The following is a 125,787-nucleotide window of genomic DNA, read 5'->3' as shown; positions in this document are numbered from 1 at the left end:
AAAATCTTTGAAAGGGTCCTAAGAAGCAAGATCAGCACGCATCTAGAAACCCATCAGTTACACAACCCAGGGCAACATGGGTTTAGAACAGGTCGCTCCTGTCTGTCTCAACTATTGGACCACTACGACAAGGTCCTAAATGCACTAGAAGACAAAAAGAATGCAGATGTAATATATACAGACTTTGCAAAAGCCTTCGACAAGTGTGACCATGGCGTAATAGCGCACAAAATGCGTGCTAAAGGAATAACAGGAAAAGTCGGTCGATGGATCTATAATTTCCTCACTAACAGAACACAGAGAGTAGTCGTCAACAGAGTAAAGTCCGAGGCAGCTACGGTGAAAAGCTCTGTTCCACAAGGCACAGTACTCGCTCCCATCTTGTTCCTCATCCTTATATCCGACATAGACAAGGATGTCAGCCACAGCACCGTGTCTTCCTTTGCAGATGACACCCGAATCTGCATGACAGTGTCTTCCATTGCAGACACTGCAAAGCTCCAGGCAGACATCAACCAAATCTTTCAGTGGGCTGCAGAAAACAATATGAAGTTCAACGATGAGAAATTTCAATTACTCAGATATGGTAAACATGAGGAAATTAAATCTTCATCAGAGTACAAAACAAATTCTGGCCACAAAATAGAGCGAAACACCAACGTCAAAGACCTGGGAGTGATCATGTCGGAGGATCTCACCTTCAAGGACCATAACATTGTATCAATCGCATCTGCTAGAAAAATGACAGGATGGATAATGAGAACCTTCAAAACTAGGGAGGCCAAGCCCATGATGACACTCTTCAGGTCACTTGTTCTATCTAGGCTGGAATATTGCTGCACACTAACAGCACCTTTCAAGGCAGGTGAAATTGCCGACCTAGAAAATGTACAGAGAACTTTCACGGCGCGCATAACGGAGATAAAACACCTCAATTATTGGGAGCGCTTGAGGTTCCTAAACCTGTATTCCCTGGAACGCAGGAGGGAGAGATACATGATTATATACACCTGGAAAATCCTAGAGGGACTAGTACCGAACTTGCACACGAAAATCACCCACTACGAAAGCAAAAGACTTGGCAGACGATGCACCATCCCCCCAATGAAAAGCAGGGGTGTCACTAGCACGTTAAGAGACCATACAATAAGTGTCAGGGGCCCGAGACTGTTCAACTGCCTCCCAGCACACATAAGGGGGATTACCAACAGACCCCTGGCAGTCTTCAAGCTGGCACTGGACAAGCACCTAAAGTCAGTTCCGGATCAGCCGGGCTGTGGCTCGTATGTTGGTTTGCGTGCAGCCAGCAGCAACAGCCTGGTTGATCAGGCTCTGATCCACCAGGAGGCCTGGTCTCAGACCGGGCCGCGGGGGCGTTGACCCCCGGAACTCTCTCCAGGTAAACTCCAGGTATAAGTGGCTTTGGCATGCTGCTATTACCTATTACCTGAATTATAGTAGTTGGGTGTACATGCCAAAAGCCCCTTGTATGCAGAGCATTATGGACAGGCTAACTTAATACCTAGTTCTAAGCAGAAGAAAATAAAATAAACGTTCCTAAACAGGACAGACGGATCTCACCGATGAGGGGAAGTTCGGGTCTAAGTACTCGACTTCTTTATTTATGAACCGATTACATTCATTTTGGTGTACTATTAGAAGCTTATATCAAATATCCTGTGCTGAAGTTTCAATCATATCGGCCAAAAAGGAAATGAAATATGCAAAATTTACGAAAAATTACATTTGGCAGGGCAATGTTTCTCAGTGGTACTTGGAAAAGTGGTTTTGACACTTGCTGCTGATAGAACACTTCTAATTCCATCATTGTTCAGGTACCAATTATATAATAAACCTTATCTTCATGCTAAAAAAAAAATTAAGTTTCATAACTTTTTGACATTTTGGAAGATGTCGGTCTTGTTGCCCACACAAATCTGAAAATATTTGGGATACTTCAGAAAGGTACATGCAAACTTGTAAAGCAATCATTCTTCTATGTTTGTTATGAAAATCAAGTCAATTCATTCATAAATAAGGATGGATCGGTCATAAATAGGTAAATAACTTACTTTCGAGATATAGGCCAAAGCTGAAGATTGAGACACTTATGCAGCATATGGGAATCTTTATTCAGGAAACGTTTCGCCACACAGTGGCTTCATCAGTCCAATACAAAGAAGGCGTAAAGAGAGGAGGAGAATGAGGTAATCAGTCCCTCAACCTGGAGTCGATGTGTTCAGTCCGCTGCATACGCCTTCTTTGTATTGGACTGATGAAGCCACTGTGTGGCGAAACGTTTCCTGAATAAAGATTCCCATATGCTGCATAAGTGTCTCAATCTTCAACTTGTCTGTTTTTCAAACCATTCATCACATAGGCCAAAGCGTGCGGCGCCCCAGGTGCCCGGGAATTTTTTTTTTTCCCAAAAAATTCGCTTTATTTAACACTTTTTCCGCGACCTACGAGTTTATTACAGTTAATCAATGTAAATATCCGTTTTCTCTCATCACTGATGAGAGAATGAATCCTTTCACCTTCAGGGGATATATCGGTAAATTTTTTCCCCCCTGGGGCATCATATTATGCTATATATTATTTTTTCAGGTGTACTTTTTATGTTTCTATGCTATTACTATATTGCACTATGTCATAATAGATCAATTGTGATAGGTAAATAAGCCTTATAATTGATATTAGCGAAGGTATGCAATATTTTGTTGACTGGAGGTGTCGGCCATTTTGTGCAACAATCCCAGGGGTACATGATTGGTTCCTTGATCACATTAGCTCCGCCTGCTCTGGCATGATCTCAGACAGTGAATTTGTATTATATTCGACATAAAGATGTAAGAAAACGATAAAAATAACACGGGGGAAAAACAAAAAAAATGCCGCGTCAGCGCTTGTTACGCAAGGCGCTGTCACCATGCCTGTTATAAATGACTGTAATTCCTTTTAGAAACATCGTACAAGGATAATAATTATATCAGTGTAGCCAGAAAGTTCAGCTATTTTTTGGTAACAATAACTCAATTTTCATATTTTTTCGAGTTCTTTTTTTTCTCCACGCTCCGAACCCGAAGTTCTAAGCGGAAGAAAATAAAATAAACGTTCCTAAACAGGACAGACGGATCTCACCGATGAGAGCCCGGATAGAGTAAGTAAGTAAGTAAATTTATTCAGGTATACACAATACAGTTACATAGAATTATCATACATAGCAGCATATGTGTAGAGAACCTAGGATAACCCCAAAAAGTCAGACAGAGTGACTTATTTCCATTGGGGTCCTTTTACCTTATTATTATAATATAAAGGTTATAATATTTTCTTATTATTCTATAATGAAGATAACATCTTATTATCATACTAAAAAGACTATCTACTACACGAGGGTCATTAAGACTATCTACAATACGAGGGTCATTAAGACTATCTACTACCCGAGGGTCATTACGACTATCTACAATACGAGGGTCATTACTAGGGATAAGGTAAAATTTACACGTATTTTAGCTAAAAAATAGAAAATCATTCCCCTCCCTTTCTGTTGCTTCAGTCATCAGACACTTTTTGGCAGTCTTCTTGAACTGGTTCATGCTATGACTGGCCTTGACATTTGTGGGTAGTCTGTTCCATTCCTTTATTGCTGTACAATAAAAGATGTTTGAAGCCTGGCCACTGACTGTGGGTACTACAAAGTTGTGCTCTCTCCCCCTAGTACTATGATTGCTTTGGTTCCCAACCTTGACAAAATTGACAGCAAGATATTCTGGACACTGTTCGTGAGCAATTTTATAAACATGATTTAGCTTCAGTTGTTTTACTCTGTCTTCAACATTCAGCATATCCAACTGCTGTAATTCATCCTGGCCTACATGTTCTCTTGGTCCCAGCCCCAGGATGAATCTTACGATTTTGTTCTGGGTGATTTGCAGTCTATCTTTCAGTTTTTTTGTCAAGGCAGAGTACCAAGAAGAGCAAGCGTAATCCATATGGCATTGTATAAGGGCTAGACATAGGGTCCTGCGAGCCTCAGTAGGTAGACACTGTGCTTGTCTATACAGGAACTTCAGCCTGGCATTCGCTTTCTTTACTACACTGTTCCCTATCAATTCTCCTGACATGCATGGGTCAAAGGGGATTCCCAGATATTTAACTGAGGGAAATAAGTCACTTTGATTTTTTTTTGGGGGGGGTATCTTAAGTAAGTAAGTAAGTAAATTTATTCAGGTATACACAAATACAGTTACATAGAATTATCATACATAGCAGCATATGTGTAGAGAACCTAGGATAACCCAAAAAAGTCAGACAGAGTGACTTATTTCCATTGGGGTCCTTAGGTGATCTACACATATCTACATAATTTACTTTTCATCTGCCCATTAGCGTATGCCTTCAAGATCGATTACTGCAAAAAATCTTGTTTTATTTATGCAAAAAAACAAAAAAAAATTAAAACTCACTTACATTTGGGGTGGTGACCAACTGCAGCTGAAAGCCGTACAAAGTTTACTGGGCGTAAAAAAATGGCTGGTTGGCGTCATGACCCTAGAAAAGTCCCCCGTATCCTATAAGCCCAACCCCACCTTGTTTTAATGCACGACAAAAAAAAATTATTTATTTATTTATTTATTTTATATCTTTGCAAACAGTACATTGAGATTTTACATTTACAATAGTGGGTTGCAATGCAAAGAGAGCCTCTATTATGCCTAGGCATTATGGGCCAACTTAACATTATTGGCTTACAGACTACTTAACACTAAGGATTTTATCATAGTTGTACAGTAGGATAGTAATTATTTCATCGATACCATGCCTAACCCTTCTAGGGTAGGGTAGGTGCCTGAGCCCGAGCCTTTAGCTCATAAGAATGTCATTCCCATTTGCCCCCTTGGGGCGGGGATGGCAGACCAGAGAGGCCTAGCTTGTGGCTAGGCCTGGGGACAGTTGGTCCCAAAGATGAGGAGGTACTTGTGCCTCCTCCCATGGGAGACTTAGGTCTCAGACACTCCCTAAAGAGGGAGCCAAGGCCGGGCCACCACTTGGAAAAGGCCCGGGCCGGGAGAATACCGGCTAATCTTTAACTAACTAACTAATTATTTCATCATCGATACCATGCCTAACCCTTCTAGGGTAGGTTAGGTGCCTGAGCCCGAGCCTTTAGCTCATAAGACTGTCATTCCCATTAGCCCCCTTGGGGCGGGGATGGCAGACCAGAGAGGCCTAGCTTGTGGCTAGGCCTGGGGACAGTTGGTCCCAAAGATGAGGAGGTACTTGTGCCTCCTCCCATTTGAGACTTAGGTCTCAGACACTCCCTAGAGAGGGAGCCAAGGCCGGGCCACCACTTGGAAAAGGCCCGGGCCGGGAGAATACCGGTTTATCTTTAATAATAATAATAATAATTATTTCATAGTTGAACAGTAGATTGTTAATTATAAGTGAATTAAATTTGTATAAGACAAAGGATATATTCATATAGTCTAAAATGCTTTTTGTGAAAACAATGGTTCAATTATATTCCTGTCAACAATGGATAAAAGGTTCAAAGTGATTGTTGAAGTTATGATGTGGGAGTACATAAGTGAGTATGTGTGTACTGAGTATTTAGCGCTTAGTCTAGGGTGATTAAGTGGCTTTTGAGTAGAATCTTAAACTGATCTTCAGACTGGGTTACTTTGATATCTTCTGGTAATGAATTCCATATTTTGGGGCCCTTTATGTGCATAGAGTTTTTACACAGTGTGATATGGACACGAGGTATATCAAAAAGAGATCTGTGGAAAATACTGTATATATTTTCCAGAAATACAGTAGTTATATCTAATTAGATGGCCATACTGTATTTAAAAGAATTATATTATGGAAAATGGGAAACTGGACCTGCGCCTGCGCAGAAAGGAGAGTCGCCATTTTGGTTTTTGAATTGGATACAACGTTAGTGTAATGGGAAGAATTTTTCGTGCTCTAGAGGTTAAAATTGGACTGACACCTCTCAAATAGGAGATGAAATTGTTGGATGTGCATTCCTGCATAACTTGAGATATCAGGCGACAGGACAGGACAACTCCAGGAACCTCAGATAAGCTGTCTAATTTATGTTTAATTTCTGGCCAGTAAAATTTTCATAAATGTAGGCAAAACGGGGGGTCCTGTACATGACACATTAATCTCCAGTCAAATTGGTGAGTGTTATGATTTAGATATATTCTCCTTCTGTTATGTATATGTGTGTGGGAAATTGCATTTATCTGAATGTAACTAATTATGTACATAACAGTAAATGATAACAAAGATAATTATTATTTATCAATGTTACATAGACAAGTAGGAATTTGGGACACCTAGGTCGCAAAAAATGTCCCCCTTCGATACCTACCACTGTCATAACCACAAGTTGCTCTGGACCTATTAATTAAATGAAATATACATACACCAGGAATGATGGTAAATATATAAATTTGTGGACTGTATATTAAAAACAATGAATGGTTATATATATACACAATTGCATAACAGAAGGAAAATATATCTTAATATCACTCACCAATTTGACTGGAGATTAATGTATATCATACTCAGAAAACCTCACTCTAACTAAATCTATGAAAATAATGCTGGCCAGAATTACACACAAATCTAGAGAGCTTATCTGAGGTTCCTGGAGCTGTCTTGTCCAGTCGTCTGATATCTCAAGTTATGCAGGAATGCATATCCACCAATTTCGCCATCTATTTGAGAAGTGTCAACACAATTTTAACCTCTAGAGCACGAAAATTCTTCCCATTCACCGTTTCTAATACAAATTCAAAACCAAGATGGCGAGTCTCGTCTGCGCAGACGCAGGCTTTCCGTTTTCTATCACATAAATATTATTAAATACAGTATGGCCATCTATTTACATATAAATACTGAATTTCTGGAAAATATATACAGTATTTTCCACAATGTGCGTATATGTAATTCTTTTTTAATTTTAATATACAGTCCACAAATTTATATATTTACCAGCATTCCTGGTGATGTATAATTCATTTAATTAATAGGTCCAGAGCAAATTGTGGATATAACAGTGGTAGGTATCGAAGGGAGACATTTTTTGCGACCTAGGTGTCCCAAATTCCTACTTGTCTAACTGATAAATAATAATTATCTATGTTCATTTACTGTTATGTATATAATGATGCATTCAGATAAATGCAATTTTCCACAAGATCTGTGTCTTGTGTTGTGGTCATGTGTCCTGTTTAAGTTGGCGAGGAGAAGTTTGAGTGGAGGGTTTATATTTGCATGTATTTGTTCTGTGTATGTAGTAGGCACATGAATAAGTATGGATGTTCTTAATGGCGAGCAGATTCAGACTTGAAAATTGGTGGAGTGTGCTGGCGGGAGTGGAAATTCGTTATTATTCTTACTGCTGCCTTTTGCTGGGTTATGAGGGGTTTTAGATGATTGGATGTTGTTGATCCCCATGCACAAATTCCATATGTAAGCTAAGGGTATATGAGTGTATGGTACAGTGCCAGGAGAGCTGATTGTGAAACGTTGTACCTTATCTTAGATAGCATACTACAGTCTTGGAGATTTTCTTGGTGATTTGCTGTATATGTGTCCGGAACTTAAGGCTACTGTCAAGGTGGATACCTAGGAATTTTCCCTCTGTGAGTCTTGTGACTGATGATCCATTTAGCGTTATGTTAATCGGATCATTTGCAGCTTTGTTTCCAAACTGAATGAAATAGGTTTTATCAGTATTCAAGGTAAGTTTATTAGTCATCATCCAGGCAGATATTTTCTGCAATTCGGCATTGACTGTGTTTGCTAGTATGACTGTGTTTGGGTGGGAAAAGACATATGAAGTGTCACCTGCAAAAAATATGGGTTTGAGTAGTTGTGATGCATTCGGTAGATCATTGATGTAGATGAGAAAGAGGAGTGGTCCAAGGACGCTTCCTTGTGGGACTCCTACTGTGATTGGTTGGGTGGAAGAGTTTGCATTATTTGCATACACATACTGAGTTCTGTTACTAAGGTATGATTTTAGGTAGTTGAGGGAGTGGCCTCTGATACCATAGTGCGTTAATTTGGAGTACAGCAGTTCATGGTCGACTGTATCGAAAGCTTTACGTAAATCAATGAAAATGCCCAGCGGGACTTCTTTCTTTTCGAGTGCGGTATATATTAGTTCTAGCATGTGTATGATAGCATCATTCGTGCTTTTATTATTCCTGAATCCAAACTGAGAAGGGTTTAGTATGTTGTGTGAGACGAGGTAGGAATAGATCCGTCTATGCACTAATTTTTCAAAGATTTTAGAGAGCAGTGGTAAGTTAGATATTGGTCTATGGTTATTCAAGTCAGCTTGGTCACCTCCTTTGTGGATTGGAGTGACCCTCACTATTTTGAGGATTATTGGGAAGGTAGCTGGTTCAATGGATTTGTTAAAGAGCGTTGCAATAATTGGTGACAATACTTGAGAAGCTTTTTTGTACATAAAAGCAGGCAAGCTCTTTATGTCTCCTGCCTTGTTTTTAATGGTGTTTATGATGAGTATAACTTCTATGGGGTTGGTTGGAGCCAGGAATAGCGTATTTGGGTAGGTACCTATGGTGCAAGACGTTCACAAAATTCTAATGCAAAAAACTATGTATGCGTGTGCATGTATGAATGAAGCTTTGAACCAATCAGAAAAGGCCTTCACCAGTATTTGCATGGAAACTAGCATCTTAATTTCTTCCAAAAATGAGAAATTGGCATCTACACAGTCCAAAATTAATTCGACATTCCACACAGATACAACAGCTTTAAAAGTTTAAAGTCAATCTTAAGAGGTATCTTCTACTTATTGCAGAGACCATTATGCCCCGTGGCCTGGTGGCAAAAACTCAAGCTTCACACGGTGAGGGGTCTGGGTTCGATTCCCAGTGAAGGGGTGAAAACATTGGATGTGTTTTCTTATACAGGTTGTCCAGTGTTCACCCATCAGTAAAATGAGTACCCGGGTGTTAGTCGACTGGTGTGGGTCACATCCTGGGACAAAACTGACCTGACAATAATATATATCCTAGTGGAGGCTAGTACGCCAAACGGAGATGAATGAAATTGGCTCTGAGGCACCCACACCATCGTATGTCCTCGGATCACAGTAAAATACCTAGCTCAGCTGGGTGCATGATCTTTGTAGTATTGGGTGGTCCTGCGGGTTAGAGCGTCGTGAATTTTCTCTCGCCATGATATGGGCTAAAACGACGTGGCTAGTCGCAGTGTTGTTATTGATTAAATACCACTCGTTCGTGGTTACAATAACAATAATGTAATAATAATAATAATATCTTTATTTACTACATGTGCATAGTATACAGGTCTAGCTGGCATCAATGACTTACTACTATATAGAAAGCCCCTTGTTATGCAGAGCATTTCGGGCAAATTAGGTCAGTTTTGTCCCAGGATGCGACCCACACCAGTCGACTAACACCCAGGTACCCATTTTACTGATGGGTGAACACAAGACAACCAGTGTAAGGAAACATATCCGATGTTTTCACCCCTTCGCCGGGAATCAAACCCGGACATTCACCGTGTGAAGCGAGAGCTTTTGCTACCAAGCCACAGAGCACCATTATAATATACTAGTCGTGGAGGCTAGTACACAAAATGGGGAGTAGAATTAAATTAGCTATGAGGCAATCACACCATCATATGTCCTCGGATCACGGTAAAACACATAGTTCTGCTGGGTGCGTGGTCTTTGTAGGATTGGATTGTCCCATGAGTTAGAGCGTCGTGAATTTTCTCTTGCCATGAAGCGGACTAAAACGACACGGGTTCGAGTCCTCCGCTAGTCACAGTGTTGTTACTGATTATATATATATATATATATATATATATATATATATATATATATATATATATATATATATATATATATATATATAGTGCCAAATAGGCAGAACTTGCGATCTTGGCTTAAATAGCAACGCTCATCTTGCCATATAGGACAAGTGAAAATTTGTGTATGCAATAATTTCGTCAAAATCATTCTGAACCTAACGAAAAAAAATATATTTGATTGTGTTTGTTTAGTACTAAATTATTGTAAACGTATTTAAAATATATTTAGTTGGGTTAGGCTAAAATAAATTGCTCTTGTTATAATAAGGTTAGGTAAGTTTTCTAAGATTCTTTTGGTGCAAAATTAAAAATTTTTACATTAACATTAATGAAAAAAATATATCTTTAAACGTATAAAAGAAAATTCCAGAAAGGACTTAATTTTAAATGAGTTCTTGCTAATTGACCAGTTTTACATCTTCGGCACGACATATATATATATATATATATATATATATATATATATATATATATATATATATATATATATATATATATATATATATATATATATATATATATATATATATATATATATATATATATACTAGTTGCAACCTCATTGTACTCGACAAGAATGTCCTTTTTTTTTTCGTGGCAAGCTTCTAGATCTGTTTCCTGCAGGTTTTATCAACAAGTATTTAAGTCACAAAAACATGGACATGTAGTCATGCTTACCTCAGCACAAATGATTATTCCTAACAGCACCTGCAGGACGATCACCTACTAATCTAGTTACCTTAATTTTTTTTAAAACAGGCACATCTTGACAGAAGGGAATACAATAATGCTTGAATTATTATTATAATAAAAAAGAAGCGCTAAGCCACAAGGACTATACAGTATAATGCTTGAATCATTCAACAGTCACGGCCACACTCATCCATGCTACCTAGGTGGACTGTCAAATAAAAGGCAAACGTGATTTGGGCTTTGCTTTTTAAACCACGAGGATTCAGTCAGTGATAAATTAGCATAGGCTTGCACTTGAAATCACCTGATGCATTAACGCTCAGAAGCAAACTGAAGCGATCCTTCGCTGCCTTGAATCCTGGTAGATTTTTTTCTCGTGTTTGTTGGTGAAGGCTCTAGGTGGCACATTCTTTCAAAATAATTCTGTTTGGAGGTGTATCCCTCCTCAGAAATAATTTCCACCAACTGGGTAGGGAAATTCCCGTCATCAGCGTGGTCAGCAGACGCACTTTCTCCACTAAATTTTATTTGATGCAGTCGACTGAACATTGTAAATCTGTATGCCCAGCTGGGTTCACATTTCACGCTAAGCTGGAGCTGACACCTAGTGCCATAGGCTTACCAATCTCAGCTAGCACCACCCTTACCTCGCTTGCCGCCAACTCAACCTAGAGGCAACAGCTGTCACTCCTCTCTCCCTCGCGGGCATGGCCCTCTGGGTCACCCCAGGGCACTCAAACACACTGCCTGTGTACCACGAACCTAAATTAAGGAGCCTCCGAAGCCTTATCATTCATCCTCCGCTACCAAGTACACGCAAATCTATTACGATTGCGATATTGGTGGAAGCAGTGGTCACAGCGGTGGTCACAGCGGTGGTCGCAGCGGTGGTCGCAGCAAGTGTGTTGCCCGGAGAGAGGAAGAAAGGAGGATTAAGATGTTGTTTCCACTTCATCCCCCCATACAAGAAGCATGCATCTCTCTAAGCATTTTCCTGAAGTCTTGTCTGCAAGTTTCATCATTTAGACAGGATCAGCAGGATCCAGGCTGAAATTTGCTGAATTTTTCTCGAGAAATCTTTGTGGCGTTCCCTGCCACTCCACAGCATCCTACGCTGTTTTCAAGTCACGTTTCAGCATTACCTGTGTGTTTCTACGGTTGTTTTCAGCTCAGCACGCCTATTTCAGCAAGTCAGAGGCGAGTCTGTGCAGTGCTCTGCGTCTAGTGTGGGTGTTTCTCCCTGTGCTTGTGGGCATGAGAGCAAGAAGTGGTCGTAGTTCCTTGCCTCACTCACCCACGCCTCGCACCACCATACACCACTATGCTCTCACTCTCTCTCTGATGCTTTTTTATGAGTTCGGTGTGAATTCGTTGCCAGAGCTGTGTCCGAGGTCACTCGAAGACACGTGGGTCACGAAGCTACATGTGAATAAGACCACGTGGAGCGGGCCACGTGAGTCACCAAGACAGATTGTTCCAAGCCCATGCTGTTGTCTGCTGCATGGGATTACCCATGACGTCACCATGCTGCCCGCATCACTCCCCTGATGTTACGATGCTGCCCAACGTCACCCACGACATCTGCCTGACGTCACTCTGGACGTTGGACGTTGCCTGACGTCACCTCGCCACGTCAACCGCGATGTCTGCCTGACGTCACCTTGCTACGTCACCATGCTGCCTGACATTACTTATGACATCTGCCTGACGCCACTGAAGGATGTCACCTCGCAATGCCACCCTGGATGTCTGCCTGATGTCACCCCACGACATCCATCACGCCTGACATCACCACATGTCACACTGAGAATGTTATAGTTTCACGGTAAGCAATTTGTTTCAGTATTGTCGAGAAGATATATGTCACGTGTTAATTCCTCTCAGTCAGTGTTCTCACATGTTCGTGAATGGCTTAGTGTTGATTTTTGCACAGAAAATCGTCATTTAATAGTGCAAGCCATGTTATAACTGCATGTGCAGTGTGGGTGTGTGCAGTTTTCCGTGTTTGTAGATGAATGGTTCAGAGAACCAACAAGTTGATAAATTAGACACATGTGCAACTCTTGGGTATCTTTATTGAGGAAACGTTTCGCCACATAGTGGCTTCATCAGTCCATACAAAGGAGAAACTTGAAGAGCAGGAGGAGAATGAGGTAATCAGTCCCTCAACCTTGAGTCGATGTGGTCAGTCCATCATTCTATTCAAGATTGATGGACTGACCACATCGACTCAAGGTTGAGGGACTGATTACTTCATTCTCCTCCTGTTCTTCAAGTTTCTCCTTTGTATGGACTGATGAAGCCACTGTGTGGCGAAACGTTTCCTCAGTAAAGATACCCAAGAGTTGCACATGTGTCTAATTTATCAGTTTTCCGTGTGTCCTGTGTGGTCTGAGCACAGATGTGTGTGTAGGCCACAGTATGGTCTGAGCTCAGACCATTGTTAACACCCTCGTGTTACTTGTCACTCACTGTGACTGTTGACAGCTGACATTAGTCAGCCCAGGCATCAGTTTATGAGCGTCTGAGCCTCCATGTACATAAAGCTCTTATGCTCGCCGCTCATAGACACCACCATGCCCGAGTTTTACCTACTACGACTCCCCATTCAGACTCGTTTCTTGCCACCTCCTGACCATCAGAGTGCAGTTATGTGTAGAAAACCAGTCTGAGGATGCTTAGACTAACCTCTGCTATGACTCCAACTCTGTTGAGAGAATGACACTGTCAAGCGACAGTAGTCCCGCCAGCAGGTGACTGTCTGACTCATGTCACAGCTTCAGTGGGCAGCCTGCACAATGATTATGTCACTGACTGCTAGCCCGCTCACTCCAGTTACTGTGTATGCTGCTATGACTCCCAGATGTTTCGCCCGAGTCGTCTCTGCTGCGATATTGGTGGAAGCGGTGGTCGCAGCCCCAGCAACAGTACCAGTCGAGAAATGTCCTCCTGAGTTGTTTGCCAGAAGAAGTCCTGTCCAGTTGTTGGGTACTGACGACATCTTACTCTAGGGCACCAGCAGGTTATGCCCCAGGATGAATGAACCCTGCAGCAGCTACTACGATGACTGCTTCATCCTTCCAGATAAGACTGTACCCTGTTATGTCATAGCTCAGCTGCAGCGATGTCTCCTGTGTTGCAGTATCTGTCCAGACGCACACCCCCACCTTATTGTTTTTCCTCCCTGTAGGAAGTTTTTTTTGTCCATATCCACATGTATAGATATTTTTATTTTGTGTTCTGTGCCCTGTTTCTGCAAGAGAGACCGAGTTTTTTTTTCAGTCATGGTCAAGGACGACCATGGGTAGGTGGCTGAGCGATGTATGCCCAGCTGGGTTTATATTTCACGCCACGCTGGTGCTGACACCTAGTGGCATAGGCTTACCAATATCAGCCAGCACCACCCTTACCCGGCTTCACCTGCTGCCATCTCAACCTAGAGGCAACAGCTGCCACTCTTCTCTCCCTCAAGGGCATGGGCCTCTGGATCACCCCAGGACACTTAACACACTGCTTGTGTACCACGAACCCAAATAAAGTAAGGAGCCTCCAAAGCCTTATCATTCATCCTCCACTACCAAGTACACACAAATCTATTACGATTGTGATAAATCATTCAGAACTAAAAGAACACTCTTAAGATCAAGGCTGTCCTTTTTGCTTATCCACTGTCTTACAGTACGATAATGCTCTCTCCCATATTATAAGAGCATTGAGTGGGGCACCCTTCCTTATTCAATAACATTTGTCTTATTCACTTGTAATGACTTTGTAATTTCTTCAACAGCTTATAATCTGGATCACTCACCGCACATGCTCTTATCTTCAATTCATTGTCTCTAATCATATTCCGAAGAATAGGAGGCCCCGAGTTATTGTTTACTACACTTAATATACAGACAAGACGGTTCAAACTACGGGAGTACTAACTCGGGGCCTCCTGCGAGTGAAACACCCTGTATAAAAAGACGAGATATAGTAATAAAAAGATCCAAAACCGATTAACAGACACATTATTTAGGTATGGAATGCGTCCACAAGCAAAATTAGCGTGGGTAGTTGTACTTTGAACTTGGATACAATATTTAATTGAAAACGCGCTCATCGTATGTGCACTTATTGGGTTTCTATTGCATTTTCCAAATAAAACCGTTAAACCCACATAGGTCATACAGAGCAGAGATGGGCAAAGAGATATAAGTAGGGAGTTATTAAGAGTGGAGAGATAAAATAATTTGTGCCAAAGGTATGACTCTTGCTATAGTAACAAAGTCTGTATGAAAGGTGGGGCTTTAGGCAAGGAAGGTAGTCAAAATGAATGCCTCCTGGAATTGGAGATGTCTCTAATAGGCAGGGCAGACTGTTAATGTGTATTGCACTGTTAGTCACCGGGTAATCTTCGTATTCATGTTTTGACCAATTCGTAAACATGCGAGGGTGGGTTCCCACGCCATGGAATGATGGGAAGACTGCCAGTTGTGGTTTCAAGGACATTTTTTTTTCTATAATTCAAGAGCAACACAGTTGCCAGCAGGTATGGAGTCTCTGTGATCGTACTGTATAACAGCCAGAATAGAGAAATAAAGAACTACACACAAAATAATAACAGAAGGATGAAACAGTGACACAGCCTAGTAAAACATAGTATTACTATGGACAAAATTAGAAGAGAAAAATGTATAAGCAATAACAGGGACACGGCAGAGATAAGTACAGTGAGACAACACAAATACAAATCAGCAGACAACAAAAGCTGAGAAGTCACGAACGAAATGTAGAGAATACGATTGCAGTTCACAGAATGTTAGATAATAGGAAATATTCATGAAAGATACAATAATAGACAGATACAATAAATAATCGGGAATGACATAGAAACAAAACTTTCAGAAAATAGCAATAGGATTTGAGGAAGAGAACCGACATGAAAAATTGTCGGTATGCCGACATTAAGTACCTATGTGTTCTTCCAAATAATACAAAATGTGTCTTACACATTCTTTGATTCACTCCAGAATTGTCTATTTTAATAATGGAAGAGCGCTAAACCTGCAGGTGTCATACAGAGCTTGAAGAATGTGAGACATTCGGGTTCGATCCAAGGAAGGGGGAGGATAAGCCCAATTCCTTGGACCAAGAGCCCCTCATAGGCATTATGGCACCTCCTTTGAGGGAAATCACTCCAAAGAACCTTGACACAATACACTGGATTAGGGGTTCCCAACCTGGGCCCTGAGGGCCGCATGTGGCCCTTCCAGGAAATGGATGCGATCCTCACATGAAATTATGAATTCACTTTTATGTAGGCTCCACACTGCACAGTGTCTAGAATTACAAAATATTTAAAGCCATTATACACCGTTGAAACGTTATTGCTACCTCTAACAGCCACTTTTCACTTCTGATCAGTGCCGGTTTATACTTGTAGCACATTACTAAGGTCCTGCGGTGATGTGTATACTGTTAGTTATTCTTTTATATATTTCACTTTCTAGGTGTTAGGAAATGAACACTCAAAGTACTCATGAGCTCAACCCTTTGTGACTGTGTGGTTAGTGACAATAACCATGTAATCAGTTTTGAATTGCGGCTAGAGGCAGAGGAAAGAAAGTCTCCCTGATAACATTGTGTATACATAGTGTATAGTGTATACTACAGTGGCTCCCTAAGAAATGCTAAAGTGTCATTTGAAAACAGGTGAATTTGTAAATGAAGTGATAAGCCTATAGAGGCAGGTGCCAGAAACTTACCACACTGGTCAGCTGTTTTAATAATCTTCCTGGCCTGCTAGTGTACTCGCATATAATCTAGTGATACCAGTGAATAGCAGAATACAGTGTTGTAGTAGCAACTAACCAGTATAATAATGGTACTTAGTGGAGTGGAGTGACTTTCATTAGTTTCTTTTTTCTTGAAATACCAGACGTATACTGTGAATTTCATATAGCCTGTAGTTACCAGGGGTCGCAATATACACAACGAGAAGCAAATATTACTACAGAAAAAGCGTCTTTCCTCCAAAATTTCCACCAGTCAACTATAGTGATAATATAGCATTTATTGTGGGGGAGACGGAAAAAAAACTAGAAAAGCTAGATACAGTGATCGATAAACAAGGGTCATTGTAGGAGCTGCCAGCAGTCACCGGTTCTTCAACACGCAAGTTATACTTTTGTATCAAACAAATCACATATTACTCGGGTAGATAATTTCCAGTAGATCCTTCATGTGTTAGTCCAAATCACCGACCAGTATGTTTTAAATAAGTGACCCACTGATCAGATCAGCCTGGTTCCGAACCCTTGACTGGTCGAACCCTCGACTGGTCCAAACCCTTTGACCGGTTTCAAAAGGATTCATTGGACAATAAAGCAGACTGTAAACGGATAGGGTTGTAGGCGCCCTTATCAAACACAAACAATAAATATAAAACAAGATCGTACACCGGTAAGCTGTCCATAATATACAAGTACAGTTAGAAATAGAAATACAAATAGCTAGAGCTTCACTTTAAGGAGGTTATTAATAGAGTATTCAAGAGGTTGCTAGTTGAATTACAGTAAATCAACCATTCAAATCATTATGAAGCTCTGTGTAGTCTGCAATCAAACAAACGGGCATCCACATGGATAAATTGTCATTTTTGTGGAATTTGGTGTCACGCCCCTTGTGCAGATATCCAAGAACTAGCTACAAGCAGTATTAAAACAGGGAAGTGTTTTTGGGTATGCCCAAATGAGATAAATCTGTGGACTAAAATCACATTGGTACTAAAAGAGGATAACATCAAAGCTGCTTTCATAGAAAACCTGAAAGCATTCTATAACAGATGGGAACATAAAAAGTCTGGGCTGGATGGTACTGCCCTTGATGCTGGCCATGTAGTCAGAAACTGTAAGGCTGGAGGTGATGTCCTGGTAGTCAGTAAATGTGGGGCTGATAGTGCTGTCCTGGTAGACAGTAATGGTGAAGCTGGAGGTGCTCTCCTGGGAGACAGTAATGGTGAAGCTGGAGATTTTGTCCAGGTAGTCGGGAATTATACGCAGGAAGGAATGCATATAAATGACCTCATGGGAGACAGGAGCCGTAGTGGGGAATCAAGTGTAGTCAAAGATAAGATAAAACCAATATTGCAAACTAGAAATACCACAGGAAATAGCAAACAACAGGACTCCACTAGCAATAGTGAGGATATATTACCAAAAACAACTGGTGGGAGCTCCATTGTTGGTGCTAGGGAGGATAGGAATAAGACAGGTAAACATGCACCAACAGGGAATACAGTCACAGAAACCCAAGGCAAACGGAAACCAAGCCTGTGCACATACTATGCACTTGGTATCTGCAGGCATGGGAAATCTGGAAAAACAGATGGGACGTGCAACTATGACCACCCTAGAAAATGCCGTGCCCATATGACAACAGGAAAATGCAAACTCCTTTGCTGTAAGCTTTTTCACCCTGAAATGTGTACCTCTTCAGTACAGGAGAGACTGTGCTATAACTTAAATTGCCAGGCACACCATCTAAAGGGGACAAAAAGATACAAAACATCCAGGCCATGGGAAAACCTGGGTAGCCACAGCCACTCAAGAGGGAGAGGTTTTTTAGTGCCAGAAAGGAAAAAAAAACTGGCAGGAAATGGCAGAAATCGTACACCAAATCCAGTCATTCCTGGAGTGGAACCACAGTCGATGGCCTCCACTCCAAACCAACAGATACAGATACTAATGCTGGAAAAAAAATCCCCCCCCCAGTACCAACAATACCACCAGTCCGATGACATTCTTCTTTGCAAATATACAGGGTCTAAAGCCAGCAACAAACAACAAAATACCTTTCATCCGTGGACTGCTTGCAGAGGCAAAGGCAATGTTCGCGGCTTTCACTGAGACCCACATAAAGGATCATTTGGACAACGAAATATGGATCCCAGGTTACAACCTATACAGATGTGACAGAGTGAACAGGCAAAAGGGGGGGGGGTTGGCCTGTACATTGCAGAGTCACTTGTTTGCACAGAACTGCTAAATGCCTCAAATGATGTAGTGGAAGTTTTAGCAGTAAAGATCGAGAACCAAAACCTAGTCATTGTGGTAGTCTACAAGCCTCCGGATGCAACATCCCAGCAATTCCAGGAACAGCTGTTAAAAATTGACCACTGTTTGGAAAATCTTCCAGCTCCTGCACCCAATATCTTGCTCCTGGGGGATTTCAACTTAAGGCACCTAAAATGGAGGAATATAGCAAATAATATTGTTGCAGTAATAACACCAGGAGGCAGCTCTGATGAAAACTCACACTCACACGAGCTTTTAAATCTCTGCACAAAAATTCAATTTAAACCAGCAAATAATAGAGCCTACTAGACTGGAGAATACACTAGACCTCATCTTCACTAACAATGATGATCTGATACGAAATGTCACCATATCAAAAACAATATACTCGGATCACAACATAATTGAGGTTCAGACATATATGCGTGGAGCCCCAGACCGACATAATGAGATTAGTCACGAGGGAGCATTCACCAAATTCAACTTCAATAGCAAAAACATAAAGTGGAACCAAGCAAACCAAGTCCTAACCGATATAAGCTGGGAAGATATACTAAGCAACACAGACTCCAACTTATGCCTAGAACAGATTAACTCGGTGGCACTCGATGTATGCACAAGACTTATTCCTCTAAGAAAAAGGAGGAGTAGATGTAAAATAGAAAGAGACAGGCGCTCCCTTTACAGGTGACGGAAAAGAATAACAGAGCGGCTAAAAGAAGTCAATATATCTGAAATGTGTAGGGAGACACTGGTCAGAGAAATAGCAAGCATCGAACTTAAGCTAAAGGAATCTTATAGGAGTCAGGAATCGCGGGAAGAACTAAAAGCCATAAATGAAATCGAAAGAAACCCAAAGTATTTCTTCTCCTATGCCAAATCAAAGTCGAGAACAACGTCCAGTATTGGGCCCTTACTTAAACAAGATGGGTCCTACACAGATGACAGCAAGGAAATGAGTGAGCTACTCAAGTCCCAGTATGACTCAGTTTTTAGCAAGCCGCTAACCAGACTGAGAGTCGAAGATCAAAATGAATTTTTTATGAGAGAGCCACAGAATTTGGTTAACACAAGCCCATCTGATGTTATCCTGACTCCAAATGACTTCGAACAGGCGATAAATGACATACCCATGCACTCTGCCCCAGGGCCAGACTCATGGAACTCCGTGTTCATCAAGAACTGCAGTTCTTGATGAACACGGAGTTTTTACCATCCTATGGAGAGGGAGCATGGACACGGGGTTCGTCCCACAGTTACTAAAAACAACAGACATAGCCCCACTCCACAAAGGGGGCAGTAAAGCAATAGCAAAGAACTACAGACCGATAGCACTAACATCCCATATCATAAAAATCTTTGAAAGGGTCCTAAGAAGCAAGATCACCACCCATCTAGAAACCCATCAGTTACACAACCAAGGGCAACATGGGTTTAGAACAGGTCGCTCCTGTCTGTCTCAACTATTGGATCACTACGACAAGGTCCTAGATGCACTAGAAGACAAAAAGAATGCAGATGTAATATATACAGACTTTGCAAAAGCCTTCAACAAGTGTGACCATGGCGTAATAGCGCACAAAATGCGTGCTAAAGGAATAACAGGAAAAGTCGGTCGATGGATCTATAATTTCCTCACTAACAGAACACAGAGTAGTAGTCAACAGAGTAAAGTCCGAGGCAGCTACGGTGAAAATCTCTGTTCCACAAGGCACAGTACTCGCTCCCATCTTGTTCCTCATCCTCATATCTGACATAGACAAGGATGTCAGCCACAGCACCGTGTCTTCCTTTGCAGATGACACCCGAATCTGCATGACAGTGTCTTCCATTGCAGACACTGCAAGGCTCCAGGCGGACATCAACCAAATCTTTCAGTGGGCTGCAGAAAACAATATGAAGTTCAACGATGAGAAATTTCAATTACTCAGATATGGTAAACACGAGGAAATTAAATCTTCGTCAGAGTACAAAACAAATTCTGGTCACAAAATAGAGCGAAACACCAACGTCAAAGACCTGGGAGTGATCATGTCGGAGGATCTCACCTTCAAGGACCATAACATTGTATCAATCGCATATGCTAGAAAAATGACAGGATGGGTAATGAGAACCTTCAAAACTAGGGATGCCAAGCCCATGATGATACTCTTCAGGTCACTTGTTCTATCTAGGCTGGAATATTGCTGCACACTAACAGCATCTTTCAAGGCAGGTGAAATTGCTGACCTAGAAAATGTACAGAGAACCTTCACGGCGCGCATAACGGAGATAAAACACCTAAATTACTGGGAGCGCTTGAGGTTCCTGAACCTGTATTCCCTGGACGCAGGCGGGAGAGATACATGATTATATAAACCTGGAAAATCCTAGAGGGACTAGTACCGAACTTGCACACGAAAATCACTCACTACGAAAGCAAAAGACTTGGCAGACGATGCAACATCCCCTCAATGAAAAGCAGGGGTGTCACTAGCACGTTAAGAGACCATACAATAAGTGTCAGGGGCCCGAGACTGTTCAACTGCCTCCCAGCATACATAAGGGGGATTACCAACAGACCCCTGGCAGTCTTCAAGCTGGCACTGGACAAGCACCTAAAGTCGGTTCCTGACCAGCCGGGCTGTGGCTCGTACGTTGGTTTGCGTGCAGCCAGCAGTAACAGTCTGGTTGATCAGGCTCTGATCCACCAGGAGGCCTGGTCACAGACCGGGCCGCGGGGGCGTTGACCCCCGGAACTCTCTCCAGGTAAACTCCAGCTAGAGGTATAATGTTAATATCGATCATTACAAAACGCGGCCTTCTTTTAAATTTGACTTTTCAAATGGGCCGTTTCATACTAAAAGGCTGCGGACTACTGCCCTAGATTATTTGAAACAAAAGAAAAACATGCGTGCAGCAATGTGGTATGGTCAGGCATACAAGTGTATGTTTGGAAGAAAAGCTTTCATAACAAAAATTAATGCCACAACACTCGGTGTGCGTGAAAGCCAATACGGAGAGGGTCAACATGCTGCCGAGCTATGACACTAAAAACAAATTTCGTTATTTAAGTCTGAAATTTTTAATTTTGGACATGACCCTCTAACTGCAAACCTTCAAAACAATTCGATGAACGATGAAGAAGTTTCTTGGCGTTATCCCACAAAACTACATACGCACCTGCCAGTCCCGTGCAGGTCCTCATCAGATCTAACCTACCCAGCATTCTACACCTGACTCCATTCCTATAAATACTCACGTACCTTTCATGAACCCGGGTAGATCTGTTTGTGACTTGATAAAGTCCACTGTGTAAGCGAAACGTTGTCAATAAAGGAACACATTATAGTGCTTATGTGTTTATTTTCCATTGTGTCGGTATTTTATACCATTTATTTCCAAGTAGTCTCTTTGTTGTGATGGAAGGCTTGAAAGAGTAGCGAATGGTGTGTGTTTTCTTGGGTATTGCTGTATTGGCTGCTTGTGGAATGGTTTCCTGGATGATCTTGAGTTGCGTGTCAGTGTCAGACAGGTTTGTTGTTGTAATCGTATGTTAGGTTGGTGTTATCTGTGTTGCTTAAAAGCTTCCCAATCAGCGTTCTTGTAGGCGAGTGAAGGTGTGGCTGGAATAAGGATGGGACTAGGGGTGTGAAGAATGGTGGGGATGTAGTCTGAACCAGGGAGTGGTCCAGGGGCACTGTAGTGTTGGAAAGGGGAGCGGGTTCTATTTGCAAGAATGATATCAGGTTTTCCTTGGCCCTGGTGACCATAGAAGGTGTTGAATTGAGGACCTAGGTTAGTTAGTTTAATATGTTTATTACGCACCCCATACCCATCCTGTGGGCGGTAGTCAAAAGATTACAGAGGTACATAATTGGTCCAGGGACTGGACTCCAAAGTTTTGAAAGCTGAGCAAGTTACAGAGGTAATGGACTCACAATTTACAAAGGTAATGAACTCACAATTTACAAAGGTAATGCACTCACAATTTACAAAGGTAATGAACTCCAGGTAGGTCTAGTCACAATCATGACAAGTTACAAAGGTATTTACAGATTACAGAGGTACGTAATGGGTCCAGGGACTGGGCCCCCAAAGTTTTGATAGCTGAACTAGGTACACAGGTAATGAACTCACAAGTTACAAATGTAATGAATCCTGTAAGAATGGTTACCTAGGTGAAGCAGATCTTTGTGGTTTATAAAGTTAAGTAACTGTGTGCCTAGCTGGTTGTTGGAAGATTGGTGGCATGTCTGGTGTCTAGCGTTCATGTCTGCTAGGAGGTAGGAGGGAGTATTGGTGTGGTTGAACACTAGAGAGAGGTCGTGAATGTTAAGAGCAGAACTGGGTGTTGTGTAAGTGGTGAAGAAGATGAATGGGTCCAGGTGAGTGTGCATTCTAACTGCGAGGCAGTGGTGATGGGTGAATGGAAGTGGGAAAAATTCATGTTTGATGTTGGAGTTAACAAGACTGGCAACTCCATCGTGGGGGTCGTAGGGAGATTGTTGTGCAGTATAGCCACAGTGGAGGATGGCGGACTCGTTGAGGTGCTTTGAGGCAGGTGCTGTTGAGTAAGACAACATCTGGTCTCTGCCTCAAGTTCTGCCAACATGTGTCTGACAGGGAAGTAAGAACGTATCTTAAGTTGAATCACCTTGAATGTTCTTGATGGGATCAGCAGTTGATGTCAGTGAGGGTTATAGCGAGGTACCATGAAGGTTGTACCATCTGAGGTGTATTTGAAGGTAAAATCACTACACCCGCAAGGAAGGGGTGGATCTGGACTGTGCGAGTCTATTGTATTCTCTGGACTGTCTTTCAAAGGTTGGCACAGGTTTTTGGTAGGATGATTTACGTCTAGAGGCTATATTTGTTTTCCTGGATGAGGTGGGTGCAACGGTGGAGGAGGTGGTAGTCTGGGTGACGGCGGGTGTAGTGGAAGTAGTGGATTATTATAATAAAAAAGCGCTAAACCCGGAGGCAGTGGAGATGGCGAATGTGGGGTGAGGTAGGAGAGCTGTAGTGGGTGTGGTGTTTGTGTGGGGAATGATGGTAGAGGTAGAAGAGCTAGGGAGGGGGGTTAAGATGGTTGGGTAAAAGAGCTAGGGAGAGGGGTTGAAAGTGGTGGGGGAGGAAAGAGGGTGTGGGGGAGCCTTTGGAAGTGAAATAAACCCCTCATGGAAGGTTCCTTGATGTTGGTGAGGGGCTCTTGATTTAGGGAATTGGATCTGTGCTCCAGTTCTCCGAATTAAGCCTGAATGCCTTCCACATCCCCCCCCGGGCGCTGTATAATCCTACGGGTTTAGCGCTTCCCCTTTGATTATAATAATAATAATGGAAGTGAAATATGAGGGAGGGACTTAAGGAAGACTGATGGCTGCTAATAGGAGGTTGAGGGTGTGTGAGTAATCTAAGTTGTGAGTTTGGGAGAGGGCTGTCGCTGAGTACACAGCTGTTACAATTTTGCAGTTTATGTAATCTAGATTGGTTGTGGGTGGCGAGGTACTTGAGGTTGGTGTGGTGTTGTGTGGAGGTTGGGTAGGGAAGGGGTTGGGGGATATTGTGTGAGACCTGTTGAGTGTGCTAGCCCAAGGGTTGGTGGGAGGGGGGTTTGCCTGGGGAGGGTGGAGCAGGGAGGGGGTTGTAATCCCCACTAATGTGGTCTGACTATATATAGAGAGCGAGAGACCCGGGCCGGAAGAGTACCGGCGAATCAAGAAGAGCGGTGGGCAGTTATACGTCTCTACAGCCATGAAGTTTGTGGTACATGTTTTGGTTACATTGTGCTACGCCTCTGCTCAATGTAGTTTTATATCTTTATTATGCACTCCATACCCATCCTGTGGGCGGTAGTCAAAAGATTACATAGGTACATAATGGGTCCAGGGACTGGACCCCAAAGTTTTTATAGCTGATCAAGTTACAAAGGTAATGAACCACCTACACTCCTATACATGGTTACAATCATGAATAAATTACTAAGTAATGAGCCATTCACACGTCCACACCCGGTCACAATTGTTATGAGTTATAAGTACAAATATTAAGCGGGACACACACACACACACACACACACACACACACACACACACACACACACACACACACACACACACACACACACACACACACACACAAGAAGGCGTTTGACAGTTCTACACACGAGATTAACGCAAAAACTGGAGGACCAAGCAGGGGTAACAGGGAAGGCACTACAATGGATCAGGGAATACTTGACAGGAATGGTACGTGGCGAGGTGTCAGAGTGGGCACCTGTGACCAACGAGGTCCCACTGGGGTCAGTCCTAGGACCAGTGCTGTTTCTGGTATTTGTGAACGACATGACGGAAGGAATAGACTCCGAAGTGTCCCTGTTTGTAGATGACGTGAAGTTGATGAGAAGAATTCATTCGATCGAAGACCAGGCAGAACTACAAAGGGATCTGGACAGGCTGCAGACCTGGTCCAGCAATTGGCTCCTGGAGTTCAACCCCACCAAGTGCAGTCATGAAGATTGGGGAAGGGCAAAGAAGACCGCAGACGGAATATAGTCTAGGGGGCCAGAGACTACGAACCTCACTCAAGGAAAAAGATCTTGGGGTGAGTATAACACCAGGCATATCTCCTGAAGTGCACATCAACCAAATAACTGCTGCAGCATGTGGGCGCCTAGCAAACCTCAGAACAGCATTCCGACATCTTAATAAGGAATCGTTCAGGACCCTGTATACCGTGTACGTTGGGCCCATATTGGAGTATGCGGCACCAGTTTGGAACCCACACCTAGCCAAGCACGTAAAGAAACTAGAGAAAATGCAAAGGTTTGCAACAAGACTAGTCCCAGAGCTAAGATATATGTCCTACGAGGAGAGGTTAAGGGAAATCAACCTGACGACACTGGAGGATGGGAGAGATAGGGGGGACATGATAACGACATACAAAATACTGAGAGGAATTGACAAGGTGGACAAAGACAGGATGTTCCAGAGATGGGACACAGCAACAAGGGGACACAGTTGAAAGTTGAAGACACAGATGAATCACAGGGATGTTAGGAAATATTTCTTCAATCATTGAGTAGTCAGGAAGTGGAATAGTCTAGCAAGTGAGGTAGTGGAGGCAGGAACCATACATAGCTTTAAGATGAAGTATGATAAAGCTCATGGAGCAGGGAGAGAGAGGACCAAGTAGCACTCAGTGAAGACTCAGGAGCTGAGTCTCGACTCCTGTAACCACAATTAGGCGAGTACACACACACACGAGCGCGCGCGCACACACACACAAACCGTTGTGGATCTACTAGGCTGTTGCCACACAGATACAAACATAAAAAGATCAAAGTGAGTGTGGAAACAGATGATCAAGAATTACCAGCGTTTGGTTAACAAGTGAAATGTGGGGCACCGTAATGTGAGTGAAAAAGTTAATAAGCAAAAGGAGAAAGAAAAAATAAGATATACAACAAGGGAAGGTGGCAGTAGGCCTACTGAAGCAGTGACGTCACAAAAGTTTGTATGCCATTATACATATAAAGTGTAACACCGAATGTGAAGTGTATTCTGTAATAAGTGAAAAGTGAAATCACTTAAAGAATGCGGGATGCACGAGCATATATGGTTATAAACATCATGGGTGAAGGAGTTACAAAATAGTGATAGAAGGCCTATGTACGACGACTACGTCATCAGCTTCTGGCAACTTGTCATCACACCGCTGTCAGCGCAAGTATTCACCTGTTGAGGTTGCATTTTGCAAGGTTGAGTTCTGGTCCTGCATCACTGTTAGATACTGGTCACTCACTTCTGCAAGCCATTACAGAATTAGAGTAGAAATAGCATAGACGAGAGTGCAAGGAGTAAAGCGGTAGTGAGGGATAACGTCAGACACTTAAGATGAGACAAGCTAAATTTTACAACCTAGCTACTTTCTGAATTTTATAAGTAGAATCGATAAGTGTTACAAGTATTGGTAAGCTTAGAATTACTGGTATCTTCCGGTATTTATTAGCAGTATGAATACTTAGAAGTGGGGGCACACACACACACACACACACACACACACACACACACACACACACACACACACACACACACACACACACACACATACACACACACATACACACACACATACACACACACACATACACATACACACACACACACACACACACACACACATACACACACAGCAGAGAAGAAAGTGATTACATAGCGGGAACGCTTCACTCTGGAGGTCCCAAGGTGGTAATAGCAGTGATGTATAACCCACCACAGAACAGCAGGAGGCCAAGGCAAGAGTACGACGAGAGCAATAGAGCGATGGTTGACACACTGGCTAGAGTGGCCAGAAGAGCTCATGCATGCAGGGCAAAGCTCATGATCATGGGTGACTTTAACCACAAGGAGATCGATTGGGAGAACTTGGACCCGCATGGGGGCCAAGATACATGGAGGGCTAAGATGATGGAGGTTGTACTGGAAAACTTCATGTACCAACACGTAAGGGACACTACAAGAGAGAGAGGAGAGGATGAACCAGCAAGGCTGGACTTAGTATTCACTTTGAGTAGTGCAGATATCGAGGACATCACATATGAAAGACCCCTTGGGGCCAGTGACCATGTGGTTTTAAGCTTCGAATACACAGTAGAGCTACAAGTGGAGGGAGAAGCAGGAAGGCCAGGACGAATGAAGCCAAACTACAAGAAAGGGGACTACACAGGAATGAGGAACTTCCTGAACGGGGTTCAGTGGGACAGAGAACTGGCAGGGAAGCCAGTTAATGAGATGATGGAATATGTAGCAACAAATGCAAGGAGGCTGAGGAGAGGTTTGTACCCAAGGGTAACAGGAATAATGAAAAAGCCAGGATGAGCCCATGGTTTATCCAAAGGTGCAGGGAGGCAAAAACCAAGTGTGCTAGGGAATGGAAGAAATATAGAAGGCAAAGGACCCAGGAGAATAAGGAGAGCAGTCGTAGAGCCAGAAACGAATATGCAAAGATAAGAAGGGAGGCCCAAAGACAATATGAAAATGACATAGCAGCGAAAGCCAAATCTGACCCGAAACTGTTGTACAGCCACATCAGGAGGAAAAGAACAGTCAAGGACCAGGTAATCAGGCTAAGGACGGAAGGAGGAGAGACAACAAGAAATGACCGTGAAGTATGTGAGAAACTCAACAAGAGATTCAAAGAAGTGTTCACAGAGGAGACAAAAGGGGCTCCAGAAAGACGGAGAGGTGGGGCACACCACCATGTGCTGGACACAGTGCACACAACCGAGGAAGAAGTGAAGAGGCTTCTGAGTGAGCTAGATACCTCAAAGGCAATGGGGCCAGATAACATCTCCCCATGGGTATTGAGAGAGGGAGCAGAGGCGCTATGTGTACCCCTAACAACAATATTCAATACATCTATCGAAACAGGGAGATTGCCTGAGGCATGGAAGACAGCAAATGTAGTCCCAATCTTTAAAAAAGGAGACAGACATGAAGCATTAAACTACAGACCAGTGTCACTGACATGTATAGTATGCAAAATCATGGAGAAGATTATCAGGAGAAGAGTGGTGGAACACCTAGAAAGGAATGATCTCATCAACAGCAGCCAACATGGTTTCAGGGATGGGAAATCCTGTTTCACAAACCTACTGGAGTTCTATGACATGGTGACAGCAGTAAGACAAGAGAGAGAGGGGTGGGTGGATTGCATATTCTTGGACTGCAAGAAGGCGTTTGACACAGTTCCACACAAGAGATTGGTGCAAAAACTGGAGGACCAAGCAGGGATAACAGGGAAGGCATTACAATGGATCAGGGAATACTTGTCAGGAAGACAGCAGCGAGTCATGGTACGTGGCGAGGTGTCAGAGTGGGCACCTGTGACCAGCGGGGTCCCACAGGGGTCAGTCCTAGGACCAGTGCTGTTTCTGGTATTTGTGAACGACATGACGGAAGGAATAGACTCTGAGGTGTCCCTGTTTGCAGATGACGTGAAGTTGATGAGAAGAATTCACTCGATCGAAGACCAGGCAGAACTACAAAGGGATCTGGACAGGCTGCAGACCTGGTCCAGCAATTGGCTCCTGGAGTTCAATCCCACCAAGTGCAAAGTCATGAAGATTGGGGAAGGGCAAAGAAGACCGCAGACGGAGTACAGTCTAGGGGGCCAGAGACTACAAACCTCACTCAAGGAAAAAGATCTTGGGGTGAGTATAACACCAGGCACATCTGAAGCGCACATCAACCAAATAACTGCTGCAGCATATGGGCGCCTAGCAAACCTCAGAACAGCATTCCGACATCTTAATAAGGAATCGTTCAGGACCCTGTACACCGTGTACGTTAGGCCCATATTGGAGTATGCGGCACCAGTTTGGAACCCACACCTAGCCAAGCACGTAAAGAAACTAGAGAAAATGCAAAGGTTTGCAACAAGACTAGTCCCAGAGCTAAGAGGTATGTCCTACGAGGAGAGGTTAAGGGAAATCAACCTGACGACACTGGAGGGCAGGAGAGATAGGGGGGACATGATAACGACATACAAAATACTGAGAGGAATTGACAAGGTGGACAAAGACAGGATGTTCCAGAGATTGGACACAGTAACAAGGGGACACAGTTGGAAGTTGAAGACACAGATGAATCACAGGGATGTTAGGAAGTATTTCTTCAGCCACAGAGTAGTCAGTAAGTGGAATAGTTTGGGAAGCGATGTAGTAGAGGCAGGATCCATACATAGCTTTAAGCAGAGGTATGATAAAGCTCACGGTTCAGGGAGAGTGACCTAGTAGCGATCAGTGAAGAGGCGGGGCCAGGAGCTCGGACTCGACCCCCGCAACCTCAACTAGGTGAGTACAACTAGGTGAGTACACACACACACACACACACACATTCATTTTTAAGAAATGAGACAGAAACGAGGCACTAAACTACAGTGCATGAGACGATTAAGAATCATCGTGGGCGGAAGTCAAGAGATGACAGAAGGTAGATTATGGGTTCAAGGGATCGGTCCCAAAGTTCTGATAGCTAAGGAAATTACAGTGGTAATTAACTATTTATAAATTAATGATCTGGTAAGTCGTAACGAATTGTAATTTATACAGACATGAATTCTGCTACAAACACATTACAATGCTGTTCATATGCGTTAACAAGTTATTTATAATATCCAATATTTTAGCTAGGTATGACTGAATTTAGGCAAGTTTAAGTGGTTAGGAGTTATTTACAACAGGCAGTCTGGGTAATTTTCTGTAACTTCTAGACCAAACTCTTACATTTCGCTCAAACTAAAATTAAAACAACATAAATATAGCATTAGAACTGGACAAGATTCCAATGCTCTATTTATTCATGTAAGAGATTTTAACCATCCAATTGATTTTCAAAAAGTTGAGAAAGTAGTATCAAGCAAGTCCATGGTCGACAGGAATATAATTGAATCTTGTTTCATTAAAAGCAGTTTTGACAATAATGAATATTTCCTTTGGTTTATATAAATTAGATCCATTTATAATTAATAGAATTTGGGAAGAATTTAATAATATATTGGAGAAATAATAATTTTTTAAATTTCTTATTTCTTGGGTAGAATAGTTTGTTGGTGGGTTGCATGAAGGACCTGTCTAGTTCGGCCGGCGGGCCTGTTGTCTCGCGTCAGGTGCTTCTTTGTTGTGGGATCTGATAGTGAGGTGTGGGCTACCCCTTTATATACCTTCCTTTGATGCTTTAATTTCATTGTTCCTTGATAATGTGAGTAGTCACGAAAGCGCTTGGAACTTCTCTATTCTTTCACAGTGGTTGTTTTGATTATATATATATATATATATATATATATATATATATATATATATATATATATAAATAATATATATATATATATATATATATATATAATTTCCATAGGTGAATTTTTGTCTTCCTTATAATAAATTTAATATTGTCTACATTTAATGTGAAGATACAAACTGGCCCTAGAGTGGTTTCTTTTTCTATTTAAATAATATAAATGCCCTTAGACTAGGCAGGTCGTTTATCCTTAGGAACCAGAACTTTTATTTACGTTACACAGTTACAAGGATAACATGGGGGCTTGTTCGGGATACTCAGGACTAATACGCGTCCGGTTTCAGAACAAATCCCAGAAACTGACATATATATGAAGAGTTTTTTTTTATACAATATTCACCAATACATTGCTTAATACTCCTAATCATTTTAATTGTGTCAGGCTTAATAAAAGGCTGCTTATTCTTATTCACAGCCAAGTTATTGACGTCAGTGCTGACTTTCTGGAGTCATACGCGCACATACCATGTCCTTTAAAAAGGTGTACGTATGTGGGAATAGTGTGTGATAAAATGTTTCACAGCATTTTGTAGAGATTATTTCATATAACTGTGTATTGTGAGATTCGCTGGTGTAAAAGACTGGGAAAAACCTTACTTGATCGCCCCAATGCAACTGAACCACAACTAGTTAAGATTAATAGTATTGTCACTACTATTAATGCCAACCTTCCAGATGTGTGCCACCCTCGCCAGTTCGAGTACGACAGTGTAGTGTGTGTCTGTGACGCCACCTACTGCGACCAGCCAGGCATTATCGAGTTCCCCTCTGAAGGCAGCTTCACTGTCGTCACCTCCAGCAAGGATGGCCTTAGGTTCAACGTAGAGACCTTGCCTGTTGCCTGCGATAAGAACTCCGGTGAGTGGTGAATGTTGGGCGTAAAATGCTTTTCGAGAGGCAAGGAATATAATTTTCGATGAGTGATAGGGTTAGCTCATTGCGTGTAAAGTTTAGCATATGCACGAGAATCGTTCATTAAGGTTGCATTTCACTCCACTGTAATTCCTAACAAAGATTAAAATGAATTCGAAGTATATACTGTACCTTTCGGCTTACAATCCATTCCTTGAAGATAAGAACAGATCGAAATGTTAAACTGCCAAATGTGTTTTTTCCTAAAATACATGTGTTGAATCAGTGACATTTAGAAAGCTATGTTTGTCGATATATGATCCGTCCAAACCTGTATCAACACTTGGTCTTCCCCAGATAGTGTAGTAGTTAAGCTGAATCGAGAGGACACCATCCAGACCATGCTAGGCTTTGGTGGTAGCTTTACCGACGCGACAGGCATCAATGTTCACAGTCTACCCACAGTGGCCCAGGACCACTTGCTCAGGTAAGGATGCGAGGTTGGTGGTCTCTGGTTGATCTCTGCAGGTAAGTCCCTGATGCTGGAGATTAAGCTGGTAGAAAGAAAGTTACGTTGGAGGGGGTTAGGTTAGACTAGGTTACTTAATGTTATTAACTTGTGTATATAAATAATTAAAGAGCAAACAGGCTTGTTTCGGTGGCTGCACGACCAGGGTGAGATATCCCATGTATCTCAACCCACATAAAAGGCATCTTAGCTTTACCTTAAACTCCTTAATAGTAAAGATATGAAGTTGAACACCCTCAACAGACTTAGAAGCTATAACTAAACCCTATCAGGAGGTACAGGAAATGGTGAGCTACAATTTAAAAAGGCCAAAGAGTTTTAAATGTATCCACCCAGGGAGTCTAGTTCTTGTATTATTTCAGTGCATGGGGCAATGACAGGCATTCATATTTGATCCAAGGAAGTCAGGCCCGCTACCAAGGACAAGGGATTAGGGGAGGCGTCGCTCTCCTGGAAACATTTTGGCCTCCCTGGGAATTTTCAGAAATAACAAGAACATACAGCAGGGCTAAACATACACGTGAACCTCTAAATAAGAGAATTAGTCGCCAGAATTTAAACTAGATGTTAGCACTGTCATGTCCAGCACTGGTAACAGACATGCCAAGTATTGATAAACAATTAGCCAAACTTCTCTCACCGCTTTTTGAGAGTACTGACAACACTAACTTACATAAGGTTGTTTGAAGCTACGCCGCCGAGAGTTTTGGTAGTTATCTGAGCCATTCAATGATGTTGGGAATAGGTTCAGTAACTTTGGTCATTGGGTACCTGCAAAAGCCAGTTGTTTCTAGAATCTGGATGAGGGATTGTCGAGTTATGAGCGAAATAAAGTCGAAAAGCACGAGGAAGAAAATCGGACAACTATTGAAAAGAATTCCTTCAGGGATATCTAATTTGCGCAAAAAGAAGACATAGCAAAGAGCCAATATGTGCCCTAGAAAACCTATTTCACAATAAACAAACTTTTTCAGGTGTGTATGTTGACGTATATGAGCGCTCTCAACTGCAGTATATGAGTGAGCATTTTCAACACAAGTTGTCAGTGACGAGTCAACATGTCAAGACATATCTGATCGAAAAGCAAACTTGTCTTTGAATCTCAGTGGGCGAATAATTTAAGTACAAATTTTCACAAAATAACGCAGATTTAAGCTGCATTTCAGGCACTGAGACATTACTGTACGATTTAAGGGAACAAAAATACAGGTAAACTGAAATATATTTTTTCTATTATATAATATGATGTTTTTCTGTATATGAGGCCTAGTTTACGCCTGTATATTTGCTTGACTATTGATATCTTGAAAAAAATATGAAAAACTAGGTTATGCTGAAGTTTGAAATCTAATTCTTTAATCAGATTAGATGCCCTGCAAATCCCAGATGCACTTTCCTAGAAATAAGTGTTCATTTATTTACTTCCACTACATTATTATTATTATAATCAAAAAGAAGCGCTAAGCCACAAGGACTATACAGCGCTGCAGGGCAGGAAGGAAGCGAGGGCATCAGGTGGTAAAAGGGAGATGGATGAGTAATAGGTTACGGATAACAGCGGGGTAGTGGATGGTGAAAGGGTAAAGGGCAGCAAGAGACTGAACTAGAAAGGGCTGAGGGGAGTGCGAAAAGTATCATCAGAGTTTGTGGAGTAAATCAGTCGTTGTCAAGAAGTCAATGAGAGAATCAGGATTAAAGGAGGGTCCATCTGCAAGAAGGGAAGGTAAAGAGAGAGTAGTAGAACGAAGACGACGTTAGAGGTAAATTCTGCGTGCTCGTTGATAGAAAGGGCAGTCTAACAGAATGTGGCTAATCGATACTGGAACTTGACACTGCTCACAGAGAGGAACAGGGTGCCTCTCCATGAGATACCCATGAGTAAGACGAGTGTGACCAGTGCGAAGGCGGGAGAGAGTGGTCTCCCAACCTCGGCACTGATGACAAGAAGACGGCCAGTAACCTATGCTCGGTTTAATAGAATGAAGTTTGTTACCGAGCAGAGTTGACCAACGTTGCTGCCAACGGGTGCGAAGGTGGGTAGCTATTGCAGCAAAATAGTCCAGAAATGGAACACCTCGATAGGAAATTGGTAGGTCATGTACTGCTGACCGCGCAGCAGTGTCTGCCTGTTCATTGCCCTGTACGTCGACATGACCAGGGACCCAACAAAAAACAATATCTTTATGTTTGGTAGAGATACGGCGTAGCCAAAGTTGGATACGGAGAACTAGGGGATGAGATGTATCAAATTTTCGTATAGCCTGTAGAGCACTAAGGGAGTCTGAGACTACTACAAATGATGACACAGGCATAGATGCGATACGAATAAGTGCTGTAAGAATGGCATACAGTTCAGCAGTAAAAATGCTAGCTGAAGATAGTAAATGTCCCCGTACGACGCTGTCCGGAAACACTGCTGCGAATCCGACGCCGTCTGAAGACTTAGAGCCATCTGTGTACACAGCGGTGGCATGAGAATGGGAGTGGAAGTGATCAAGAAAAAGAGAGTGGGAAGCCACCGTTGGCAGTTCAGCTTTCGAGCAAGGGAGTGAGAAAGAATAGACCCAAACAGCTGGAACTTCCCAGGGGGGTAGGGAAAAGTGAGATGCTACATGAACATATAAAGGTGGTAACTGAAGGGAAGACAAGAGTGAATGTAGGCGAAGAGAAAAGGGACGGAGCAAACAGGGGCGGCGAACGAATAAACAATGTCTACTAATATCGGTGACCATTCTATAAATGGAAGGATTGTGTAGATCGTGAGAGCGTACATAGTAGCGAAGGCAATGGGCATCACGGCGATCAGACAAGGATGGAACATTCGCTTCTGTATAGAGGCTCTCAACAGGGTAAGAGCGAAAAGCACCAAGGCACAAACGTAATCCTTGGTGATGGATAGAGTTAAGGCTAGAGAGAGTAGCAGGAGAGGCCACGGAATAAATCTGGTCACCATAATCGAGTTTCGATAAAACGAGGGCTGAATGTAGGCGAAGCAGAGTTCGACGATCAGCTCCCCAGGAAAGATGAGCAAGGGTTTTAAGAAGGTTTAGCCAGCTGTGACAAGTTGCCTTCAGAGAGGCAATGTGAGGTTTCCAGGATAACCGACGGTCAAAGAGAAGGCCTAGAAACCTGACTGTATCACGTTCGGGGATACGGGAGCCATAGAGATACAAAGGATGATCGGAGATAACAGAGCGTCTAGTGAAAGTAATTTGGTGAGTTTTGGTACTTGAAAATTTAAACCCATGCGTGGTGGCCCAAGTGGAAACACGGTCGACCGCATGCTGGAGAGAAACTGCAATAAGATGACAGTCAGCGCCTGCACAAGCAATAGCGAAGTCATCAACATAGAGTGATGACCAAATATTGGGTGGAAGAACAGAGGCCAAATCATTTATAGCAAGGAGAAACAGTGTTGTGCTTAGAACACATCCCTGAGGGACACCTTCAGCTTGGACGAAGTCCGGGGAAAGAACATTATTGACTGGAACACGGAAATGTCTGTCAGTTAAAAAGTTCTTAAGGAAGGATGGTAGATTGCCTCGGAGGCCTAAGGAATGGGCCTGGGCCAAAATATTATACCTCCAAGTTGTGTCATATGCCTTCTCAAGGTCAAAAAATATGGCAATAACCGAGTGATTATTCGCAAAGGCATTACGAACATACGTATCCAAGCGTAGTAAGGGGTCTATGGTAGAACGACCCTTACGAAAGCCATATTGACTAGCGGAGAGACTGTTGTGAGTCTCCAAATACCACATTAAACGTCGATTTACGAGACGTTCCATCACTTTGCAAACTGCACTAGTAAGAGCGATGGGGCGATAGTGGGAGGCATCATGTCCTGTAGTACCCGGTTTGCGGAAAGGGAGAACAATGGCAGATTTCCACAACTGGGGAAGAACTCCTTGTGCCCAAATAAGATTGAAGAGGTGTAAGAGGTGTAAGAGGACTACAAGGGCTGACCGATGTAAATGTTGTAACATACGAATATGAATGTCGTCAGGCCAAGCTGCCGATGATCGGCAAGCTGAGAGCGTTGCCTCCAGTTCTTGAAGTGTAAAAGGCACATTATACTGTTCTTCTCTGAGAGAAGAAAAGTCCAAGGGTACTAACTCTCTGGCAGACTTTGAGGAAAGAAATGAGGGGCATAGATGGAGCCCTCGGGAAATACGGACCAGATGTGTGCCAAGTTCAATGGCAACGTCGAGAGGGCTTGCTACATCAACACCAGCAACCTGTAGAACAGGAGCCGGGTCAGGAGAGTATTTACCACTCAATTTCCTCAGTTTTTTCTAGACTGCACTCATAGAAGAAGCAGAGGTGATGGTGGAAACATAGTCTCGCCAACAAGTGCGTTTAGCTTCACGGATGACACGGCGAGCGATCGCACGCTTCTGCTTAAAATCAAGAAGTCTCTCAGCGGTTCTGTTGTACCTGTACCTGCCCCATGCAGCACGTTTCAAACGTACTGCACGAGCACAAGCAGGAGACCACCAAGGCACGCACTTCTGAGAATGCCTGCCTGAGGTTTGGGGTATAGAATGAGAAGCTGCGGTATAAACTGACGTCGAGAAGATGTGTAGGAGCTCATCAATGGAGGATGAAGAAGGAACCTCACTAAAAGCAGTGAGGTGTGAGTAAAGATCCCAATTTGCCCGATCAAATTGCCAGCGAGGGCTACGGAAAGGTGGTGAATAGGAAGGAGAAGTAAGAATGATCGGAAAATGATCGCTGTCATGTAAGTCTGGTAGAACAGACCAGGTGAAGTCTAGTGCAGTGGAGGAAGAGCAGACTGATAGATCGATGCAAGAGAGAGTATGAGTACGAGGATCAAAATGGGTGGGAGTACCCGTATTTAAAACATGGAGGGGGTGAGAGGCGAGAAAAGCCTCCAACTGAATGCCACGTGAGTCACAATGAGACCCCCCAGAGGAAATGGTGGACATTAAAATCACCAAGTAACAGAAGTGGTGGTGGTAAGGATGAAACAAGAAAGGCAAAGTCTGGGATAGAAAATGCTCAAGAAGGAGAGAGATATAAAGAACATATTGTAAACCACTTATTCAAGTGGATACAGGCTGCAGTGTAATGCAGCGAGGTATGGACAAATAGTTGACAGTACGGAATATCATTGCGTAGAAGAAGGGCACTTTCATTAAAGGTCCCATCTGAGAAAGGATCCGAAGAATACAATAAATTATAGCCTGAGATAGGTTGGAAAACAGCCGAGTGTAATTTTGGTTCTTGTAAGCAAGCACCAACGGGGGAAAACCTGGAAAGCAACATCTGAAGCTCACCCCGATTACCCCTGAGGCCATTAAAATGGTATAAAATACCGACAGGTTGTTAGGTAAGACACATATGCAACAGTTAGGTATCTTTATTATGAAACGTTTCGCCTACACAGTAGGCTTCTTCAGTAAAGTACAGAAAAGTTGATAGAAGCAGAAGATACTTGAAGACGATGTAATCAGTCCATCACCCTTAAAGTTTTGAGGTGGTCAGTCCCTCAGTCTGGAGAAGAGCATTGTTCCAAGGTATGAAACAATATGGAGATGAAGTGACAGGATGGAGCTTTTTATAGCGCCAAGAGGTGAGACGTAGGCCACTAGGAGAGGTAAGAACTCAGATGCTGAGAGGTCAGGTCCCTCTCAAATCCAGCCGCTCTCACTAGTGGAAGTTGTCGAAGTTGATTGCAGGTCTGTACCAAGATACCCTTGTGTTGCAGTGTCTGACAGATTGAACATTAAAATGGTATAAAATACCGACAGGTTGTTAGGTAAGACACATATGCAACAGTTAGGTATCTTTATTATGAAACGTTTCGCCTACACAGTAGGCTTCTTCAGTAAAGTACAGAAAAGTTGATAGAAGCAGAAGATACTTGAAGACGATGTAATCAGTCCATCACCCTTAAAGTTTTGAGGTGGTCAGTCCCTCAGTCTGGAGAAGAGCATTGTTCCAAGGTATGAAACAATATGGAGATGAAGTGACAGGATGGAGCTTTTTATAGCGCCAAGAGGTGAGACGTAGGCCACTAGGAGAGGTAAGAACTCAGATGCTGAGAGGTCAGGTCTCTCTCAAATCCAGCCGCTCTCACTAGTGGAAGTTGTCGAAGTTGATTGCAGGTCTGTACCAAGATACCCTTGTGTTGCAGTGTCTGACAGATTGAACATTAAAATGGTATAAAATACCGACAGGTTGTTAGGTAAGACACATATGCAACAGTTAGGTATCTTTATTATGAAACGTTTCGCCTACACAGTAGGCTTCTTCAGTAAAGTACAGAAAAGTTGATAGAAGCAGAAGATACTTGAAGACGATGTAATCAGTCCATCACCCTTAAAGTTTTGAGGTGGTCAGTCCCTCAGTCTGGAGAAGAGCATTGTTCCAAGGTATGAAACAATATGGAGATGAAGTGACAGGATGGAGCTTTTTATAGCGCCAAGAGGTGAGACGTAGGCCACTAGGAGAGGTAAGAACTCAGATGCTGAGAGGTCAGGTCCCTCTCAAATCCAGCCGCTCTCACTAGTGGAAGTTGTCGAAGTTGATTGCAGGTCTGTACCAAGATACCCTTGTGTTGCAGTGTCTGACAGATTGAACATTAAAATGGTATAAAATACCGACAGGTTGTTAGGTAAGACACATATGCAACAGTTAGGGACCTGACCTCTCAGCATCTGAGTTCTTACCTCTCCTAGTGGCCTACGTCTCACCTCTTGGCGCTATAAAAAGCTCCATCCTGTCACTTCATCTCCATATTGTTTCATACCTTGGAACAATGCTCTTCTCCAGACCACCTCAAAACTTTAAGGGTGATGGACTGATTACATCGTCTTCAAGTATCTTCTGCTTCTATCAACTTTTCTCTACTTTACTGAAGAAGCCTACTGTGTAGGCGAAACGTTTCATAATAAAGATACCTAACTGTTGCATATGTGTCTTACCTAACAACCTGTCGGTATTTTATACCATTTTAATGTTCAATCTGTCAGACACTGCAACACAAGGGTATCTTGGTACAGACCTGCAATCAACTTCGACAACTTCCACTAGTGAGAGCGGCTGGATTTGAGAGGGACCTGACCTCTCAGCATCTGAGTTCTTACCTCTCCTAGTGGCCTACGTCTCACCTCTTGGCGCTATAAAAAGCTCCATCCTGTCACTTCATCTCCATATTGTTTCATACCTTGGAACAATGCTCTTCTCCAGACTGAGGGACTGACCACCTCAAAACTTTAAGGGTGATGGACTGATTACATCGTCTTCAAGTATCTTCTGCTTCTATCAACTTTTCTGTACTTTACTGAAGAAGCCTACTGTGTAGGCGAAACGTTTCATAATAAAGATACCTAACTGTTGCATATGTGTCTTACCTAACAACCTGTCGGTATTTTATACCATTTTAATGTTCAATCTGTCAGACACTGCAACACAAGGGTATCTTGGTACAGACCTGCAATCAACTTCGACAACTTCCACTAGTGAGAGCGGCTGGATTTGAGAGGGACCTGACCTCTCAGCATCTGAGTTCTTACCTCTCCTAGTGGCCTACGTCTCACCTCTTGGCGCTATAAAAAGCTCCATCCTGTCACTTCATCTCCATATTGCTTCATACCTTGGAACAATGCTCTTCTCCAGACTGAGGGACTGATCACCTCAAAACTTTAAGGGTGATGGACTGATTACATCGTCTTCAAGTATCTTCTGCTTCTATCAACTTTTCTGTACTTTACTGAAGAAGCCTATACCCCTGAGGCCGCGGATATTCCACTGTAAATAGGCCATGATTGGCGATGAAGAAAATATCAGGAATCTGTAGGTAAGGGCACCTATGGACTAGAGGGGTTAGAAAAGTCAACATGTGGTGGCATTGGAAGACGTTCAAGTAGCGAAGGAACGGAGCGTTGCGAAGAATGGGGTTGTGAAGATGGAGGAGAGGGAAGAGAAGGAACAGGAAGTGAATCAGTGTCCATTGAAGGTTTAGTCTCTGCAATATATTCTGAAATGGCTTCAAGTGTTTCTGAATTCAAAGATGTATGGGAGACCATATTGGAGATAGAAGGAGGAGGGTGAGTAAAGATTGGAACAGTAATGGACTGTACCAAAGTAGAGGGGGAGGGAAGACTGTAAGGGACTGGAGATGAAGTGTGGGGGGGGACAGAAGAGGCAGAAACCTGGGAGGTGACAGAAGAGGGAGAAACTTGGGAGGGGACGGGGGTGGAAGGCATAGTACGAGGAGGAGGGTGAATCTCCACACTTGTAATAGAGCCAGAGAGAGGGGAAGAACTAGGTACAGAGACTGGAAAGGTAAAGTGTGGAGGTGGAAGAAGGGAAGGAAGGGGCAAAGAAGATTTGAGCAATGTGGATTTTTTGGACTTCTGAGTAGAGGGGCAATTGGTATTAGGTGTCGTACGAGGTCTTGTCGATACTGGGGCTTGTGAGGAAGGACGCGAAGATGTGAGAACAGACTGAGTTGTAGTCGGGACGTCAGAGCCAAGGACAGCAAAAGGATTAGATGCCGTAGTGGCTATGGGAGGGGTAACAACAGAGGAGGCTGCAGAAGATGGGACCCCAGAAGTGGGGGGATGTTTGGAAACACGAGAATAAGAAACACGGGGTAGTCTCCCTTGGAGGCGGAGATGAGTAACTGCCATAGCATAAGGGAGACCTTCTGCCTCTTTGAGGGAACGGATTTCACATTCATTTAAGTAGACCTGGCAACGGTGGGAGTACGAAGGGTGAGCTTCATTACAATTAAGGCAAGATGGAGGTTGACTGCAAGATGTATTAGAATGGTCGTCGGCACCACAGACTGGGCATTCGGCCATAGATCTGCAATATTTCGCTGGGTGACCAAAACGCCAGCAATTTCTACATTGTTGCGGTATAGGTATCACCTTTCGAACTTGTAACCGATGTCCCACGACATATACAGAGGACGGGAGTTCTCGGCTGTCAAAAGTTAAACGAGCCACATTGCAAGGGTAATGTCTCCGTCCCCGGGCAGGAAGGACATAAGAGTCTACTTTGAGGATTGGGAGATCCTAGAGTTCCAGCTGTTCAAAAATGTCATTGCCACATGACTGGAAATTCTGTTGGACTATGGTATGGGGCAGAATGACAGTACCACTACAAGAATTGAGAGAAAGATGTTTTTCAATAGTGATAGGAGTAGTATCGATATTCGAAAGGAGAGAAAGATCATGAGCTTGGGTAGCATTCTGGACAGTGACGATGTGCATACCGCTCTTGAGAGCATGAAATGAAATATCTCTACCAACATGATGCAGGAGCGCTTTGCCAATACTATGGTCAGAAAGGTAGGCAGAAGAAGAAGTCGGTCTTAAAGTAAAGAATTTAGTCCATTGTGTAGTCCGAAACTGAGGGTGGAGAGGGAGTGCTTGACGTGTTGGTCTTTTCCGAGTAGAACGGGAAGGTAACGAAGGAGCATCATCAGGAGATTGACGTTGGAGTTTAGGAGTAGGGCCGGAGTTGGTCCGGCGTGAAATTGGCGGGCGATTCGAAAATTGCCGTACCATAGAGGGAGAAGCCGGAAGCATAGTCAAAGGAGAGCGGAGTTCAGACAAATCGAAGGAGTCAGTCGAAGCCCCGGTACCTGAAGCGGGTGAGGAAACAGCACCAGCAAGAGGTACAGGGGCATCAGGAGTGTCTGAAGAGTGGTCTAAACACAAGGCAGGGTCAGAATGGGGTGCAGTATCAAGAAGGGGCCCGGGGGTGGTGGGTTCATGGACTAGGGCTGCCATGGTTAGGTTACTCCTTTGCTTTTTGTTTTTAAGAAAAAAAAAGAAAGAAAAGAAAATAAAAATAAAAAAAAGAATAAAAAAAGGGGAGAGCGGGGAGGAATAGTTCCCAGGAGGAATGACAGGGCCGGAAATCTCCCTCCGCGCCCAAGAGGACCTCAACACCGCTAGTAGCGCAGATGCAGCATGGAACCCGTGCCATACCCTACCCTTCATGCCAGTAAACCAGCAATCCGGGATAGCAACCTCACATCTGCCAAGCTACCTCGGTGGACAAAAGAGAGGGCGGCCGGATATCTGCCACAAAGCATACCTCCTTCGGCCACCACCCCCGGAATCCGAAAGGTGGCTTCCAGAGATACACCCGTCGCCCGAAAGACACCCAAAGCTACTCCAGGATACCGGAGAGGGATCGGGACATCCCCAGGCAATCCAGATTCCACGGCAAACTACGCCATCGCCAAGAACCTCAATGGAATGGGATGGACCCCGGTGTCCTTTCCCCTACCTTGGAACTAGCGCGCCTGTGGGAGAAATCCCAAAGGACAAAAAGAGGAAGGGCAAAAGGGAGGGGTGAGGAGGAGGAGGAGGAATGAAAAAAGGGGAGGATGGGATAGGGGAGGGGAGAATGGGGGGTAATTAGGTTCGGTCTGAGGAAGAAGACCGACAGGGCTAATTCCTCAGACCAAGAGCCTCTTCACCACGCCAAGGAGCCCCCCTTGAAGAGGTCTCAAGCAATAAATAACACCAGGTGACAAGCTGGAAAAGGCCAGATGCAGGATGTCATCTAAATGGGCATCAATAACTCGGTTTCTCAATTTACTCAATGTATTTAATTTTTCAAAAATACTTGCTCTCCCAACATTGACGTCACACTGAAAACGGGAGTTGTAGAATATCTGAACTAATAAAACTAACAAATATTAATGTTAAAATATATTAGTACTCTAAATGCTTTTATTTCTTTTATTTCTTTATTTTAAAATTTTAAGCACATATGTTGGCTCATGTATGGGCTAGTAACACCACTGATACAAAAAAAAAAAATATATAGTACGAGACAGTGGCTCTCCGCCACAGTTGATCGTAGTTTTGCCAAGCTTCACTGTCTGTGCTTGTTCTGTAATTCAAGATGGTGGAAGTCCTTAAAAAAAAAAAAAAAAAATGGCCTGTGGGCCGGGTTGATATATTTCCTCTTAGGTACTGCGGGCCGGAGTATTTCGAGTTATGGGCCAGATCCAGCCCACGGGCCGCAGGTTGCCGAACCCTGCTCTCCACCGTAAACCAGGCTGCCCAACTTTTGAGGCATTTGTGGCCGAGTGGTGCAGAGCATCGCTTTGGGAATCTTTCCAGTCTCCCTGTAGTGGGTTTGCATCCTGCTGACTGCGATCTTTCTCTGTATATACCCACCTGTTTCTGCGTGGTGCACTGATATAAAAATCGCTTGTGAGGCCAGAATATACAGAATGAAATAGCTTGAAACCATACTTGAGGCCCACTGATGTGCCCGGGCTGGGAAGAAACAGCTTGTAAACCAGGTTGCCCAGCTTTTGAGGCATTTGTGGCAGAGTGGTCTAGAACATCACTTGGGTAACCTTGCCAGTCTCTCTGCAGATTGTACTCTCTCTCTCATTATATATATATATATATATATATATATATATATATATATATATATATATATATATATATATATATATATTTGTATATATATATATTATCTGTATATATATATATATATATTTTCTCTATATATATATATATATATATATATATATATATATATATATATATATATATATATATATATATATATATATATATATATATATATATGTCGTGCCGAATAGGCAGAACTTGCGATCTTGGCTTAAATAGCAACATTCATCTTGCCATATAGGACAAGTGAAAATTTGTGTATGCAATAATTTCGCCAAAATCATTCTGAACCCAACGAAAAAATATATTTCATTGTGTTTGTTTAGTATTAAATTACTGTAAACAAATCTAAATTGTATTTAGTTGCGTTAGGCTAAAATAAACTGCTCTTGTTATAATAAGGTTAGGTAAGTTTTCTAAGATTCTTTTGGGGCAAAATTAAAATTTTTTACATTAACATTAATGAAAAATATATATCTTCAAGCGTATAAAAGAAAATTTCAGAAAGGACTTAATATTAAACGAGTTCTTGTTAATTGACCAGTTTTACATATTCGGCACGACATATATATATATATATATATATATATATATATATATATATATATATATATATATATATATATATATATATATATATATATATATATATATATATATAGTCACTGGCCTTCTCCCACTGATGTCAGGTGGTGACCTTAAAACAAGAAACCTTTTCACTATCACTCACTTTATCAGTCTTCAGGTTTCCCTGAATCCCTTTATCAATATTACCTCACATATATACGTATATGTACCTAAAGGTGTATGCCTCTCAATGTATATTTAGTTTAATCTCTTAATGATTAAAATATTCTTGAGTAATTTGCAGGTGAAAATGTAGCCTTATATGTTGGTCTTGTAGTTGATAAGCTTTAAACGTAACATACCAACCCGTTTGTGTTAGGTAAATATCCCCTGCAGTAACAACAACGTGGGAAATTGGGAAGGTGAAGCAGGTGTCAGCTGCGCTGTGACTGTGATATATATACAACGAGAAACCAATGGGTAGCGACACTTCAGCAAGAGGGTAAGCAACCCTTCAAGACAGCCATGAGGTCTCTGATACTCGTGTTGGCTCTGCTGGGCTGCGCCCATGCTCAAGGTAACCGCCAGTCCACATGCGTGTGTGTGTGTACTCACCTATTTGTACTCACCTATTTGTGGTTGCAGGGGTCGAGTCATAGCTCCTGGCCCCGCCTCTTCACTGATTGCTACTAGGTCCTCTCTCTCCCTGCTCCATGAGCTTTATCATACCTCGCCTTAAAACTATGTATGGTTCCCGCCTCCACTGCTTCACTTTCTAGGCTATTCCACGGCTTGACTACTCTATGACTGAAGAAATACTTTCTAACATCCCTTTGATTCATCTGAGTCTTCAACTTCCAATTGTGACCTCTTGTGTCTGTGTCCCATCTCTGGAACATCCCGTCTTTGTCCACCTCGTCTATTCCGCGCAGTATTTTACATGTCGTTATCATGTCTCCCCTGACCCTCCTGGCCTCCAGTGTCGTCAGGCCGATTTCCCTCAACCTTTCTTCGTAGGACAATCCCCGTAGCTCTGGGACTAGTCTTGTTGCAAACCTTTGCACTTTCTCTAATTTCTTGACGTGCTTGACCAGGTGTGGATTCCAAACTGGTGCTGCATACTCCAGTATGGGCCTGACGTAAATGGTATACAGAGTCTTGAACGAATCCTTACTGAGGTATCGGAACGCTATCCGTAGGTTTGCCAGGCGCCCGTATGCTGCAGCAGTTATCTGATTGATGTGCGCCTCAGGAGATATGCTCGGTGTTATACTCACCCCCAGATCTTTTTCTTTGAGTGAGGTTTGCAGACTTTGGCCATCTAAACTATATTGTGTCTGCGGTCTTCTTTGCCCTTCCCCAATCTTCATGACTTTGCATTTGGCAGGGTTAAACTCAAGGAGCCAGTTGCTGGACCAGGCTTGTAGCCTGTCCAGGTCTCTTTGTAGTCCTGCCTGATGCTAATCCGATTTGATTCTTCTCATTAACTTCACATCATCTGCAAACAAGGACACTTCTGAGTCTATCCCTTCCGTTATGTCATTCACATATAACAAGAACAGCACAGGTCCTAGGACTGACCCCTGTGGAACCCCGCTTGTCACAGGCGCCCACTCTGACACCTCGTCACGTACCATGGCTCGTTGTTGCCTCCCTGTCAGGTATTCTCTGATCCATTGCAGTGCCTTTCCTGTTATGTGTGCCTGATCCTCTAGCTTTTGCAGTAACCTCTTGTGAGGAACTGTGTCGAAGGCCTTCTTGCAGTTCAAAAATATGCAGTCGATCCACCCCTCTCTCTCTTGTCTTACTTCTGTCACCTTGTCATAAAACTCTAGTAGGTTTGTGACACAGGATTTTCCCTCCCTGAAACCATGCTGGTTGTCAACTATACACTTGTTTCTTTCCAGGTGCTCCACCACTCTCCTCCTGATGATCTTCTCCATGACCTTGCATACTATACACGTTAGTGATACAGGTCTGTAGTTTAGTGCCTCATGCCTGTCTCCCTTTTTAAAAATTGGGACTACATTTGCCATCTTCCATACCTCGGGGAGTTGCCCAGTTTCAAATGTGTTGAAGATCTTTGTTAATGGTACACACAATATCTCTGCTCCCTCTTTAAGGACCCATGGAGAGATGTTGTCTGGTCCCACCGCCTTTGAGGTGTCAAGTTCGCATAGCAGCTTCTTCACCTCCTCCTTGGTTATATATACCTCATCCAGCACTTGCTGGTGCACCTCCCTGCTCTGATTTCCTGGAGTCCTACTGGTTTCCACTGTAAATACTTCTTTAAATCTCATGTTGAGCTCCTGACATACCTCCCGGTCGTTTCTTGTGAATTCCCCATCACCCTTCCTCAGTCTGATTACCTGGTCCTTGACTGTTGTTTTCCTCCTGATGTGGCTGTACAACAGCTTTGGGTCAGTCTTGACTTTCGATGCTATGTCATTTTCGTATTGCCGCTGAGCCTCCCTTCTTATCTGTGCATAATCGTTTCTGGCTCTTCGGCTAATCTTTATTTTCCTGAGTTCTCTGTCTTCTGTACCTTTTCCATTCTCTAGTACACCTAGTTTTTGTCTCCCTACACCTTTGGGTGAACCAAGGACTCGTTCTGTTCTTCCCATTATTTCTGTTTCCCTTGGGAACAAACCTTTCCTCTGCCTCCTTGCATTTTGTTGCGACATAGTCCATCATTTCTTGTACTGGTTTTCCTGTCAGTTCCCTCTCCCACTGAATGTCTTGAAAGAAGTTCCTCAAGCCTGAGTAGTTTCCCCTTTTGTAGTTTGGTTTTTCCCACCCTATTCCTGCTGCTCTCTCCACTTGGAGCTCAACTATGTAGTCGAAGCACAGAACCACATGATCACTAGTTCCCAGGGGCCTTTCATACACGATATCCTCGACGTCAGAACTACTCAAGGTGAATACAAGGTCCAGTCTTGCTGGTTCATCCTCTCCTCTCTCTGTGGTAGTGTCTCTAACATGTTGATGTATGAGGTTTTCCAGTACCACATCCATCATCTTGGCTCTCCATGTTTTGGGACCCCCATGGGGCTCCAGGTTTTCCCAGTCAATCTCCTTGTGATTGAAATCACCCATAACTAGTAACTTTGCTCCCCCCATGTGTGCTCTCCTGGCCACCTCGGCTAGTGTGTCGACCATTGCTCTGTTGCTCTCATCGTATTCTTCTCTTGGCCTCCTGCAGTTCTGTGGTGGGTTGTACATTACTGCAATTATCACCTTTTGTCCCTTGGACTGGATTGTTCCTACTAAGTAGTCCCTTTCGCCCATGCCATCCATTCCTTCCATTTTCTCAACCCCCCACTGGTTTTTAATGAGTAGTGCAACTCCTCCTCCCCCTCTCCTCTCTCTGTCTTTCCTGAGGATTTGATATCCGGATGGAAAGATTGAATCTGTTATTATTCTGGTGAGTTTTGTTTCTGTGAGTGCTATTATGTCTGGGGATGTCTCCCTGATTCTTTCGTGCCACTCCTCATACTTATTTGTTATTCCATCTGCATTTGTATACCACACCTTCAACTTCTTTTCCAAGATTGTGGTCTGGGAGGTGTATTGGGGTTGGGGAAGTGGGAGACCTGATAAGGAACTATGGGTGGTTGCTGTGGGGGTGGAGTTTGTAATGCAGTGGGTGGGGACATTGGATGTGGCATGGGTGTTTTGTTTTAGAGTGTTTGGTTGCACTGGGGTTGACCTGGTTGGGAGGCTTCTATAGGAAGTTGTGAGGGAGGCTGTATTTGATCTTCCTGTGCCTGGGATCTCCTGTCTGTCTTCTCCATCCCCTCTCTTTCCTCCTTTCGCCTTTGTACCATCTCTCTCAGTTTCTGCCTTTCTGCTTGTGTTCTGTCGCAGTCGAGATACACCTTCCTGTATGCTGGCATGTCCCTTAATCGTGCTTTCTCCTGCAGGATCCTGTTCCGAGTCGATTCTGCCTTGAAGGTCACTTTCACTGGCCGGGTTCTTTTTTTTACAAAGCCCCCTATTCTCCGAAAAATTTCCAGCTGGGTCATGTCGTTTTCTCCTATTGCTTTCATGATGCTTTCAATTGCTTTTTTTCCCTTGTTTTATTGCTTCATATGTTTCCCCTTCAACTTCCTGGAGCCCATACACAAAGACTGACCTCACCCTTTCATTCTCCCACTGCATATCCCTGTGTATCCCCTCATTCAATTTGATTTCCTCCATTGCAGCTTTCCTTTCTTCAGTTTCACTAGCTAATGTACTTGGGCTCAGTGGCCTGTCATTTTCCCTTCTCGGCTTTCCCTGGGCTCTGCTGTGGTCTGTTAGGGCCTCCACATATAGCTGTGTGTGTGTGTGTGTGTGTGTGTGTGTGGCTCACAAGCGTGTTGTTTCTAACATATTAAGATATTACGGTGTGACCCTAGTTACAAGACGTTAGTATCTAAAATTCTGTAAAAAATGAAATGATTGTAATGTACTTTATTACTGGCGTATAACTGCTTGCAAATATAAGATAGCTAAGTTTAAAGTAAAGCAAGCTATCCTAAGATAACTAATAATTAATTTCGTGGGTTGCTTACATTGTTCAGAACATTAGAGAACGAATGGTGAATTTTGAGAACGAAAGAACACTGTAGCAAGCCTTCTGGCTCGTGCTTGGCAAGTCCAATTCACACCCACCCATACCCATTTATGTCCCCACTCAACCTATATTTTAAGCTACCTTAAGTTCTTGCCTTAGTGATGCTACCTGTTAGTTTGTTACACTCAACTACAACTTCATTTTCAATCCAGTATTACCTTATATCCATACTAAATCCGAATTTCTCCAACTCAAAGCCATTGCTGAGTGTCTCGTCTTGATTAAATATTTTCAACATGATACTGATATTGCCTTTATTCCTATTTTCCAGTCAATCTCCCTTAATTCTGCGACTTTCCAAAGAGTGCAAGTGCAATGCCGTCAGCTTATTTTCGTGGGAAAGATTTCTACTGAGTATTCGTGTGTTTGTATGTATAGGGACTGGGAGTTTTGCTATCGGACAAGATGTTTCGTAACATTTTATAGAGATTATTTCATACATTTGTGAAATACTCTGGTGTAATAGACCGGGAAACCCCCATTTGATTGCCCTAATGCAATCGAACCATAGCTGCTTAAGATTAATAGTTTTATCGCCTCCTTTCCAGATGAGTGCCACCCTCGCCAGTTTGAGTACGACAGTGTAGTGTGCGTCTGTGACTCCACTTACTGCGACCAGCCAGGCATTATTGAGTTCCCTGCTGAAGGCAGCTACACCGCCGTCACCTCCAGCAGGGATGGCCTTCGGTTCAACGTGGAGACCTTGCCTGTCTCTAGCGAAGAGGACCCCGGTGAGTGGCTTTTCGAGAAAACAATTTTAAGTGAGTGATTGGGTTAGTGTGTTGGGTTTAAAATCTGTAGACTGCACGAGGATCATTAGTTAGGCCCTATTTCACTTGTTCAATTTACTACAAACCTTAAATGGGGACTAAAATCCGAAGTATATGCATTGAGAGATATAAACCTTTTAGTGCAAACGCACAGGTACATTATACACTTCTAGGTGCATACACGCAGATGCAGTATGCACTTCTCAGTGTACTGACACTTGATACCTAAACCTCTCGGTGTATATACACTAAGATATATAAATGTCCATTATGAGAGTTCCAGATAATAGATAACTACAGTTAGCAGTTCCCTTATTTTCGCTGGCCAAGACTATCAATCCATTTCTCAAAGAGGACGAGAATGAATTGTAATCTGCCAAATTAAAAAGTGAACATTTAGAAAGTCGTTTTTACTGAAGTATGATTCATTTGCAGCTATATCAACGCCTTTGTGTCTCCAGGTGCCGTAGAGGTTACGCTGGATCGAGGAAACACCATCCAGACCATGATAGGCTTTGGTGGCGCCTTCACTGACGCTACAGGCATCAACGTTAACAGTCTACCCACAGAGGCCCAGGACCTCTTGCTCAGGTAAACGTTAAGTGTTTTAGTCTGTATGGTTGACTTTGTAGGTAAGCCCAGGGAACTATAAGAGTTAGTAGAAACAGAGTTACGCTGGAGGGGGTTAGATTAAGTTACTTAAATGTTAATAACTTAACATTTAGACTTCTATCGGTTATGTATATTGGCAAATATTATCCTACTCAGCCTGAAACTGTATTTGCATTAGAGACAATAGTGTTTAAAGTTTCAAATCGAAATAATTCTAAAAGTCACCTTACGTATCCACTTTCGAGGGATACTTAATAAATAAATAATAAAATAATAGAGAAAGGTAATAGCGTCGGGGTACATATAATTTACTAGCGTGACCAGATTCGTTGGATCCCAAACGCTCGTTCGTACGTTAACGTAGGCTGCCACCAGGTTAGGCATGTTAAATGGTGTAGAATAACAAACTTCAGAGAAAGTGGATAACACACAGACACAAAGAAAAGTGATCATTTACTCAAGTGTCACCCTGCTTCACTCAAGTGTCACCCTGCTTCACTCAAGTGTCACCCTGTTTCGACCAAATGGGTGGTTAATTTCTAGTTGACTTAATACACACATCATTCATATATTTTTTTCCACAAAACTGTACGATAAGTTCAATTCTTATGTTTTCTCAGGTCACATCTACAATATGTTGTAATTTCAAATTGAAAAATAGACTGTAAAAGGGTATAAAATATGATCATTTTATAATTAAACTTCGAAAAAGTTTGTATTGTAAATGAACTTTAGAATATATCCCGTTGTTTGCTCAGATTTAGAAAAATCCAAATTATTTACGTATGTAGGTCCTACTTCGCTCCTGAGGGGATCGGATACAACTTGTGTCGCATTCCTATTGCTGGCTGCGACTGCTCCACCAGACCATACTCCTACGACGACGTTGAAGGAGACGTGGAACTAGAGTACTGGAGCTTAACCGAGGAAGATTACCAGTACAAAGTAAGGAGATTAATGTTATCATTATTGTAAAGTGACAAACGTGTATTGGTCATTCAGGGCAACGAATAGTGGACGCTCGATCATCCGTCCGCTCATCACGATTCGGAAATACTAACTTCCTACCTTCAGGTTATCAAGTATCATTGCTGATAGAAAAAAAATGAAGAGTTGAAAGTATTAACTGACAATAAAGTAAACCGAAATACGGATTTTGCCCACAGATTCCCCTTATCTTGCAAGCCCAAGAACTGTCGTCGCAGGAAATAAAGTTCTTTGGGTCGCCCTGGTCACCCCCGTCTTGGATGAAGACCAACGGCATGTTCAACGGGTCAGGAGAGTTGTTGAAGGAAATGTGGCAGCCTTGGTCTGAGTATTTTGTTAAGTGAGTAACAAGTGAGCCTGGCTGAGACTAATGAGAAGTGAAAGAGATGTAAAATAGGGCGAACGTGCCTCTGAATATATATATATATATATATATATATATATATATATCTATATATATATATATATATATATATATATATATATATATATATATATATATATATATATAAGTAGTGAACTTTTCTACAGGGGCAGGAATTCCGGAAAAGGCCTTCTACAGGGGGAGGAACTTCCGGTTTAGGCTTTTTCCTGGGCGAGGAACTTCCGGTTTGGGCCTTCCACTGAGCGAGGTATCCGGTCTAGGACCAGCAGCTGGAGGGTCACCTTTTCACACCTAGGTGTTACTTCCGGTTTTGACCATGACCTCGCCCTCGAGACTACCTCACCCTTGACCCCCCAACCAATACCCCCACCCCCCACGACCCCCCCGCCTCGCGACCCCACCATCGCGCTGCGCGCCGCGCCCGCGCGCCCCGCCCGCGCGCCCGCCCGCGAGCCCGCCCGCGCCCTTCGCGAGCCCCCCCGCGCCTTCTGCTGCGCCTTCTGCAGCGTCATCCGGATCGCCCCCGCGCCTCGATTTTTTTTTCTTATGATCTCCTTGGATCAAGGTTTTTGGATTCTCCCCCCTATGGGGTTTTCGAAATTCTCCATCTCCTTGGATCAAATTTTTGGGTACCCCTCTCACTTTCACTCCCACCCCAAAATTTCTCGATAATACAAGTTTTGGATTCCCCCCTATGGGGGTTTCGAAATTCTTATGATCTCCTCGGATCAAGTTTTTTCTCGAAATCAAAGTCTCCATCTCCTTGGATCAAATTTTTGGGTACCCCTCCTTTCACCCCAAATTTTCTCGACAATACAATTTTTTGGATCCCCCCTATGGGGTTTTCGAAATTCTCCATCTCCTCGGATCAAGTTTTTTGGATTCCCCCCTATGGGGTTTTCGAAATTCTCCATCTCCTCGGATCAAGTTTTTTGGATTCCCCCCTATGGGGTTTTCGAAATTCTCCAATTCCTCGGATCAAGTTTTTGGGTACCCCTCCTTTCACCCCCCATCCCCAAAAAATTTCTCAATATCAAAGTCTCCACTTCCTCGGATCACCCTCCCACTTTCACCCCCCAACCCCAAAAATTTCTCGATAATACAAGTTTTTGGATTCCCCCCTATGGGGTTTTCGAAATTCTCCATCTCCTTGGATCAAGTTTTTTTGGATTCCCCCCTATGGGGTTTTCGAAATTCTCCATCTCCTCGGATCAAGTTTTTTGGATTCCTCCCTATGGGGTTTTCGAAATTCTCCATCTCCTTGGATCAAGTTTTTTTGGATTCCCCCCTATGGGGTTTTCGAAATTCCTCGGATCAAGTTTTTGGAATCCCCCCTCTGGGGGTAAGCATTCAAAATAGACTCCTCCTATGGGGGCATGCTTACTACAGGTCTAATGAAGGGTGTTTACTCGGCGGTCAGTGACGTCACGTGTTGACCCAGCACACAGGTTGAATCTTGTATACCCTTTTAATTAATAAGGGGACATAGCAGTGACGTCACGCGCACACAGGCTGAATCTTGTCTACCCTTTTAGTTAATAAGGGGACACAGTACATCAGAAAGGCACATTTTTGTTTCGTTAATACCCACAACAATCCAACAATTTCTTTACAACACAAGTCTAGACATTTTTTTAACTATTTCATCTCAGGTCACTCCCCCACGAAGTAACCTCCTCCCCACCCTCCCGAACCCTCACACTCCAACCAACACCTCACAATTTTCACTCATAACCCCCAATTTTTCTCGTTTTAACCCTTTTAGTTCATTAAAGTTAATAAGGGGACACATGCATCAGAAAGTCACCACATCGCTTACATCCACTTTCGTTAAATTCACTACTCACAATTTTACATATTACGAAGTTAAATACGCACTTTTACTTTGAACATCTTCAAAACACTCTCATAAATCATTTGAATACTCACAAAAAATACCTTTATACATTTCCAAACAACACTGAAATACTCCAAAATCATCATTCGAACACCCCCAAATCATCTCTGAATACTCCCAGAACACCTTCATAAGTACTCTTGCACATCATTTGAACACCTTCATAAGTACTCTCTTAATCATTTGTACACCTTCAAAAAACACCTTTGAATACTCACATAAACACCCTTGAACACCTTCAAAACACCTTTGAATATCGTTTTTAAACTAATTTCATCACAACCCACTTATATCATCTTTTTTCGGTAACTCTAATTCGACTACACTACCCTCATCAATTACCAACAAATTTTACTCGTTTTAACTAATGTCATCACTGTAACCAAGATTTTCACAAAAAAAAAAACTCTATGACACCTAACACACACGCACACACACACCCCACAACACCCACAATTTTTCTCGTTTTAACCCTTTTAGTTCATTAAAGTTAATAAGGGGACACAGTACATCAGAAAGTCACAACAACAACATCCACAACCCACAATTTTTTCTCGTTTTAGCCCTTTTAGTTCATTAAAGTTAATAAGGGGACACACTACATCAGAAAAAGTCCCAACAACAACCCACTTATAACATCTTTTTTCGGTATCTCTAGTTCGACAACAACACCCACATCCCACAACACCCACGAACATTTCCAAAACACTATTTGAGTACTCCCAATTACACCACTGATTACTACTAAAACACCACTGAATTCAATCAAAACACCCTTCAACACCTTCAAACACCCTTGAACACCTTCAAAACACTCTTGAACACCTTCAAAATCACCTTTGAACATTTCCAATCAACACTGAAACACTTCCAAAAAACACAATTTGAGTACTCCCAATTACACCACTGAATACTACTAAAACACCGCTGAATTCAATCAAAACACCCTTCAACACCTTCAAAACACCTTTGAACACCTTCAAAACACCTTTGACACCTTCAAAAACACCTTTGAACATTTCCAATCAACACTGAAACACTTCCAAAAAAACACAATTTGAGTACTCCCAATTACACCACTGAATACTACTAAAACACCGCTGAATTCAATCAAAACACCCTTCAACACCTTCAAAACACCTTTGAACACCTTTGAACACCTTCAAAAAACATTTGAACACACTCAAAACACCTTTGAACACCTTTGAACATTTCCAAACAACACTGAAACACTTCCAAAAACACCATTTGAGTACTCCCAAATACACCACTGAATACTAAAACACCACTGAATACACTCAAAACACCACCAAAATCACCATAAACTAAGATCAACACCCACATCCCACAACACCCACAACCCACAACACCCACAATTTTTTTCTCGTTTTATCTAATTTCATCAGAAAGTCACAACACCCACACCCCCCATTTTTTTTCTCGTTTTAACCCTTTTAGTTCATTAAAGTTAATAAGGGGACACACTACATCAGAAAAAGTCCCAACAACAACCCACTTATAACATTTTTTTTTCGGTATCTCTAGTTCGACAACAACACCCACAACACCCACATCCCACAACACCCATGAACATTTCCAAAACACTATTTGAGTACTCCCAATTAGACCACTGATTACTACTAAAACACCGCTGAATTCAATCAAAACACCCTTCAACACCTTCAAACACCCTTGAACACCTTCAAAACACTCTTGAACACTTTTCAAAAACACCTTTGAACATTTCCAATCAACACTGAAACACTTCCAAAAAACACAATTTGAGTACTCCCAATTACACCACTGATTACTACTAAAACACCGCTGAATTCAATCAAAACACCCTTCAACACCTTCAAACACCCTTGAACACACTCAAAACACCCTTCAACACCTTCAAAACACCTTTGAACACCTTCAAAACACCTTTGAACACATTCAAAACACTCTCATAATCATTTGAACACACTCAAAACACCTTTGAATAACCTCAAAACACCTTCGAACACCTTCAAAACACCCTTGAACACCCTTGATCACCTTCAAAAAAAAACAACATTTGAACACACTCAAAACACCTTTGAACACCTTTGAACATTTCCAAACAACACTGAAACACTTCCAAAAACACCATTTGAGTACTCCCAAATACACCACTGAATACTAAAACACCACTGAATACACTCAAAACACCACCAAAATCACCATAAACTAAGATCAACACCCACACCCCACAACACCCACAACCCACAACACCCACAATTTTTTTCTCGTTTTATCTAATTTCATCAGAAAGTCACAACACCCACACCCCCCATTTTTTTCTCGTTTTAACCCTTTTAGTTCATTAAAGTTAATAAGGGGCCACACTACATCAGAAAAAGTCACAAAAACAACCCACTTATAACGTCTTTTCGGTATCTCTAGTTCGACAACAACACCCACATCCCACATCACCCACATCCCACATCCCCCACACACACACACAGACACACACACACACACATCCCTAACCTAGCCTAACCTAACCTAACTTATCCTAACATAACCTAACCTAACCTAACTTATCCTAACCTAACCTAACCTTACCTAAATTATCCTAACCTAACCTAACCTAGCCTAACCTAACCTAACTTAACCTAACCTAACCTAACCGAACCTACCCTAACCTAACCTTACCTAACCTAACCTAGCCTAACCTAACCTAACCTAACTTAACCTAACCCAACCTAACCTAACCTAACCTAGCCTAACCTAACTTAACCTAACCTAACCTAACCTACCCTAACCTAACCTAACCTAACCTATCTTAACCTTACCTAACCTAACCTAGCCGAACCTATCCTAACCTAACCTAAAATATATTGGAACACTTCCAAAATACATTAGAGTACTCCAGAATTACTTTGAACGACTCCATTTTTGGATATTTCCAAATTAGTTTTGAAAACTTTATCGTAAAATCGAACATTATTTTCTTGTTGGTAAAACACACTCAATGGTAGAAATATTTACTCGATTTCCGAATAGAAGCACTGTCCTCGCTCTGAGAGACTCATTGTGGGTCACCCCAACACATGGTGTAATGCGCTTCACACCCAAGGTAGAACATAACACCTGCGTCAACTCAGGACAGACAGGCGCCATGTAATGCGGGTAACATCCAAGGTAGAAAATCATCTCTTTCCAGACCAACTGTCTATCCTAACCTAACCTAACCTAACCTAATTCCTAACCTAACCTAACCTCACCTAACCGAACCTAACCTAACTCCATCAATCACCTCTATCCTAACCTAACCTAACCTAACCCAACCTAACTCCATCAAACACCTCTATCCTAACCTAACCTAACCTATCCTAACCTAACCTAACTCCATCGAACACCTCGAATACTACCTAACTTAACCTAACCTAACCTTACCTAACCTACCGAACCTAACCTAACCTAACCTAACCTATCCTAACCTGTCCCAACCTAACCTAACCTAACCTATCCTAACCTAACCTAACCTAACCTAACCTAACTTATCCTAAGCTAACCTAACCTAACTTATCCTAACCTAACCTATCCTAACCTAACCTAAACACTGACTAACTTTGAACCAACTCTGAACACCACTGATCTTCTTCAAAAAATGCTCTGCACATCATTTGAACACCTTCAAAAAAAACACCATCAAACACCTCCGAATACTCCCCAAAAAAAACACTACTGATTACTACCAAATCACCACTGAATACTACCAATCACCGTCAAAATCACCAGAAACTAAGTTTAACATCACCATCTAACATCCTTTTTATAGAAATCCCCTCAAATCACTATAACCAAGAACTCCCTCCCCATTTGGCGCATAAAAAAAAAGCATGAACACAAACCTAATACGCAAACACTTAGTACATGATCACCATCAACTGAAAACATATCTTATACACACACATAATATAAGACAATCACCAACTACAATCACCCATGTTCACTTACCTCAAAATCACTAATATCACAGAAAACAATCATTTTTATAAACATTTCACACACACACACACACAAAAAAAAATCATATTTGACAATATCTAAGCGCACTCACCTCACTACCACCAACACACGATGTCTCACCTCACAGGACCGACGAGCTCACCTCCAGTGACGTCACACTCCCATTGTGTTACTTGGTGGTTGGTAACATCACACCTAACCCCCCCTTGTTTCAACCTGTTGTACCCTACATTATCTAAGAACACTATATCCAAGACGATTACCAGATTTTATGATCCCCAACACCAAGATCACAGAAAACACACATTTTTATAATTATTCACACAAAAATCACGATCACCAATTCCATATCATGTTTACCGTCATCTATCAACACTAATCACCAAGATCACCAAAAAAAAATCTAAGATCATGCATCTCAAAACTACTATGATCACTGAAAACACTTATTTTTTAAACATTCGCACAAAAATAAGACATACACAAAAATACCACAACACTTCCACCAACATCTATAACATAACATGAGCACTATAACATATCACTATCACAAAAAAATAATACACAAACACCCACATATTATACATTTCAATTGGAAATTTAAGACATGAGACATACACACCAAATCTAAGACATTCACCTCCAACTAAGACATACACATCACCCCTAAAACTTCCTTCCTTATTCATTTCCCGTATATCCTCCACAGGCCAACAACTTGGCACGGATCCACCGACCTTCAGGAGCCAGAGTGTAGTAAGGCAATTATTTGGGAGAGGTGATAGGTTCCTCTGGCTCCACTACCGTCGTGATGGAACCGTCAGGGGTTAAGCAGCAGCTACAGAATATCACTGGAATGGAAGAATAAGGAAGGAAGAAGGGACTGAGGAGGTATGTATCATCTTTAGTTGGAGAAGTGAATGTCTTAAGGCATTTGGTTGACTACAGTCTGTATCTTATTTCCAATTGGAAATGTATAATATGTGGGAATGACTATATTATTCACAATGATAGATGACTATGTTATAGTGCTCATGTTATATTATAGAATGTTGGTTAGAGTGTTGTATTAACATTTTTCAGCAATGTGACTTACTGTGCGAAATGTTTTAAAAATAAAGTGTTTTGCTCATGATCACAGTAGTGAGACGCCATGATCTTAGGCCCACAGTGACTCTTGGTGATTAGTGTTGACAAATCCACAAGCAAACATGATATGGAATTGCCAAGCAAGTCGTGATTTTGTGAGAATGGAATTATAAAAATATGTGACCTCCACTGATCTTGGTTGAGGGGATCATATCTGGTAATCATCTTGGAGGCATATAGTATTCTTAGGAATAATGTAGGGTACAACCAGGTTGAAACAAGGGGCCAGGTCTTAATGATGGGGTTACCAACCACCAACCTAACATCAATGGGTAAGTGTGACGTCACTGGTAAGGTGAAACTCTGTCAATCTGAGGTGAGACATCGTGTGTTAATGGTAGTGGTGTGAAGTGCACTTGGAGATATATCCAAATATGATTTTTTGTGTATTGTGTGTATTAGTATTGAAATGTTTATAAAAATGCATTATTTTCCTATGAAGTATTAGTGAATTTTGATGGCTAAGTGAACATGGAAATGATTATGGGTGTGAATTAGCTGCTATATTATGTGTGTGTATAAGATATGTTTTCAGTTGATGGTGATCATGTACTAAGTGTTTGCGTATTAGGTTTGTGTTCATGCTTTTTTTTTTATGCGCCAAATGGGGAGGGAGTTCTTGGTTATAGTGATTTGAGGGGATTTCTATAAAAAGGATGTTAGATGGTGATGTTAAACTTAGTTTCTGGTGATTTTGACGGTGATTGGTAGTATTCAGTGGTGATTTGGTAGTAATCAGTAGTGTTTTTTTTGGGAGTATTCGGAGGTGTTTGATGGTGTTTTTTTTGAAGGTGTTCAAATGATGTGCAGAGCATTTTTTGAAGAAGATCAGTGGTGTTCAGAGTTGGTTCAAAGTTAGTCAGTGTTTAGGTTAGGTTAGGATAGGTTAGGTTAGGATAAGTTAGGTTAGGTTAGCTTAGGATAAGTTAGGTTAGGTTAGGTTAGGTTAGGTTAGGATAGGTTAGGTTAGGTTAGGTTGGGACAGGTTAGGATAGGTTAGGTTAGGTTAGGTTAGGTTCGGTAGGTTAGGTAAGGTTAGGTTAGGTTAAGTTAGGTAGTATTCGAGGTGTTCGATGGAGTTAGGTTAGGTTAGGATAGGTTAGGTTAGGTTAGGATAGAGGTGTTTGATGGAGTTAGGTTGGGTTAGGTTAGGTTAGGTTAGGTTAGGATAGAGGTGATTGATGGAGTTAGGTTAGGTTCGGTTAGGTGAGGTTAGGTTAGGTTAGGAATTAGGTTAGGTTAGGTTAGGTTAGGATAGACAGTTGGTCTGGAAAGAGATGATTTTCTACCTTGGATGTTACCCGCATTACATGGCGCCTGTCTGTCCTGAGTTGACGCAGGTGTTATGTTCTACCTTGGGTGTGAAGCGCATTACACCATGTGTTGGGGTGACCCACAATGAGTCTCTCAGAGCGAGGACAGTGCTTCTATTCGGAAATCGAGTAAATATTTCTACCATTGAGTGTGTTTTACCAACAAGAAAATAATGTTCGATTTTACGATAAAGTTTTCAAAACTAATTTGGAAATATCCAAAAATGGAGTCGTTCAAAGTAATTCTGGAGTACTCTAATGTATTTTGGAAGTGTTCCAATATATTTTAGGTTAGGTTAGGATAGGTTCGGCTAGGTTAGGTTAGGTAAGGTTAAGATAGGTTAGGTTAGGTTAGGTTAGGGTAGGTTAGGTTAGGTTAGGTTAAGTTAGGTTAGGCTAGGTTAGGTTAGGTTAGGTTGGGTTAGGTTAAGTTAGGTTAGGTTAGGTTAGGCTAGGTTAGGTTAGGTAAGGTTAGGTTAGGGTAGGTTCGGTTAGGTTAGGTTAGGTTAGGTTAAGTTAGGTTAGGTTAGGCTAGGTTAGGTTAGGTTAGGATAATTTAGGTAAGGTTAGGTTAGGTTAGGCTAGGTTAGGATAAGTTAGGTTAGGTTAGGTTATGTTAGGATAAGTTAGGTTAGGTTAGGCTAGGTTAGGGATGTGTGTGTGTGTGTGTCTGTGTGTGTGTGTGGGGGATGTGGGATGTGGGTGATGTGGGATGTGGGTGTTGTTGTCGAACTAGAGATACCGAAAAGACGTTATAAGTGGGTTGTTTTTGTGACTTTTTCTGATGTAGTGTGGCCCCTTATTAACTTTAATGAACTAAAAGGGTTAAAACGAGAAAAAAATGGGGGGTGTGGGTGTTGTGACTTTCTGATGAAATTAGATAAAACGAGAAAAAAATTGTGGGTGTTGTGGGTTGTGGGTGTTGTGGGGTGTGGGTGTTGATCTTAGTTTATGGTGATTTTGGTGGTGTTTTGAGTGTATTCAGTGGTGTTTTAGTATTCAGTGGTGTATTTGGGAGTACTCAAATGGTGTTTTTGGAAGTGTTTCAGTGTTGTTTGGAAATGTTCAAAGGTGTTCAAAGGTGTTTTGAGTGTGTTCAAATGTTGTTTTTTTTGAAGGTGATCAAGGGTGTTCAAGGGTGTTTTGAAGGTGTTCGAAGGTGTTTTGAGGTTATTCAAAGGTGTTTTTAGTGTGTTCAAATGATTATGAGAGTGTTTTGAATGTGTTCAAAGGTGTTTTGAAGGTGTTCAAAGGTGTTTTGAAGGTGTTGAAGGGTGTTTTGAGTGTGTTCAAGGGTGTTTGAAGGTGTTGAAGGGTGTTTTGATTGAATTCAGCGGTGTTTTAGTAGTAATCAGTGGTGTAATTGGGAGTACTCAAATTGTGTTTTTTGGAAGTGTTTCAGTGTTGATTGGAAATGTTCAAAGGTGTTTTTGAAAAGTGTTCAAGAGTGTTTTGAAGGTGTTCAAGGGTGTTTGAAGGTGTTGAAGGGTGTTTTGATTGAATTCAGCGGTGTTTTAGTAGTAATCAGTGGTGTAATTGGGAGTACTCAAATAGTGTTTTGGAAATGTTCATGGGTGTTGTGGGATGTGGGTGTTGTGGGTGTTGTTGTCGAACTAGAGATACCGAAAAAAAAATGTTATAAGTGGGTTGTTGTTGGGACTTTTTCTGATGTAGTGTGTCCCCTTATTAACTTTAATGAACTAAAAGGGTTAAAACGAGAAAAAAAATGGGGGGTGTGGGTGTTGTGACTTTCTGATGAAATTAGATAAAACGAGAAAAAAATTGTGGGTGTTGTGGGTTGTGGGTGTTGTGGGATGTGGGTGTTGATCTTAGTTTATGGTGATTTTGGTGGTGTTTTGAGTGTATTCAGTTCTGTTTTAGTATTCAGTGGTGTATTTGGGAGTACTCAAATGGTGTTTTTGGAAGTGTTTCAGTGTTGTTTGGAAATGTTCAAAGGTGTTCAAAGGTGTTTTGAGTGTGTTCAAATGTTTTTTTGAAGGTGTTCAAAGGTGTTCAAAGGTGTTTTGAAGGTGTTGAAGGGTGTTTTGATTGAATTCAGCGGTGTTTTAGTAGTATTCAGTGGTGTAATTGGGAGTACTCAAATTGTGTTTTTTTGGAAGTGTTTCAGTGTTGATTGGAAATGTTCAAAGGTGTTTTTGAAGGTGTCAAAGGTGTTTTGAAGGTGTTCAAAGGTGTTTTGAAGGTGTTGAAGGGTGTTTTGATTGAATTCAGCGGTGTTTTAGTAGTATTCAGTGGTGTAATTGGGAGTACTCAAATTGTGTTTTTTGAAGTGTTTCAGTGTTGATTGGAAATGTTCAAAGGTGATTTTGAAGGTGTTCAAGAGTGTTTTGAAGGTGTTCAAGGGTGTTTGAAGGTGTTGAAGGGTGTTTTGATTGAATTCAGTGGTGTTTTAGTAGTAATCAGTGGTGTAATTGGGAGTACTCAAATAGTGTTTTGGAAATGTTCGTGGGTGTTGTGGGATGTGGGTGTTGTTGTCGAACTAGAGATACCGAAAAAAGATGTTATAAGTGGGTTGTTGTTGGGACTTTTTCTGATGTAGTGTGTCCCCTTATTAACTTTAATGAACTAAAAGGGCTAAAACGAGAAAAAATTGTGGGTTGTGGATGTTGTTGTTGTGACTTTCTGATGTACTGTGTCCCCTTATTAACTTTAATGAACTAAAAGGGTTAAAACGAGAAAAATTGTGGGTGTTGTGGGGTGTGTGTGTGCGTGTGTGTTAGGTGTCATAGAGTTTTTTTTTTGTGAAAATCTTGGTTACAGTGATGACATTAGTTAAAACGAGTAAAATTTGTTGGTAATTGATGAGGGTAGTGTAGTCGAATTAGAGTTACCGAAAAAAGATGATATAAGTGGGTTGTGATGAAATTAGTTTAAAAACGATATTCAAAGGTGTTTTGAAGGTGTTCAAGGGTGTTTATGTGAGTATTCAAAGGTGTTTTTTGAAGGTGTACAAATGATTAAGAGAGTACTTATGAAGGTGTTCAAATGATGTGCAAGAGTACTTATGAAGGTGTTCTGGGAGTATTCAGAGATGATTTGGGGGTGTTCGAATGATGATTTTGGAGTATTTCAGTGTTGTTTGGAAATGTATAAAGGTATTTTTTGTGAGTATTCAAATGATTTATGAGAGTGTTTTGAAGATGTTCAAAGTAAAAGTGCGTATTTAACTTCGTAATATGTAAAATTGTGAGTAGTGAATTTAACGAAAGTGGATGTAAGCGATGTGGTGACTTTCTGATGCATGTGTCCCCTTATTAACTTTAATGAACTAAAAGGGTTAAAACGAGAAAAATTGGGGGTTATGAGTGAAAATTGTGAGGTGTTGGTTGGAGTGTGAGGGTTCGGGAGGGTGGGGAGGAGGTTACTTCGTGGGGGAGTGACCTGAGATGAAATAGTTAAAAAATGTCTAGACTTGTGTTGTAAAGAAATTGTTGGATTGTTGTGGGTATTAACGAAACAAAAATGTGCCTTTCTGATGTACTGTGTCCCCTTATTAACTAAAAGGGTAGACAAGATTCAGCCTGTGTGCGCGTGACGTCACTGCTATGTCCCCTTATTAATTAAAAGGGTATACAAGATTCAACCTGTGTGCTGGGTCAACACGTGACGTCACTGACCGCCGAGTAAACACCCTTCATTAGACCTGTAGTAAGCATGCCCCCATAGGAGGAGTCTATTTTGAATGCTTACCCCCAGAGGGGGGATTCCAAAAACTTGATCCGAGGAATTTCGAAAACCCCATAGGGGGGAATCCAAAAAAACTTGATCCAAGGAGATGGAGAATTTCGAAAACCCCATAGGGAGGAATCCAAAAAACTTGATCCGAGGAGATGGAGAATTTCGAAAACCCCATAGGGGGGAATCCAAAAAAACTTGATCCAAGGAGATGGAGAATTTCGAAAACCCCATAGGGGGGAATCCAAAAACTTGTATTATCGAGAAATTTTTGGGGTTGGGGGGTGAAAGTGGGAGGGTGATCCGAGGAAGTGGAGACTTTGATATTGAGAAATTTTTTGGGGATGGGGGGTGAAAGGAGGGGTACCCAAAAACTTGATCCGAGGAATTGGAGAATTTCGAAAACCCCATAGGGGGGAATCCAAAAAACTTGATCCGAGGAGATGGAGAATTTCGAAAACCCCATAGGGGGGAATCCAAAAAACTTGATCCGAGGAGATGGAGAATTTCGAAAACCCCATAGGGGGGATCCAAAAAATTGTATTGTCGAGAAAATTTGGGGTGAAAGGAGGGGTACCCAAAAATTTGATCCAAGGAGATGGAGACTTTGATTTCGAGAAAAAACTTGATCCGAGGAGATCATAAGAATTTCGAAACCCCCATAGGGGGGAATCCAAAACTTGTATTATCGAGAAATTTTGGGGTGGGAGTGAAAGTGAGAGGGGTACCCAAAAATTTGATCCAAGGAGATGGAGAATTTCGAAAACCCCATAGGGGGGAGAATCCAAAAACCTTGATCCAAGGAGATCATAAGAAAAAAAAATCGAGGCGCGGGGGCGATCCGGATGACGCTGCAGAAGGCGCAGCAGAAGGCGCGGGGGGGCTCGCGAAGGGCGCGGGCGGGCTCGCGGGCGGGCGCGCGGGCGGGGCGCGCGGGCGCGGCGCGCAGCGCGATGGTGGGGTCGCGAGGCGGGGGGGTCGTGGGGGGTGGGGGTATTGGTTGGGGGGTCAAGGGTGAGGTAGTCTCGAGGGCGAGGTCATGGTCAAAACCGGAAGTAACACCTAGGTGTGAAAAGGTGACCCTCCAGCTGCTGGTCCTAGACCGGATACCTCGCTCAGTGGAAGGCCCAAACCGGAAGTTCCTCGCCCAGGAAAAAGCCTAAACCGGAAGTTCCTCCCCCTGTAGAAGGCCTTTTCCGGAATTCCTGCCCCTGTAGAAAAGTTGACTACTTATATATATATATATATATATATATATATATATATATATATATATATATATATATATATATATATATATATATATATATATATATATAATATTCCTTTAAAGAATCACACTGATACTTATCTCTACACTATTTATGGTCAGGTTCGTGGATGCATACGAGGAGCAGGGAATCCCACTGTGGGGCCTCACCCCTCAAAATGAACCTCTCTCTGGCTTCCAAGACGTAAGACCCTCTTGAATTTATATTTTTTATTCAAACAATAAATTGCACGTTATATTTTCGTTATTCTGCCGAGATGTTAAAATTGGCTATGTTAATAATTGTGTGATGTGTTTGTGGTTGCAGTGGAGGTGGAATACCTGCGGGTGGACGGCGGAGGATATGAGAGACTGGCTCAAGACCAACCTGGGACCCACACTGGAGGCTGCTGGGATGAGACGTCTCAAGATGATGGTTGATGACTTCAACAGGGACACGCTGCCCGCCTATGTTCAACCTGTAAGTTTGGAAAAGATATTAGTGGGTGTTAATTTTCCAAAATGATGTATATCATCGTTCATTATACATATTAATTGTTCAGTAGGCTGTTTATAAGCTCTGCAATTGAGCGCCTATTATCTTCTTGGCATGACACACTGCCTCGAAATCTATTTCTCCCGTTTTTCAAGTCGTTCACATCTTAGATAATTAGGTAAATTAGCCTCCTTAATAAAAAATAAATATAAAACATATTTTGATACTAGTAAATACAAAGTACCTGGTTAACTGACTGTAGTGATGTATTCCAACGTGTAGTATACAGTAGTTAGGACTAGGTCTGAAATTAGCTAACGCAGGATAAGTGTCAACAGCTGTTACACTGAATACCGTGGTGTTAACAGATGCTGGAGGACCCGGATTGTGCTCAATACATAGACGGTACAGCGGTACACTGGTACTCGGATAGATATGTATCGGCGAATGTTCTGGACGAAACTCAAGCACTGGACCCGGAAAAGTTCATCCTGTATACCGAGGCTTGTCAAGGTAAGAGAAACAAACTTTCACAGGAGTTGTGTACATTATTAGTTCTCGTTCACTTGATCTTTGCCTTGTAGTTACGAAAATAAACACAGCTGCATTAAGTCTCTTTAACTAGTATAACATGTTTAATATGTTTCATTGTAATGGTTATACGACTGAATTTATGAATTGTACTTATTATTTTCTTGGGGAAACGCTAACTGTTAAGGGGAATGGGAGGCAATAAGGCTGGATTCAAGGAAGGGGAGAGTAGGTTGAATTCCTTGGATGAAGAGCTCTTTTCTGGATTAGTTGTGCAACCTATTCATTATTACTGTAAGTGAATAAATACATTTTTCTTGAGTTGATTACCATAGAAGTTGCTTAGGTAACAATGTCGGGACAGTTCCCTGACTTACTGCCCCTGGGATGGCTGAGGTGCACTGTAGAGCCATCAAACTAACTCCGCAAAACTGCCCACAGTTAAATAGTTTTCTTTTAAGAATTGGTATTGACCTTACTTAAAGAAACTTACATTTAAGCTTTGTGTACAAAGAAAAGTATAAAGTTAGAGATGAAGAATAAAAAAAAAGTAAAACTGGATTAATTGTGTATTATTAGGGTATTGCTATGAGAGTATCAGAACGTTTTCCATCCCATTTAAAAACTCAAATGGGTCTCATTTTCATATATTAAGACCTTTTTTTTGTCAAAAAAACTGGGAAGTTTTTCTTCATCCATTTAATAATAATAATAATAATGACAATACTAATACTAATAATAATACCTAATTCTACAAGTACATGTACAAGGTATACAGTCCTAGGTGACATCAATGACTACTATATAGAAAGCCACTTGTTATGCAGAGCATTTCGGGCATGTTACCTGGAGTTTACCTGGAGAGAGTTCCGGGGGTCAACGCCCCCGCGGCCCGGTCTGTGACCAGGCGGCCTGGTGGATCAGAGCCTGATCAACCAGGCTGTTACTGCTGGCTGCACGCAAACCGACGTACGAGCCACAGCCCGGCTGGTCAGGAACCGACTTTAGGTGCTTGTCCAGTGTCAGTTTTGTCCCAGGATGCGACCCACACCAGGTACCCATTATTACTGATGGGTGAACACAGACAACCGGTGTAAGGAAACACGCCCACTGTTTTTACCCTCGCCAGGAATCGAACTGGGACCCTCACCGTATGAAGCGAGATCTTTCGCCACCAGGCCACGGTGGCCCGTGGCCTGGTGGCCCGTGTTGGGGCCACGGCCTCGGATCTGTATAGAGGTCATTAGGAGAGAGGCGCTCTGATCGTTATGGCACATGGTTACCTGTCAAGCAAGAAGAGACAAAGAAATAGAACTGTCTACCCAATGGTTAGGAAACAAGTGACGGTGTAGTGTGAAGTTGTAAATCGTAAGTGTGGGTGTATAGGAATCGTCCAAGTATGGTGTAGGATTTTCTCCAGACAAGCTCAACTTTGTTTTAAATGAGTAATATTGCGGAGCTGCAGTGAGCTGAATATTTCCTACTTACAGGTTACGACGTGGAGGGCCCCTTGAGTGTGATGCTGGGCTCCTGGGCCCGTGCCGAGGACTACGCTCACTATATCATAGAAGTAAGTCCCAGCGCGTTCATCTCAGTTTTATCAAAATATAATTAATCTTCGCTTTAAATTGGAGGTCTGACTAAGGAATTCTGAACTTTTATTATTCTTTACGATTTTCTTAATTTAGATGAATTAACATAATGCTTAATAATTTTATATTTCGATATCTAGAACGACTAAGAATATAAGCTGCATTTCCATGATGCATTTATATAAAATACTGAATTTTGCTAAGTTTAATGTCCACATATACACTGCAGTGTTCAACAATAGAAGAAAAATCTTGTTGAAATTATTAGATTTTTAATAGTTATACCTGTCATTGTATAATTTGTACAACCACACTAAATTTCTTGATAGGGTCAAATAGCATAATTTTAATACACAGTTATTATGTTATTCAAATTTACATATACTGAATTTAGGAAAATTCAAAAATTTCCACAATATTTTCGGAAAAAAAAATGTATCTGGCTTTGTATATAAAAAAAATCGTGTTGATTACTTTCACGTTACTTGTGGTTCAACGTAACTAACCCGCGTCCTTGGAAGAGGTCACGGTATAATGTGTAGACATTTTAGTTTATATTTTGAGTTCATACTTCATAATAATATTTTGCTGTCACCTTCTTTTTATAACAATGAATACATGTGAATCACCTACAGAAAAGAGCTAATTAAAATCAGGGACATTTTTGATCTATGAACGTTTAATTTGGCAGTAAAAGTAACCTAATAACATAATTCGCAACTCTCCAACAAACTGTAAATCAAATTAAGATGACATTTCCATCCGTCCCGATGAGGTTTAGGTCCTGGACGGATGTAAACGTCATCCTGGATGGATGTAAACGGATGTAAACGCCACTTTCCCAAAATTTACTGAACATGAAATATTTTAATTTGACTAACCGATCCAAGATTATACATATCTTTAGTTAACTGTTTTCCCCCTGAATGACTGATAAAACAAACGAGTCTTCATTCCCTACAATTGTAATGGTAACATTGACAGTAAAAACACCCACATATGTCTTCGTCCCTGCAGAGTATGAATCATTTCTCGACGGGTTGGGTGGACTGGAATTTGGCTTTGGACATGCAGGGAGGACCCAACTGGGCTAACAACTTCCTCGACGCCACAATCATCGTCAACGCGGTTAGTATAACATACATGAAATTGTTATACATAATGTACTCGGTAATTAAGAATTTTGACTAAATCCATTGGTAATGCAATCTGTACTCCAAATACGATGGACATTATCTCACGTACTACAGTTAGTTTATTTTTGCCAGATCTAAGTTGAATTTTGTATCTAGGTTAGGTTAGACCAGAATAGGATCGTTGGGTTAACCCGTGATGAGCTGGGTAATAATGAACTAAAATTTGGTTCTTAAACGCCAGTCTGCATGTATTTTTTTTCTGCGATTTCCACTTCAGATAGTTTCCTTTGCTTATAGTTGTGCTGTTAAGGCATAGCACCATGAATTTGCCTTTTTTTTTTTTAAACCTTTGATATCATGTAGTTTGCCGACTTTTTAAAGTGTCAACAAAGCACAGCTAAAATCGAGAGAATGAAGCGATGAATTTTAAGGAACTTTAAAGCAAATACACAATCTGAACATAGCTGAACCTGACTGAAATAGGAGGTAGACAGGTTTTTTCAGGCTTCATGGTATTATAGTTGAGAGAGCAGCTCATTCTTGCATCGAGATACACGCCAACCATACCAGTTTACCTATTTTTCCATCGTCTTCCTCTTTGCTCAACGCATTACGACATGCTTTTCCAATTTGTTTCTTTGAAGTTAATCACAGGTTTATGTAACCCAGTCTAATTTAAATTATGTTTCACTAATCATGTTTGAAATAAAATACAATTTTAAGAAAAATAGGAAACGTGGAATGGTTGATGTTGAGCAAAACGTCAACACTTTACTATTAAGACTAAATGTACATTATACTATTGTTCATAAAGACAGCGACAGTAGTGCAAATGACTTATTCCATTGTAATAGCAATCGCTGTATGTTTGAAATCTATAGGAAGAGGGAGAATTCTACAAGCAACCATTGTTTTACGCCCTGGGTCACTTAAGTAAGTTTGTATTGCCTGGTGCTCAACGCATTTCGACTACCACGACACAGTCTACCCTGGATGTTGCTTCCTTCCTCGACACAGCTGGTGGTACTGTTGTTGTTCTCCTCAACAGGTGAGAAAAATATATATATAATACAACACCACGTAGACTAGGTGTACTCAGCTGTTGCACACCGAGTGATGTATTATCCAGTGTATAATACATTGGAAGTTTACTATAACCTTGAACTCTTCTAAGGATAAAAACATTCTGGAAGGTTAGACAGAAGGAATATTGTGAAATTACTGACCCTGGCAGTTGGTAGGTCCTAAAATTTTACGATGATAAAGCTGTGATGAGGCTATTTCCCTTAAGTGGGTCGATAGGTTAGGGCCGCATGAAGACCAAGAGTTCATCCCCTACAAACTTGAATAGACAATTACAGTCGGTAATTATCTAGCTTCTTTCATTTAATATCTGAACAGAAATTTGTTATAACATTTTCTGCTAACGATGCCATTATTATTAAAGTACATGCTTAAGCCAATCCAATTCCTCTAGATTCGTTTTGTAGGCTAAATTAGGTTTAATGTCAATTAAACATATTAAATCAATTATAACATATTATTGCAAATAATGTATGTTAAGAGGCTGTTTTGATGCGCGAACAGAGGTCGCATAACTACCCAAGTCCTAGAATTATAACAGTAATATCTCTTAAGTTCACATTTTAGTTTCAGTCTCCTTAATGATGATCTTGAACTACATGTAAAATATTCGACCTTTGCTTAGGAAAATGTATTGTTTTATTTAGCACATAACAGTCATTCGCAATCTGATAAAAATATATGATCTCCATTTGTTTCTGATTACAGAGATGACAATGAGTTGGATGTCTCCGTAAACGATGGTTCAGGCATTTATGTCAACCACAGGCTGCCTGCCAAATCCCTCCAGACCATCCTGTATTAATATTATGTATTCCTTGGCAATGTTTTTTTTTTCCAATTGAGTCACTGTAATTCTGTCAATGGGCTTATAGGATCCAGCCAGACTTGGAACACAGGAAGTACTGAGGCGACGAAACTACCAAATCGAAGTCCCACACTCAACCAGAACTGTGTTCAGGAAATAAATGAGGTTTTTCATTCTCTTGCTTTAGTGTCCTTATAGAAAAATACGCAAATTTTGCAAAAGTGTGCAATTTGAGATATGTATATATATATATATATATATATATATATATATATATATATATATATATATATATATATATATATATATATATATATATATATATATATATATATATATATATATATATATATATATATATATATGCAAAACAACCACTCTGAAAGAATAGAGAAATTCCAAGCGCTTTCGTGACTACTCACATTATCACATTTTAAAATCACCTGTTTACTGTGATCTTATTGCATATATATATATATATATATATATATATATATATATATATATATATATATATATATATATATATATATATATATATATATATATATATATATATATATGTATATAATATATATTCACGAACGAGTGGTTTTAAGTAAATAACAATACTTCGACAAGCCGGAGATCGAACCCTCGATATTTTAGGATACTTCCCAAAAATCCCGCCAAAATTCCGAGACGCTTTCGTCCACTCGGCCATCAGTGCTTCAAAACATCAGGTGCCCATTACCACTGGACACGTCACCTTTGATGCGAGCACATACGGCCGTGGCCCTGACCTGTAGCTTTTACGTCTACGTATATCCTCGCATCAGGTGTGACATGACCAGTTGTACTGGGCGCCTCATATTTTGAAGCGTCCCGGAATTTTGGCGGGCTTCTTGGAAGGCGTGCTAAAATATCGGGGATTTTAAGGATTTTAAACCATATGACTCACCAAACCATAATGCAAACCAGACACCAGCAATGGTTGGGATTTACTTCAATCTGTATCATATTAGGCTGACGAGATATATATTATCATAAACATGAATTATGTGAAGCGCTAATCCTATGTGGGTAATTCAGCGTAAAAAGTAGTTTAGCCTCGACCCTCCTTTCTCTAATAACGAAATAAACAACAGTACACGAACTGAGAGAGAGCGAGGCAATATTCTGGTGCACCAACATTCATCATTATTTAGGAGATGACTACCAACAACACTCAATAAACCTCTTACTTGACGATGTAGTTGGCCCAAGGCTGCCACATCTCCTTTAATAGTATTCCTGAGCCATTAAACATGCCGTTAGTCTTCATCCACGTCGGGGAGGACCAGGGAGAGCCGAACAACTTTATTTGGTAAGGTGACAACTCCTTAGCTCGCTTGATCAGGGGAAGCTGCGGGGATATATACGTTGGTTTGTTAAAGCAATTTCTCGAACTGCCTTGAAATGTTTGTAAACTGTAACTTTTTTATTCAGACACACTTTCGGGATTCTCGAAGTGTCTTTAATTCGCGGAAGGGGTGGGGCTTGAACCCATGGAAAATGGGTCCTAAAACTCAGAGGCCAGTGCGCTAACTACTAGGCCAACTGGCCGAGTACTTAATGCATGGCCTGTGAGTTCTAGGACCCCGTTCCGTGATTTGTTTGCAATCGTATAATTGCGAGTCTGTGAGTCTTTGTGTCATCCTAATACATAGGACATCAGTCACAATGAATTACTGAGGACCCCTAGTGAGCTACGGGCGAGTATCTTGGCTGACACCTGTTAGCTTCGGAAGATGAAACCTCAAAATAAAGCTTCTGATTGACATCGTCACTTTCTAATGATAATAACTTGGCATAAGTTTTGTGGAAAAAGAAGAAATGGATTTTTTACTTTATAATTGTAATCATCCTCAGTTAGGTTCCAATGTACAAGGTCGACGTCTCCTTCAACGTCGTCGTAGGAATATGGTCTGGTGGAGAAGTCGCAGCCAGCAATAGGGATACGACATAAGTTGTATCCAATCCCTTCAGGAGCGAAGTAGGATCTGCCGTTGTAAAAAATGGGATGCATTTTGCAGCGTATATATACATATCGAGTTTTCTTCAAAACCACAAAGGTAGCTGGTCATATCTGATATTTATATACTGAACAAACAATACTATTTAAGTTTGAAAGTTAATTTAACAAACTGGGTAAGTGCTTCAGAATTTCCGTTTATCCCTTTATATGCTACTTCAGTCGTTTATTTTTTCCCCTGATGCAGTGACCACCCTTTGCCGAGAAACTGCATGAGTCTTGTATTATGGATCTTACCTCAGACATAATTTCATAGGGGTATACATTCGATGCTGTTTTACTTCTTCCGAATCCCTTATATTTTCTAAAGATCCTAGCTAAGACAACTCGATATTCATACCTAAGGAAGTGCTCCTGAGCTTCGCTGGGAAGACCGACTACGTTGAGACCTGTGGCGTCTGTGAAGGCGCCCCCAAAGCCGATAATGGTTTGGTACACGTCTTCCCGGTCAAGACTTACCACAACAGCATCTGGTAAGCATATTCTTGTCGGTAAATGCCTGTGTTTGCAGCATAAATATATGTCAGTAACTGCTAATAAGCCTTCTATTTATATAACTTCGGGTTGTGGTTAACATATTAGGCAACAAACACTTCAAACACTACTATTATTTGTAAATACTTACGAAAATTACATAACTAGTGAATATATCAATCTTTTGAAAAACAGTAAAGAGTGATTTGAAACCAGGACTTCAACATGTACGTCACTCACGCTGCTAACCATACTGTCAACACATCATGAATATTGCACCAATTCTTGTGAATGTGTGTTATCTCAGGGCTGTGGTAAATATGGGTAAGCCATCGGTGACTGCTGTCATGGCAAACTGTAGAGCCATATAGATAAACTTTATTCAGGAAAATCTCTATCAGAGCTTCCCATTTCCGCACTAGTCTCTCATAAGTTCGCATGTCTAAAACGCCACCCCAATTAGATCATTGGTCTGATTGGGCTTCTGCAATGGCCTGCCATAGGACCACATACCCAACTTTCATATATCCTTAAGAGGCTTGTTGGACACACCGTCTTACTGCGCCATGACAGAGCCGACCCCATTAAACTTGTTATTACTGTATTTGACTAAGATCCGTGTCAGTTTTTTTCTAGGCCCTACGAATAAACTAACAACATTCTTCTTTTACTGAATGCATTCTTGCCAGCATCCACTACTCACCAGGGGTTTCTTCGCTGGAGACAGGAAAAGTTTCCACGTCGAACCTGAGACCTTCCTCACTAGTAGTGACGACGGTGAAGCTACCGTCTTCCGGGAAGTCGATGATGCCTGGCTGATCACAGTAGGATGCGTCACAGACACATACTAAACCATATTCCTCCTGACGAGAGTTACACTTATCTGAAAATATTATGGTGGAATTCTACTATCTAGATGGCGTGAATTCAGTTACTAGGCTAGACGAATGAGTAACTGTACGGAACAATTGTTCATTCGTGTGAAGTTTTGACTCGTGTATAATTGGTCATTGGTTGAACCATGAAGAAACAACGTCATTTGCATTAAGTTGAAAAATATGTTTATCGATAATACTGTAATGTATTTATGTTGATATGCTGAGATTAAATTTTAATTTTGGAAGATTATGTTAGTTGTTAATATTGTTCCTGAGTATTGTTGATAACAGTGTTGGAAAAACGGTGAAAGTTGATAATACTGCATGTTTGTGGTAGAGGAGTGACGCTTTTTTGTTTTAAATTTCACTGTTTTTTGTTGAGTTATGACGAACAAATGAATGATATCTTATCGTAGTGGTTACCTTGTGCCGATATGCCCCAGAGGAAGGCTAACAAAAGCACTACAGTCCTCATGTTAACTGCGATTTTTGTATACTCTTCCTGTAAAATACAGACGTATGATTGGTAGCACACGACTTACTGTGGTCGAGTGTCGCTGCACATAGCAGGTACAATATAATATATGCTGTCATAGGGTAGAGTCAACCTTGTTTGCAGCTGCTGGTTCTGGCAAGTCTCCCACATTTTGTGAACAACGGTTCCCAAGCTGACGCAAGTTAAGTTTTTTTAAGAATGTGATTTCCTCGATGGTAATTGTTTATTATTATAATCAAATAAGGTCATTTTTTTATTTACATTATTACTATTAAAGATTCGCCGGTATTCTCCCGGCTCGGACCTTTCCCAAGTGGTGGCCCGGCCTTGGCTCCCTGTCTAGGGAGTGTCTGAGACCTAAGTCTCTCATGGGAGGAGGCACAGGTACCCCCTCATCTTTGGGACCAACTGTCTCCAGGCCTAGCCTCATTCCCCGCCCTCACGGGGATCGTAGGGAGAAGCTAGGCCTCTCTGGTCTGCCATCCCCGCCCCAAGGGGGCTAATGGGAATGGCAGGCTTGTGAGCAACAAGCTCTGGCTCAGGCATCTACCCTACCCTAGAAGGGCTGGGCATGGTGTCGATTTTTTATTTACATATTGATCACTTCTCATAATTTTGAAAAATTTACGAAGACTTTTTCGAAATATGTTTGTTAAGAGATTTTTATAGTGTAGCTTGAAGATGAGATTTCTACTGAATATCTTGAACCAAAAAAATAATTTTTTTTTTTGCAGTGAAAAATGTTTACATATGAAAAGGTGGTAAGCAGCTAATGAATATCAGTAGTAAAATACAACAAGTATGTGAATAAGTCACAATGAGCAAAAAATGTGTCACTGTTGACCACTGAAAGTATTTTCATTGTGGTGTTTTTACATTCTTTCAGGGCAGATTATAACATGAATTTAGGTGTGATGTGACTATTATAAGAACTCCAAAATCTGGTGATGCATTACTGCAAAATGGTTTCGAATCCTATTGTAACCTTTTTTTTGCTATAATGCACTTGAGACATTGTGATTATGTGTAATGAAACGATTATTTAACTTCGGGGATATATTGTTGTATGTGCCTCACAATTATTTTATGGCATCATGCTACCTGAGAACATATTTTTTTTTAATAAATTCGGTGAAGCCATGCAAAACTCTTGATTCATTGATTCTGTAGAGTTTTCATGACATTTTCTGGCCTAGCTCATACGCTTCATGAAATAATATGTCACATATAATGTCGATAAGCTCATTTACTAACATGTCTCGTGAGACAGGACTTCATGGGAAGGTATAAATCCCAGACACACTCGTTCCCCTTCGACATAACACGTCTCCATTCAACAAACCCCACACCTCGGTTGAGACCTTTTTACTTATAATAATGAAATATGGTAAAATACCATGTACTACCTACGGTCCTCCCATTATCCCAGGCGTTGCATGTACCTACGGGTTTAGTGCTTCCCGCGAATGCAGTAACAACGTAATTAATTGCATCATTGTGGATGTTAATTACTTAAGACTATGAACCGCTCTAAATTTTCCCCTCAGGGAAGGTTCCATGACGCCAGTGATGGGAGTTTGATCCAAGGGATTGGAATTGTTATTCCCTACGTTGGATCGAACCTGATTGCTTCCTGTGGAAAATTGCATTTACTTGGATGTATAATTATATACATAATAGTAAATGAACAATGATAACTATTATTTATCAGTTAGACAAGTAGGAATTTGGGACACTTAGGTCGCAAAAAATGTCCCCCTTCGATACCTACAACTGTCATATCCACAAGTTGCTCTGGATCTATTAATTAAATGAAATATACATACACCAGGAATGATGGTAAATATATAAATTTGTGGACTGTATATTAAAAATAATAAATGGTTATATATATACACAATTACATAACAGAAGGAAAATATATCTTAATATCACTCACCAATTTGACTGGAGATTAATGTGTATTATACCCAGAAAACCTCACTGTCTAAATTTATGAAATTACTGGCCAGAATTAAACATAAACAGACTTATCTGAGGTTCCTAGAGCTGTGTTGTCCAGTCGCCTGATACTCAAATTATGCAGGAATGCACATCCAACAATTTCGCCTCCTATTTGAGAGGTGTCAGCCCAATTTTAACCTCTAGAGCACGAAAAATTCTTCCCATTCACTCTAACGTTCTGTTCAATTCAAAACCAAGACGCAGGCTTTCCGTTTTCTATGACATAAATATTATTAAATACAGTATGGCCATCTATTTACATATAAATACTGAATTTCTGGAAAATATATACAGTATTTTCCATACTTCCCTTTTCCCCAGGAGCACTATATGACCCTTACGTCTTTAGCGCTACCCAATATGATTATGAAAGTGATAATTATAATAATACATAATAATTATAATAATAATCATAATTTGATACCCTTTCCTTACATTTTTCGGAGTAGTGAAAGTTAAAAACTAGGATGCAGAAAAGCAAAAAATGTCGGATTTTGTTTATTTGAGATTTAGTCAGACTTTGGTGACCATATTAACCAATAATAACATATAATAACACCACTATTGTATTAATGAATAAAAGAGTGTTTTAACGAATAAATATTGCGAACAAATCCTCACGTTCATAATGTTACAATATCAACGTTCTTGAAACAAGGTGCTGTATGACCCTGGTGGTTTAGCGCTTAGTTTTAACTATAATTATGATTGAAACAAGGTAAAAGAAATTGATGGTTGTTTAGAGGAATGTATTGTTCATCAGATGTTACACTCGGCCCAGGCTTTAATAAAAATTTAATTGTTGTTATGCATCCTCATGGAAGAGTACCATCAAGGCATCAGTAGTGAGATGTAAAAGATCCTGCAGGATAGATGTTAGATGGTGTCCTGCATGTCCTTTACTGGCAGTAGGATACTAATGGAGGATTGTCTGAATGGCTTTGGCAGGTGTCTTGAAATTAAGAAAATTGCCGGAGTTATCATTCACTGTCACATCTATCTCACTGTCACCTCTGAAACCAAATATTAAGATAATTAAGTTTTATGTAGCATAGCTTTCATACAAACCAAAATTATATATATATATATTGACAAAACATTCACAAAAATACGATAGAAAGTAAAACATAGGTAACTCAGAGCTACATGTCGAATACTTCTTCCAGCTCCCCGGCGGTGCGCCGCATGCCCAGAATGCTGCAGGCATTTCCTCTCTGGATTGCAACACTGAGTGTCTGAAAGAGGAAGCTGGTCGCCCTGTGGTCCTTGGTTTCTATGATAAGCTTTTCACCCAGCTCTATTAGGAACTTTAGAGCACACTTGCCCCATGCTCCAAGGGTCTCCGACCCTATTGGGATGAAGTTATAGCAAGGGGGAAGGTCTTCATATTTGCGGATCTTCTGGGTCTCCCTGTGGCTGGCAGTTCCACCCCCCTTCCACTAAGGAGTATGGCAAGTAGGTGTCTGCCAATGTGGCGGCACATGTGTAGTCCCAGGCAATCTGCTTTCCATCCTTCCAAGGTAGCACAGTGGCTCCATCAGGACGCTTTTGACTTCCGTCAGACCTCTGCACTTGGGGTTCCCGTTGAGCTGGGCAACGGGCTGTGGCGAGGCTTCTCTTTATGATGTCATTGACCTCCTCATGCCTGGCATACTTCCCTTCTGCTGTGTGACACACGAGACCATGAAGTCCGAATTGATCAGCTGTCGCCCTGCCGCAAATACACCCATGTTCGGTGAGGATGGGGGAGGCTAGGCGAAGAGCAACACCAATCCGAATGGCCTGTGTGTGTGTACTCACCTATTTGTACTCACCTATTTGTGGTTGCAGAGGTCGAGTCCTAGCTCCTGGCCCCGCCTCTTCACCGGTTGCTACTAGGCCCTCTCTCTCCCCGCTCCATGAGCTTTATCAAACCTCGTCTTAAAACTGTGTATGGTTCCTGCCTCCACTACGTCATTTTCTAGGCTATTCCACTGTCTTACAACTCTATGACTGAAGAAATACTTCCTACTATCTCTCTGACTCATTTGTGTCTTCAACTTCCAATTGTGGCCTCTTGTTTCTGTGTCCCCTCCCTGGAACATCCTGTCTTTGTCCACCTTGTCTATTCCACGCAGTATTTTATATGTCGTTATCATGTCTCCCCTGACCCTCCTGTCCTACAGTGTGGTCAGGCCGATTTCCCTTAATCTTTCTTCATAGGACATTCCCCTTAGCTCTGGAACTAACCTTGTCGCAAACCTTTGTACTTTCTCTAGTTTCTTGACGTGCTTTATCAAGTGCGGGTTCCAAACAGGTGCTGCATACTCCAGTATGGGCCTGACATACACGGTGTACAGTGTCTTGAATGATTCCTTACTAAGGTATCGGAATGCTGTTCTCAGGTTTGCCAGGCGCCCATATGCTGCAGCAGTTATCTGATTGATGTGTGCTTCCGGAGACATGCTCGGTGTTATACTCACCCCAAGATCTTTCTCCTTGAGTGAGGTTTGCAGTCTTTGGCCACCTAGCCTATACTCTGTCTGTGGTCTTCTGTGCCCCTCCCCCATCTTCATGACTTTGCATTTGGCAGGATTAAATTCGAGAAGCCATTTGCTGGACCAGGTGTCCAGTCTGTCCAGGTCTCTTTGAAGTCCTGCCTGGTCCTCATCAGATTTAATTCTCCTCATTAACTTCACATCATCTGCAAACAGGGACACTTCTGAGTCTAACACTTCCGTCATGTCGTTCACATATACCAAAAATAGCACTGGTCCTGTGTGTGTGTGTGTGTGTTCATTATTACGTCAAAAGCTGTATGTTAAATGTTGACATCCTGGAGGGTGGTAGAATACCTTAATTAAATAGAGATGGGTTGTGAAATAATCTTAGGCAGGATAACAGCTCGGAGCCCGAAAATTCAGCTTCGTAAAACAAAGGCTTATAAGTTCCTCAGTTATTTGGGAGCATGTAAGTAACAATAATAATTCTATACAAATGTAACCCATCCTCACATCATGAGTGATATGTGTGTAGAACATTTGAAAGTTGCCGGGGCTTATCAAGACATGACCATGCCAGTCATGGCGACTTTTTTTTAAGAATTTAAGACATTTTAATACACGTTTAATAGGTTTATCTATCATTACATAATCTAAAATACAATGAGATGTATTATCTAGTGGCAGGGAAACTTCAGAAACTAATGTTGTTGATTAGAATACTTTATAAGTACGTTGTAAGTCGTGGCAATACATTGGTAGGCTATACCGACAGCATGTATATAAGGCACACAATAATATGTCATAACCAGCATTGTGGGTCTTATTTACACATTGTAAGTTAAGAGTCAATAAACACTCACGTGTTAAGAAGAACGACGACGGTGCGGCCTGTGGGGTCCAGGAAAGCCACGGTCTCCACCGAGTTACTTGTGGTCACTGAGTGTATGCGTTGAGATTCAGGCAACACGAACTTGCTGAAGTGACCCAGACCGTAGAACATTGGTTGCTTGTAGAACTCTCCCGCATCCTGTTCAGTGTACAATGAATTTTCTGTATTTTCGAAGGGATAATAACGTTACACATTTGTACTGCCCTAAAGGATGATGTTTTTGGTTGACTAGTACCTACTTCAGGCAATTATTTTACCATTATTGAAAAAAAAGAGATGTTATGTTAACATTTTCATAGTTCAAAAATTTAATGAGTCGGCGTGCACGTTACAATAATATTTTAATGTCAGTGTTATCGTGAATATTTTTTAAAACTCTATACTGAAAGTAAAAAAATTACAGGAGCTTTCTGGTAAGCAGGGAAAATTATATGATGTTAGGAAAGAGCGTAAATTATACTAACAATATCGACAATAATGGGTGCATCGAGGGATCCATGGGCCCAGTTGGGTCCTCCCAGCCTGTTCACAGCCATATTCCAGTCCACCCAACCAGCTGAATAATGGTTTATATCCTGCAGGGATAAACGGTTATTTAATATACTGTAATGTCCTCAAAATTTCAGTTTAAGCACTATTTTAAAGGTTCCGGGTATTTATTCAGTGTTGGGTTTAATTAACCCTATAGCTTGCCTGCCTGTGTTATGTTATAGATATATCTTTTCACCACTATCCTTATGATGATACATCAATAAAACCATGAATTAAGTACTCACAAATCCGAGTAAAGATATTTATAAACATATGTAGTATATAACATGATTGTTTCAAATCTAATCCTGTCCATTTTGAATGATAAAGACAATTAATGTAATTTTTCAACATAACCTTTTAATGCAACTGAAACCGTAAGGCTAATATATCAATTTGGAAAGTTTCCGTTCGCAGATTTCCCATAACACAAAATACGTATAATGCAAACTTTGATGTACAGTGTGAAGGATACTCACCTTTAAAACAAAACATTGCTCACTATCTTGAAACATCTCAAAAGTATATTTAGCGATCTTTTGGTTTTAAATAGAGTGCAAACCTAGCTCTGGTAAGCCAGCAGGCGCTTTACCAGTTGACGGGTCATTAACTAATTAAGACTTGTGTCATGAATCACTCTCCTGTTTCCTGACAAACTTAACACCACCATCTAGGAAACACTGAAGACTGATAGATCAGCAGGGCTTTACCTCTATCATGGAGTGAGTATATTCCTCTGTGCGAGTCCACGACCCAAGGTGCACATGATATTGTCCATCCTCGCCGACTCCTGTTAAAGCCAAAAGTATTAACTCTCCGCAAACTACATATTGAAAATATAAACTAACAACGTTTCTGTTCGCTTTGGAATATTATTAAGTCACGATTGACTAGATCATTATCCACTCAAGCAACATGAAGGAAAGTCGTGTAGCTTGTGTTTTAGCCTCATTAAGATATATTAGTGTGCTTTTTACGTTAATTTCAGTTGAAGTTGCATACTCTCGGGTATCAAACTATCCAAAGAAATGTTTTTATTCGTCATTTCCATTACGTTACCAAAATAACTTTACCTTGACATGCCTCGGTGTATAGAAGAAATTTCTCTGGAGACAGAGCTTGGGTCTGATCCAAAACGTCAGCACTCACATACTTGTCTGAGTACCAATGTACTGCTGTACCGTCGATGTACTGATCACACTCTGGGTCCTCAAACAACTGTACATCCAGTTAGTGTTAAGTTAGATTGTTGAGTTTAAAATCTAACATAGGATAAAGCTAAACTCACTATATATAATCTAATAGAATTAAACACTCACTGTATATAAACTGAAGAATATACATCCCACGGTGTATATAGGAAGTGTTAACATCTACTGTCTATCTGTTAGCCACGATATTATTATTGTTATAATTGTGAACTTCATACCAAGAAATTTATTGAAAACTGCTTCTGTCAACTTTTCTGTACTCGACTGAAGAAGCTTACTGTGTAGGCGAAACGTTTCGAAATAAAGATACCTAACTGTTGCATATGTGTCTTACCTAACAAAACTGCGAGATAAAACTGAGCAATTGAGATAAATGCACAAGTGGATTAATGTTTCATTGTTTTAGAAAATAAATTTTGATGAGATATTCCATTCACAGTCCTTTCAAGGAAGTGCCTTGACGTCGAAGAAGGATCTCCTATTAATTTCCTAAGATTAATTCAACACGATTGTCTTCCATTTCACACAAGCTTATATGACTAGTTTAATGCTTTATCATCAGCATCCTCATGATCAACATAATAATGACAATGATAATAATAATAATAAGTTTATTTCCAGTATTTTAAGAGTTAGTACCTGAACAAAGGCATAGTTACCAGCCAAAAGCCAGATTACATTTACGAGCCAACATAAGTCAAAGCTCTGGAATTTCTAGTAAAAATTAAACGAGAATGAAATTCATATATTCCTCATTTATCTGAATATATTAGGTATTTTTACAGGGCGGTGGGAAATCGACAATGGTTTCCTTTGATTACCAAGGCTGAGTTTTTATCATAATTTCGTGCTAGAATGTAATGATATGATCTTATAATAACAATATAATATATCTTTATTTCTACAAGTACACGTACAAGGTACACAAGCCTAGGTTACATCAATGACATACAATGCAGAACATTTCGAGCAAATTAGGTCAATTTTGTCCCAGGATGTAACCCACACCCAGGTACCCATTTTTTAATGATGGGTGAACATAAGCAGCCGGTGTAAGGAAACACGCTCAGCGTTTCAACCCTAGCCGGGAATAGAACAAGGACCCTCACTATGTGAAGCCAGCGCCTTGCCATTAGGCCACGGGCCTGGTCCGCGGGCCGCATGTAGCCCTTCTAGGAAATAGATGCGGCCCTCACATCAAATTACGAATTCACTTTTATTTAGGTCTCACACTGCAGTGTCAACAAAAACCGTGTGGCCCTTATTACACATCTGACCATCAAGTGTAGCCCACTTGTGTAGGAAGGTCGCGGACCTCTGCTGTACAGGAACCTGAGAATTCTTGATGCTATTGATTTGCTCCAGTGATTAACGATGGTTGTAAGGGATGGTTTTCACTGAGATAATTTATTTCTTTATATTTTATTGTGCGTAATAGTACCCTGAGAGCTTCTGTAACATGATGCTTTTGAATATATATATATATACAGTCGACCCTCGAATTTAGTCGTGCCTTTTCTGTATGCAAAACTATTTTTATTATCTGTAAAATGTATTTTTTGTTAATATTTTTGGGTGTCTGGAATGGTTTAATTGGATTTACATTATTTCCTATGGGAAATATTAACAAAAAATACATTTTATAGATAATAAAAATAGTTTTGCATACAGAAAAGGCACGACTATGTATATATATATATATATATATATATATATATATATATATATATATATATATATATATATATATATATATATATATATATATATATATATATATATATATATATATATATATATATATATATATATATATATATATATATATATATATATATATATATATATATATATATATATATATATATATATATATATCAATCGAACATTAAAAAGGGCTATAATTTAATATAATTATAATAAAAAAACAAGCTCTAAACCCACTAAGGTCAAACGCGGGCTAAAGTTTAAGCATTAAATAATGCATTTAAGGTACTACTTCATCTATGTGTACTGTTACCAGTGTTTAACAAATGTAACAGATATTATCTAAATGATACGTAATATTACGTATTGATAGGTGTAAGCAGGATGGGTATGGGACACTTCAATTCAATTCAAATTCAAAGTTTATTCTCTATAAGGATTACAATGCTGAGTTTACAGAAATTTGGTTATTGTGTGGGTTACATGTAGTAAAATAGTGATTACAGTGTACCACTAGAACGCTTAGCATGGCTAGGCATTTCGGGCAGACTTAGTTTTATTCTTAATTGTAAAATATTACAAATTATGAGGTAAGTTGGTATTATGGCTAAGTGAATAAATACTAGTTTGTGAGTTTAGCAATGTGAATGCTTTTGTTTTGGCACAGTACATAGTTTCAGTATTCGAGTATCATAGGATTCATTATTTTAAGATTGAGATTAATATTTCTGTTTATGGTCAAATGGGTGAGTGTAAGTGTGAACCACCAGGTGGTATTTGTGTAGTTAGTTGACGGGGTGTATCAGGGAGATAAGATGTTTTCTAATGGTAGTTTTGAAGGTGATGAATGTGTCTGCAGTTCTAGAGTTCTCAGGTAGGGTGTTCCAGATTTTAGGGCCTTTGAGATACATTGAATTTTTGTAAAGGTTTAGTCGGACACGGGGAATGTCGTAGAGATGTTTGTGTCTGGTGTTATGCCTGTGGGTTCTGTCACAACTATCAAGAAAGCATTTTAGGTCAAGGTTGATATTAGAGTTTAAGGCCCTGTAGATGTAGATTGCACAGTAGTAAGTGTGGATGTACTGAACAGGGAGTAAGTTTAGATCTATGAAGAGTGGGGGGGGGTGTTGCCAGGGATGGGATTTAGTGATTATTTTTACTACAGCTTTTTGTTGGGTTATTATTGGCTTTAGGTGTGTTGCTGCAGTTGATCCCCAAGCACAAATAGCATAGGTGAGGTATGGATAAATAAGTGAGTGGTATAGTGTGAGAAGGGCATTTTGCGGCACGTAGTATCGTATCTTGGAGAGGATCCCAACCGTTTTGGAAACTTTTTTGGTTATATGCTGGATATGGGTGCTGAAATTCAGGTTGTTGTCAAGGTATAAGCCTAGGAATTTGCCCCCATTATTTCTGGTAATTAGAGTGTTGTCAATCTTAATGTTAATTTGTGCATCTCCTACTCTGCTACCAAACATAATATAGTAGGTTTTGTCAGTGTTAAGCGTAAGTTTATTGGCTGTCATCCAAGTCGATATTTTGATCAGCTCCTCATTCACAATGGTGTTGAGGGTGGCAAGATTAGGGTGAGAGATGACATAAGTCGTGTCGTCAGCAAAGAGAATGGGTTTCAGGTGTTGGGATACGTTTGGAAGGTCATTGATGTATATGAGGAAGAGCAGGGGACCAAGGACACTTCCCTGCGGAACTCCAGTATCAAGTGGCCGTGTTGCTGATGCTGTGTCTTTAATGGTGACATACTGATACCTATTAGTAATGTAAGATTTGAAATAAGCAAGCGCATGGCCTCTTATACCGTAATGATCAAGTTTGTGGAGTAGGATGTCGTGGTCTACTTTGTCAAAAGCTTTTCTTAGGTCAATAAAAATTCACCAAATTCAAGCTAACTAATAGGCTGGTGAGAACCAGCGTTATCAGCGCAGCTTATCATAAATAGCTGATATTTTCAAAGACTTACTGGTATGACATAGGAGGGCAGCGTGTCCCTGTTGAAGTCATCAACCATCATCTTGAGACGTCTCATCCCAGCAGCCTCCAGTGTGGGTCCCAGGTTGGTCTTGAGCCAGTCTCGCATGTCCTCCGCCGACCATCCTAAACAGTTTATAGCCCACTGCCAAAACAAAAAGAAATAACATTTCACAGATTTTTTATCTTTCAAATATACATTAAATATATTTAATAGTATTAGTTTTCAAGTATATAAACATTTTTAATCTTTAAAGAAACCAAAGATTCAGACTTACATCAGACTCATAACAGAGTGGTTCATTCTGAGGAGTGAGACCCCACAATTCAGCTCCTTCTGCCTCATACGCTTCAACGAACCTGTCACAGCAAGTGTGAAAGGTATTTATTTATCACAACATGGAAGAAAATAAAAACTACGTCCAACAAAGACCAAGAACCAATATGAATACAACATGACACATGACCTACTGATTTTGTGTGTCAGAATTTCATTTTTGTTTCCTTTAAGGAGGGGAGGGGGTACTGCCTTAAAGCTGGTGAAGAGTTCTTAATCCGGCCTTAACCGATTTACAGGTTTCATTTGAATTTAATAATCATTTGTCTTTGTTTTTTGTGTCTTTTTTTATCAAATGGCACTGGGCATACAATATGAGTTAAATTCCCAAGACATTAGAGGTTTAACATATTACTGGTAAAGGTTTTGATTTTATGGATGTCATGAAAACTATATATATCGCTGCTGGTTTATGCTATAATACATCGACACCATGCCCAGCCCTTCTAGGGTAAGGTAGGTGCCTGAGCCCGAGCCTTTAGCTCATAAGACTGTCATTCCCATTTGCCCCCTTAGGGCGGGGATGGCAGACCAGAGAGGCCTAGCTTGTGGCTAGGCCTGGGGACAGTTGGTCCCAAAGATGAGGAGGTACTTGTGCCTCCTCCCATGGGAGACTTAGGTCTCAGACACTCCCTAAAGAGGGAGCCAAGGCCGGGCCACCACTTGGAAAAGGCCCGGGCCGGGAGAATACCGGCTAATCTTTAATAATAATAATATGCTATAATAATAATTATGTACTAAACAAAAATTATGTCTTCAATACATTGCACAAAATGCTCAGATAACTTTAATGTCTTCGTGAATATATTTATTTTATTTCCTGTACAGCAAGTATACAGAAATGTTGTTATATTATGTGCAGAAACGGAAGACCAGTCCAAAATCTTCCTAGGTCAAGGTCTTGTGACTGAATGCGTAACAAGATGAACATCACCTCAAGGCAAGGAACCTGCTCGAATTAAATGCATTATTATTAGATAACAATATATATTAAATTTTCTTCGGAAGATGTCGACTTTAGGTGAAAAATCGAATAATGACTAGAAACTAATTGGCTGTCCAGGACGCCACAATACGAACAAGCATCACAAGGGTTAGGATTTGATTAAAACTGTATCATACTAGGTTCACTAAATATATATCATCACATGCATCACGAATTACGTGAAACGCTAAGCCCACGTGGATAATCACTTCAATCCTACCCCTTGTGATTCATTTGAAGTGATTAAGGTCCAAGGAGAGAAACGTCTTCTGCAAAAGTGCGTCCATCTCCCCACTACTTATCTGTACATAAACTTGTAGAAAGGCAATATACTGTTAGAGCGCCATCATAGTTGAGAAGTTGGCTACCAGCTAGCACGCACAATAACCCTCTTACTCACTTGACAATGTAGTTGGCCCATGGCTGCCACATCTCCTTTAATAGTATTCCTGACCCATTAAACATGCCGTTAGTCTTCATCCACGTCGGGGAGGACCAGGGGGAGCCGAACAGCTTTATTTGGTAAGGTGACAACTCCTGAGCTCGCTTGATGAGGGGAAGCTGCAGGGATATGTACTTTGGTTTGTTAAAGTTTTTTTAGGGATTCTCGTAGCGTCTTAAAGTGTTATCCTAAAGATGTGTCGGTACAATTCACTGCACGAGACGGGTTTACTCTCGTAAGCTAGCGATGAATAGCGCTGACACGTTCTACATTATTGGATTTTAAAACTTGAACTTCGAAATAAAGTTATCGATTGACACTCATATTCCGAGGACAATACCCCAGCTAACGTTTTATTGAAAAAAAAAGAATATTTACCTTATAATTGTAATCCTCCATAGTTAGGTTCCAGTATACAAGGTCGATGTCTCCTTCAACATCGTCGTAGGAGTATGGTCTCGTGGAGAAGTCACTGCCAGCGATAGGGATGCGACACAAGTTGTATCCCAGTCCCTCAGGAGCGAAGTAGGATCTGCCGTTGTAAAACAATGGGATATGTTTCTGAGCGAGTATATAAAGAGATTTTTTTTTGCAAAACTATGAAAGTAGCTGAATATATCTAATATTTCTGCAAAGAAAAAGTCATACAAAGCAACTTTTATGTAAGAAAGTTAATTTTACAAGCAGGGCAAATATTTCATCGTTTGTCTATATCCCTCATTTTTTGTCCATCTTTTGAAAAGCAGAATGAGATTTGTAGTATAGATCTTACTCTGCATGATTTCAGTTAGATATATTTTCTACTCTGCCTTATTTCCACCGAATTCCTTATAATTCCTGACGCTTCTGACCAAGAAATTCAGTTATGAGGCCACTACCCCAATTCCCTTACCTAAGGAAGTACTCCTGAGCCTCGCTGGGAAGACCGACTACGTTAAGACCTGTGGAGTCTGTGAAGGAACCCCCGAAGCCGATAATGGTTTGATATACGTCTTCCCGGTCCAGAGTTACTACCACAGCATCTGGTAAACACACTTGTCAGTAAAGGTCTGTGCTTTTGTTTCTAGTTTCATGTTCTTAGTAAGAAAGTGCAAAATAAACATGTCTTTTAATAATGCTATTGATCCTTATATTTATATAACATTGGGGCGTGGTAAACATATTAGGAACTAGACATTACGTTGTACACATTATTTCCTGGTAATTTAGTGTCCTCATAACTCAGCCCGCTTCAAATAATACTAGTAATTATATACCGAAAATGCATAATTCGTGAATACAGTATTTTAATGTATAAAAGAGCACTATTAGGTGATTTGAAACTAGGTTTTACAGCAAAGTCACTCACGCTACTAATCATGGCATAAACAAATCTTGAATATTACAGTCAACTGTTACATATATATATATATATGTGAACTCAGGATTGTGGTAAGCCAGCGGTTGCTGCTACCATGGCTATCCCATTTTCTGGAGTCATAAAGATAAGCTTTGCTTACAAAAATTCACGGACACTGGAATAAATTCATACAATATTTCGAGGGCATGGGAATGTGGTAGGCAAGCAACAGTGATATATTTTGTAGATATAACCTAAAATAACTCAATATAGTTCTTAGACGCCATCATATCGCCTCTCCTAATAGTGTCGGAACCACATCCTCAAGGCCAACATCCTCTTAATTATGTGAAACATGTATGCTTCCAAATCAAGGAACTAGTGAGTTTAGCGCTTTTTGATAATAATAATAATAATAATAATAATAATAATAATAATAATAATAATAATAATAATAATAATAATAATAATAATAATAATAATAATAATCCAAATCAAGGATGACTTAACCTTAACTAATAAATAACCGCATTTCATGTCACAGGAACATTGCAGTAGGCCTACTGACCCTTGATTCATGTCAGGGTAAATATGAGTTACCTATTTAAGTTTTTAAAGTGAAATAAAAATCAAATATGATTCCCAAACATTTTTTGATAATTTTACATCGCTATCTTCCTAATGTCCCTTAGATGTTTTAGCAAGCTATTTTGCCACGTCCCCACCATAAGGCCGGCACCGCTAAATGACAAAGACCTATGTCAGTTTTTTTTTTGTCCCTAACGGATAAACTTTCCCTGAATGTGTTCTTTCCAGCATTCACTACTCACCGGGGGTCTGTTCGCTGGAGACAGGAAAAGTTTCCACGTTGAACCTGAGACCTTCCTCACTAGTAGTGACGACGGTGAAGCTACCTTCTTCAGGGAAGTCGATGATGCCTGGCTGATCACAGTAAGATGCGTCACAGACACATACTAAACCATATTCCTCCTGACGAGCGTTGCACTCATCTGAAAATATTATGATGGAATTCTGTTTTGTAGATCTCATGAACTCTGTTACTACGCTAGACGAGCATAAGTCGCATGACAACAGAACAGTTACTCATTCGTGTGAAGTTTTGACTCGTGTATTACTGGTCCCATAGCAGTGTCATATGCATCGACTTGCAAAATATGTTTTTCGGTATTGACAGTAAATTCATGCAGTGACTGGCAGACAATGAGCAAAAATAGAATACTGTATTATATTTATGTTGATGCGCCTAAACTAAATTTGACATATGAAAGATTGTATTAAAGTTCTTAGTATTGTGCCTGAGTATGCTGGTAACATTTTAGTTTTGGGCAGGAATGTTAATGTTAGTGTTGGAAAAATGGTGCAAGTTGATAATACTGTATGTTGGTGGTGGTGAAGTGACGCATTTGAGGTTTTACTGATTTTTTTTTTTTTGTTGGGTTGTAACGACCAAATGCAAGATATCTTATCATAGTAGTTACCTTGTGCTGAAATGCCCCAGAGGAAGGCTAACATAAGCACTATAGTCCTCATGTTAACTTCGGGTTTCGTGTTCTCTTCCTGTAAAATACAGACGTTACAGACGTCTGTTAGGTAGCACACGACTTACTGTGGTCGAGTGTCGCTGCACATAGCAGGTTCAATATAATATATGCTGTCATAGGGTAGAGTCAACCTTGTTTGCAGCTGCTGGTTCTGGCAAGTCTCCCACACTGTTGACAACAGTTATCTCCTGCGACAGTTCCCAAGCTGACTCATGCTAAGTTTAGGATTGTCAGTTTCTCGTTAGAAATTATCAACGAATCATTAATTTAGAAATTTAGTAAAACTTACCAAAATATTTTGAAATAGACTTTGATGTAAAAAAAATTATAATGTATCTTGAAGATGAGGCGTCTATTTGGTGTTTTGATCTAATAAAATATTTCTTTTTGCAGGAAAAATATCTTAACTTTTGCAAACATATCATGCAGCGCAGCTACTTTGGCAGTGGTAACTAAAGGGTATTTTTATTGTATTGAGTTTATATTATTTTAAAGTAGTCTAAATATTATGGATTTTGGCTGTGTGACCTTAATATAATGACCTTGAAACCTTGGGGACACATTAATGTGCTCGATACTTGGCTATACTTTGTAATAAAATTACATATTAGTTTGATGTACTGGCCAAATAATTTCTTGGAGTGATGGTATCCGTTAGTTTTTTTTTTTTTTTTTTTTGCTTAATCTGGTGATGCCATGCAGACCTTGAGATCCATTGATGAACTGTTGTGTAATGATGAATTTTTATTCTATACAATTTTATTACTTGTAATAGTTTATGCCTAGGAATGCAGATCACAACACCTCCTAATACTAAAGAATAAACTTCGTTGTGTCATGGGGGTTCGTCAAGGAGATATTGGAGACACACGTTGGATCTCTTGGAGGCGTATAATTAAGGGAGTCGTGAGGAGTAGCCCAGGCCTGCCCTATCCAGTCTGCTATATGCCTAGCGTTGAAGTGAGGATGAATACTGTGTCCTACACCTCACGTGAGAGACTCTTGACCTCACAGCAAGAAGGGACCCTTACTATAAAGTAGCTGGGATTATCTAAGTATACTACACAGAAACACTACTGATAGTTGTAGTGGATAATACATCCGTGTAAATATATTGTAGACACTAGTAAACGTTTCGTACTTAGTTCTATGTAGCTAGAGGAACGTTCATTGCTCCTGGAGAAAATTTCTATAATTTTCTTAAATTCAGAATGTGTAAATTTGAATATAATAATTGTGTATTAGAATGTGTTCCTGGGCTGACGCTTCTTGAAATTTCGAATGGGAGTGGAGGGGGGGAAGGGTGTCCAGCGACGACAGAGGAATACACAGGAGATGCCATATTCAATTTGGGAGAGAAACACTGGTTGAAATTTGTATGTAGTTGAGCGTCTACGAGGTCAAAATAGTGTGGGGCCTCATTAATGGATCAAGTCACCTATAATCGTGTGCTGGAGTACTGATAAATTTACCCTTGAAGCAGTCACAATAAGACGGCATTAGAGACTTCAACGAGATGCGGCGTCATTACAGCACACCCACGAAAGTACGCCATTGTTACCTAGCAACTAGATTATTGACTCCAGTTTAAATCTATTTGCTAGGTAGGCGTTAGGAAGTGTTCTACAAGTAATTAAATGGTGATCCATCATATTTATGGTGAGTGCTCCAGTTAAATTTTGTTTTTATAAACTTTTGCATAACATACATATATCATTACTTACATGCTATGGACTCAACAGATTCCCCTCAAGTCACAAACTCAATATACAGTCCACTATATTATAATTTATCAGAGTTACTGGTATTAATTTTTTATACACTTAAAGTTTTATAGGCTCAACTGTACTTGTGGGTGAGCAAGAGTGTGTGGGTCATGAAGGAGAGGCATGGTGCTGCCTACTGCCTCTAAAATCCCTCCTAGCTCTGAAGTACAACCAATATTGATAAGTATAATAAATTCTTGCTTAGTCGTACCCCGCGTAAATTATGTAGATGAAATAGTTCAAGAATGTGCCTGTGCACATCATCCCCATAATTTCAAACAGCTCCTTGTATCCTTTCCATATTAACATTCTATTAACTCAAAAGTGTTTATAAATGTTCTTATTTAAAAAAATTTCTTACGCACTTTGAACTCGTGAGGTTACGCACACCAACATGGGGTAGTCATTCTATAGACAAGGAATCAACTTTGTTTGGGTTTAAAGTATATTCGGAAGCTAGAAACAAATTAAGTTGAGGCCTTAATGATCTTGACAGCCGATAGTATTTTAAACTTCAACACTTAATTTTACCTTTATTGTTAGTTTTCGGATTATTTCTTGATTTCTTGGGTTATTCAAGGTTATTAAGTCTATTCTGGGTTAATAATACAAAAAGACTCTTACTCTTCTTCGACTTTATTTATTTCTTTATTCCACCGTCGTGCACCTTCACGGACAGTCACTGAAGCTCGCACTTCCGGGACAGTCACTGAAGCTCGCACTTCCGAGGTAGTCACTGAAGCTCGCACTTCCGAGGTAGTCACTGAAGCTTGGACTTTGTATTCCTATACTCTTATGTCTGAACTGAATTTCATCTTTCTGTTGACACTTTATTTATATCGAGAGTCTTATCTCTTAGCAAATACGTAATGTTTTATATATATATATATATATATATATATATATATATATATATATATATATATATATATATATATATATATATATATATATATATATATATATATATATATATATATATATATATATATAAAGTGTACTTGCGTACACATTTATATCTGCGACCTTAGAAGCCATCGCAGAGTCGACTGACCTTTAAATTAATTACAAATTATTTCTGAGGCACTTTTTCTAAAAAAATTTTGACTATTATATTAAAACAAACTCCTGTCTATTATTTTATTTAATTCGAAAAAAATATTACCGTAAATCACATTTTTTCCTGTTAATATTTTGGCTTGCATAATGCACGCTAAGAATGCCACTTAATTTTTTTTCCACTTTCCGTCTACAGAGTTGCTCATAATTTATGGCATTCTCTTTCTACCAACATTTTTATTCCAAATTAGAAAAAAAAATTATTCGTCTCCATAGCGCACAAGACCACATTTATTGAATCACTGATCTCGAGTTGCAAAGTTGTTTTCTCTCTTCTTCTACTACTACTATTACTACTGTCGTAAATCTTACTCTAAGGAATTCGCGATCTGTACACTTTCTGTTAAAATACGGTGACGTAAAACTCGGATAGCGTCTCTTCTCCAGGATGTTTGTAGTTAAACCTAGAAGAGAACGGAACGTTGTTGCAGTCTTCCATGTTAAAGCTGTTCCGTGGAAAGAATCAAGATCTCTTGTTATCTCTAGTACCTTCGTTCACCAGTCCTTCACGAGATATTTCTGGGGTTATCTGCTGAACAGAGATTATGTATTAAGTACGAATCATATGCTTTGTAATATATGCTTAATTGTTACGTTGTCTATCACTTTTCGAACTAATGGGTTCATAAACGATGGTTATAAAACAAATATAAATACATGAAATATTATGTTTATTTAAACTTTGTTCTCTAACCTGTGTAGATACTGGTAAGCCCAGGTTATCTTTCGAACACGTTTGTCTGGTACAAAACTGAATCAGATCAGTTCATGGAGTTCACTGGATCTTGACTATCATTCATACAGAAAGATCAGGTCTTGGAGGATGTTAATAGAAGAAGTACTGAAAGCTCTTAACTGGTGGAAGAATATTGCCGAGTTCAGCATAACATTAATGTAAGATGGTCTGGATGGACTTGGCAGGCATCTTATAGTTAAGGAAAGTGTCAGCACCATCAGTCACAGAGACGTCCACTTCGCTCTCACCTCTGAAAGCAAATATCAGTTAACTGTTTTATAGCTTCGAATACTGGATAAGCTAAGAAAAATGAAAACTTACAAATGAACATAATAAAATATGTTATTTGGGTTATGAAAATTTTGTCGGAGTAATCTGAATTTAAAATTATTAACCGAACCTAAAGAAATCTGTGAAATGTGGTCAGCATCTCTTACTAATAAATTTAATTATCGTGAATGCATTTAGGACGCTTCTGTAAAGAATCACAGGATACATGTGTGCAGTCGAAAGGCTTAAAATCTAACAATCTAATAAATAAGAATTTTTTAAAGAGGTCGACCGGTAAGCTTGTGGAAGGATTAGGTCAACTGACCAACAGCTCCAGTGGCGGGTCATCACATGACTAAGACCCGCGTCAGGAAACACTTGTCTTGTTTCCCGACGAATCTTACTTAATCATACATTGTCTTACTTGTTGAGAAGAAGGACAACAGTGCTGCCTGAGGGGTCAATGAAGGCAGCAGTTTCAAGTGTGTCGCTGGTGGCGGAGGAGGACACTCGCTCAGCACCATCCACCACGAATTTACTGAAGTGACCCATAACGTAGAACATTGGTTGCTTGTAGAACTCTCCCTCATCCTGTGGATCATATGTAATGTTTTTGTACCGTTTATGATCCCACTGAAGAGTTATATTTTGCAGTGCCGTAAAGACCGTCTTGCTAATAATTGTTTGTATTATAATTTTTATATAAAACAAATTTAAAGGAGACATAACGAATGAACCGTTTTACAAAAATATTGGGATGCAAAATAAAATTAATTTTCCTTTGAATTTCTTGTTCAGAATACTCTACATTTAATATTGGTGCAGCCATGTGGACGTTACGTGAAATATTTGTTGCACACAAAAATGACAAAAATTTTTTTTTACTATGCCAGGCGTCTTCTACCGCCAAAGGGTGGCTTCTAAAAAGGAAAACAATTTCACCATCATTCATTCAATAACTAGTTTACTAGATGTAAACAGGCATTACAGTTCAAATAGCGCTCCGAAATGCAACATTCACATTTCTTCGTCACTGTACTTCCCACCTCCAGGATCTGGCTAACAGGTTTATCCTGAATCTGTTTATGTCACCTTGCACACTCCAACAGCACGTCAAACCTTAAAAAAACACTTGTGTCCACTTACTCCGAGCCTTTCTCCAATCCTTCCAGAGACAACTCCGATCCCTCATTCTTTATAGCCAAATTTATTCACCCTCTGTCATCCTCTTCTGCTTCAACCTTTCTAAATGGCCACATCACCTCAATAACATTTCCTCCGCCTCTAAGCTTTGAGATAAAATTAATATTATGATAGTTCCCAAGTACAGAGCAGCCGACTTTCATGAGATGCACCGACCGAACTATTAGTAATAAACTGGACCAAACTATTAAATGTAGACAACGTTCTTGTGTTAGGAGCAATTACTCCTTCATCTCTCGTCAATAGATAGAACGATAATGAGGAGTTATACTAACAACATTAATGATGACAGGGGCATCAAGCATGTTGAAAGCCCAATTGGGTCCACCAAACAAGTTCAGAGCCCTGTTCCAGTCCACCCAGCCAGCCGAGTAGTGGTTTACAGCCTGTAGAAATACGCTCCATGTACAGTTTGCTCAGTATTAGGAAATCTGTTTACATTTTACAATGAAGAATAAATGACACATTGGAAAATGAATAATCATATATTACTTGTCTTTTCTAACATGAAAATTTTTTCAGTAAGGATTTCAGTACTTGTGGAAGTGTGATAGAAAATACCTTAATATTTGTTTACACTGACGCAGCAAACATTTTCATAGTATATACAAATACACAAACATTTTGTTCAATTTGCTTAAATCCTGAGTCACTATAAATAGTCTTTACGTAAGAAAATTAAGAGCAATTGTTTAACGTAACAAAATTAAGAACAATTGCTTTACGTAAGAAAATTAAGAGCAATTGTTTAACGTAACAAAATTAAGAACAATTGCTTTACGTAAGAAAATTAAGAGCAATTGTTTAACGTAACAAAATTAAGAACAATTGCTTTACGTAAGAAAATTAAGAGCAATTGTTTAACGTAACAAAATTAAGAACAATTGCTTTACGTAAGAAAATTAAGAGCAATTGTTTAACGTAACAAAATTAAGAACAATTGCTTTACGTAAGAAAATTAAGAGCAATTGTTTAACGTAACAAAATTAAGAACAATTGCTTTACGTAAGAAAATTAAGAGCAATTGTTTAACGTAACAAAATTAAGAACAATTGCTTTACGTAAGAAAATTAAGAACGATTGCAGACGTGGTAGGAGTAAGTTACGTGATAAAACTGCAAATCTTTGTGGAGCGAAGCTGGACTGATGCAGCCTTTGAATACATGATTAAAAACTGAGTTCTGTTTAACTATAAAAATGACTTACGAATGATGGAGTAAAATCACAATAACCACATAAATCAGAAATGAAGTCTGGACGACGTCCAGTCACGGTATTTTATTTTTTTATTTTTAATAGCAGATGAACTAGTTCTTACTTCAGAAACGTGATGTGCACACTCCTCTCCTTGCTGCCATGATCCAATTTGTGTAAAGTCGTAGTCTGTAAAACGACTCTGAGTCTTAGTTTTAAAAACTGCGAAAACTAGTGATGATATTTGTCTCTCGCCTCAGATATCAGTAAAAAAAAAATTAAAATAATGTGGTTAATGAGACAAAATTTGTAGAAGAATCCTGCAAGATTATAAAGCCTGAAACTTATGGAACGTAAGGTAAAACAAAGTACTCGGCAACTTAGTCTAATAGATAAGTTTACGCTCAAGTGTGTCCTTTATCAAGTCAAACAGAGGTATAGATAATACCTTGGGGTATAGATAATACTGGGGGTATAGATACTACTGTGGGGTATAAATGCTACTATGGGGTACTTTGCAGAATATCAAGCTCTCACTTGAGGGGAAGCTTGTCCAATAAAATTCCTCATACTAAGTGTTTTCCTCTATATATTCTTATATATGTTTAGTGGCATGAGCAATATTTTCAAGATCTATATTTTCATGGCCTATAAATATCCACAAGCTCAAACCCATGGTAATAGGCAGGTTTAACATTACTCTGGCATAGCTTTGTCTAAATACGATAATGGTATACAATACCAACAAGCAGATAAATATGACACGTGCAATAGTTAGGCGAAACGTTTCGGAATAAGGATACCTAACTCTTGCACGTGTCTTACTTATATGCTCATAGTTTTGTCAAGTCTGGATAGGTTTATTTGGCACGCGACTGCCGACTTTTGATAATATTGGCATTTGTATATTTTACTTTAACGTTTAGTGAAATACACTGTCCTTTTGCACCCCACATGAAGGTTCTTAAACCATTCTTGCGCCTTAAATCCTTTATTTTTATGTAAATATTTTCGTACTTACTAAAACAGGCCTCAGAGTAGAGAATGAACCTTTCTGGAGAAAGTTCGTGGGTCTCGTCCAGAACAGTAGCGCTGACTTTCGAGTCCGAGTACCAGTGGACGGCTGTACCGTCAACGTATTGAGCACACTCAGGGTCATCCAGCAACTGGAAAAAACGTGTGATATTTTTCAGCGTGCTTGTTAGTCACGGTATCATTATTGATGTTACAGTTTACCGTAATTTGTAATTTCAAACGCTGATACAAAGATTTATCGACATCTGAGATGCAGTCAAGGTGTTAGGAACGACAGTGTCCGATGTTAGTTATTTTCTTTAGCACTAGGAATGAATTTTTCTTCTTCGAACTCCAGATATCTGTCCTCACCAAGAAGCCAACCAAAATTCAGAGACGCCTTAGTCCACTTGACCATCAATGCTTCACACATCAGATGTCCAGTACCACTGGACATGTCATCCCTGATGCATGCACGTACGTGGCCATGGAAGCTACATAACTAATTTCATTCTCCTTCTGTTTGGAATACCAGTCTTCACGAGCAGTACACGTATTAATGAATTCACGAACGAGTGATTTTAAGCAAATAACAATACTGCTACTATCCTGGGATCGAAACCCCGATATTTTAGCATGCGTCCCGAGAAGCCTGCCAAAATTATATATATATATATATATATATATATATATATATATATATATATATATATATATATATATATATATATATATATATATATATATATATATATATATATATATATATATATATATATATATATATATATATGAAGCAGCTAGTACATGAGAGCTTTCGATGCTATAATTATGATGAAGCATGAGCTTCCACGATAGTTAATAAGAAAACCCTTGATTTCTATTTGAGATTTTATATGATATATGCTATATTATCAAAACTAATGGTATTTTCACAATTATTGATCCGCTATAAAGTTGCATTAAGTAAAACTTAATGCATGTAATATGCTGCCCAGCTTAGATTATGAAATTCAAACATAGCACGTTATACCCAGTACTTACTGTCTCGGCGAACCAGGGCAGAGAGTCTCTGTTGAAGTCAACTATCATCATCTTAAGACGACGATACCCGTTTGCCTCCAGTGTGGGTCCAAGATTACCTTTCAACCAGTCACGCATTTCCTCGGCCGTCCATCCACAACAGTTTATGGGCCACTGTTTCAACAAATACACTAGTTAACCATAAGAAAATAGTGCTTCACTTTTTAAACTGGTTACTTCTTACTATACAATTTTAAAGCAGGAATAAGATCAATTATAAGATTTATTATTTACAGTGCAGAGAAATTCTTACATTATTGAGGCCACCGAGGGGTTCATTCTGTGGTGTGAGTCACCACAGACCAACTCCTTCTGCTTCATATGCCTCCACGAATCTGTTAAATTAAATAAAAAACATACCAAACCAAAAAGTAAATAAGATAAATATATCGATATATAATTATTTAAAACAAGGTATATTTCTGAATACTTCATAGTTTATCACTAAGCACCGTCTTATTACTTACTTAACAAGGTAGTTTGCATAGGGCTGCCACATCTCCTTTATGAGTATTCCAGCTCCATTGAACTCTCCATTAGTCTTCATCCAGGCAGGAGGTGCCCAGGGTGAGCCAAACAACTTCACCGGCCTAGGAGCCAATTCTATGGCTCGCAGGATCAGTGGGATCTGAGGTAATCAAATGATTGTCACAAGTGTGAGAGAAGAAATACTTTTGCATTCTTTAAATACATTTGTGGTTTTCACTTTCATTTTGTGAATATAATAAGAGATTTGGTAGCTAGCTAATTGCTCCTTAAGAACAAAATTTAGCATTGTTCAATGTTCATATAATCTCCTCAAGGGGAGGGGGGAGGTTCCTTGATACTGGTGAAAGATTTCTGATCTAAGAAACTGGAGATACTATGGAACTGCATAGATCAAGTCTGGTTACTTTCCATTTTTCAGATGTTATAGGACCCTTACATGTTTAGGACTGCCTTCTAAAAATTATTGTTTTAATTAATTTTTACACAATGACTTTTTTCGTTGGGCCTAACTAATAACTGTCTGGTGCTAATTATTACTTTTGACCTTCACCCGGAGCCTCAGCATGGCAACTAAATTCTCATGATAAAAATTTTGCAGAATTATAATCAGGATAAGAGACGACTATACAAGCAAACTGAACCACCTCTGAACTCGGCGATTTGTTAGTTTTGATAAGATAAAGTGAAACTGCACTAACAAAAGCGATTTCTATCAGTATTCACCTTATAATCGTAATCCTCATAAGTCAGGTTCCAGTGTACAAGGTCGACATCTCCCTCCACATCATCGTAGGAGTAGGTCCTGGTGGAGCAGTCAGCACCAGCGATAGGGATGCGACCGATGGAATATGCGTTACCTTCTTCAGCAAAGTAGGATCTACGATTGTAAATAATGAGACATAAATTATCTTCTGAATTATACTAACCCTACCCTTCCTCGGATCAAACCTGGTTTACCTCCACCCTTTGTACCACCAGGGGTTTAGTGTTTCCCATGAATATGGCAATAATGCATAGACTACTAGACGTATTTTTTCCATCTTATGAGAACAGTCGTTTATACTGTGGTGTGAATACTACTGGACGATGCTTATTTTACTCAAAAAAAAATTATTGTTTAAAAATAGAAACATTTTTGCAACTTTTAATTCCACTTTTAAAGCTGTATGACCAGCAATAAATGTATTTTGTTTTAGATTGTGTAGACAACATAATGTCATGTATAAGCTTGGTATATTTTTTATGTGTATTTTAATATGTTGTAGAATGACTGAAGGGCATAATACAACATTTATCACTGAGAACGTAAGTACAACAAGAATTAAAAATTGTCTCTTTTGTAAAGAAATGAGAAGGGGGAGGTGTTAAGACAAGTTATCCTTGAGATACATTAGTCATGAACACTCCCGACCTGGTCAGGACTACATTAGCTGGGATTAAAACTGGTAGGTATTAAAATAAACAATTTCTGACGGCAAGCGATTTGCATATTGTGTGGATCAAAGAAATAATTATTCTCATCAAATAATATTTAATTAGTTATGAAACATTTTGTTTCATGCGAGTCTTAATTTGCCGATTTTTTGAAAATTTGTGTTTTCGACATAACAAAACGGAGCTAAAAATTTTATTTGTCTGTAAATCTCAGATGGTCATATAGTTTTGGTGATCGGGTAATGCAGCCGTGTTCACCGTCTGGACCGAGACACAACAAAAGAATGAATGCTCTTTCAAAATAGGGATTTACCTATTTCTGATTTCCACAAACAGAATGAGAAGGTACCAGAGCGAAACCTTTCTTTACCTGAGGAAGTATTCTTGGGCCTCGCTGGGAAGGCTGACAACGTTGAAACCTGTGGAGTCGGTGAAGGCTCCGCCGAAGCCTAGCATTGTCTGGTACACGTCATCACGGTTCACCGTCACCACCACAGCATCTGGCAAGAACACATATATTGCTACTATTGTTTGTTGTGTGGTGCAGTGGACATCTATTCCTTGAATATATATATATATATATATATATATATATATATATATATATATATATATATATATATATATATATATATATATATATATATATATATATATATAGCCATCATTTCAATCCCTCTCAACCTTCTCTTGCACTGCAAGCTGCCACCCCCAAGACCTCGGAAACTTAGCCTACTGGCTCTTCTGAGGAAGAGAAAGAGGTTGACAACTACGTAAGAGGATTGGAATGGGACAACCTTTTCTCCTATACCTCTCCTTCCTACAGCAGTTCCATGTTCTGCAAGAAACTGTACAAAAGGCTGTATGATGGCACACGTCAAGGTCAATATAACCGACACAACCAGTCCTGATGAACTGTCCCGGCCCTTCGACTGCACGCTCGCCTTAATCCACCTCGACCACTACAATCAACACCATGTGCTGCTCTCTCCTGTGACCCTGCCTGCTGACCTACCTCATCAAGATCTTCCCAGAATGACTGCCTATTAGTGCTGTCTGCTTCTTCTGCTCTCCACGTCTCCCATGAACGTTCCACCGCTAGGATAAGCCCTTTCTACAACTGCAGATACTATTATTCGCCTGCAACTGTAGCGCTATTATTCACTTGTCTCCAATTGAAGACTCGCCACTCAAGGGACTTTCCTGGATTCACCTGCCTTGATGTCGGTGAAGGGCTCCTGATCCGAGGAATTTAAGCTACTTTCCCCTTCTTGAGCTTGAATCTGCTTGCCTCCGATTCCCTCAGGTACTGTATGAACCAAAATAGTTTAGCTCTTTCCCATAAGTGTTGCATAGAAGCAGTGTGATAAAAGGCATCCTAACTGGTACACTTGAATTAGTCACACGGTCTTTCAAATAAATACAGTCAAATAAATATGAGAGAATATGTTGGTATCTTGGCGTTGAGGATGGAGCTCATCTTCTTAGAAATTTTTTAATTCACAAGTGGAGCAGTGGGAGTGATAATGTGTTGGGACAGAGGTGATGATAATGTTGGGGGCACTAGTGGAAATGTGATGGTATTGGGTCAGAAATGAAGGTAATGTGTTGGTAATGAGAGTGGCGGTGACAGACAGGGCTGTGCTGACGTACATTAATCATTACCTTGAGCTGCTACACAGCACAAGAACGCCAACACTATTCCAAAAGTCCTCATGGCTAGCCGAGGAAGTTCTCCACCTTCCTCTTGCTGCTACTGTACGACTCTGCTGCTGTAAGACTCAGCTGCTGTACGGCTCTGCTGCTCACCTCAGACGCAATGAATATATATACACACACACCTGGCATTGTTGCCACATGCAGAATCTCCAGTTTCTCAGGCACTGCACCGTGGCACTGTTCACAAGACTATGTTGGATAGGTTCTCAGGATGCCTTGCCCACATTTGGCTCGAAATACAGTAAAATATTATGTCATAAATGGGATAGATGGATACACAATCTATTATTTGTAATCCATCACTGCTTTTCATTAACCTGATTAATTACCATTCTCCAGACGGTGTATGGTCATTGTATATAGCGCTTCTCAATACATTAATAATAATAATAATAATAATAATAATAATAATAATAATAATAATAATAATAATAATAATAATAATAATAATAATCTATTCGAGCGTTTTTCCTGACAAAATAGCACAAATTGGGCAGATTGATCACGGGAATGGCCCTCGGTTCAAGAAGAGTTTACCTGGAGTTTACCTGGAGAGATTTCCGGAGTGCCAAAAGGTTTCTGATGAATGTAGCTACAGAAAGGGAGGGGAATTATTTTTTATTTTTTTATCTAACACAAGTGTAATTATTCCTAGTAATGACCCTCGTGTAGTAGATAGTCTTAATGACCCTCGTGTAGTAGATAGTCTTAATGACCCTCGTGTAGTAGATAGTCTCTTTAGTATGATAATAAGATGTTATCTTCATTGTAGAATAATAAGAAAATATTATAACCTTTATATTATAATAATAAGGTAAAAGGACCCCAATGGAAATAAGTCACTCTGTCTGACTTTTTTGGGTTATCCTAGGTTCTCTACACATATGCTGCTATGTATGATAATTCCATGTAACTGTATTTGTGTATACCTGAATAAACTTACTTACTCGGTAAATTTTCCACCCGCAGAGGTCAATGAGTCATTAAAGCACACTTGGAGACATTAAAACACGGAAAACATTGAATATATGATATATATATATATATATATATATATATATATATATATATATATATATATATATATATATATATATATATATATATATATATATATATATATATATATATGTCGTGCCGAATATGTAAAACTGGTCAATTAGCAAGAACTCATTTAAAATTAAGTCCTTTCTGAAATTTTCTCTTATACGTTTAAAGATATATTTTTTTCATTAATGTTAATGTAAAAATTTTTAATTTTGCACCAAAAGAATCTTAGAAAACTTACCTAACCTTATTATAACAAGAACAATTTATTTTAGCCTAACCCAACTAAATATATTTTAAATACGTATACAATAATTTAGTACTAAGCAAACACAATCAAATATATTTTTTTCGTTAGGTTCAGAATGATTTTGGCGAAATTATTGCATACACAAATTTTCACTTGTCCTATATGGCAAGATGAGCGTTGCTGTTTAAGCCAAGATCGCAAGTTCTGCCTATTCGGCACGACATATATATATTCACCAACCTGCAGCAGGCCAGGACTCGACCCTACGAACCTTGTGCCGCCTCCAGAGACAGCACAATGTACGCATCGCCTTACCACTAGGCCAGCGATCCTACAAAAACCAAGCACATAAACAGGATGAGGCTGAAATTAATCCTTGAGATACCACTACCACGAGTGTCCTCGGACCAAAGCAAACACATAGCTCTATGCTGTGTGCTTGGTTCTTGTAGGATCGCTGGCCAAATGGTAGGTTGATGCGTACATTGTGCTGTCTCTGGAGGCGGCACAAGGTTCACAGGGTCGAGTCCTGGCCTGCGGGACAAGCCACGAAGGGGGGGGGGAATCTTTAGCTCAAGTATTTTCACACTTCTCAGTGCGTCATCAGGAGCTGTGCAATGTTGCAAGGGAGCAACCAAAAGGAGGGAGAGAGGTCTCAGAGTAGCGTAGGTGTCACCGTCCACGGTTACCCTTAGACTGCAGTTAGTGGTCGGTGCCAACCCCACCCTACCATCATTCCCCTACTCCCCATATGGCGTAGGAGAGTTTCTGAGATGTTAAAGATAGCACGTTAGTTCATGTAATTATCCACCAGGGTGGGATGCTGCCCAGATTACAGTACCAAGCAGTTCTTTTATGGAAAGAAACATAAATGAATCTTCCGTCTTGAAACGTGAAAGGAATGCAGTATACAATTCAAATTATGGGTTATACAAGCTCGATAACTATTTAGTAAATTCCATAGTACATAATCTTAAACAACAATGCTATACAAAATCACAGCATTGTTCATTATGCCAGGTGGGTTGATGGATTGGTAACGTCCGGCCAGTGTCTACGCACCAAAAATTCAAACCACGTCAGTTGTGATGGTTATATAACGCGTGTAGCTGTTAATGTACCATACAGTGACAAACACACAAGATAACGAGATAACGTAAGGAGAGGTTAAAGGGTATTAGTAGAATTTAGCTCATAGAAATATTATCGGATAGGCATAGAAGATCCCAATGTATGGCATATTAACCGACACTGAGAAAAATAGTAGACAATGTTTAGAAAGAGATACTTCTGAGTACATGGGTAGAACATCCGGGTACCTCAGAGCAGGACATTTAAATGGACAAAGAGCACATTCTATTCCTTTCTTTCATTATTTGAAAAGGTCACACAGAATAATAGCTATCCTTGTCTACAGTATCTAACGAGAAACTTATTTTCTCAAACCACATGACCTGTTATAAACGATTAGAAAAAGCTTCGGGCTGGAATTTTATATCTGGTGCTAGTGGTGGGCTCTTGGTCCGGGAATTGGAGCTAACTCATCTCTTCCTCGGATCAAACATTATTGTCTGCCATTCCCCTGCGTTGTATTATCCATACAGGTTTAGTCTTTGTCAATAATAATAATAATTTATTATTATTATTATTATTATTATTATTATTATTATTATTATTATTATTATTATTATTATTATTATTATTATTATTATTATTATTGTCACAGGAGCTGTCACGTTCAACATGATCATGTATTCGAATTCTATTTTAAACTCAGTTTATATATACTGAAAATTCACATCTTGCTAAATATATATTTATTTTTATTTTATTTCTAATCATCTTACTTTGTGTCTCATAATTTTTGTATATAGTTAAGTACATATTAGTTGATCGGTCACTACATTTAATAATACAATTATCAATGTGAGAATTTGGAATTATCATTATGATTACAAATATTGTAAATGTCAGACATTATTTTCGAAGTGTTTATATGTTATGTCAAATCAGGTGAGAGAGTTCATCATGGGAAGACTGATAAAAATGGTGTCATGTTAGGGTAGGCCTATTTTGAGCCTCGTGGTAAAGATCAAGAATCATCTCTACTAAATCATTCATGTTTAATTTAAAAAAAAAATGCTAGAAACAGCCACCGAAGACCTATAGGAGTCAATTCTAGTTTTCCAAAATTTGAAGAGAAAATCTTACGAGACTAGCAAGATAACGCTGAAATTTATATAAATTTGCTTGAGCCATAAGGCATATCTGATTGGCAGAGACGTCACGAGTGTGAGAACCACTCAGAATAACTTACACAGATATGATACCTGATGGGAAGCTATTGTGGAAACTTAAGTTACAAAGTACGTCACTAAGTCGTCTTAGATGTGTGACAGCTGATAATACATAAGAAACAGGAATGTCAAGGTCGGAGAGACGGTTCTAAATAAAATTCTCACGTATATTCCGGAAGCGGTGTTTCGTACCTAAACTGACCAGTGATGGGAGGACTCACACAAGTCTCGTCTCCAGGAAGTATAACACTATCCGAGTGGTTCTTGACATCTATTATTGTTTTACTCACCATAGTCTGGTTAAGTAACAATTTAGGTTGTCCGCTGCGAGGCCACAAATCCAAGTTCAACTTATTTATTTTTATATTTTATTTCAATAACAGCATAACACCCAATCATATACAAGCACATTATCTTGAACTTTCTTGTACAACAATGGGGAGACGGAAGTGGGAGTGGATCATTGTTCATATTGGACCTGTTCTGACTTTTATTAAATGATGGGTGTCCTACAGATGCAACAAATGAACCCATCCAGGAAGAATGAGATGCATTTCAATGTGTTATGAAACATTCAAGTGATGAGAAGTACTCACGATACTTCAGGAGTTTGGGAACTGGGCAGAACTTATCGTGATGCTGACGTAAATGTTATCACTTTTCAAGGTCTAAAAATTGGAAATAAATCTACGTTTCCTTTTTAGAACACATAAGTAGTTTAATAAAGAAGCAAGACCAATTATTTGGCTATGACGACGCCGATATCATCTCAAAACTGTACCATATATAGTAGTTCAGTCACCAAGAAGAAAGTGAATATCAATTATTTGTAACTTATGAGTGATAAACATTGAATTTTAAATAATCTGCCTGTATCTAACCTAGGCAGCTGCCTCCGAGCGTCCACCTCAGGAGCTTCATTATGTTTTATTGTTTATTCATTAGGTAAAATCTACAGACACATGACGGCACAGGAAGGAGACCATGTCTAAGGTGACCATTCGTAAAAGTTGAGCCAGGGAACGGTTGGCTTACCTATACTGAAATCAATTGCCCAAGTTAAAAATTCCACTGAAAACTAGAAAATTTGTGCAAAGATTAGCAAAAAAATGCAGAAGGCAACACAGTATGTAGACAGCCTGTACTGTCTGCACAGACAGCCTATGCTGTCTGCCAGCTTGGTTCATGTTTCGCGGCACTCAGGTGCTGCCCTCGGCTTGCCCAGGTCAGTGGGACGCTGGTCCCACTCGCTCTCACTCTCTCAGCGGCCTAAACTCAGTCAACAGTCCTACTCCTCTCTCCCTAGTGGGCATGGCCCTCCCGGGCCATGGGCACAAACACACAAGCCTGTGTACCCACCACGACTTTGCAAATAAAGTAAGAAGCCTCCGAAGACGTACCATTTACTCCCCGCTACCAGAAACACCAAATAATAGCGTTCACAAATAGGAGAAATCAGAATAATTACAAGTGATAATAGAGTTGCTCCCTAAGATGAGGCCACAGCTCAAGCACCAAGAGACAATCACCCAAACAGGGAGATCAGAGCCACTAACAACTCCTGTGATCCCATCACTGGACAGTTAATTTTGCCAGAATCAGAAGTTTACAAAGATATTGTGTCATTACCACCAGGGTTTGCAGGAGGTTACACAGCACATCAAAGAGATGGTAAATCCAATGCTTGGCACAGCTGTATCATTTCTCCTTTCTGAGTTAACAACCTTCGTCAACAACTGTCTGGCGGGACGGATTCCTGAAGAAATTAAACCTTTATTTTTCGGAGCCTCATTATATATTTTGAAGTAGGATAAGCTGTTAAATGAGTCATTTAACAGCCGTCATTAATTATTTTGAATGTGTAATTACGAATGGAGGAAATAATTTTGAGGTGTCAGAGTGACTGATTCACTGGGTCTTTCATGGTACATGGAGTGGACATACTCCTTAGCTCGCTGTCATGAACCAAGGTTCACACTTAATTCTGAACCCTCACCCCTCAAGGAATGCTCCTTGACGCTGGTGAAGGGCTCTTGATTCAGGGAAATGGATCTGTGCTCCAGTTTCCTAAATTAAGCCTGAATACCTTCCACATCCCCCCACAGGCGCTGTATAATCCTACGGGTTTAGTGCTTCCCCCTTGATTATAATAATAATAATAATAATCTGAACCCTCAGCATCCCGGCCTGAAAAGATGTCACACACACACACTGTGTACAGTAAAATACGTGTTAACAGCAATGACAATTATGTAAAAATAGGTATAACTAGGAAAGGTATCCTCATATTCCAAAAGTGCAGATCTCTCTACCCCAATGCTCACTAAAAGAATAGTGCAGAACGTTTATTACATTCTAAACTCTAAAATATTAAAATGTATATGCATGAATGTATGTGAGCATATCAAACTGCATAACATGTGTCTTATTCATTTATATGTGTATTCGTACACTTTTTATGCATATATAAATGTGTATGTATGAATATATATATGTATGAATATGAATCCTTTGCTAGTCTAAATTTGAAACCGATCCGATGAGGTATTTTCAAGTTATGAATGAAAATTTTTCAAACTAATCAGGCAATCATGGATACACACTTACATGTTTCAAGTTATTTCCTATAAATATATGCTAAACTCTCATATTCATTATATGCTCTAAGATAACTTTCTAGAGACAGTGAATCTCGTCAAGAATTTCAGGCCTTACTATTTTGTCTTCGTAACAGTGGATACCCGTATCATCGATGTACTATGCACATTGAGTATCTGCAGAGCCAGTAATCAGTGGGTTAAAAGAAAATTGGTCGGGATTTTCAGTACGTTGTACTAGAAGGGCTGGAACTGTTTACATGATTTTCAGAAATATTCAAGTGAGTCATTTCCATAAGCTAGTGGAAAAAATTTTTTGCATTTTTCAGGTGTTATGACTTTCTTTATAGTTTCCTGAATTAGAATAACAACCAATTGTAGCACATTCTGCTCAATGAGCAAAGGATCTGAGAGTATTCTGGATACTCACAGTTACTAACACGCTTACAGATTGCTGATTGGACAACATTATAGTCCAGTTACAATCTTGAAGTTGGTAATATTTTTTTAAATTTTTAAGTAATATGCTCACTGTATACATAGATGACTTACTCCTCATGTCTTACTGTGCATCATCACATCTTGTAATGTCTATGATGGTACTGAATGAATTAGCAGAGGCAAATCTCACAATGATAAAAAGAAATCACGTGTTATGAGGCCAAGGAACAAAACAATCTTGTTGATCGAGACAGTATTCCTTAGAAAAGATGTTAATGTTGTTGACGCATGCCTAGGTGACTGGGAAGAAAACAGAATTTTAAGCATCTAGACTTATGATAAAAAATTAATTACGAGGTATTGGTGGTTTGAGCAAATGAGCATTTTAATTCTTGGGAATCACTCATTTGTATCTTATATTTATTAATGATTGTTGGTTGATTGGGAAGTTTATTTTTTAAATTGCTCATCTCTCTTGATATCGTTGTAGCTTCCTTGTAGACAGGAACACATTCTAGGCTATTTGGCATTTCAAAATTTTTATTTGGTAGATGGTACTTTCCCTCTGTAGGTTTTTTTTATGTTGTCGCACAACGTTTTTAAAGATCTATTTAAACTGAAGTATTGGGACAACACAGTTCTTACAAGCTCGTTCTTCTCCCGCCCAGATTTCACTGGATCTAGGTCTGGAGATTCCTTATTCAGAACAACCTTCAATATGCATAACTGAAAATGATCCTATAGCCCTTGTGGTTTAGCGCTTCTTTTTTATTATAATAATAATGAAAATGATTCCTGTTCGCGCTTTCGTCGCATGTTCATTGTATCTTATGTGAGATTTGCTATATATGTCTTGTTGGTAGAGTTATTTAAATTTAATATATGAAGAGTGTATACGCAAGTGTCGTTATACATTATTCTTCGGAGTAGCTAAATATTTTTCTGCTGATGTAGATAAAACTAAATTTAATCACAAGATGTCAACATTTTTCCATTTTGTTGTTTCTATATTTGTGGAGGGTGTCATTTTGAGTAGTAGAGATAGAGTTCATTTATACAGTGTATTGCACTTTAGAGGGAAATATTACAGCACTTCACTGCTCTCAGTTATTATATAATTTCACACTTTATTAGGATATTATAGCTTTTTATAAATACTGCTAGGCAAGAATAAAACGAAGGTATTAAATAGTTTAATGTTTCGTTATAGGTGTGTTATGAAAGTTATCTGATAGGAACAAGTCACTATTAAAATACGACAGAAGTGATGAATAAGTGGTATTATATATAATTATACTGTATAACCTACACGTACCCGTAGGCCAACAGTGTATAATTTGTCTGCATAATCTTACAGAAGTCGACTAATGTATACTAGGTGAGAGGTTGAGATCATGAAATGGAAAATGAAGACAAAATACTTTTGTCTTTATTATTCATGGAGAAAATCATTCGGAAGATCTTTTTCGATGATAGACTCTTGTTGGGTCTTGCAGTATATTAGTACAGGATAGTCTGGATAGCTTTGGGAGGTATATTGAAATTAAGGAAATTTTCAGACCCATCTGTCACGGTCAACTCTTCTTCCACATCATTCCTGTAATCAGATAATGTACAAGTAATGTATAAGTTATAAGTATCCTGATCTACAACAGTAACTTTCTCGATCCATTAACATGTAAACAAATGGATAAATAAGATTATTATTATGAAGCAAAATGAATTACATTTTGTATGAAGAAATTGAGTTATAATCTTGTAGTGTTAGAAATCTTAAACATCGCCTACGACAGCCTGACTAGTGGCGTTTCAAGAACTGCTAGTGTACAGTTTTAAGTAGAATTATCGATATAAGATTACAGTTACATAATCATGAAGAAACACTACAGTAGGCCTACTGACCCATGCTAGGCAGGTCATAACCATTCATATACCCTTCCAACATATATTTAAAGCTACCCAGTTCTCGCCTTAATAACGCTACCTGAACATTTGTTTCACTCAGCTGGGCAACATAATCTAAACAAAGTTTAAAGACAAGAATTCTAGTAGCTGTTGCACTGTTGTCTTGGCTTCAAATCTCTGCTAATAAGACCTCCTTAGTCATTTTTGCATTCAGTGCCATAGTTTTTTTTTATAAGTGGCACGTGTTTTCTTGTCCTAGGATTTGAACCTTACATTTGACTGTATTGTACTGCATCTGCCACCTCTCCGACCACAACATCAACCTATCCAGGTTATCCTGTAATTTTCTATTCATCAGAAATTCTTTGACGGCTTATTTTAATGTCATCTGCAAATTTACTTATGCTACTATTTATTCCCTCATTTATGTCGTTTAGGTAGATTGTGAACAAGGGTCTCAGTAATGACCTCCGTGGCACACTACTCGTTGAAAGTCCCTACTCTGATTTCTCATTATTTATGCAAACTCTCTGTTGTGTATCAGTCAGTCAATACTCAAGCCAGGAGATAAATTCTTTTATACCATGTGCCTCTACTTTCATCATCACTCTGCTGTGTGGATCACTTTCAAAGTCTGGCGAAAATTCCACATAACCTCATGACTGTCGTACACAAGAAAAAAATCGCTAAAATTCAATTTGTACACCAAGGGTTTGTTGCTTACTTGTTGAGAATAACGACGACGGTGCGGCCTGACGGGTCATTGAAGGCAGCCACCTCAATGTTAGTCGCTGTGGTCGTCCAAGTGATACGCTCAGCACCAGGGATCACGAACTTGCTCAAGTGACCAATAGTGTAGAACATTGGCTGCTTGTAAAACTCGTTCGCTTCCTGTACAGGTGAAATATGATATACAATGCTGTGAATCACTGAACCTAGTTTTTGTTTTTGTCTGCAGTATTAGAATTATTGACTGATTTAATCTTTCAAGGGGAATGCCTAGATGCTGGTGAAGGCCTCTTGATCCAAGAAATTCGAGCTACCCTCCTTTTCCTCGGATTGTCCCCCCATTTCCCAGGCACTGCATGACTTTTGCAGTTTTAGCGCTTTCCCTGAGTTCGCTAATGATAACAACTGAAAACTTATTTAAACTATATTAGCCTCGTGCAAATTCGATACTTGTGATTTGTTTTTGAATAAAATCTATGATAGTTATTCAAGCTTATTCCCTGTATGAGGGGTGCCTTGATGACGGTGAAAGGTTCTTGATCCAAGGAATTGTAGCTGTTCTACCAGCCCTCTGATCAAGCTTGTTTCCTTCACATGATATTTGAAACATACGAATTTATAGTTTCCCAATGAATATAACAATGATAACATAATCTTAATCTGTCACAGTTATCATTACCTCATGGTGTACATTAAAAATTATTATATCTGATTTAAAATAAAGACTGTTTTGAATAAAAGGACGCATGTGAATATTACTGACAGTATCGACGATGACGGGAGAGTCGAGGAAATTGTTAGCCCAGTTGGGTCCTCCCAGAATGTCCAGAGCCATGTTCCAGTCCACCCAGCCCGTGGAGTAGTGGTTCACTGCCTGCAATGTGTATACGTCCAGTATGACTCCTCAATCCTCTTTCATTTTACATAAATCCAGAAAAAAAAAATCGCAAATTAAAGGAGCAGGCTTGGAATAAACATATTTTTGTCTTCAAATTTAGTATGCTAAAGTGTTAGAAAGTTGAAATATTCAGAACATATGTGCAACACTTTTGATAAGTAAAGGTTCATTTAACAACCATAAATATTTTGAATGTGTAATTAAGAATAAAACACTAATTTTTAGATGTCCAAGTGACAGGTTAACTGGGTCTTACATCAAGCATGTAGTGGACGTACTCCTCACCACGCTGCCATGAACCAAGGTTCACGCTTAATTCTGAACCCTCAACCTCATTGCCTGAAGAAAACAGACCAGCCATGCACATTTTAAACAGCAATTAACTTGTTAATGACAGAGATATATTCTTATAAAAATAAATGTAATTCATATTTGACTAATGTTTGTTAGATTCAAAGCCAATTTCCATCGGAGACACTAACAATGAGCCTGCTTTAATATCCTAAGATAAAGTCAGTTCTTAGTGGCACAAGGGAGAACTGCATGTTTCAGCCTACAACTTAATCTCCGGATACATATTATATATATATATATATATATATATATATATATATATATATATATATATATATATATATATATATATATATATATATATATATATATATATATATATATATATATATATATATATATATATATATATATATATATATATATATATATATATATATATATATATATATATACAAAACACCCACTGTGAAAAAATAATGAAATTCCAAGCACTTTTGTAACTACTCACGTTATCAAAGAATAAAAGTAATGCATCAAAGGAAGACATATAAAGGGTCTAGGCCACACCTCACCATCACATCCCACAACAAAGCAACACCTGATGCGCGACTCCTAAAAAGAGAACACTGCAGCAGGCCCACTGGCCCAACTGGACAGGTCCTTCACGCAACCCACAAAACATTCTACCTATGAATTAAGATTTAATTCTTGGGGTACATTCATGTTAGTGAAATTCTCTTTGCAGAAGCAACTGAAGGTGTTCTTTTCTTTCTGGGATCAAACCTAATTACCTCCCGGCTCTGAAATTGCTCACGTGAAGAAAACAATAATTACCCTACACATTTTTTCCCATAAATACAAACCCTTCTTTACTTTAGTTATATGCATTCTAAGTTTTCTGATTACCTTGACAGGCTTCTGTGTAAAGAAGGAATGATTCTGGAGACAGAGCTTGCGTCTCATCAAGAACTTCTGGGGGAATTATTCGGTCTGCGTACCAGTGGACACCTATTCCATCGACGTACTGGGCACATTCTGGGTCATTGAGCATCTGCAGGAACAGTGTTAGTGAGTCAATAAAAACACTAACAATGACAATGAAAGTAGAGAGGCTATAATTTCCAAAGAAAATAATATTTAACTGAAGTAGTAGCAGATTGCATTGTTAGGCCTTAGAGGAACACAAGTAAATATGCGTGATGTTCTAAGATCAGTTATTGCAATGAATGTAAATACAAACTCAAAGATAAAACAGATTTTACAATAATCAATATGTTGTACAGGAAGGATTCGAACTATTTACATGATTCCCAGAATTGTTAAAATGTATTTTTTTTCATTACCTAGTGGGAATTATACTCATTTTTTTCAGTAGCGTTTACCACCTTTTATAGTTTCCTGAGTTTGAATAACAGTAAGAACTGTAAAATGTGATGGATTTTTTTTTATCAAAGCCTAATCAATTCTGGCAAATTCTGCACAACGACCGACGTATCAGACAGCATTCTCACTCCCCAGTTTTGCAGATTGTCTTTCAGATTGTGAAGCAGTCCAATTACATTGTCGAGAGTGATGACTACGGTAGTTCATATTCGTTTAGGTAATATGCTCATGGTCTATGAAAAAAAAATTCTCATGTGATATTAACCGTGATTAAAAAAAATCACATTAAAGGTTCAACGAGTGAAACATTCGTCCGAATCAAGACAGTATTTCGTATAAAAGACGTTAAAATTCTTGATGCGTGCCCAGGTGGTTGGAAATCGACCAACGATATAAGTATCTGAAGCCTTTTAGTAAGTTAGAAGTTAATTCCAGTATAAGGGGGCTTAAATTCTCGGATGTCATTTTCAGTAAATAGTACATAACGAATGCCTCTTTAAGGAGGCTATTTGAGTTGAAAGGAATGATAGAGGTTACGAATGCGTTTGTGAGAAGTTTCTAAGGGAGGCGAGAGCACAGTTTTTTGTAAAACATTATGTTTCAAAGTACATCATAAAATGGAACAACAGTTTTGATGACTAATAAGCTAGAACTGGAATGTGCACATGAGAACTTACTGGCTCGACGTACCAAGGCAACGAGTCTCTGTTGAAGTCATGTATCATCATTTTGAGGTGACGGTAGCCAGCAGCCTCCAGTGTGGGTCCCAGGTAACCTTTGAGCCAATCTCGCATTGATTCAGCCGACCATCCAATAGCATTAATTTTCCACTGCCGTCAAAACAAATGCAGTTAATATCATAAAACTTACTTTGTTGTTGTTTGCAAGAACACTTTAAAGGGTATATAATACAGTCGTCAATGAGAAATAATGCAACAAAAACTTACGTCAGTAAGGCCACCGAGAGGTTCATTCTGTGGAGTGAGACCCCATAGTTCAACTCCCTCAGCTTCGTAAGCTTCCACAAACCTAACGTAGAGCAAATTTAACGTAAAGACATCAAGTATTTACAAAATATTTGTATATTTTATTTTACTATTTAGTAAACACCCTTGTATGTGCATTTTCATCAGACCCAAATTGCTTTATCAAATGAATATTAGCATGTGTGGATTTTCTTTCTAAAGAATACTGGTACACATTCTTGTATCGTCTTCATAAAGCATATGAGCAGTTTGGACATTCCTTCACTAGGCATATGACACATCACAAGATAAAAATATTTTTAATTTTATGAGGAATTAATAGGAAATGGGCTATTTGAATTATGAGAAACAGGAATAAAGAGAAACATGTGGAAGCTGAAGACACAGCAGAATTATTAGGAAGTTATGAAATACTTCTTTGGTGGTAATAAAATGGAAAAAGATTGATGAAGAAGTAGAGGCAAATTCATTGTACTGTTTCAGAGGTAGGTACGATAATGTCTAAGAAACTCCAAATACAAGTGAAAAAATAGTTTAAGAGTCGGGACTGCGAGCTGACTTTTGTAAATATGCATATTAGGCTATCAATCAGAGAAGACTATTGGGTTTAGGGTGCATGTTTTCTGGCAAATTTAACCTGGCTCTTGTGCAGTATGTTGACTAGTATCGTAGTTGCTTTGCAGGTAGCAGAGCGAGTGACTTATTGGGGTTCTGTGCACTAGGTCAAGTGTGTTAAATGAGCCAAGCCTATGAGAAAGGGAGGTGTGAGCAGCTAGGTCAGCAGGTCAATGAGAAATGACCCTTATAGTCGTTTGCTAAGATGCTCTCAGCGCGGGGACTTCAAGCGCAAACGTATGGAAGAAGCATGATTGGACGGGAATAAAAAACGCTACTGAGAGCTTACAAGCCGAATTGTTCTAATTTTTTAAAATCTTGTGCACTGAAAAGTATACTTTTTGTTTATTAACATGAAATAAAATGTTTATATTTTGCATGAAGGCAAAATACAAAATACAATTTAGCTTAATCGTACCTAACTTATCTTAGGTGAGACTAAATTTGGTAGTATTATTTAAAAATCAAATTCTGAAAGTCACTCAGCTAGCACCCACCACTGTCAACTCCCTCTCTCTACTTCCAGAGAAGAGAAAAATGCATTTATCAACTTCTAAAGTTCTTAAATGCATTGTGTGCGCACACCTCGCCAATGTAGCCACCTCAGGTTCCTCCAACGCTACAATCAACTAGTTATTCCGCCTCAGCAGTATGCCAAGCTTCAAGTTTCCTGACTCTCTACCTCCTACCGACATTCTGAAAATCATTCCTAACGTTAACTTCACTGCCCCAGCTGACCTGACATCTGCTGCCTAATCTACTGCTTCTTAACTTACTCCAGCTGCCTAGAAGCCCTCTACCACTGGAACCACCTCAATACAGCTAACCACTGCCTTCCAAATCTTCAATATTACTTCTCACACAAAGCCAGCCGTCAAGCCATTACCCAAGGACTCCAATGCTCCAGCCCAGCCACGGCCATTATCTCACCCCTTTCAACTTTCTCCTGCACTACAAGCCGCCACCTCCAAGAACACGGAAAAGTAACCTACTGACTCTTCTCAGGAAGAGGAAGAGGTTGACATCTACGAAAGAGGACAGGGCAACCTTGTTTTCTACACGCCTCTTTCATATAGCAGTTCCATGCTCTGCAAGAAGCTGTACACAAGACTGTGAAGGCACAGTTAAATTCGCCAGTAAGCCACCGTACCTCCTCTCAACGTAACAAGTCCAGGTATACGTCAAGGTCAATATAACCCAACACAACCAACCCTGCTGAATTATCTCACCTCTCCAGATCAACCTTTAAGAAATTTAGAAACGGCTCTGCCACTGCACGCCCGCCTTAAGTGGAGACAGGCTGCATAGATAGGCGAATAACAATATATGAAGTCGTAGATAAATAACAAGGGCTTAGAGGAGCGTTCGTGAGCGATATGAGAGCAACAGGAACAGGTATCACTAACAGGCAGTCGTCCAGAGAAGGTCTTGACTAGGTGGGTCAGCAGGCAGAGTCACAGAAGAGAGCAACACAGTGTTGATTCTAGTGGTTGAGGTGGATTAAACACTGGCCCCTCGGGAAACATTCGTGGATTCCGATGAGTTTTTAAATAAGATGAAGTAGGAAGGCAACTACTAAAATATATGAATGACTACTTACTTAACGATATAATTGGCCCAGGGTTGCCAATACTCGGCTATCAGTATTCCTGACCCGTTGAACATGCCGTTAGTCTTCATCCAGGCTGGGGAGGACCAGGGCGAACCAAACATCTTCAGTGGATATGTCGTCATTTCTTTGGCTCGCAGGATCAGAGGAATCTGTGATTAAAATTTAAAAAAATTAAGTTATTTCTTTTAAATGATTATGAGTGTATAGTCAAGTACATAACTGTTTAAAAGAAGGTAAAATTGTGAACAGTTTTCCCTTTGTTCTGATATTATAGAAAGTTATACGATTATTTTTTGTGATATGAATGCAGGCTGTCTAATAATATTTATAATACATACTGAAATATTGTTTGTAATATAACCAAAATTTGGCTTTCTCAATCTCTATTTACTTATAGTCACAGATGAATTTTACTGCGCCTTTTCAAAATACATTTGTTTCATGTTATTACCTTATAATCGTAGTCCTCAAAAGTGAGGTTCCAGTGTACAAGATCAGCGTCTCCTTCCACGTCATCATAGGAGTAGGTCCTGGTGGAGCAGTCACAGCCAGCGATGGGGATGCGACCAAAGGTATACCCGATTCCTTCAGGTGCGAAATACGATCTGCAGATTTTAACAATTATACAGTAAAATTGTATTTTAAATAGGTTACAGAAAACGACAGTTTTTTCCCGTTATGGAAAGACAAAGAAAACTATCTTTTGCCCCGAAGACAAGTCTAGACAGACTGGATATCACAGGTATCATAAGAGATTTGAGGTGGTATTTTCACAGAATGGTTGTTGAAAAAAAAGATATAGTAAATGGATGTTTTATTAGATAATTAATAAGAGAAGAGTGTAGGTAGAAAAGAGCCTTACAAGAGACCACAGATGAACAGATGACTGAGAAATAAACAGAAGCCTAAACAATATTTTGTAATGGGAACTGATCCCTCCCAAGCCGGAAAACTAGCAACCTAAAGAGTAAAAAAATTTCCCATTGTCAGAATTGTGATGAAGGTTTCACCGTAATATCAAAGCTATATTGACATACTTATATGAGGTAAGTGTAATTTATCATAAAATAGGCTCAGCGTCACAAGACTTGGAAGCTTGTCAGATAATGTCCCATTAAGTTGATAAGCAGCCGCTGGCTACCATCGAGTTAGATTTTTATCCTATTAAAAGATAATTGGCCCTCTTGGGAGTTCACAAATAGAAATAATTTTATTGAAATAATAGTAAATCTAAAATATTAATGTTCACTTTATTTGCATTTAAGGAATACCGATTTCTAGGTTTATTAAAGATATAATTTCTCTAGTTAATAAATATTGAATGTCATTTACTCTCCTACAGAATAAAAAAAATTAAGCACTTGTCACTAAAGAACTATAGGAGTCACCTTCAAGACAGACTGAACATTCTTGAGCAGTATGAGGCATATGGGTATGGTGCTTTCTCGACTATAATAATGATGAATATATCTGAAAACTTTTGCTAACGTCAGTATATCTCAGAGGGTTATCGTACATGTTCGTACTTCTGGTATTGGCCCTTAACACAGATCCCAGCAGATGTCCATTAAATTATAGAACATTAGATTACTATCTTCACATCCTTACCTGAGGAAGTGTTCCTGAACCTCGCTGGAGAGAGCAACCACATTGAGACCTGTGGAATCAGTGAAGGCGCCACCGAAGCCTAGCATGGTCTGGTAGACGTCATCCTTGTTCAGTGTCACCACCTCAGCATCTGCAGAACACAAGAATTAGTGCAGGAGCCTGAACTTGTTGCCATTTTAACACTTCTGAATTGCAGTTGGAATTCATCATATATGTACTTGAAAACTAACTTTTCTTAAAAATATTTTTGTTTTTCGTATTGCTATAAACAGTATTGGTTTTACGCTTTGACCTTTTAGGATAGTAAAAGGAGAAATATTCAAATTTGTTTGTCATGTCAAGAAACTGTAAAGACAACAATAATAAAGAGAATAATAAAAAGAACAGTTACTGAAAGTAAGATGCCGAGGCAGAAGAGTAGAGAGACGAGTTGCACTTACCGGGAGACGCTTCACTGGAGACAGGGAGAGTCTCCACGTTGAACCTGAGTCCATCCCTGCTGGAGGTGACGACGGTGAAGCTACCTTCATCAGGGAAGTCAATGACCCCTGGTTGGTCGCAGTGGGTCTCGTCGCAGACGCAAACCACACTGTCATATCCGAAACTGCGGGGGTTGCACTCTGAAGTAAACAATAAATAACAGTAATTATTAGTATTAGTATTAGTAGTAGTATTAGTAGTATTAGTAGTATTAGTAGTAGTAGTAGTAGCAGTAGTAGCAGTAGTAGCAGTAGTAGCAGTAGCAGTAGTAGTAGTAGTAGTAATAGTTGAAATAATACAGTCGCACGTGTCTCAGCTATAAAATGTGAAGCCATGTTTAATAGGAAAGTGTAATAGATGATCTGCCAAGAGTGAGACGTAATAAGCAAGGTACGTTGAGTTGCCAAATCACTACACTAACAAGTAATATTGGAGTTACGAAGCAAAGTTTAACCTTCACTAGGAGTGCCTTGATGTCAGTGAAGGGCTCCTGATCCGAGGAATTTAAGCTCCTTTCCCCTTCTTGAGCTTGAATCTGCTTGCCTCCGATTCCCTCAGGCACTGTATGAACCAAATGATTGTAGCTTGCCCCATAAGTGTTGCACAGAAGTAGTGTGATAAAAGGCATCCTAATTGGTACATTTGGAGTAAATCACACGGTCTTTCAAATACAGTCATCACATTGAAATATGAGAGAATATGTTGGTATCTTGGCGTTGAGGATGGAGCTCATCTATCTACTTAGAACATATTTAATTCACAAGTGGAGCAGTGGGGGGTGATAATGTGTCGGGACAGAGGTGATGACAATGTTGGGGGCACTGGTGGAAATGTGATGGTGTTGGGTCAGCAATGAAGGTAATGTGTTGGTAATAAGAGTGGCGGTGACAGACAGGGCTGTGCTGACGTACATAATTCATTACCTTGAGCTGCTACACAGCACAAGAGCGCCAACACTATCCCCAAAGTCCTCATGGCTAGCCGAGGAAGTTCTGCACCTTCCTTCTCCTGTTGCTGCAATACGACTCTGCTGCTGTACTGCTCTGCTGCTCACCTCAGACGCAGTATATATACACACACCCCTGACATTGTTGCCACGTGTATAGAATCTCCAAGGTTTTTCAGGAACGCTCGTCTGTGGCACTGTTCACAAGACAAAGTTGGATAGGTCCTTAGGATGCCTTGCTCACAATTGGCTCGAAATATCGTAGAATATTATGTCATGGTTGGGATAGATGGATACACAATCTGTTATTTGTAATCCATGACTGCTTTTGATTAACCTGATTAATTAATTAATTAATTAGGGAAATATAAATGTATAAATTCAAGAACTATGTGGATGAAAATAAGGGTCGGATGCAAAAAAAAAAAAAGGGTTATAATAAGTGTTTATGCACATGAAGAGAAATGTAGTGGAGAGAGAGAGAGATTCTGGAAGATGTTAAGTGTCTAGGGAGTTTCGAAATAAGTGAGGGAATTTTGTTGTTAGGGACTTGAATGCAAAAGTGGGAGAAACTTTATATTGGGTGTGGTAGGTAAGCTTGGGGTGGCATGGGTAAATGATAGTGGAAGGGAGACGTCCTAGCAGAGGGTTGATGGTAAAGGAGGTTTTGTGTGCAAGAGTGCGTGAGCGTGTTAGATAGGAGCGATTGGAGGCAAATGGTTTTTGAAGACAAGACGTGCTACTGGAGTGTGAGCAACTTAACATTTATGAAGAGATTCAGGGAAACCGGTTAGACGGACTTGAGTCCTAGAAGTGGGAAGTACAGTGCCTGCCCTCTGAAGGAGGAGTGGAGATATATTGCAGTTTTTGAACTACAGTGTAGGCGGGCCTCTATAAAAAAAATATTGCAGTGAGTTATGATGAAAGCATTTCTTTTTCGGATTACCCTGTCAAAAAAAGGACGGTATTGGTCCTCGGTTAATCTTCCACTCACAATGGTCACAGAGTCAATAAAACCCACATGGGAACAATAAAACATATATATATATATATATATATATATATATATATATATATATATATATATATATATATATATATATATATATATATATATATATATATATATATATATATATATATATATATATATATATATATATATATATATATATATATATATATATATATATATATATATATATATATATATATATATATATATGCAATAAGATCACAGTAAACAGTTGATTTCAGAATATGCAAAACAACCACTGTGAAAAAATAGAGAAGTTCCAAGCGCTTTCGTGACTACTCACATTATCAAGGAACAATGAAAGTAAAGCATCAAAGGAAGGTATATAAAGGGGTTGCCCACACCTCACTATCAGATCCCACAACAACGAAACACCTGACGCGAGACAGCAGGCCCGCCGGCCGAACAAGACAGGTCCTTCATACAACCCACCAACAAACTATTCTATCCAAGAAATAAGAAATTTAAAAAATTATTATTTGTCGAATGTATTATTAAATTCTTCCCAAATTCTATTAATTATAAATGGATCTAATTTATATAAACCAAAAGAAATATTCATATTATTGTCAAAACTGCTTTTTATGAAACAAGAATCAATTATATTCCTGTCGACCATGGACTTGCTTGATACTACTTTCTCAACTTTTTGAAAATCAATTGGATGGTTAAAAGAAAATCAATTGGATGGTTAAAAGAGATTTTAACCATCCAATTGATTTTCAACTTTTTGAAAATCAATTGGATGGTTAAAAGAAAATCAATTGGATGGTTAAATGAGATTTTAACCATCCAATTGATTTTCAAAAAGTTGAGAAAGTAGTATCAAGCAAGTCCATGGTCGACAGGAATATAATTGATTCTTGTTTCATAAAAAGCAGTTTTGACAATAATATGAATATTTCCTTTGGTTTATATAAATTAGATCCATTTATAATTAATAGAATTTGGGAAGAATTTAATAATACATTGGACAAATAATATTTTTTTTAAATTTCTTATTTCTTGGGTAGAATAGTTTGTTGGTGGGTTGTATGAAAGACCTGTCTAGTTCGGCCGGCGGGCCTGCTGTCTCGCATCAGGTGTTTCGTTGTTGTGGGATCTGATAGTGAGGTGTGGGCTACCCCTTTATATACCTTCCTTTGATGCTTTACTTTCATTGTTCCTTGATAATGTGAGTAGTCACGAAAGCGCTTGGAACTTCTCTATTCTTTCACAGTGGTTGTTTTGCATATAGTATATATATATATATATATATATATATATATATATATATATATATATATATATATATATATATATATATATATATATATATATATATATATATATATACAAAACAACCATATATATATTTTGTGTGGGCTAGACCCTTTATATGCCTTCCTTTGATGCATTACTTTCATTGTTCCTTGATAATGTGAGTAGTCACGAAACGCTTGGAATTTCTCTATTCTTTCACAGTGGTTGTTTTGCATATTCTGAAATCACCTGTTTACTGTGATCTTATTGCATAAATATATATATATATATATATATATATATATATATATATATATATATATATATATATATATATATATATATATGTATGTATATATATATATATATATATATATATATATATATATATATATATATATATATATGTATGTATATATATATATATATATATATATATATATATATATATATATATATATATATATATATATATATATATATATATATATATATATATATATATATATATATATATATATATATATATATATATATATATATATATATATATACGTACTCTGCCGTAGCCTAACAAGTTATGCATTAGAAAGTACATTTTGAGGACAAGGAACGTGGCAAGAATCATCTAAAAGTTCAGTTGGATATTTATCAAGAGTCCTAAAGCATCAAGATTACTCGCTAGGGAAAGCAAAGATTATGTAGGTAACAGTGGTGCTACACTGTAAGTGCTTCATTGTACGTACAACCAGTGGTGCTGCTGTGTACGTGTTTCCTTCCCTGTGGTAGTTTAATTAACAATTTCTACAGTTATTATCCTCAGCATTATTCGTTGTTATTATTGCGATTAGATTTACTTGATGCTGGTGATGGGCTCTTGATCTAAGGAATTAGTGCTATCCCTTCCCCTCCTTAGATCAAACATTATTGTCTGCCATTCCCCTGCGCTGTATTATCCTTACGAGTTTAATCCTTGTCGATATTAATAATAATTATAATAATTTAGTAATTATTTTATTACTATAAATAATAATAATAATTATTATAATTTTAAAAGGTGTAATATAGTGTTGTCACAGGAGCCTATTTTAAACTCAGTGTATATATACTGAAAATACACATCTCGCTGTATACATATTTTTTTTATTTTAATTCTAATCATCTTACTTTGTGTCTCACAGTTTTTGTATATGTTTAAGTGCATATTAATTTTACCGGTCACTACATTTAATATAATTATCAATATGAGAATTTGGAATTATTATTATGATTATAAGTATTATAAATGTTGGACATTATTGATGTCTAATTTAAAATAAAAAAAAACATACAACTTTCGCAACAGCCACCGAAGATCTATATGTATCAATTCGATTTTTCCAAAATTTGATAGAGAAAATCTTACGAGATTCGTGAAAGATAACTCAGAAAAATTAGTTAAATTTACTTGAGCCATAAGGCATATCTGATTGGCAGAGACGTCACGAGTGTGAGAACCACTCAGGATAACTTACACAGATATGATACCTGATGGGAAGCTATTGTGGAAACTTAAGTTACAAAGTACGTCACTAAGTCGTCTTAGATGTGTGACAGCTGATAATACATAAGAAGCAGGAATGTCAAGGTCGGAGAGACGGTTCTAAATAAAATTCTCACGTATATTCCGGAAGCGGTGTTTCGTACCTAAACTGACCAGTGATGGGAAGACTCACACAAGTCTCGTCTCCAGGAAGTATAACACTATCCGAGTGGTTCTTGACATCTATTATTGTTTCACTCACCATAGACTGGCTAATTAACAATTTAGGTTGTCCCCTGCGAGGCCACAAATCCAAGTTCAACTTATTTATTTTTATATTTTATTTCAATAATAGCATAACACCCAATCATATACAAGCACATTATCCTGAACTTTCTTGTACAACAATGGGGAGACGGAAGTGGGAGTGGATCATTGTTCATATTGGACCTGTTCTGATTTTTATTAAATGATGGGTGTCCTGCAGATACAACAAATGAACCCATCCAGGAAGAATGAGATACATTAAAAAAGTGTTACGAAACACTCAAATGTTGAGAAGTACTCACGATACTTCAGGAGTTTGGGAACTGGGCAGAACTTATCGTGATGCCGATGTAAATGTTATCACTCTTCAAGGTCTAAAAATTGGAGAAAAGTTACATTTTCTTTTTAAAATACGCAAATAGCTTTATAAAAAAAAACTGTCAATTCAGTGGCTTTGATGGCGCTGGTATCATGTCAAAACTGTATCATATATAATAGTTCAATCACCAAGAAGAAAATGACTATTAGTTAAATGTAACTTATGAGTGATAAACACTGAATTTTAAATGATCTGCCTGTATCTAACCTAGGAAACTGCTTCCGAGCGTCCACCTTAGGAGTTTCATTATGTTTTATTGTTTATTCATTAGGTAAAATCAACTGACACAGGTGCCGGCCCCATGACGGCGCCGGAAAAGGACCATGTCTAAGGAGCACATATATGAAGGTTGAGCCATGGGAACAGCAACAGATGGCTTGCCTATACTGAAATCAATTGCCCGTGTGTCTAGTGGTCCGTGCAGCTAGCAATTATTAGGTATCCCCGAATGGATGCCTTCTAACAGTTGCCTGAATTCTTTTTCTTTTTTTTTCTTCCTCCTGCTTTTAGATTTTATTTTTTCCCTCATAACTGGAGAATGCCTCACTCAATCGGCTCCAGACTTTCAAAATTGCAGTGAAATGTTACTATCAACTGTAGCGAAATATCATGATCAACTGACTTGAAAAGTATCGTCAGAACTCCTGGGATAGATTCAGTTAAGCATGGGTAGCACGGCTGCTTACCAGTTGTATACTGACAGTCTTTGTCAGTATGACTTTTCTTGATAATTGATTTCTTTCATAATAATCACTCCAGGTAATTTAAGCATGCCTGATGGGGTTCCATTTTCTATTTCCTCCTCCTAGATTTCCGTTTATAACTTGAGAAAGGTTGATCCGATCGATTTGAAAGTTTCAACACTGGTGTGCTGTAACTAGGGAAAGGTTCATGCAAGCAGTCGTTCATTACCACTTTTAATGATACTTGAAATTAGCATTAAAGGGACGAAAGCTAGATTTCCAATTGTGTTGTGATGGATGGTACCCAAACAGCATGTGGTTGAAATTACCTTCTGAGGCTCCAAGACCACGGATGTTCTCACATTAGGGAAACCACTTTCAGTTCCACTGAGCGCCTGGTGTTTGAGAACTGTTGGTCCAGTGCATAGAGGGATGTGTACGTTGTCATGTTCTCATAGGGCTGGGCATGGTGACGCAGGATCGAATCCTGGCTAGCCGCAGTTCTGTTAATAATTCAGAATCACTTGTTTTGTGATTTCATTAGTATGTTACTGTGTATTTTGTATAGAACTGCATAACCGCATTATATGCAGGGCCTAAATAGACTGACTACTACCATTAACTACTAGCTACTACTATCTACCCATTATAGTATTATATCAAACCGGTACCAGAAGAGATGCTGCACTTTCTAGAAAAGACAGTGTACAGGAAGTCAACTAATGTGCCGTCATACATCCACTACTATTCCAATCATGAATCTAGGGTTAAAAGGAGTGTTTTTTTTTCATAATGTTCTTGAGAGTTTTACGTATTTGTAGCCTGGAATATTTTGATGATGAAATTAATAAGATATTCAACTAACCACTAAACTGAGATATCCCAGGGATTTTGTAGATAAGGCATTGTTTGCAGCCAAGATTTTCTACCTCCCAGGAAAAATATACTGGTTTTTCCCTACAATGAGAATATGGC

The 125,787-nt window shown here is 39.7% G+C and overlaps 4 protein-coding genes, 1 long non-coding RNA gene and 1 pseudogene across 5 annotated transcripts; 2 read left to right on the top strand and 4 right to left on the bottom strand.

Annotated features, from left to right (window-relative positions):
- Positions 1-24,109: 24,109 nt before the first annotated feature.
- On the top strand, positions 24,110-31,893 carry LOC138852631 (uncharacterized). The gene is made up of 3 exons (XR_011391924.1): positions 24,110-24,394; positions 31,169-31,351; positions 31,703-31,893. It is a non-coding gene; the product is annotated as an uncharacterized lncRNA (long non-coding RNA).
- A 12,414-nt stretch (positions 31,894-44,307) lies between these two features.
- Positions 44,308-70,361, top strand: LOC128688483 (putative glucosylceramidase 4). Its single transcript, XM_070084450.1, has 12 exons — positions 44,308-44,444; positions 49,034-49,216; positions 49,717-49,846; positions 50,659-50,812; positions 51,034-51,194; positions 64,666-64,747; positions 64,871-65,023; positions 65,407-65,551; positions 67,060-67,139; positions 68,179-68,289; positions 69,179-69,345; positions 70,089-70,361. The coding sequence occupies exons 1-12, from the start codon at positions 44,393-44,395 to the stop codon at positions 70,183-70,185; spliced, it is 1,515 nt and encodes a 504-aa protein (XP_069940551.1). The 5' UTR covers positions 44,308-44,392; the 3' UTR covers positions 70,186-70,361.
- Positions 70,362-70,797: 436 nt separating this feature from the next.
- On the bottom strand, positions 70,798-74,140 carry LOC128688621 (lysosomal acid glucosylceramidase-like). Its single transcript, XM_053776529.2, has 5 exons — positions 74,017-74,140; positions 73,419-73,598; positions 72,582-72,711; positions 72,056-72,209; positions 70,798-71,572 (listed from the first exon to the last, which is right to left on the bottom strand). Exons 1-5 carry the CDS (start codon positions 74,066-74,068, stop codon positions 71,408-71,410), a joined length of 681 nt encoding a protein of 226 aa, XP_053632504.2. The 5' UTR covers positions 74,069-74,140; the 3' UTR covers positions 70,798-71,407.
- Positions 74,141-76,828: 2,688 nt separating this feature from the next.
- Positions 76,829-89,645, bottom strand: LOC128688620 (lysosomal acid glucosylceramidase). Its single transcript, XM_070084449.1, has 12 exons — positions 89,503-89,645; positions 88,834-89,013; positions 87,557-87,686; positions 87,043-87,196; positions 86,623-86,783; positions 85,179-85,260; positions 84,893-85,045; positions 81,070-81,214; positions 80,707-80,786; positions 79,930-80,040; positions 79,437-79,603; positions 76,829-77,106 (listed from the first exon to the last, which is right to left on the bottom strand). The coding sequence occupies exons 1-12, from the start codon at positions 89,552-89,554 to the stop codon at positions 77,010-77,012; spliced, it is 1,512 nt and encodes a 503-aa protein (XP_069940550.1). The 5' UTR covers positions 89,555-89,645; the 3' UTR covers positions 76,829-77,009.
- Positions 89,646-93,131: 3,486 nt separating this feature from the next.
- Positions 93,132-101,590, bottom strand: LOC128688484 (lysosomal acid glucosylceramidase-like; annotated as a pseudogene).
- Positions 101,591-109,691: 8,101 nt separating this feature from the next.
- Positions 109,692-119,806, bottom strand: LOC128688622 (lysosomal acid glucosylceramidase). Its single transcript, XM_053776530.2, has 12 exons — positions 119,661-119,806; positions 118,698-118,877; positions 118,258-118,387; positions 117,101-117,254; positions 116,638-116,798; positions 114,384-114,465; positions 114,114-114,266; positions 112,960-113,104; positions 112,013-112,095; positions 111,622-111,732; positions 110,854-111,020; positions 109,692-109,821 (listed from the first exon to the last, which is right to left on the bottom strand). The coding sequence occupies exons 1-12, from the start codon at positions 119,710-119,712 to the stop codon at positions 109,725-109,727; spliced, it is 1,515 nt and encodes a 504-aa protein (XP_053632505.2). The 5' UTR covers positions 119,713-119,806; the 3' UTR covers positions 109,692-109,724.
- Positions 119,807-125,787: the final 5,981 nt, after the last annotated feature.

This window comes from Cherax quadricarinatus, chromosome 13, assembly GCF_038502225.1.
Source record: "Cherax quadricarinatus isolate ZL_2023a chromosome 13, ASM3850222v1, whole genome shotgun sequence".
NCBI lineage: Eukaryota > Metazoa > Arthropoda > Malacostraca > Decapoda > Parastacidae > Cherax > Cherax quadricarinatus.
This window is presented reverse-complemented; position numbering and strand designations above follow the sequence as displayed.

What these genes read in the sequence shown, in the direction of transcription:
- LOC128688483 (XM_070084450.1), top strand. Translation starts at nt 44,393, where the DNA reads ATGAGGTCTCTGATACTCGTGTTGGCTCTGCTGGGCTGCGCCCATGCT. An exon ending in CTCTAGCGAAGAGGACCCCG is followed by an intron (nt 49,217 to 49,716) that starts GTGAGTGGCTTT and finishes TTGTGTCTCCAG; the next exon opens with GTGCCGTAGAGGTTACGCTG. An exon ending in CCACAATCATCGTCAACGCG is followed by an intron (nt 68,290 to 69,178) that starts GTTAGTATAACA and finishes TGAAATCTATAG; the next exon opens with GAAGAGGGAGAATTCTACAA.
- LOC128688621 (XM_053776529.2), bottom strand. Translation starts at nt 74,068, where the DNA reads ATGAGGACTGTAGTGCTTTTGTTAGCCTTCCTCTGGGGCATATCGGCA. An exon ending in CTCCAGCGAAGAAACCCCTG is followed by an intron (nt 72,712 to 73,418) that starts GTGAGTAGTGGA and finishes TATGCTTACCAG; the next exon opens with ATGCTGTTGTGGTAAGTCTT. An exon ending in AGGATGATTACAATTATAAA is followed by an intron (nt 71,573 to 72,055) that starts GTAAAAAATCCA and finishes ATATCCCCGCAG; the next exon opens with CTTCCCCTGATCAAGCGAGC.
- LOC128688620 (XM_070084449.1), bottom strand. Translation starts at nt 89,554, where the DNA reads ATGAGGACTATAGTGCTTATGTTAGCCTTCCTCTGGGGCATTTCAGCA. An exon ending in GCTCAGGAGTACTTCCTTAG is followed by an intron (nt 87,197 to 87,556) that starts GTAAGGGAATTG and finishes TTACAACGGCAG; the next exon opens with ATCCTACTTCGCTCCTGAGG. An exon ending in ATACACCGAGGCATGTCAAG is followed by an intron (nt 80,787 to 81,069) that starts GTAAAGTTATTT and finishes TGGCTTTAACAG; the next exon opens with GAGTCGGCGAGGATGGACAA.
- LOC128688622 (XM_053776530.2), bottom strand. Translation starts at nt 119,712, where the DNA reads ATGAGGACTTTGGGGATAGTGTTGGCGCTCTTGTGCTGTGTAGCAGCT. An exon ending in TTGAGGACTACGATTATAAG is followed by an intron (nt 116,799 to 117,100) that starts GTAATAACATGA and finishes TTTTAATCACAG; the next exon opens with ATTCCTCTGATCCTGCGAGC. An exon ending in TGCCTTGGTACGTCGAGCCA is followed by an intron (nt 113,105 to 114,113) that starts GTAAGTTCTCAT and finishes CTGTTCCTGCAG; the next exon opens with ATGCTCAATGACCCAGAATG.